The sequence below is a fragment of the Podarcis tiliguerta genome (assembly GCF_965153285.1).
Source record: "Podarcis tiliguerta genome assembly, chromosome: 8".
Classification (NCBI taxonomy): Eukaryota; Metazoa; Chordata; class Lepidosauria; order Squamata; family Lacertidae; genus Podarcis; species Podarcis tiliguerta.
Window position 1 is genome coordinate 68,714,354 of NC_139541.1, and position 143,339 is coordinate 68,857,692.

Here is a 143,339-nt window from a genome sequence, read left to right on the forward strand (position 1 = left end):
TTCAGCTTCATTGAAAGATCTTGGCTTCTAGTATTATGAGAGAGGGTAGAAAACATCTCTCTATCCTTTTTCTTTACATAATATTCTCCCTTACTCACTTTCTCCCACCCCGCCCGAAACTAAAAGCTCCTAACACTCTAACCTTTTCTCAAAGGAGTGTTGCTCCAGCCCCTTCATCATTTTCAATTGCCTTTTCCTCAATGTTTTACAGCTCTACAATATCGTATTGTATTCAGGCACGGTAACTAGAACGGCACACAGTATTCTAAATGTGGTCGCACCATAGATTTTTTATGATGACATTATTATATTGGCAGTTTTGCTTTCCGATTCCTTTCCTAATTTATATTCTTAATGGTCACCAAAATGGAATTCACATTTTTCACAGCTACTGCAGACTGGATAGACATTTTCATTGAGCTATCCACCATAATAATCCCAATACCTCCTTCTTGGCCAGTCCCCACTAGCAAATTCAGACCCCATAAACATAGATGTGAAGATGTAGCTTTTTGCCCCCAAAGTACAAAGCTTTGCACTTGCTTGCGTTGAATTGCACGAGCTGCTTTAATGCCCATTTGCCCTGTTTGGAGAGATCTTTTCGGATCTCCTTAAAATGGGAGATAAATGGAATTTCAACAATTATGGTCATTATCAACATCGAAGCAAAACTGACCATACTGATAATGCGTCAGATGATGGAAAGAGAGCACTGAACCATAGAGTCAAATTGCAAAAAGAGTCAAATAATGAGCAAGAACCCATCCACAAATCTCTCACTTGGCTGTATCACTCAACCCATTCATATGGGGCATGAGTTCCGGGTCTAAAAGTTGAGTTTTATAAAGGTTAAGAATAGCCCATAGGAAACTGCTTTCATCCATGTCAGAATATTTATTCATCTATCTCAGCCTTGTCTGAGCGGCTCTCCAATGTCTCCAGCAAAGGTCTGTCCCACCATCGGCTCTTAGATCCTTTCTAACCAGACATGCCAGGCAACTACTGAGCTATGGCCTTTCCCCATCAAATTTAAGATATTTTCTTTCTTCGTTTCTTTCACAGTCTGCATCTCTGTGGACTTTGATCATCTCACCATCCATCCTTCTGCCCAAGCATGCAATCTCGGCACTCCTCATTATCCTTTGATCCTCAGATACAATCAGTCACCAAGCCAGCCATTTTTACATCTGGAATGTGTCTGCTATCTGTTCTTTTCTGTCTCCAGACTGCTGCTGTTTGCTTTGGTGGCTTCTCTCATTATTTCTCTTCTCTGTGGCTGGATTCTTTTCGCTGGGTTCATCTCTATCGCTCTTATTTTTAAACCTGTATGCCTCTCCAGACAACCTGCTTTTCGTGCACTCATGATGATGATTGGGTTATTGCACTTTATAGTTGAGATGGTTTTTTTTAAAAAAAGGAAAGAAAATCAAAGCAACTTAAAATATAATACAAAAATAAGTGAGAATTTGGCTAAATTGAAAACAGAGCCAGTTCTAGAAAAGGCTTTGTTGAGCAACCATTGCGATTTCTTTCTGGAGAAATTAGATGCTGTCTACTGAATATTTGTTCTGATTGGATCGCAGGGAGGTTAGATGACATTGCATAAAGCAATTAGCAACCCACAATTCCAGGTGCATTTCACTGTCACTTCCCTTACTGCAAGAAGTCTGGCTTTTGGGGGGGAAAGCAAGATTAAGGCTTCCTAATCAACTATTATCATACAACCTGAATTTGTTTGCAAGTGACTGAATCACACCTGCAAATAGTGACAGCCTAGAAGCACCTTAGTTTCCCCAGCGGATATGTCTTCCCCAAATATCTATGTACCAAAAAGCAAGTCCTACCGATTTGACTCACAAGAGGAAACAAACAAGTCGAATTAGAAGTGACAAAATTAGAAGTGAGAATTTCTAAGGAAAGCTATGTTTTGAAAAATCGAAATTGGGCAGGTTCACATTAAAACTCAAACAGAACCAAGTTTCTCCTCCATCCCTGCCCATTGTTCAGGTAGTTCCTGATGATTCATGCTGGATTCTTCAATCCTACATGCCTGTATCATTTCCCCCCAAAATGTTATGAATGCGTATCTCTATGGTGTGAACTGTTTTGCAATTCTCTGAATAGTAAGTAGCCTAGACATATTCTAAAATAAAAACAAGATCTCCTGTGAACCGGCTCCTTTTGTACTGGGCCACTATGATGCTCCAGGGACAGTCATGACTTGAGGGGTGTGCTGGTCACCTTTGCTAAGCAAAGCATCATCTCTTTCAAAGGCATCCTGAACTCACCTTCTCCATCACGGGGGTACGAATGGCTCTCAGAAACCAAGTCCTCGCTACTGTCCATGGGCAGGAATTCCTCAGTGGTGCGTGTCTCTGAGATGGAGGTGGTGAGCAGGTCGTTGGTGGTCACCCGTTCTGAGCGCAGCAGCTCCTCTAGGAGAGCATTACAGAGAGAGGGGTCAGAGAGTTGCCTTGAACATCAGCTGACTCCACTCCTACCCTCCCTTAATTATGTGAGCTGCAACTGTTTCCCCCAAACTTTATTATTATTATTATTATTATTATTATTATTTAAAGCCATCCTTATGGGATCCTCTCTGTGTTTGCTTGGCAAATCTAACTCATCACTCAAAGAGGACATTCAGCATTTTGCAGAATTTCCCTTCTTTTTTAAAAAAAAAGGCTTTTAGACTACCCTTCATCTACAGAGAAACCAGGATGGTATACAAAAGCAAATATAAATAAAAATGAATGCCGTATAATTAAGGAGCACACCAGCATATGTAACAACCAGGTTAAGACTAGCTTTTCCCACTAAAAAATGATGTCCAAAATTTGGGGGCGTCTTACACATGGATAGATCTTCCCCCGTTTTCTTAAATCGGAGTCCCCCAAAATAGGGGGTGTCTTATACATGGGGGTGTCTGATGGATGGAAAAATACGGTATATTAAAAAAGCATGCCTGCCTACTAATAAAATTCCAAAAACTTGGGACTTTTTGAAATAGCCCAGGCAAATGAAGTAGTTTTGATCTGACATAGAAATGATTATAACACTGCTGGCAGTTTTTACCCCTCAAGGAAGGGCATTAAGACTATAAAGACAGCAGCCTTAAACTGAATTGGACCATTAGGCCACCTAATTCAATATTGTCTCCACTAACTGGAAGCAGCTCCCAAGGGTTTCGGACTGAGGACATTGCCTGCTCTACCCGGAGACATAAGGCCCGGCCCTGGGACCTTCCACACGCAATGCAGATCTTCTTCTACTGGGCTTTGGCCCTTCTCCAAAATAGGCACATGGGAAATTGCCTTTTACTGAGTCCACTGAGTTCAGTGTCGCCGTGCTGAGGAGCGCTGCACTGAGGAATAATGGTGGGAGCCTCCCCCTCCCTCTGCTCTTAGTCAGGACCCTGAATCTTCCCAGGAGCAGTGGGACAGTATAGATTTGGAACAGTGGTTTGCAGAGGGACATAGTTCAGAAGGCAGAAGTTGGGAAGAACTGGGTGGGGAACAGCTAGGAGAAGAAGAACTGGGAGAGAGTTAGTTAACAGACTCTCTCTCGCTGGAAAGCGTCCATCTGCTCAGCCCAAGGTCAAGGAGAGCAGAGAAGGTGGCAGCACAGAAAGCACACTGGTTGCAAGACGAGGAACTGACGTGGGTGACTAGGGGGGAAGCGGGTGGAACCCTTAATTGGGAGCACCTTCATTCCTAGGAATGGATTCTTTGTTCTCTTGCTGTGGTCCTTAAAATCTCTAACTGGTAAGTGACTCCTTTTGCTTGTTCTGCTTATCTACTGCCAAGGGGGGGGGGGGGGGGGAGACTAGTCCATGAAGCCTGACACTGACGGGCATTTCAGAGATGGGGCATTCACCTGCAGATGTCAGGGGGCTGAACCTGGGATCTTCTGGGTGCAAAGCAGATGCCCTACCGCTGAGCCATAGCCCTCCACAGATATGGTGCCATCAGAAAGAAGGGTCTGAACTTCACAGGACAGCTGGCTGTGCATAAGGGCCTCCTCTAAAGATCTTATGATATGGGCAGCTGGGATAAGGAGAGGAGGAGCTCCATAACATCCCCCTGAAGGCAATCTCTAGGAAACCTTCTCCTACCAGGTCAGGCCTTTGGGTCCATCTCATCTAGACCTACCAATGTCTCCTCGAAGCTCTTGGGCAAGCTGAGGGTTCTTGTAGAGCAGTGCCAGACTCTGGTTCATCCGTTCTTCAATGACATGCAGGTGGGTGTAGACCTGGGGATGAGAGCAGCCCAGGTTTATTATTGCTCCCCTCCGCCAAGAAGGTGTGACCCCAGACAGGGGCACCTGGGGGGGCGGGTGGGCAGGAGGAGAAAGAAGAAGAAGAAGAGGAAGGATGGAAACCAGACCTGGAACTTCATTTGCTCAGCCTTCTCGGGATCAGCAGCTGCCACATGCTGGTAATGTCGGAGGGTGTGGCGCTGGTCCTTCTGTTCTGCTCGCACGTATCTCTTCAGGGCTAACAGGACGCGGTCCGGCTGGGTCAAAGGGAGAGGACAAAAGAAAACACAAAACAAGTTAGGCAGGTGCAGGTGTAGCTCAGCAGTAGAACATTTGCCTTGCATGCAGAAGGCCCAATTTCTTTTCCTTTTTTTTGAAAAGTTGTTATTGTTAAAATAATTCAGCATTAATACACACATATTGCGAATATACAAGCATACAAACATACATTTCATACAATCCTTAAAAAAGTTCAAACATACCTAAACTCAATCCCACAAATAATTCCTTTTCCCATCACCATCCACCACCCCTCACCCCACCTTTGTGTTAGACTTCCAATCTACTCAATTGCAATTTCTTTCCACTTCTATTATTTTCTTTCACACACCTTTAACCTAATTTCATGCTTCTTTTTCTATTACACATTGTTATCCATCTTATACAGTATTTCAGTATTTAAAAAAGAACTTGTTTATTCTAATAGGAGTTCTGATTTTTCAGTATGGTTTTACAATATCCTTTAAACCCCTTCCAATCCCTGTCTATCTTCTCTTTTGAGATCCTTCCAATTTCTCCCATTGTTTTGGATATATTGTAGTACTCCAATAATTTGGCAAGCAATTAAACACCTTGTCGGTATAATAGCACTTTTCCAATTTTTCACAATCAATAGCCTTGCGGCTACTGTTGCGTACAAATATAATGTCCTGTCTTCTTCCTTTATACTTCCTAGTACTATTCCCAATAGAAAACTGCAGGAGGGCCCAAATTCAATCCCCTGCATCTCCATGTAGGGCTGGGGAAAAAACTCTGCCTGAAACCTTATAGAGCCACTGCCAGCCAGTGTGGGCATACCAAGGCCCGGGAGCCGGAGCCGGCCCAATTGCCTTCTGGATCCAGTCTGTGGACGGTCCAGGAATCGGCGCGTGGATTGGCGTGGGGTTTCTGATCAATTAGGCTGTGCCATTCCCCCCCCCCTCCCTCACACACACTGTGGCGGCACCTCCTCCCTCCCTCCCTCCTCCTGGCTTTCCCCTGCCCTGCCTAGAGGAGGAAGGGGGGCTGGGCTTTCTTGAGCCGCGGTTGGCTGAGCGCCATTTTAAGCAGCCCCTCTCCGGAGCCAGCCCTTTCACGCCGCTCATTGTCTCACCGCCACCACCAGCCCCTGCCACTCGCAAGGCACAGGTAAGCAGCCACTGGGGCTCGTCCGGTGCTGTGGAGAAGGGAGGGGAGAGTCGGGGGGGGGGATTTTCCACCCAAATATAATCCGGCCCCCCACAAGGTCTGAGGGACAGTGGACCGGCCCCCTGCGGAAAAAGTTTACTGACCCCTGAGATAGACCAACCAATGGCCTGAGCTCACAGAAACACATAAGTGAGTGTAGGGGACATATGCGAGTGGTAGAGCATCTGCTTTGCATGCAGAAGGTTCCGAGTTCAATTCCCAGTATCCTCAAGCTGGTTTGACTCAGTATAAGGCCACTTCCTACATTTCTATGACCACTGGCTAACACTCTCCTTTTTTTTTTGTATAATTTTTATTAAATTTTCTGTTTTACATTTTAGAATATTCATTTAAACAACCTTAAAATATCAGTGACTTCCCTTCTTCTCTTTCCATGGTTGATTTTGCAGAACATAAATCCTGCCTATTTTATATAAATTAACCCGTTCAGTATTCCATTATTACATCCATCAAAACTTCTTTACACTGTTGAATTTATCTTAATGCTGCCCATGTTTTCAAATATACACAATTTCCCCCCATATATTCAATAAACATTTTCCAATCTTCACTAAATGTATGTTCATCTTGTTCTCTTATTCTACAGAAGCTCAACATCAAAAAAACTAAGATCATGGCCACTGGTCTCTTCACCTCCTTGCAAATAGAAGGGGAAGAAATGGAGGCAGTGAGAGATTTTACTTTCTTGGGCTCCATAATCACTGCAGATGGTGACAGCAGTCACGAAATTAAAAGACACCTGCTCCTTAGGAGAAAAGCGATGACAAACCTAGACAACATCTTAAAAAGCAGATACATCACCTTGCCGACAAAGGTCCGTATAGTAAAGGCTATGGTTTTCCCAGTAGTGATGAATGGAAGTCAGAGCTGGACCATAAAGAAGGCTGATCGCCGAAGAATTGATGCTTTTGAATTATGGTGCTGGAGGAGACTCTTGAGAGTCCCATGGACTGCAAGAAGATCAAACCTATCTATTCTGAAGGAAATCAGCCCTGAGTGCTCACTGGAAGGACAGATCGTGAAGCTGAGGCTCCAATACTTTGGCCCCCTCATGAGAAGACTCCTTGGAAAAGACCCTGGGAAAGATTGAGGGCAGAAGGAGGAGGGGATGACAGAGGATGAGATGGTTGGACAGTGTTCTTGAAGCTACTAACATGAGTTTGACCAAACTGTGGGAGGCAGCGGAAGACAGGAGTGCCTGGTGTGCTCTGGTCCATGGGGTCACGAAGAGTCGGACACGACTAAACGACTAAACAACAACAAGTCCGCAAGCTGCGCATATTCCATCAGCCACAATTGCTATGTTTGGTCTCCACTGTCAGAGGCAGAATGCTCTGCTCATGTGCAGGCTTCCCATAGATACATGGGAACAGGATGCAAGACTAGATGAGCTATCGGCCTGATTCAGCTGGCTCGGTTTGTGATGTTAGATGTGTCCACTTCCAAGCATGCTATCAACAACATCTCTAACGTAACCAGCCAGAATAGCTGAGTTGGTAGAGCAGGAGACTCTTAAACCCGTGGTCGTGGGTTCAAGCCCCGCGTTGGGCAAAAGATATTCTGCATTGCAGGGGGATCTGAAGGCAGTCCTGTTTAGGGAAGCTTTTAATGTTTAATAGGTTATTGTATTTTAGTGTTCTGTTGGAAGCTGCCCAGAGTGGCTGGGGAAACCCAGCCAGATGGGTGGGGTAAAGGTAAAGGGACCCCTAACCATTAGGTCCAGTCGTGAACGATTCTGGGGTTGCGGCGCTCATCTCACTTTACTGGCCGAGGGAGCTGGCGTTTGTCTGTAGACAGCTTCCGGGTCATGTGGCCAGCATGAGTAAGCAGCTTCTGGCGAACCAGAGCAGCACACAGAAATGCTGTTTACCTTCCCGCCAGAGCAGTACCTATTTATCTACTTGCACTTTGTGCTTTCGAACTGCTAGGTTGGCAGGAGCAGGGACCAAGCAACGGGAGCTCACCCTGTCGTGGGGATTCAAACCGCCAACCTTCTGATTGGCAAGCCCTAGCCTCAGTGGTTTAACCCACAGCGCCACCTGCGTCCCATGGGTTTAATAATAATAATAATAATTATAATAATAATAATTGACCAAATGACCCTAGTGGTCCCTTCCAACCCGACAGTTCTATGACAGCTTCTGTGCAACTTTTCTGCGTCCTGCTTCCCCTTCCTGCTCGTATCCGGTCCATTTCCAAGCACCCAAAGGAGGCACACAATACCCAGCCCTTCACTTTGCATGGTTTTGATCTGTATTGCTTGGAACACATTTGCCTCGCACTGTTCATATTACAAGACACAGGATGACAGGGACGAGCATCTTTCTCTTCTCGGCACCTGCACGCTCCGGAGGTTATTCCAGGCTAACCGTTCTAACCCCCCTCACCCGCCCTCTCAAAATGTTCAGGCAGGGTTTGCTTGTCTGTTATCCTCCTAGATCAACCTTCATTTCCATCTCTTTCCCCGCGCAGCAAATGCAATAAACAAACAGTTGCTTTATTGTGCATTCATGACACTCGACAACGTGCTTGCTACTGTTCTCCATTCACAACCAGAGGCCTGTTGCGGAGGCCACGGGAGCGACACAGTCCTCTGACCAGAGGGCTTGGTGCTCTGAACAATTATTGCCATTATCATTATTATTAATTGGATTTATACCCTGCCCTTCCTTCCCTAGGAGTCCAGGACAGTGCATCTAGGGCAGCATATTCTGGCTCAGTACATCCTGCCAGCCTCTGCCCTTTCTCAGCCTGCCCTCCATGCTGTCCCAAAATTTGTCATGAGTTCTAATTCTGCCCCAGCCCTCTTGCTCTGCTGCTCAGCACATCAGGTGACCAAAATCTGAACAGAAAATTGTTTCCTTACTCTAATCTTTAATGTCTTTGCAAATGTGCCCTGGAATAGGCAGGAAAAGGCCCCTGATCCTCTTTTCTGGAATGAAGGGATATCAGCCGTGCCAAGGAGTGGCTAAGCTGCCTCTGCGCTGCCTCCCTAAAACTGCAGGTTAGCAGAGTTTTTTTTCTCTTGCGGGCTGCTGAGAAAGACACCCCTGGACTACCAGCACCCCAGGCTGCCACTACGTTTGCCTTCAGTTAAGCTGGCCCTGAAACAGCTTGATGAATAGCAGGGAAGAGGCTGTACCAGGCATAAGAAGCAGCAGAAAGCACAGAGGAGACAAAGGAGATAAACAGGAAAGGAGCTTGCAAGGAAAGACAACCGAAAGATAAAGGGAGTAGAGAGGGGCGATCTCGTGTACCTTCCTCCACTTTGCTTATTTTTTTGATTACAGGAAGTCCAAAAGTCATGTAGCAAGCAGCCATAACTTTTAGCTCACTGGAATTCTGGTTTCAGAAATTTAACTTTGCATTGCCCATATGGGTTTCAAAAACTCATATTCTCAGCCTTTGCCGTGTAGGGGGAAAAAATGCTTTCTTGCTTAAAATGTTTATCAGAGATTCTCAGGAGTTCTACCAGAAACTGACCCGAACTCACATCTTCCATTTCATTTTTTGCTCAGCCCTTGTTCCAAGGAGCTCAGGGCAGCAAACATGGTTCCCCTTCCCCATGTTATTCTCACAACGACCCTGTGAGGTAGAGCTTAGGCTGAGACACAATGAATAAAGGCTCAAAGCCACCCAGTGAGATTTATGGCTGTGTGGAGAGTTGAACTGGATGTCCTGGGCTAAACAGAGAAATTCTAGGCATGTTTGCTTGATGTTAAGTCCCAAAGCGTTCAATAGATCTTACTCTCTTTTAAAATATGTCTAAGATTGCTACCTAATACTTTAGCCGCTTTGCTGCTCTGTGTATGTGCAGGATTCTTCCCCAGTACCAGATTCCACACTTGAGTTCACAGAGCCCAAGCACACAGAAAACTTGAAATATAAAGCCTGATTTTTACAGGTGATGGGAGTAAAGCATTTACCCATGTAAGCATGTCATGTGCAGTCAGTTAACATTTAAATTCACACATACATAGAGTGGCACATCCATGTGCAATGTGAAGCTTTCATGTGCATCTACATGACATTGGGCACATGCTGGACAAATGTGTCCTGTATATTAACATGCCCAGATTTGTAGTCAGTGCAGAGCGCAAGGGAGTCTGGGTAATAAGGTCTCCAAGGAAAAACAAAAAGATCTTTAACAGAGGGGGTGATAACAATGGGGGAGAAGAAAGAATTTGAACTAGAAAAGGACAAGTTAATGCATTTTTTTTTAAAAAAAACCCCTCATACTTTCCTCTACAAAAGGGAGCTGCTTAAAGTGGCTTACAAACGAAAGCAACAATTATCTTATTGTTAAAAACTAATTTAACGGTGAAAGGTTCACAGGCTATGAAGGACTCGCTCACAAATTCATTGACAGCTGCACGAATTATTATAGCCAGGAAATGGAAGGGGCAAGCAGAATATAAAATGGAAGAATGGTATAAAGAGGTGTGGGGTATAGCTATTAATTATAAATTAAAATGTGCCATTAAGGTAAGATGGAGAATACGCAGAAGAAATGATTGTGAGGAGATACGGAGGGTGTTTGTAGAATTTATACTGTTAAAACGGAAAGCGGTCAAACCATCGAAAAAGGTGTTGACATTCTGGGAGGTTGGATAGTTACAGTGGAAGGGTCTCGGTGGTGGGGTGCACATTTTTTTTTCTTATTTATTTATGATTATGACTTTGTCAAAAAAAATTTATAAAAAAGAATGTATAAAATGTAAATAAACGTATAAAATATAAATAAAAGAATGAAAATGAAAAACAAAAACAAAAACTAATTTAATAAAACCAAAAAGATGCAAAAAGCCCAAAGAGTGGTGCCATTCGAGGGAGGCAATGGCATCCAACCAGGTAAAGGTAAAGGTAAAGGTAAAGGTAAAGGTAAAGGTAAAGAACAGCATCCCTGAGCAGCTTCCCACCCAACTCATCCCCTCCCTCCTCTATATGCTTTTCCTTACCTGGGGATTATCAGTCTGCACAGCAGTCAGGTAGCTCTCTAGTGCTGCCCGGCGATTATCGTTGAGCAGGGCCACCACACGGGCCAAATGAGTCTCGACCAGCCGCTGTCGCTCTCGAGACACCTGCTCCTCCAGCGTCTGAAGGATGGACTGGAAGTGCTGGGTCAGCCAAGAGAAAAGGCGAGATGGTCATGAAGTTAAATGTATCTGCTGGGGCCACAGGGTGATGGTCTGGGAGCATCTAGTGCTGCGCAGCACCGCTGAAGTTAAGCAGATGTGCAAGCCCCCTGCGCTGCCCCCTTCAACACCTGATGTTGAGCTTTGGGAGGGTGGGAGGAGCAAGCCGCCTGCCAATCATGTGAAATAACAATTGCGTGACGCGATTGACGTATGGGTAGCTATGCCCACCTGTCAAAATTGGCCCATGGGGTGGGGGCAGAAGCAAAAAAGATTCCCCAAGGGTTAGTGTGGGGTTTTTGGAGAGGTTACAGGAGGGGTTGGACTGATGGAGGCCCCAGTAAATACATCTACACAGACAAAACATGAAGTTAATTCATAGGCTTTCTTCCATAAAATAGCAGTTTGGGAATGGGGGAGATAAATGACGCCATTTAAATATATAAAAAAAATATCGACATTCCAAAGCCAGCATTCAAAAATGGAAAAATTACAAAAGTAGCAACGAAAGAAACTTAAAAATGTGTTATTTTCAACGCGTTTTAATTTATTTTGGGAATTTGTATCCTACCCTTTCAACAAATTCCCAGCGCAGCTGGCATTTTTAATACTGGCATGAAAAATACCTCCCCAAAAGCATTTAAAAGCCTAGAAACAATCTGTCCAAGATGTAAAACAATTCCCAAACCAGAACCATCATTAAAGAAAAACACCTAGGAAAAAGCAAGCTGGAATAGGTGGTTTTTTTTTTTTTTAAAAAAAAGTCCATTAAAAAGTCTCAATCAAAAGCTCCATTCACACTTTGGTAGGTAAAGTGTTCCATAGGTGTGGGGCCATCACTGAAAAGGTCCTTTCTTACGCTTACTAACGTGGTTTGATTTTACTGGCAAAGCGTCTCCAGAGCTGATCTCAATACAGTCCTTCTCCAGTCCTCACCTCATTGAGTGCCTGACGATCCGTCTTGGGCAGGTTTTTTGCTTGGTTGTCCGCCGCAGCCCACTCCTTCATCACCTGTTGAATTGAAAAGAAGCAATGAGGTGCAGATGATGCTCCCACGAAAAGGCCCACATCTCTTCCTGGCACAAACCCTGACCCCGTGATGGAGTTCCTATTGTGTCCTCTTACTCTACATCTCCAGTATCGCTTGTCAGGCTTGAAGGCATGCATTTTATATATTGGATATTGCTGTTTCGTATAGGCCAGGCACGTCCAACTTCCAAGAAGTTTTTTTGGGGGGGGGGGCACTCAGGGTCCTGCAATTGACCGGGATCAACCAGGGACACCCTGCGATCAACAGGTTGGACATCCCTGGTATAGAGTAAATTCAACGTTTAGAGATGGAATTATGGGCAGGTGTCCCAGGGGACTGTTTGGAGCCCCTGCCACAGACTCTCTCCTATCCACTCAGCAGCCAAAACAAAACAATCAGCTCATCTTCACTCGTAAAGCTGGCCTACATGACAGGCATTGTGTTAACACTTGGTTTGTCTTATTCATGGGGGAAATTTACAACATCAAAGCCTATTCAGCAAGATGTGCCTCTGAGCGATTGTGATCAAATCCGCACATGCAAATTTATCATCTTATGCGACGAGGACAAATTGTGCCTTCTAAGTTGTGAACCGATGAATTGAAGATGTTCACAATTTAAACAAAGGGAAGTGTGTTTCACCAAGGACACCCCTCGCTTGGGGTGACAGTTGCTCTAGAGCTGCACCCCCCCCAATCACCTCATTGATCTGTCTCATGCGCCGCTCCTCCAAGTCCATCTTGGCACGCAGGAAGTTGGCGTGCTCGTTCCCATCTCCGGGCATTTCGAAATAAACGTCCACTCCGTCGGTGGGGCGAGGGGTGGGGGCCACTGCAAACACAGGAAGTGAGTTACACAAGGCAACATGCCTCGGCCCTCCCACCCACACAAAACATGCCCCGCAGGACAGGGGGCTCCCCACTCAGGCGAGGCATCAATACACACCCTTCTCCAACCTTCTAGAACTCCAGCTCCCATCAGCCCCAGCGTGATGGGAGTCATAGTCCAATAACCTCTGGAGGACGCCATGTTGACAAAGGCTGTAATATTGCCTCACATGGCATAAAGCCCCCCCTATTTTTCAGTTGCTGTTTCATTAATAATGTTTCACAGATTTTATATATTCACTGTGATATTCACTGTTTTATATATTACTGTAATGTCGCCAGACCACAAGACGCACCTAGTTTTTGGAGGAGGAAAACAAGAAAAAAAATATTCTGAATCCCAGAAGCCAGAACAGCGATCCCTCTTGCTGTTCTGGCTTCTGGGATAGCTGTGCAGCCTGCATTCGCTCCATAAGATGCACACACATTTCCCCTTACTTTTTAGGAGGGAAAAAGTGAGTCTTATAGAGCAAAAAATACGGTATTTGTTGATTATTTTATATGGTTTATGCTGTACAGACAACTCCCAATTTATGAAGGGGTTACGTTCCAAGGCACTGTGCATTTAAGGGAAATCGCATATATTTCAAACAACGTTGAAAAAGCCTGCAAACACCTCATTCCGCCCCATCCCCATTCTGCCCTTTTTTGTGACTTTTTCATGTCACTTTCAGGTTCAGCGTGCACGGTTGCCTAGAATGGTCGCTGCCTGTATTTGTGATGTTCTACCATGTTGTTGTTTCTTACTGTTTGTAAGCTGCTTTGAGATCCATTTGAATGAAAAGCTAAACAATGCATTAAATTGAATCAAACCCCACCTCTTACAAAAAATGTACAAGGCAAAAAAAGGCTGAATTCTCAGCTCCCCTTGGCGCCTCACAGACTGAGGCGGGCATGCCCCCTTGTGCCCCGCCCCCAAGCTGTGTCGGCTGAGGGACGCACTGGCTCACTGCGTCTGCCCCTTTGTGTCAGGGAGAGCCAGGTTCCGAGCTGCCTCTAGAACAGGCGCCCCATTGTGAGGAGGACGAGGAGGAGACGTGACCAGGACAAGCAGCTGAGCATTTCCGTCTTGTCCTACCACCCCTTGTAGCTGCTTGCTGGCTCCATGCGCCCCTCCTTTCATGTGGTAACATCTGCAGCAGGGATTCCATGAACTTCACCCTTCAGAAGTGCCCCGAATGGGAGCGCTGACTTCACCCGCTCTCAGAAAAACAAAGTACGGCTAGCTTCAGGTTCCATTTCTTGAGATAAGCATCTTCAGTAGGCCTCTCTCATCCTTGCTTTTTATAAGACAGATCAACAGGGCCTCCCAGAAAGGTGAGGGAAAGGATGGAGGAGGATGCAGCTCCTTCTCCTCCCTCCTGCTACTTCTAGAGAGGTGAACAGGTAAGTGAGGAAGAGCAGGTGGGGAACCTGTAGCCCTTTGGATGCTGTTGGACTACAACTCCCATCAACCCCGTCTACTGGCCACACTCACAGGGGCTGATGGGAGTTGGAGCCCAACAACATCTGGTGGTCCACAGCTTCACCATCCCGGCTCCAGTCGCTAGCCCTGCCCTGTCCTCCAGAGCTTACCTTTGATATCCTCTTCGGTGGTCTGCGTGGTGGTCGTGATGGTAGTCTGGGTGATGCTGTCGTCATAGTAACCCGGCTCCACAAAATAGTCATCCCAGGCAGCAGGGAAAGGGTCGGGGTCAGGAGCACTATCTCCAGGGCTTTCCTCCTCGTCGTCCTCGTCCTCCTCCACCTCTTCATCTTCATCCAGGTCCCCTTCTTCCTCCATTTCCAGGCTCTCTTCCTCTGTTGGGATGCGTCCTGTCGGAACCTTGTTGCTGAAGAAACAACCATCCGGTCACAATAGATACTTAAAGGGAAGAGTGTGCATTTTGGGGGGGTCTTTCTGGCAAGGGGGAAACTGTGTGGGGAACACCTTGCAGAACATCTTAAGCAGTGTGAATGCCACCAGGGTGGAAGCAAATAGGGCCTTGAATTTTGCACAATTAAAAACCTGAATTAAAATAAATTCTGATTATTTTGTGGGGGGAGGGGAATATATTGCAATTTCCCAACATGAATCCTCTTAAGCTCCAAAGTGTCCCATACAGCACCCCATCCACATTAAAGGGTGAGTGGCAAGTGCGGCTTGGGGTCGTTTGCTCACCTGTGCAAGGCCTCCTCTCTCAGATGGGCCAGGATCTGGGGTGCCTCAGTGGCTTGTTCCAGCCTGAGAGCTGTGGGGCGTGCAGGGCAACACACATATTCGACCCCACGGAAGCGGTCTGCCCCACAGGGCAACAGCATGCCATAGCTGTGAAGCTCCAGCTCCTCACCGCTGCAGGCCTGGGAATGGGAGATGAACAATGTCAGAATGCTGCTAAGTCACTCATTGGCTCAGTTCAGACACCACGCCAAAGCATGATTTGCGCTAGCCATTGTGCTTTGAACCTGCGCTATGGTTTGAGCTTCAAGATGTATACAGCAAGCAAGCCATGGTTCGCAGCCACTTGTCTCCTTTCATTTTCCATCTGCTCAACACACACCTTCACCCCTCTCACCATGGGGCAACAGCCTCTTTTAAGGCAGAACAATGACCCTAACTGTGGTTTGTGACTTCAGATGCCGCAGCAAACCGTGGTTAGTACAAACCATGGTTTGCAAACCACCCCCAGTTTGTGGTTTGGATATTCTTATTTGGCAGGCTTTCACAGAACATGGTTTGTAAACTAGCATAAAAAGACAGACATAGTACCAATTCATGGTTTCCAATTATGTTTGAATGCAACCAATTCTCACTGTGAGGTGGGCGAACTTTACATTTAAAAGAAAATTAAAATTCTGCATCAAAGTATCTCAAAACTGTTACGAGGAATACCAAACAAATCATGCAACTTGTAGACCTTTTGCAAATTAAACACATCTACATGATTTCTCCCGCTGTGCATGATATATTCTACACTTTAAAACTGGTTTTCCTAATTTACCGTATTTTTCGCTCTATAAGACGCACCAGACCATAAGACGCACCTAGTTTTTGGAGGAGGAAAACAAGAAGAAAAAAAATTTTGAATCCCAGAAGCCAGAACAACAAGAGGGATCGCTGCACAGCAAAAGCAGCGATCCCTCTTGCTGTTCTGGCTTCTGGGATAGCTGCGCAGTCTGCATTCGCTCCATAAGACGCACACACATTTCCCCTTACTTTTTAGGAGGGAAAAAGTGAGTCTTATAGAGCAAAAAATACGGTATCCCACTTTCTGCTACTCCAGAGTGGGGCAGGGCAAAGAAGAAATAACACAGGGACCTGAAACCTTATCCAGCAGCCATTCTTGTTTCTGAGATTTTGGCAGACACTGATTGCACCGTGCCAACATTATTTTCATACTCATGAGGTCTAAAAACTTTTTTTTTATAAAGGAAACCTATGTTTTTTGGAAGCCCTCCTATCTTATTTTACTCCTCAGATTAAGAACATAACCCTTAAAGACCTCGTCCTCCATTTATTAACTGCAGTGAGATTAGTGACTGCAAAAAAAAGGGAAAACTTTAAAAGCCTGGATTTCACAAGTATTGGACATATGGACAAATTAACTAATTCACAAAAGGAATATCCGCCTTGGGGTGGGGAGAAAGACTCACACCTTCTAAACGACATGGTATCCTTTTATTGACTTGGTTAAGGGAACCAGACAGGGTTTCCACCCTCCATTGATTTACGGAACCTTATGGCTACTTTCATTTGGCTGCCTTTCTTGGAACATATAAAGCTATAACCATCAGCTCCTATTTTTTCTTTCTTTTCTGTATGCCTACTAAGCTCTGTATTCCTTGTATGGATATGTTTTGTAACTTGAAATTAAAAAGCAGCAAAAACCCCCACACTATTTTAAAAAAGGAAGCTAAATTCCAGAGTTTTTTTCTGTGCTATTGTGAAATTGCCACACACACACACACACACACTTATACCATACCAGGAGTGGGCAGCCTTTTTGCGCCCAAGGACCACATGGTAATGGGTAGGATCAAGACCTGGCCAGGACTACTATCTCCCTCACCCCCCATTCACAAATGCACCCAGTTCACACAAACTCTCCCCTTTAACACTTATCTGACACGCAGACTTGCAATCCCAGACACCCACATTCCCTCCGTGTTCCCCTCCACTCACACACAACACAACAGCTGCCTAGCTCTGCAGGAACTTCCATGTTTCCTCTGCTCCCCAGCCCCAAAAGAAAGTCAGCGGTAAAAATGACTTGCTTGACATGATGTACAGTATTATTATTAATATTTATTTATTTTACTTCTATACAGCCCTATACCCGAAGGTCTCAGGGAGGTTCACATGAAAAATCACTTACATAAAATCAAAACAAAAACCAGATTAACCCCCCTCCTGAAAAGAGCCAGCATTTTAAAAAGGGTATAGGATGTCAGGTCAGGCAAAGGCCTGGTAGAAAAGGAATGTTTTTGCCTGGCGCCTAAAGATGTATAGTGAAGGCGCCAGGCGGACTTCCCCGGGGAGAGCATTCCACAGACGGGGAGCCACTGCAGAGAAGGCCCGTTCTCATGTTGCCACCCTCCTGACCTCTTGAGGAGGAGGCACACAAAGAAGGGCCTCAGAAGATGATCTCAGGGTCTGGTAGCTTCATATGGGAAGAGGCGGTCCTTAAGGTATTGTGGTCCTGAGCCGTTTAAGGCTTTATAGGTCAAAACCAGCACTTTGAATTGGGCCCAGAAATTAATCCTAGGTTGCATTATATCACTGTCATCCTCCAGGGACATTTAATAGGAAACTTGGGAGGTTAAAAGTTATCATTGCCAGCATCCTACTTTGGGAGGAAGCGGCGAGGGTTATCAAAAACCAGCCTGTAACTGCGGCACAAACACTCTCTCAACTCTCTCTTAAAGCAGTGTTTCCCAAACTGGGGCCTCCAGCTGTTTTTGGACAACAACTCCCATCATCCCTAGCTAGCAGGATCAGCGGTCAGGGATGATGGGAATTGTAGTCCGAAAACAACAACAACTGGAGACCCAAGTTTGGGAAAACACTGTTTTAAAGAGTCTTGGCAGCCTCTTCACCTTCAGCAGAGCTTGCCTTAAAGCAGGGATAGGAAACCTGCAGTCCCTGGCTTGTTTTCAAGTCCCTGGAGAAAGGGAAAGAGGATATGCTAAAATGGGCAGAGCTTTGGAAGGGGAAGTTTTCTACAAACCATTGACTGAGACCTTGGGCAAGAGTGACCTTCCTTTCCCAAGGCAGCCCACTCAGTGGTGGGGAAAAGAGAGAGAGGAAAGGGGAGGCTGGCAGATCGCTCCTGAGGGAATGTGATCCTCAATTGGAAAAACGAAGGTTTCCCACCCTTCCTCTGCTACTTTCCCCTCCCTAAGGTGCTCCCAGCTGCTCACCTCTTTGGCCACGCTGTGCCAAAATAAGTAGGTCTCGCACGAATCCATTTTTTCTTGGTGCAGGAATTTGCACTTGTCGGGCACGAGGAGAGCTTCGCTCACAAATTCACCCACTAGAGAAGGGACAGAAGGAGGCAGCGTTACAATTTAAGACTTTTTTTTTTAATCCCACCCATCCTTGAAAGAGTTCAAGGCAGCTTGCCTGGCCCATTTTATCCTCACCGCAACCCTGTGAGGTAGGTAGGCTGGGGAGAGAGAGTGAAAGATCCAAGGTCGTGAAGCTCACTGTGTTGGCAAAGTGGGGATTTAAACCCAAGTCCTCCCGAGAATGATAGAGTTGTACAGTCGGAAGGGACCCTGAGGGTCATCTAGTCCAAGTCCCCACAATGCAGGAATATGCAGCTGTCGCTTACGGGGATCGAACCTGCAGCCTTTCTAACCCAAGCTTCCCCAACCTGGTGCCCCAAGATGTTTTGGACTACTACTCTCATCCATCCCAGCCAGCAATGGTAAGAGATGATGGTAAGTCCAACAACATCTGGGGATCCAAGGCTGGGAAAGGCTGGTATGGGTAGAGCATGGGACTCTTAATCTCAGGTCCGTGGGTTCAAGCCCCACGTTGGGTAAAAGATCCCTGCATTGCAGGGGGTTGGACTGGATGACCCTTGTGGTCCCTTGCAACTCTATGATGGACAAATAGTCTGAATCCACTCTAAGCCAGCTTCCTAGACAGCAAGCTTCTCATAGTCATGCAGCTTACAGCTGGTCCATACAAAGTTCTCATCAGCCCCAGCTAGCATGGCTAATGCTAAATGGAGGGCACCAAGTTGGGGAAGGCTGCCCTTAGCATTGCAACACTCTGATGCTGCTCCTTCTATTTCCCAGTACAGTGGTACCTCGGGTTAAGTACTTAATTCATCCCAGAGGTCTGTACTTAACCTGAAACTGTTCTTAACCTGAAGCACCACTTTAGCTAATGGGGCCTCCTGCTGCTGCCGCGCTGCCGGAGCACGATTACTGTTCTCATCCTGAAGCAAAGTTCTTAACCCGAGGTACTGTTTCTGGGTTAGCGGAGTCTGTAACCTGAAGTGTCTGTAACCTGAAGCGTATGTAACCCGAGGTATCACTGTACATTTCTGAGCACAACTCAAGGTCAGCACTAGCACTTTGAGTTGTGATCAGAAATGTACTGGGAAATAGGCCCTGTTTACCTGAAGGAGCATCTTTAACCCTATTGCTTAGCCTGGACATTGAGGTTCAGCTCCGAGGGCCTTCTGGCAGTTTCCTCACAGCAAGAAGTGAGGTTACAGGGAACCAGGCACAGGGCCTTCTCGGTGGTGGTGCCCACCCAGTGGAATGGCCTCCCATCAAAAGTCAAGGAGATAAATAACTAGACAACCTTTAGAAGACACCTGAAGGCAGCCTTGTATAGGGATGTTTTTAATGTTTGATGTTTTGTTATGTTTTTGAATATGCTGGAAGCTGCCCAGAGTGTCTGGGGCAACCCAGTTACATGGGTGGGGTACAAAATATAAACAACAACAACAACAACAACAACAGCAGCTTAGTAGGAAAGCACTTGCTTTACAAGCAGAGAGACAATGATCTGCAGGGTCTAGACCAGGAATGGGGAACCTCTGGTGTTCTCCATGCTGATCAGCTTCCATCAGCCCCTGTCAGTTTAGCCAGGGATGATGGGAAGCGAGGTCCAACCACACCTGGAAAGCCACAGCTTCTCCAGCCTTGGTCTACACGAAATACAGCAAAGCACAGCTCTCGTGCCAACTCCCTGCGGCTGTTCCTCATCTGGCACTTACCCAGACACTGATAGGGCACCACGATGTGCTGGTGGCCTTTGCATTTGGGCCTCCCCTTCTTGCACCAGTTGTCGATCGTGACGGGCTGGGTGCCCTCCACGGCATTGGTGATCTGCAGCTCGGGATACACCTGCGGGTGGTGCATAGAAGAGGCACACAGATCACAGCAGGGAAGGGGAGACAGGGAGACGGGACACAAGAGCTTTGATCCTTACATGCATACACTTCCTCCTCCTCCCTCTGAAGGAGCACCTTAGAGTGGCATACCTGGAGTTCCTAAGTACAGTGGTGGCCCTACCCTGAGGCAGAGGGAGGCAGCCGCCTCAAGCGGTAAGTGCTGAGGGGCAGGGAGCAATAGTGAGGTGTTGGGAGGGCCAACTTCAACTGCAAGTCTTCTCTGGCACGTTTTTGTACAATGAAGGGGAGAGGGTGTCAACCTGTCCTTTGCCCCAGGCAGCCTTGTCTGAGAAGAGCTCCTTCAGATCATACTCTGGGCTCAGATTCCATGTTCAAGGCACAGGAGCGGGTGGGTGGGTTGCAAGCACAAACAAGAAAAATCCCATTTCCCAAACAAGAGCAGGGAGAACCTGAAGGGGCAAGGGACGGCCAGCTCATGATAAAACTTTGGTGCCTGAGGTGGAAAATGGCATCCTTCTGCTGATGTGTCTCGTATATACCTGCCGGGACCCCAAAAACCTTTTCAGAAGACATTTTCTGGATATTGCTGCCTAATGCGGCAAGTCCAGTGGTCACAAGAGACAGTGACTTTTCAGTGGTGGCTCCTGGTTAGGGAATGCCTTCCTCACTTGTTCACTGCATTGTGCTCTTTTCAGCACCAAGCGAAGACCTTTATATTTCCCCAGTTTCTCCCTCTCCAGATTTAGAACTTTTAAAAACAATTATTTATGCTATTGCTGTTTCTCTTGCTGGTTTTAACTATTTCTGTGGTATATATTCCATTTTTTAATTTTTTTAAATTACTTGCATTAAACGCATGGCTCCTGGTGGATTTGTGAGTTTAACTTTTATTTGCGATCTGCACAGAGGACTTTTTGTTAACTGCAGGTAGGAAATCTGCCGCAGCGGCATTACACAACTCTGGTTTGTTTGAACAACAGTTGTGCTGGAGACTAGATAGAGCCCTATGGACCACCTCTCTCTCCCCTCTGCAAACACTTTGAACTCCGAAATCTGCCTCCTCTTCTTTGCTGTAGGACCACCCTTGGGAAAGCCATAGAGCTGCAGTGTTTCTTCCAGGGCAAGGATGGCTACGGAGGACCTTTTCTGCTTGCTTCCCCCTTACATCATTTGGCTGGGCTAATTTGTCTGCACCTTTTGACTTAAATCACCGCTTAATGGTCCGTTTATTACAACACAACGGCATACGTAAGGCGCTTTGAATACTTGAGCATAAATGCAGATGTGGCGTTATTATCCCCATACTGCAGACAGGAATGCTGAGAGGGGGTGGCTGGGCTAGGGCCAGCTGATGATTTCATGGCAGCTGAGAGAGCTTAAACTTTGAGGAAGGGTCATAGCTCAGTGGTAGAGCATCTGCCTTGCATGCAGAATGTCCCAGGTTCAATCCCCAGGTAGGGCTGGGAATGTCCAAGTCCGTACTGAGAGCATGCAGGCATCCTGCGCCTTCTCTGCAAACAGAGTGCTTATTATGATCTGGATTAACTGGGGGTAGTGGGAGGGAGGGATGACACTCCCTTATTACGGCAGGTAGTTGGACTTTCCTGATGCGCCAGTGGTGCAATACTTGTCTTGGGTGGGGGGAGTGGCACTGTCAATAACATTCACAAATGGGGGGGGGGCACTCGTATTTGATAGTGGCCTTGCCTAACGCATCTGTTTCAGCATGGGAGAGAGAAGTCCTAACCAAAGCAGCAGGGCACACAGCTTGGTGCGTGAGAGACAGACAAACAGAAAGTCTGGTGCCTATGCTTCTGGATGCTTGTGTACTTGAGGGGCTGTCTACCAATGCATTTTGAGATGGAGTGGGGACCTCTGACAGTCCTTATATATTCCACTGATTCCAACAACCAGCACCAGTGTGGTTTCGTTGGTGTAGGAGCTGGACAACTGGGCTTTAAATTCCCCACTCATCTCACTGGGAGAGCTTGAGCCAGAGACCAACTCTCAGCCTGACCTACCTCACAGGCTTGCTGTGAGGAAAACATGAGGGAAGGGGGAAATCATGCATGCCACCTTGAGCCTCTTGGAGGAAGAGTGGGACGTCAAGATAACAGCACATAAGATACCAACAAACATCACTTTCAGCGCTCATGCCCCCAGGCACCTCAGCATATAGGGAATGGCAGTGGGCAAAGGGACATCATTCTAGAAGTGAGCTCATTTATTATTTTCTTGCTCAATAGGTTTATAGGCCATCCAATAAGCTTAGCATTGTACACATGGAATGCCCAGGTAGCTAGACAGCCGGGTAACTGACCTGTTTGGTTTCACTGATGAATCTATGCCTGGTGCATGTGTGTGGTTCTTTGTGTACATTTATGACTTAGCAGGCGATGGGAAATATGTCTGCCTGAAACCCTGGATAGCTGCTACAAAGCTAGCTGGACGAAAAATCTTAGCAGATATAAGGCAAGTTCCTTAAATGCCTTGGGTCATTTCTCTGGACCCAGTTATAGAACAGAAATGGGCTTCAATGGATTGAGCTGGTAGACCAGTGATTCCCAAACTTGGGTCGCCAGCTGTTTTTGAACTACAGTTCCTATCATCCCTGACCATTTGTCCTGCTAGCTAGGGATGGTGGGAGTTGTAGTCCAAAAACAGCTGGATACCCAAGTTTGGGAAACGCTGTGGATGAGAAAGACAGGGACAGCCAAGGTTAGATTCACAATGATGTGTGTATAGACTCCTGTGCAGGGCTAAGCATATGGTTCAGGGTGAATTGAAGCAGAATTGGAAGGTGGAGATGGGACAAGGCAAAAAGGAGAAGGAGGGCTCGAGGAAGCACTGGGCGTGGAAGAGGAGCAGGCGAGCGCTTGATACCTCCTGGCAGTAGCTCCGGATCTCCTCACTGGTGTGGAAGCAGGTGTTGGTGCCGAAGGCGTCAGGCTCCCAGCGCCCTGTCTGTACATTGAGATGCAGGACCAGCTTCCCACAGAACATGGCCACTTGGGGAGTCCCGAGTGCCGGGCCAAGGGCTGCCCCCATGCCCTGCAACACACAAAGGGAAGAGAGGGGTGATAAGACGGGCAAGTTCTGCAAAACACCAGACACACGTTTGGATCATGTTGAACAGTCTCCTCCTGGCAGGGCACCTCCCAGAGCTAGCAGGGAAGGGTGTTCCCCGGCCACATCACTCCCATGACCCCCCACGAAGCCTCGCATCTTCGCATCTACCTGCCCTTTTGCTGTTTCCCTCCCCCCCATCTTTGTTTGCACCATCTCTCTGTCTCTCTCCGTCTTCTCCTCCTCAGCAACCGTGGGGATGTTGTTGCTGTGGCAACCGCTCCCCATGGAGTTGCCAGATCTTCTCTGTTGCCATGGAGACCAGCTCCCAGATGGAAATTAATACTGCATCACCAGCCCCTCCCTCAGCAGTTTCTCATCTTGGGCCCACTCCCACCAGGCAGCACCACCACCTCCTCCTTGTCTTCCTCGCCGCCCCCCACCGCTCCCAGCTCACCTTCCTTCCACTCCTTTTTTCTATTCCTTCATCTAGAATCTCGCTATGCTGCCATCCATCTCTGTCCAAACGCCATCTCCCCCCTCAGTTTCCTCCCTCCCTCCCATCTCAGTCAGTGTTTCTCACAGTGCCGCTTCATTGGGCCTCCACAGCTGGCACCCACTTGAGACACAAGGTGTGGGGCGAGCAGGGGCTCCCCCACCTTCTAATTCTCCTCTGTCCCATGCTTGCCCCTCTCCACTTCCACTAAGGGGCCAGGCCTCTGAGGGCCACTGCAGCACCAGTGTGCCTGGTTCAGTGACAACAACGCTGTTTTCATAACTTCACCCGGCTGGACCAAAGGCACAAACAAGGCCTTATTCATCACAGTGTCCAAGGTAGCAAGTCAGAAGGCGGCACAAGAAAGAGGGAGACAAGGCCCCAGCTAAACAAGCAACTGTAGGCTAAGGATAGATGGGTCTGTTAATTTCAGTTCCTCCCCCTTTTTTCTAATATTACACTCAGTTCTCCACATTTTCACATCAGTTCGCGAATTTGAAAGGTCCTCATGAAAATTGTCAACATTTTTCTGCTGATTCCTCCTAATACAGTGGTACCTCGGGTTACATATGCTTCAGGTTACAGACTCCGCTAACCCAGAAATAGTACCTCGGGTTAAGAACTTTGCTTCAGGGTGAGAACAGAAATTGTGCAGCGATGGCGCAGTGGCAGCAGGAGGCCCCATTAGCTAAAGTGGTGCTTCAGGTTAAGAACAGTTTCAGGTTAAGAACAAACCTCCGGAATGAATTAAGTACTTAACCTGAGGTAACACTGTATATATGTGTTTTATGCAATTCTGCCTAATTCATGTTTGCAAGCAAAGCACATTGTTTATGTTACTTCTGCTAGCATAGTATATTTTTACTCTCATATATGCATTTTTGTACATATTGCATGGCTGGAGAGGTGCATTGCAAAATTCAGAGAGACGCGTGAATTTCAAGGGATAAAATCCTAGAATTGTAGAATTGGAAGGGACTGTGAGGGTCATCTAGTCCAATCCCTTGCAATGCAGGAATCTTTTGCCCAATGTGGGGCTCAAACCCACGACCCTGAGATTAAGAGTCTCATGCTCTGCTGACTGAGCTATCTCAGCATGGTTGCATTTCAGTTTCTGTGCTGCCTCGGAAAGCGAGAATTACAACACAAACCAAACTGAACTTTCTCCCCTGATTCCTAGCCACAGGTTCCTCACCCTTGACCTAAAACAGCCCAACATTTCCCCAACATTTTCCTGACAGAGCCAATTCAAAACAGCCAGGCAGAAATGTGGCACAATCTTCCACAAAACACCAACATTCACAACAGGGAATTCATTTATTTCTGAAACCACCTCTGTGTCAAAAAAAAATTGTCTCCATGCAGAAAGCCAATACATTAGTGTGTTTGCTAGGCATCCTAGACTCACCCTTCAAACATAGCTATTTTACACCCACCACAGAATTTATAACTCGTGCAAGTCCATTTTTAATTTAAAAGCAAAACAACCAAACTAAAAGGGGGCATTTAATTAATAAAACATTTGCTAATTGCAAACTGAACTGAATCTCTTCCCACTTTCCTAGCTAAGGCCAAAGTAATAACAGGTCTGGAAGGAATCAGAGGGATGTAGCCAGCTAAGTCATACCCAGAGTAGTCCCACTGAAATGAATGGGTGCACGATATTATGATGTATTAACTTACATATTGGTTCCAAAATGGCTTCTAAGCAGTTTCCAAGCACAAAATTCCTTACAAAATTCGTACGTAATTGAAATGCACAATGAAGTTAGCCATGCCCATTCGTTTCAGTAGGTCTACTCCGGGTAGGACTAGCATAAGATACAACCCATTGGAAGTCCGAATCCGGAGAGACAAATTGCAAGCAGTGCTGGCTGCAGGCCAAGGATGGGGGCCAGCCTGTGAAAGGGCTACAGACACACAGAGTTTGTTTTAAGCGTGGGTGTAGCAAGAGCAAACACAGCACTTGAGGGACAAGTGTAAAGAGGAGCTGCAGGAGGACGATGAGTGTGGGGGACCTGTGGTGCTAGTGGCGGGGGTGGGCAGGAGAGGAGATGGGGGGGAAGGCAAAGATGGCTTTGGTTCTGGCTAGGAGAACCAGCGGTGGAGCTGCAAAAAGACTTCCCTGCCACTCCCACTTCCCCTGCAGTCTCCGCTCTGCCTGGATTGAACTAAGGATCTCGGTTTTCCTGCTCTTGGGGAGGAGGGAGAAGGTGACAGCTTGAGGCGAGGGAGGGAGATTAGGAAGACCTGCTCTGCAATCCCCCCAAGAGATGGGGGGATGGACAGTGCAACCAGGAACACACGTCAGGTACATACGGGGCCTGCACTTTCCCTCCAAGCTGGTGGCGGGTGGCGGGGGGGGGGGGGGGGGGAATAGAACAGGCAACTGTGTGTGTGTGCGTGTGTGCAAGGGGGAGGACAATGGAGAAGTGAGGCTTGGATTAAGTTGGATCCCGCGGCTAAGCTGCTGCTCTGAGCGATTAAGCAGCTGCTGCAATTTGGTTGCAGGCTGACCTCCCTGCAGGCCGGGGTGGAGTGGGGTTAGGCATCAAAAACAAAAAGGGGGGGTGCAGAAAAAAAGGAGAGGCCTGAGTCATCACCCCCCCCCACCCAATCAGCACCCTGACCAAGAATCTGGGGGGGGGGGGTGCGCATACACACACAGCGGCATCAATGGCAGGTGAACGACGACAAAGAGGTAGCAGGGAAATGGAAGCCAGAGCGGCACAGAAGTGGTTAATTGGCACCGGGATTAATAAGTGCAGCGCTAATCCCCCCTCCTGCTCCCCCCCCACAAGCACTTAGCGAGATGAGATAGAGAGGAGAGGAAGCATCCACCTGCTTCCCCCCTCCCCCCCTCCAACACAGGATCTGCGGGGGGGGGGTGTGTTAGGGACCCTGCAGAAAAAAAGCCACGGTCTGCTGGCAACTTTACATTGCAGGAGGAAACTATGCAGGGTTAAAAGAGGGATGCAGCCTAAGAGAGGCAGAAGTGCAGAGGTGGGGGGGGGGAGTAAAAAGGAAGGGAGATGGAAAAGGCTTATGTTTTCTCTCTGCCTCCTTCAAAGCTGCAACTCGCCCTGCATCCCATCCCTCCTGAGCTGATTCAGGCTGCTCAGAGCATCACAGCACCAGCTAGCTGTGTGAGATGGAGGAAGAGCGGGCCGGGAGCCAAGCAAGAAGCAGAGGTGGAAGAATTGAGGCTCCTTTTTGCCCCTTCTGGCCTGTGGAGCAGAAGGCACCTCAGGAAGCACCCCAAATTTATGGGGAACCTCGCGCTGCAAAGATGATGGATTTTGCAAGTCTCTGCAGAAATGCAGGCTTGTGCAAGGACCCCATTCCAGTGGAGGAGGGTGGCAAGTCCACCCACCCACCAACCCTTGCTTGGCACCACACACTTGAAGCAGATCAGTCAAAACACACCACTGCAAAAAAGGTGAATGGTCTCTAGCGGGAGGGTGATCTGGGGCTTCTACACGGCACATTTTGGATTTAAGGCCTAACAGAACCTTCATGAAGGGTATGGAGCCTTTTCTGTGATTACACGGCCACAACCCCCAATGTGACCAGGAGGAGATGAATACAGCAACCGGATGAGTCCTTCTAGCCCTCTTGGTAGATTGTGGTGCATGCTGAAGGGACAAGGAGAAGACTAGAAATAGCTTTCATTTCTAATACTGCACGCTATGTTCGGATTTAGGAACAATGGCAACTCAACTGCATTTACAACAGAATTCCTCTGTGGGCTTTTACCACTGCCGTCCCACTTCAAGCAAGCCACAAATTGCCTGAGCTGCAGACAGTTCTCTTCTCTCAAGGAAAACAAAGAACAGCTCGTCACAAGTCGCCCAGCTGCCGTGAAGTAGAAACAGGGGACACCTGAGGGAGATGTGGGCTGGGCCTTGCGAAGCAGAACGCTTTGGGTTCCACCCCTGCTGACCCCATCCTCATTATGATGGGGAGGGCACAGGGTGTCAGACACATCCAGCCTTCTTCCTAACTGAAGAGATCGTAGAATTGTCTTGCTGGAACACAAAGATCATGGCTCTGTCTAGACCAGTGTTCTGTCTCCAACCATGACTAGTTGGACAGTTATAAGTTGGGCATGAGACCACAAGACAGAGCTTTTGGCTTGTCCAGGAGCTTCTCTACTGGAAGATGCCCTACCAAGAGATGTGAAGGTCTGGAAAATAACTGGGGGTTGATCTGGGTTTTCTCCCTGCTTTTTTGGTGGGGAAGAACAGTGTGTGTGTGTTTTATAGGGGTGGGAATCTGGGGAACAGGTTTTCCCTTAATTTCCCTTGTTTCTTTCCTGGGCCTTCACATCTCTGGCATGACTTCCAGAGGTGTACCACCCCCGACACCTTGCTGGGAAAGGACAAGTGGGGAGAGTGCGGTTGCACTCATGACCTGCATGTGGACTTCCTAGGCATGTGTTTGGCCACTGAGAGAAAAGGAGGCTGGGCAAGACGAGGTGTTAAATCTGGTCCAGCAGAAGACCTTCTCACAGAGGTGCTCTATTTAGCCAACAGGTAGGGCCTGCAGAAAAGTGTTGCAGTAGGAAGTGCTCCTGTTCAGGGCTCAAGCCAGCTAGCCATGCCTACTTCAAGGTACTCCATTCCATTCTCTCTTCCTGCTACTCCACCATACTCTTATGTTGACAGAGCAAGCTAAAGTCTCATTAGATTGCTTAGGTTCCCCCATTTGTTGTCCTTCTCTAGCCTGCTAGGACCACAAAGCTTGCCAGTCCGTATATTAGATATGGAGATGATAGAAGGTAGGTCTGTCTGAAACTAGCAGCTGCCACCATCACAAGAACACACGAAGAACCACAGTTCCCATGGGCTTTCTTGCTTTCTGTTCAGAAAGGAGCCAAGTTCTGTATTGAGAACACAGGATCTTAGTGCTGACCGAGACCCATTTGGGAAGGAATAATTATTATCACATGCCTCCCACCAAGAAACAGCACATGATGACTCTATTGCCATTATTCACCTGTTCTCAGAGGGGGGGGGAAGTATCCTGAGATCTGGTAGGGTACAAGCAAGTATGGCCAATTGGATTTCTTTTGCCAGCTAGGCTCTTCAGCACTGACAACCTCACCACCATGGCAAACACAGATGGTGCTTCTCCGGCGCAATGTGCCAACCCATGGCCAAAAGCCATTTCCCCCCACAGAGCAAAGCAAGAAAGGAGTAGCGAGCAAAGTCTTCCCCATCCCCTCCACCGCCCCAACACATGCGCCACGAGGAATCTGCATCCAAATCAAGGCTTTGGACGGGGGTCTTGTGCTACAGAGGACCAAGAATGGTGCAGCACCAGGAAGTTGCTTCTGCATCTTATCTCAGTGAGCTAAGGGTGGGAGGCAGGACTTGGCGGGGGGAGTCAGAAACACCTGCAGCCTTTCATCAAAGGGTTACAACAAGGTCCTAAAGAGAGCCTGCAAGGATGAAGAGCAGGCCTGGGAGGGGAAAGGCAGCATAGTGGGCAACAATCGAGACCAAAACCACATCTGACATGGAATAACTGCAATTTGAGCTCCTGGGTTTTTTTTTTAAAGGGGGGCTCCAGATTTAATCTGAGTAGCCAGTGGCTTAGCGTGGGGGGTGCAGGGGGGGCCGGCCGCACCGGGTGCAACATCTGGGGGTTAGGGGGCGCAAATCCATGGGTTAGGGGGTGCAAATTACTTGCCTTGCCCCAGGTGCTGACAACCCACGCTACGCCACTGTGAGTAGCAATGGTGGGGGCAATGCTGGCTCTATGTTTTGAAAGGCCCTAGGCCTAAGCAGCCTCCCTCCCCCCCCCCCGGTCAGTGAGCTAACCCCCCACTGCAGCAGGTCCGGGGGGTCTCTTGCCAGGGGAGGGGGCCCTCAGCAGATGCTTGAGCAATGCCAATTCTTGATAGGGAAGATATGGCACAGTCTAAGCTTGATGTTGCGAGTGGAGGAGGAGGAGGAGGGAGACCATCCTGCGCTCCACAGAAGATGGCAGGTTGACAGCCCAGATGGAGGACTGCAATCATCACCAGGCATGGCTTGGCCCACTCTCTGCTGTGCAAACGTGAGACAGACAGACTCTCTCTCTGCAGGCCCCATCGCAACATTTCAAAACAAGTCTCTTTTGGTACTTCCCCTGAGCTCAGGAAGGCCACCATCTGCTTAACCCTCATTGCTGTGCTAGATGGGACAGATAATAGGACGGTTCCCTGGCTTCCAAGCCCATGTGGGGCTGAGGGGCTGTGAAGTTCACCTGGAGGAATGTGCCCCCCCCTGCAGTGGGTCAGTGGGATTTGGGCTGCATGCACACCATACATTCAAAGAACATTTCCCCCACTCCCCACACCAGAAGAATCCTGGGAAACGTAGTTGGTAAGGGAGGCTCAGAACTGTAGATCTGGACAGGGGAAACTACAATTCCCATGATTATGCTTAAATGCAAGGTCCGTATGCAGCCTTGCTCACAGGCAAGCAAAAACAAATCAGAGTGCCAATCCGGAGAGAAGAGCCACACTCCCCAAAGGAGCCCAAGGGCCCCTTAAAAAAATGCCCCACTGGCTTTGAAACAAGGGGGCCCTGCAGCCCAGCCCCCAATGTCTCTTTCCCATTCCGGAGGCAAAAGGTGAGACGTCTGGGTTCCAGAGGAGGTCTCAGGGAGGAGGGGGAGAGCGCCACGCCACACCGGCTCTCTTCTCGCTTTGGGGATACCCCGTCTCCCAAGCAGATGAAGTGGGTGGGTGTCGATCCCCGCCCCCCAGGCCTCCTATCTCCAGATGGAATCTGGGCAGGGCGAGCAAACAGCAAAACAGATGCCCGCTTCTCCTTGGAACAGGCACTAGGCGCGCAGGCAGAGAGGGGGGCGGCTGCTGGGCTACCCCCCTCCCTGCCCAGTCCCTTGCCTGGCCATCACCTACGACGTCGCCTCCTCCAGCCGCTACCTTCCCTGCTAGCCAGCCAGCCAGCCTGCCCGCCCGTCCGCTTTCCCTCCAGGCGCAGGTTTCCCGATAAGCGCCTCCTTCCTTAGCCTCTTAACCGGGAGGAGATCCGAGGGGATCAAGGGGTCTCTCCCCTGTGCCAGTGACCTTGGGCCGCTCGCCCCGGACACCTTGAGCGCGCCATCCTCGCCCGGCAGTCCCCTCCTCCTGCGCTCCAAAGAGACACCTCGTCGAGGCTGGGCAATAAAAGCCCCCGCAAGCTCTCCGGGCGCAGCAGCCGCCCAGGAGGCTCTCCCTTCCTTCCTCCCTCCCGCCTGCCCCACCCACCCACCCACCCTCTCGGCGGGCTCACCTGGGTGTTGGCTGCGCCTCCGGGCCCCAGGCAAGAAGCCAACAAGAGCAACGGCGCCAGCAAGCAGCGCGCAGCGACGGCGCATCCCGCCGCCCCAGCCATGGCTCGCTCGCTCGCTCTCCCTTTCAGCCGACGCTGCGGCCGCTTTTCCTGCGGCGCCCGGTAGCTTCCCGCCTCCTTCTGGCGGAGCGGCCAAGGGGGAACCCGGGATGGGTGGCGGCGCTGGGGGAGATCCTAGGGCTTGGGGGTCGCCTCCCTGCGCGCGCTTGCACCAGCTCAAACGCTGCTGCTGCTGTTGCTGCGGCGCCGTCGGTTCCCAGCTGGGCTGTGACAGGAGGAGCTGGCCCCGCTGCTGCTGCTGCTGCTGCTGCCACCGCCTGCTCCTCCTCTTTCCCCGCCGCCGCTGCGGCTGCAGCGCTTCTCCCTGGCCCCTCCTCCTTAGCCCCTCCCGCCTCTCTGCCTGCAGCCACAATAGCTGCGACGTAGCGCCCAGCAGGGCGGAGCCAGAGTCGCAGCAGCCTGGGGGCGGGGCTCGCGGGCCGCTTGCAGACGGAGGAGGTGGGCGGGGAGCCTTCGCGGCTGCCCCTTTTCCAAGCAAGAGAGTGTGGGGGGAGGCTGGGGTGTCCCGTCCCCGCCGTCGGTCCTGGTCGCCGTGCGCTCTTCTTCCCAGCCGGAAAACGCCCTTCGCCCCTTGGATCCGAGGTGCCTGGAGGAAAGGCGGCGGGATTGCGGAGAGAGGCGAGGGAGGGGCCTGCGGCAACCATGGAGAGGGTTTCTGGTAGAAGGGAATGGCACTCTGTCCATGCTTAGGGGAGCTGCTCGCCCTTCCTGGGCGGTCTCACTTTAGGCTGCAGTTCAGAGACACCGCTTACCCTGGAGCAAGGCCCATTCAGTTCAATGGGATTTATTTCCCAGTAGGATGGGGTTGTTAATTAGACAGTGGGTGCGGCGCGAGGAGAGCTCTTCTTGATGAGCCTTTGAGTGATGTCCGAAAGTCCCTTAGTGATGCGCTTAGGTAGTTTTAGACTCTGGACTTTATGGTCCCATGCACCAGCTTTTGATGACAGTGTGGAACTTTGCTTCCTTCCTGCTTGGAGACTCTGGTGGGGCCATGCCCCGACACAGTTTGTTCATAGCGGTCAGAGGGGCAGGAGGCAACTGCCCCCTCTGTGAGTTCACATGAATGCCTAACTAGTGCTCCCCCCACAAGCCCTCTTCAGACATCCAAAAAACCTTGTTTTTGCATTTATATCACACCTTTCCTCCAAATAACTCCAGGAGAAGCACACAGTTCTCTCCCTTCTGCATTTTATCCTCCCAAGCCTGTGAGGTAAGTTAGGCAGAGAGAGCACAACTGGCCCAAGGGGTACCAGTGAGCTACATGGCTAGGGGGGGTGGTTCGAACCCTGATCTCCCACGCCCAGCGCACTAACCTGTTGCAGGGACAGTGGGGTGCATGATCTTGCTTTGCCAATCCCAACACTGATTATTCACAGCTTCTGAACATCCCAAAGAGCCTTTTCCCTTCTGTTCTCCTTTGAATTGAGAGACTCCTGTTGCTCAGATGAGTTCAGAGCAGGCTGAAGTTCCCCATCATCTGGACTTCCCTAGTAAATTTCTGTTTGCTGTGTACGTTGTTAAACCTTTCATATCCTTGGTGCATCTAGTAGCCCAACACTGACTGCTCTGACTAGAAACAGCTCTCCAGGGTTTTGGGCAAAGTTATATCTCATCGCTTGGTACCAGAGATCTTTTTATTCATGGAGATGCCATAGAATTAGTGATGGGTCCCAAGACTTACAGTGCCTGGCGTGCTCTGGTCCATGGGGTCACGAAGAGTCGGACACGACTGAACGACTAAACAACAACAACCCAAGACTTATATGCAAAGCAAGTTCTGTGCTTCTGAGTGACATGAAACTCACCCATTTAAGACCCGCCATGAGGAAAGGTGGCCTCCATAAGCAAATCCTTTGACCGTTGACACAAAGAGATTGTGAAGAGCTCTAGAAACGATCCAGAATTCTCTCTCCAAACTGAGAGAATGGTTAACATGGCAAATGCAATTCAAGTGTAAACAGGAGCAAAGTGATGCGTGTTGGGGGTGGGGACCCATAGTTTCACATATATGCTCATTGGGGTTTGAACTTGTGGCGAGTGACCAGAAATAAGATCTGGCGGTTGCAGTAAATAACTTGATGATGATGTTGGTCATGCCAGTGTGTGGCACATCTCTGAAAAAGACAAAATTCACATGGAAGGCAGCACATGGCAGCCTCAGGGGTAAATTTGACAGCAAATTCAGCCTGAGAAACGTGGAAAGGGCACATGTTGCTCTCTTGTCCTTTAAGAGATGGGACTTGGTCAGCAGCTGGTTAAGAGATGGCTAGAAGCCCCCTGTGAGCTGCTCTGAATTTTCCAAGGAGTGATTTTGCCTCCCTGGAATGTGCCCTTGAACACTGATAATGCTAGAGAGATGGTATACGAGTGGGTGCGCAAACTTTCACCCACTTCTGCTCCTGACCTCAAGTAGCCTGCTGCATGAAGGTGAACATCACATTCCGTTCACTCACTTTCCCTTCTGGCCTTGCCCACTGCTTGGCATCTAGCTCCCAAAAGGTTGCCCTGCAGGGAATATGGCCCCTGAGTTTGAAAACGGTGCCCCTCTGCTCCAGAGACCCCTCATGTGGGAGCTTTTGCTGCTGCTAAGATCGTGAAGCTGAGGCTCCAATACTTTGGCCACCTCATGAGAAGAGAAGACTCCCTGGAAAAGACCCTGATGTTGGGAAAGATGGAGGGCACAAGGAGAAGGGGACGACAGAGGACGAGATGGTTAGACAGTATTCTCGAAGCTACAAACATGAATCTGACCAAACTGGGAGGCAGTGGAAGACAGGAGTGCCTGGCGTGCTCTGGTCCATGGGGTCACGAAGAGCCGGACACGACTAAACGACTAAACAAGTCATCCACACCTTGTCTCTGTGGCCTGTTCATGCAGGGATGTTGGCCCCTTGCTCAGGGCAGCCTCGTGTGACAACCTGTGTAAGTGAGCGTGACGTACCTTCTAAAAAGAGGCCATTTGCACATCAAGCTGCTCTTTATTTTTGAGTAATGAGAGAGATCAAATGGACGAAGAATGGCTGGTTTCATTGGACTGACCGCTGCCTCTTAACAGCTGCTTGATCTGCAGGTGCTGGATCTCTTTTCTCTCCATGCTTTGAAAATCTGCCCAGCCCTACATTGATGTTGCCATCTTGGTCCAGTAAACATGGCATTACTGGGCTGAGGATGAGTCTGGTGGAGCTCCCTTCCTTCCTTCCTTCCTTCCTTCCTTCCTTCCTTCCTTCCTTCCTCTCCTCTGGTGCTTCATACTGGAAAACTTCCTGTCGGAGCCACTCTTGCCTGTGTTTGTTCCATACCCATTCTGTCCTGTTTCTGTGCTAATCAGCACATTTTTTTAAAAAAAGGAAAAAAACTGCACAAAAGTTCATATTTAAACACCTACTTTTGAATGCCTTTTGTCATTTGCATTTCTGTAGCATCTCCTAAAGTCATGCTTTTATACTGTTTCCTCCTAAGATGCACTTGGAGTGAAATGCAAAGCATAGCTACTCTTGTAAAAACATCAGGATCTGACCCATTGGCCTGTGAAGGCCAGCACCCCGTTTTCACAAGCGGCCAGCCAGATGCTTATGAGAATCCTGCAAACAGGATCGTAAGCACAATAGTGATCTTTTGCCCATTCTGATTTGTCAGGATTTGTGCAGATCAAAGTTCTCAAGCATCCCTAGTTAAAAACTTTGGCTTTTCACTGACGTCTGAAAAACTGGGAATCCTCTTGCTCCCTTGATGGCGAACTGGGATGTGAAGCCGGCACAGGAAGGATGAGGAAGCAGAAGTCCTCCATGCCCCAAATCAAGACGTAATTCTTTCAGGGAGGAAAAGTGCCCTCTGGCATTCAGTTACAACCACATCGCATCACCTCATCTCTGCCTTGTGACACTGACACACTCTGTGAACAAACACTCGCAGAGCAGGGACCCAGCTGCTCTCCGCTCTTGTTATGATGCCCGGCAGTGTTAAGCAGAACGCATTATGGAGAGCTGCAGCCAGGGCCAGGAGACTGCTGCAACCAATGGCAACCAGCTAGCATGCTAGTGCAGCAAATGCAATTAAGGCAGCTGAGAGAAGGAAGAGGACCCCCCCCCTCTCTCTCTCTTGCCTTCCATGACTGGCAGGGTGAGGCTGGATGGTTTGCTAAATCACAGCTTGTTGCTCTCACCCGGCAAGCATGTCCCTGTGTTCAGCACAGGAGCCACAGATTGCCCTTCTGGGTTTTTCATCAGCACCAAGGAAAAATCCTTGCATCCCGTGTGTGTGTGTTTGCATGTCCACACACCCCAGTACAGGCACATTATCAAGCAGGTGTTGCAGTGTCAGTACAAGCAGCACAGATCACCTGGTTGGGGGGGGGGGCTGGTGGAGGTTGTAGAGTTGGAAGAGGCTGCAAAAGTCCAGCCCCCTGCAATGCAGGAATCGCAGCTGGAGGGTGGACATCCAAAACCTTGAATGAAGGAAATTTCACTACTGAATATGAAAAACATTCCTTCCTCTTCTGAAAGAAGCTGTCCTTTTGGAGTGTTTCTACATGCAGGAAGCAGGGTTTAGCTAGGAAGGGCCAAAACCTATGAAATTTGCTGGTCACGTGCATGATTTCGCGTTGCAACCTTGTATCTTTAAATTCCCTGAAACGGCAGTGGGCAGAGAAGCTGACCTTTCTCCCCTATCTCCTGTCATCCATCTCCACCCCATTCCAGAGATTCTTGCTTTTTACAGCAGGAGGTGGAGATGACACATTCAGGGATAGAAGGATTAGAAGTTGCTGCCCCATTGGCACAACTGAGCTTTCTACCTTGTGAGCTGGCAACACTGCTTTGGCCCTCTCTACTCAACTATCTCGGGGACGTGCGTGGCACTGTGGGTTAAACCACAGAGCCTAGGACTTGCCGATCAGAAGATGGGCAGTTCGAATCCCCGCGACGGGGTGAGCTCCCAGCTCTTGGTCCCTGCTCCTGCCAACCTAGCAGTTCGAAAGCACGTCAAAGTGCAAGTAGAGAAATAGGTACCACTCTGGCAGGAAGGTAAACTGTGTTTCTATGCACTGCTCTGGTTCGCCAGAAGTGGCTTAGCCATGCTGGCCACATGACCTGGAAGCTGTATGCCAGCTCCCTCAGCCAATAAAGCGAGATGAGTGCTGCAACCCCAGAGTCGGCCACAACTGGACCTAATGGTCAGGGGTCCCTTTACCTTTTACTCAACTATCTATCCAGCAGGTGAAACAAATATAGCATCCTTTGCCAACCTGGTGCCCTCCAGAGATTGGCCCAAACATGGTTCATCTTTGCTTGTAAAGCTGGTGAGATCAACTTGTGCAGTCAACATCACCTTGGCATTCCTTTCTAAATTTGCTTAAAAATTGACAATATCAGTGTCCTTTTGGACAAGTCTTCCACACCTGAATGATCGCAGATTCACACATGCAAATTTACCACCTTATATATGGAGTGCAAGGGAATAAATGGTGCCATGAAGTTGTGAAATGGGCTATAAATGCCATTCTTAAAAACAAGAGGCGGTAGTCAACCGTGTTTTGCTCACGAGCTGGCCCACGGAAAAGAACGGAACCAATTTAGCCCTGCTTATTAATTTCAGTGGGTCTACTTGGCGTATAACTTATGTGAATGCCACCCCATGTATTTGTCAGTTTGCATTTCTTAGTACAGAAAGTACTGATCTGATGTGTAGAGATCTTTCCTATTCTGTTTAATACAAGAAGGTTCAAGAAGGTTTCTGATGTTTGGGTTATTTCTTCTGGAAAGCTGAGTACAGCTGGTTTAAATGGGTTCTGTTATCTTTCTGTCAAGGTCGTGCTGACTATAATAGTAAGGGCGGGAGAAGCCTGGGTCTCACACACTTTTCTCTTTCTGCTATAGTGTTAAGTAAGTTTACGTCTTATTATAAGTATTGTAAGTTTTATTGTAAGTGCTGCAACTGGATTTTTGATGGACTGTGTGAATCCTGAATGTATTGGATTTGTGACCATTATGCTCATTTGCCGTCAGTAGAAGTAAAACTCTGCTGGATGAGATACAATTGCCTCTGGTCTATTTTTTGGGAACTCTGCATCTTGTTTAAGTTTTTTCCTCCTCTGGAGATGGCGTGACAGTATTCATGTGGGGTGGGCCAAAAAGGCTTCTCACCTGGGGCACCATTTGACCCTGGGTGGGCGAAACATCTGCAGATCATGTTGCGGTTTAAAGGAACAGGGAGGAGAAGTCAGTGGCTGGAGAAACACCATTCACAACACTATGGCAGAGGTAGGGAACCTCTGGCCTGGGGGCTGAAAACAACTTGAGATGGGTTTTTTTTTTGGGGGGGGGGGACAGAGTTCTAGGAACCTCTGACTCTTGTGTAGTTAGAAAGTAGCTTGGTGGCACATCTACCGCCCATGTTTTGCCACTGGCCATATCTACCACTGGGATGCAGACCCTCCAGGTGTCCCTATTTTCCAGGGACAGTCCCAGATTTTAATAATAATAATAATTTATACCCCACCCATCTGGCCGGGACTCCTCTAGCCACTCTGGGCAACTCCCAACAGAATATTAAAAACACAATAAAACATCAAACATTAAAAATTTCCCTAAACAGGGCTGCCTTCAGATGTTTTCTAAAAGTCAGGTAGTTGTTTATTTCCTTGACATCTGATAGGGCGTTCCACAGGGCAGGTGCTATCACCGAGAAGGCCCTCTGCCTGGTTCTCTGTAACCTCACTTCTCGCAGTGAGGGAACTGTCAGAAGGCCCTTGGCGCTGGACCTCAGTGTCTGGGCTGAATGATGGCCAGGGAGAAGCTCTCTGTTTCTGATTTGATCTCAGAATGTCCTGCCTTGCATTAGGATGTCCCTATTTTCATTGGATAAATGTTGGAGGGTATGGAGTTACCTAACCCCTGAGGCAGCCCTGTATAGGGAAGCTTTTTCAATGTTTCATGTTTTCTTATATTTTTATATACGGTATGTTGGAGGCCGTTCAGAGTGGCTGGAACAACCCAGTCAAATGAGTGAGGTATAATAATAAATAATACTAATACTAATACTAATAATACTAATAATAATAATACTGATAATAATAATGGAATAGGATGTCCCTATTTTCATTGGAGAAAATGTTGGAGGGTATGCGGCCCCTGGAAGCTTGCCTATGAGGAAATGTGGCCCTCAGGCTGAGGAAGGTTCACCCCAGTGCCTGCACTAAGAGCTTCATGGTTATGAAACACAGGCTTGGGTGAGTGTGAGGTCATCAAGTAAGAAGAGCACTTGAGGAACAATTGGGCTTTTCATTAGATCCTTCAAGAAGCAGGCTGGGCACAATCCATTGCCTTCCTGGAACATGCATGAGATAACCATCTATATGACACACTTCCATGGCGATTCATTGCTTACAGCAGAATTTGGCTGGGCCATCTGCATACCAGCCCTCGGAGGACACATGCTGGGACTGCTGAAGGTCACATTAACCTGCTCACCTCCTTCCCAGGCTGCCTGTTGGCTCTTCCTGCCACTCTAGAGCAGGGGTCAGCAACCTTTTTCAGCTGTGGGCCGGTCCACCATCCCTCAGACCAGGCATCCCCAAACTCGGCCCTCCAGATGTTTTGGGACTACAACTCCCATCATCCCTAGCTAACAGGATCAGTGGTCAGGGATGATGGGAATTGTAGTCCCCAAACATCTGGAGGGCCGAGTTTGGCCATGTCTGCCTCAGACCATGTGGTGGGCCAGACTATATTTTGGAAAAAAAATATGAACAAATTCTTATGCTCCATAAATAAACCAGAGATGCATTTTAAATAAAAGCACACATTCTACTCATGTAAAAACACGCTGATTCCCGGACCGTCCGCGGGCCGGATTGAGAAGGTGATTGGGCCGCATCCGGCCCCTGGGCCTTAGGTTGCCTACCCCTCCTCTAGAGACACCACTGGCAACCTTCTACTGATGATGGCTTGATATTGCATGATGTGCTCCCAGTAGGATGAGTGAAGTCTGCCAGCTGTTGTGGAAGAAGCCCTCCAGGGGCGAACCAGGATCTTTCCAGACGATAAATGCTGCACTTTTCTCTCTGCGCGACATTTGTGCCCGTGGGAGTAGAGCGAGCAATATCCTGTCCGCTGTTTATAATGGAGGGGAGGAGAATCAAAGAAGATCGGAGTGCAAGTTTGCCAACTTCTATTCTGGCAGGACTCCAGTGCCTTAACAACAGCAGCAACACCCTCCCCCCGCCACGTAAGAAATAAAAAGAAGGTGAAGTTTTCCTTCTTGTGGGGCGTGATGGTGGAAGATCCGTCAGTTACAACTCTGCAGAGGCACCCTTGTGCGGAGAACACTGGCAACCTGCTGCTGCTGCGGAGAACATACCACTTTTTCTTTTAAAGCGTTATCATAGGAATGAAAATAGAGGGCCCTCAAAATGGGAGAGTGGTTATGTGCATCTCAGGCAGGGAGGTAGTTTTGCTGGTGTTTGCTACTTTCTAAAAAGAGCTACACGAGTGCTCCTGCACTTAAGTAACACACAGCAACGGCACTTGCCAAAAGCACACAGCAAGTGTTGGAAACTTTATTTGCCACAGCTATATGCTGCGTCTGCTGGTCACGTGAAAAAGTTCTGCCTGTGCATTTGCCCATGCGGTACCTAACAGCAAGTGGTCGAATAAATCAATGGCATTTGATTAATGCAATGCTATAATAACAAATGAGTATTTTTTTTGTAACTTGCATAGGTTGTGTTATAGCTAATTCTGCATCCTATAAGCTTTCAGAATGGGTCTGTCTTGGTTGCGGGACTTGTGTTTTTTTCTAGGCAGTCAAAGCCAGCTGGTGGAGGGAAGCTGACTTGCCTAAGATTTAGGATTATTTCACGCCTCGTAGCATCTCGAACACATGGCTGCAGAGTGGCAACTTGCGCAACTGGTCTGTGTAGCTGGGCCTTCAAGCTGCAGCTTTTGTGGTCTGCATTTTTTAAACAGTGGAGTAAGGTTCACAAATTTCGATTGGCTTTTGGTGCTGCTTCGCTTTTGTGCGTTTTTATTATTGTGTGCTTTTGGTTTTTATTCGTTTAATTTGTTTGCCCTCCTGAGAACTCTTGGGAGTTGAAAGGGTAGGATGTGAACTTCAACAACGAAATAGTCAGCTTTTCTATATTCCTGACTCAGACTATTGGTCCATCTAGCTCAGTATTGTCAACACTGACTGGCAGCTGCTCTCCAGGATTTGAGATCAGGAGTCCTTCCTCCCCAGCCCTACACAAAGCTGCTTTGGCTTGAGCCTTCTGCATGCAAAGCAGATGCTCTGCTACTGAGCTATAGGACTTCCTCGCATAACAAAAGGAAAAGTAGTAGGAACAATAGACAAGCCTCCTAGTTTCCATACCTTACTGTAACTCAATTTGTCTAAGCTGATGTAATGGAAATAATCGCCTATTGCTTTTCTGTTTACTCTGCTTCTCGTACTTCCTTCCCCCCTGTTTGCCCTTTGTGCAATGTTAGATGGTAGGCTCCTTGGGGCAGGGAGCTGCCCTCTTCTAACCTTGAAGGCACAATGCACCCTGCTGGCACAAGGTTAAGAAGACTGGCAACAAAAATAAATAATGATTATGTACCACGAATTAGCAAGTGATATCGCTTGTTATCTCCGGGTTGTGGAATGTTCTTGCTTATTTCTGTACTTCAAGCTGCTGTTAAACGACAAAGGAAAAGGCCAGGCTGCTGTTTTTCTGGACAGTTGGGAACCTCATGTGCTCACCAGTGTGTACATACATCATAGAATCATAGAATTGTAGAGTTGGAAGGGACTCAAGGTTCATTTAACCTGAAGTGAAAGTAAATAATATCATCATCATCATCATCATCATCAAGAACAACAATAACAGGAGCCTGCAAGCAGGACCTCAGCAGAACAGCACTCTCCCCATCAACTGTACAGTGGTACCTCGGGTTAAGTACTTAATTTGTTCCAGAGGTCTGTTCTTAACCTGAAACTGTTCTTAACCTGAAGCACCACTTTAGCTAATGGGGCCTCCTGCTGCTGCCGCGCCGCCGGAGCACGATTTCTGTTCTCATCCTGAAGCAAAGTTCTTAACCCGAGGTACTATTTCTGGGTTAGTGGAGTCTGTAACCTGAAGTGTATGTAACCTGAAGCGTATGTGTCAGAGCTGGCTCCGGGTCCCAGCTCACCAAGGACCAACGCTAGCCGATCGTACAGTAACAAAGTCTTTATTGAAGAATAGTCTCCATTTACAAGTCTTAGCGTCCCAGCCCTACGTCTGGACTTTAGACCGGCGAAGCTCTGTCTGGATCTCCGCCCCCTGTGCACCAGTTTAATACTCTAATCTTACTCCACCTCTTCCTTCTCTCTCTCTTCCTCTGGGTCTTACTACCCCCCGGGGTCTCATTCCTCCTGGACTCTTCCGACGCAGAGCTTGACCCCTCTGACTCCTCCCCCTCTCTTCGGCGGGCTTTAGGACCTGGCTCCCTACCCGGGCTGCCCACCTTGCCGCCCTCCTGTACATTTGAACTTGGCGCGCGCGCGCGTTTTACTTTCCGGATGACCGTTTCCTCGCTCCCTGACGAGGGTGTGGTCAGTCCTGCCTCACGTTCTCCCTCTGCCTGCGCGCTCCCTGATCCCGATGCCTTGGACTCCTCCCCCCTACTGCACTCTGGGGGAGACGCTGGCCCGGATTTCCAGCTGCTACTCCCTGAGTCCCCTCCTTCCCGAGGTGTCCCCCTGGGCTCTCCCCTTGCCCTGACCATGGGGGCCCCTTTCTGTGAATCCTCCGAGTCACTGGAGAGACTCAGAGACCTCGGACTACTGTCGCCGCTGACATTTCCTTCCGACTCCTCCCCCTCGCTCTCCGTTTCTTCCCTCTCCTGTGACTCTGCTCCTGAACCCCTGACAGTATGTAACCCAAGATACCACTGTATTCATAAGGGTACTGCCTCTGGCAGTGAGGAACACAACTATCAATGCTAGTATCTTCCACGACACCCATTTGGGATGCTGTTTTACCAAAACTATCTCACACTCCCTGCCACAGCACCACACATTTTTGTGTGTGTGGGGAGGTGGTGGTGGGAAAGGCTGCCATTCCCTGCAAGTTATATACCGGCAGCAAAGAGGAGCACTACTTTTAGCAGACAATTTAAGAGATAGTAAGGATAAAAATGACGATGTTCTTTAAACAACGCAAGCATGTGGCTAATGTAACACTCACGAGAAGTAGAGATCTTCACTGATTTCACACACACAGTCGTTTCCCGCCCACCCACCTGGTTTCAAAAGCAGCAATGCCAAAGCGGATAGCCTGTGAAATATCGCTGAAGTGGAAAAAGAAATGCTGAAATAGGAAGGGGTTGGTGTAGCAAGCAAATCTTTTTCGCTCACTGTGTTGTGTGTGTAACATAGGAACTTGTCTTATACACCAAGTCAAACTATCTGTTCGTCTGGTATTATCTACTCTGACTGGGGTCTCCAGCATGTGTCCTTCACCTGCAACCAGCTATTGCACCTGAGGTCTTCTGCATGCCGTGCTTGTGTGCTGCCACTGAAAGTGTGCACCCCTTCCCCCCAAATAAAGCACTTCTCATCCAGTGTAACTTAGGGATAGACGAGGCTCAATTTCTCATTTTCCTAGTCTTAAATTCAAGTTTGTCACAATTCCATAGTGATTTGTGAAAACTCTCCCCCTCCCAAATCCTCAGGAAAATTTGTCAGTGGATTTCTCCTAATAAACACATTTTTGTATGCAGTTTTGATTAATATACACAAGCAACTTCTGCTAACGTAATGCATTTTTCGTATGTAGTTTCCCCTAATCTGTGCATTCTGTCTGCAAACTTTTCCCTGATATATGATTTCTGTTCGCATGATTTGGTGGGAAAACTGCATTGCAAAATTTGGAGAAGTGCGGATTTTGAAGGATGCATTTCAGGTTGTGTAATGGTTTGAGAAGTGCAAATTACTTCTCACTAAAACTCCTTTTACCTGGTTTTTGCATACCCGCCTGGTTTTTGCAGCAGGAGATGCCAGGGCTGGAACCTGAGATGCTGTCTCTCCCCAAAGGGTGTTGTGCTATGCCAGATATCCTAGGGGGAAGCCCCCACTGTGGAGGAGAAAAGGGGTTCAGCACCTTCAGTGTTTATTGCACAACAGGGGATTTTACCAATGCTGATGAAATCTGTTTTTCTGTAAAAGGGTCAAATGTGCAGGAGTCCTGTTCACTGTTGCATTGGGTCAGAGCTGTGGCTCTGCTTCAGTTCCATGGAAGTGCAGAAGAGAGTATTGGGTACCGCTTTTGGAGCATCTAAGGCAGAGGTGGGCAACCTGGGACCTTTCATTATAGTCCATCTGTTATGTTCTGAAGTTCTCACCCTGGGCCAGCAGGGGGATACTGTAGATAGTTATGCAAATAAGGAATGGAAAGTGACGTTCAGTGATTGGATAGTTTTAGAAAATTGTTACAGTTACGTTGTATTGGAGCTCTATATAAGCAGGCTGACTGAACCCTTCAGTCCAGTTCTGTTCTGGCCTGTGAATAAACAAGAGCTGTTTGAAGAATCGCTGTGTCATCTGATATGTTCACCCACAACTTAACACCATCAACATCTGGGGGCCAACGGTTCCCCACCTTTTCCTTCAGATTTTGAGTTTTAAAAGGAAAGGCTCCAGATCTCAAAGGTTGCAAATATATGCTGGAAAGTGTATTGGTAACATACACTTTCCCCTACCAGCCAGTCTGACCTGGTACAAGGCAGCTTGCTCTGTTCCCAGAATTCCCCTGGTGTGTATTTGTGCTCTGTTCCACTGCCTAGCATTCTAAGGCTAAAATAACAAAAGCATAACTCCGTCCTGCTTTTTAAATTAAATATAAATATTTGAATTCTGCAGTAGGCAATACATTTACAACTCCCCCTCGTCTTACGCAACGCACTCAAACAGGCGTGACCGTTGTGTGCTAGTGTGAAATCCCAGTCTAATAATAAAAAAAACGCAAAAACAAGCAAAACAGGGGGAAATACCCCCCCAACCCCCCTAAACCACTCCCAAGCGATTCTGGAAAGACCGAAACAAAAATGTCAGAACCATCAATAGCAGAGAAATACACTTAAGGCAAAAAGTAATAACAAGGAATAACTTATTAAAAAGAAAAGAAAAGAAAAAGAATCCCACAAATGAAATCAACAGATCCCATTGGCTTTTGGCTTCCTGTATCCTCCCACGCCCCATCCTTGGCTTTTTTAATAATTGGATTTTAATCCTCAGCATCATCCTGTCATTTTAACTGTGCCTAAAGAGAGTCCTGGCAAGTCTTAAAATGGCATAAACGTTGAGCACTATCGCCACCTCCCTGTCAGTCCAGTGCAGTGCAGGTGCCATCCTGTTCGAAGTGCAGTGCCTGGTTTATTTGCTTGTCTTTAATTAAAGGGGATGGGCAGGAGTCTAGGAGACACCCCAGCTAAAGAGGGGGGCAGGGGGAATGATTTAAACCACAGCATCAAGCCAGGAAAAAATTAAAAGGCAAGCACTAGGGAGGGGCCCATGCTTGGAGATTTCCCAGAATCATGCGGCTGGTGGAGAATCTTGCCTTGACGGCAGGGGATTTGCCCTCGAGGCAGCTCTGTTTCAGGGTGAGGAGAGAGAACAAGCATCACGTAGTCCCGTCACTGTCCCGGCACCTTACTGTGCACCGTTTTCAGCACCCACTAGCTTCTTACGCCATTGCTTTTGTCTGACAGACAGCCATGCCCGCCATTTTGAATGCGGATTCTTACAAGCCAAGACAGATTCCCCAGAAAGTCTGTCCTCTGTTTCAGCCAAGGCAGTGTGCTTTCCGCCGTTTTCAAACCCACTCTTCACGTCCTGGTGCGAAGGCAGGCAGGATGTTGGTTTCCTTGCTGCCCAAGGGAGATGGGCTTGGTCCCAGTCAGAAGATGGCGAGAGGGCTGTCGGCCATCTTGGCTGCCGAGCCAGCTACCTGCCGCCGTCCCACCCCACCCCACCGATATACACACAAGGAGAATTGGGCACCCTCAGGAGGAAAGCGAGGGTCGCAAGTCTATCACCCTGGCAGTTCTGAGTCCGTTAGCCACAAGTGAGCGGAGTCCGTTCCCTTTTCTCTTTCTCCGGAGGTGACCGGCATTTGGCAGGGGACGGGCACGAGTCATACGTGGGTCTGCATGCGCTGGTGAGCGGGGCGCCCATAGTCAGACTGTTGGGACAAGGACGTGTAGGAGAAGCGAGAGCAACCCGAGACTTTGCTGGCTTGGTCCGACTGCCCGTAGCCGCTCTCCGCTTTCTCGTAGCTGCTCGGTTTGACGTAGCTGGTGAAGGCCCGGCTATAGGGTGCAGTGAGGTAGGCCGTTCCGCTGTAGATGTTCTCCTGGGGAAAAAGACGCTCATGGGGGTCGTAGGCTGAGCGGGAGCCGGGCGTGCCCAGGGTATAGCGGTGAGCATATTCGTACAGCTTGGGCTGAACTGGCCCCGTGGAAGGGTACAGAGAGGTCGCCCCGAACAATGGGCGGGGGGCCGGCGTGTACTCCGAGAAGCTGCTAACCAAACTTGGTTCCTCGTGGGCACGCACCTTGTAGTAGCCATTGGTGGGATCCTATGGAAGAAAAAATATATATCTGTATTGGAATGCCAGGGAAGCAAATGTCAGGATGTGCCCCAAAGAATCTGAATACAGTGGTACCTCGGGTTAAGTACTTAACTCGTTCCGGAGGTCTGTACTTAACCTGAATCTGTTCTTAACCTGAAGCACCGCTTTAGCTAATGGGGCCTCCTGCTGCTGCCGCGCTGCCGGAGCACGATTTCTGTTCTCAACCTGAAGCAAAGTTCTTAACCTGAAGCACTATTTCTGGGTTAGTGGAGTATGTAACCTGAAGTGTATGTAACCTGAAGCGTATGTAACCTGAAGCGTATGTAACCTGAGGTACCACTGTATATGGGAAAGAATTTTGTACAGCTGAAAACGCTGGCAGCATTAAGATAAATTCAACAGTGTAAATAAGTTTTGATGGATGCAGTAATGGAATACTGAATGGTATTGCTTTTGTAAAATGTGCAGGGATTTATGATATGTAAAATGAACCATGGAAAGAGAAGAAGGGAAGTCATTAATATCTTAAGGATGTAAAATGAGTATTTTCAATGGTAAAACAGAAAATGTAATAAAAATTATATGCAAAGAATCTGAGAGAGAATTGACAGTGAGGCGTAGTGGTTGGAACTCAGGAGACCCAGGTTGAAACCACCTCTGGCCACTTCCAAGCAGAGTTAGAGCGCTTTTAACAGCCATGGTTTCCCCCAAAGAATCCTGGGAACTGTGGTTTGTTAAGGGTGTCAAGAGCTGTTTAGAGATTCCTCAGAGAGCTAAAAATTCCCAGAGCCGCGGAAGCCATGCTGGACGTTCAGCTTCCGAAAATCGTTTGAAAACTGGAAAACTCACTTCTGGATTTTGATCGTTCGGGAGCTGATTTGTTCGGGAGCCAAGACGTTCGAGATCCAAGGTACGACTGTATACTACCAATTTAGGATTACTGCCAATTGACAAATGACTGTTTTTAAAACTGGGTTTTGTCGCCAAATTTTAACCATGTTTTTTAAATCATTGGTGCAGTTCTGTCATTTATCCTTTGCTGTACATTGCCCAGGGGTTCTTTTGGGGGAAGGGCCATTTACAATTACAGCAAATAATCATAATAATCATTGATGAGATTTTGTTGCTTAACCATAGCACCCAAGAGAGTTACTGGTCTGTCCCTTTCTACAGCTGGGGAGCTAAATTTCAACTACTGGAACCTGGCTTTAACTGAGCTGCCTTACGTATTTACAAAAAAGAAGAGGGCCTTTTCTGCAGTGGCACCCACACTCTGGAATGCCCTCTCCAAATAGGCACATTTGGTGCCCATATTACAATCTTGTCAAGTCCTGTGCATTTTAGGTGACATTTTAGGTGGAATTTTGCCTTACTTCGTTTCTCACTTCTTTTAAAACCGGTTTTCACCTGCCTCTGCTTGGCTGAATATAACAATATTTTATTTGTTTATTTAAGAATCTATTGTTTATTTGTTGGTTTTTATGTTGTATTTATGTTTTGAAATCTTTGGTGGTGGTGAAGAAGTATTTTAAATGATTAAACATTTTTTGTAAAGGAGGAGGAGATGGCTATTACTCCCATGCCCTTATTGGAGGAGACAGATAGCTAGAAAATGGGACAAGCTTTTGGTATGGATTAGGAAGGCATTTTTAAATGTTCGTGTGACTCTTTGGTCTTCGAGAGGTTCAGAAAGGTATACTTAGGGTAGTGGTGGTGAACCTGTGGCCCCCCAGATGTTTGGACTCCAGATGTTATCAGCCCCTTCCAGCCTGGCCAACAGTCAGGGATGATGATGGGAGATGGAGCCAAGAACATCTGGAAGCCACTGGCTGGCCAACCCTGACGCAGGGCTCTTGTACGGTAGGCAGAGCGGTCAGCCTCCCAAAGTCCCAGCTGAGCTCACCTTCAGCTCTTGGCTCCCTTCGTCATCCTCCAGGATCTCACTGTGCTCAGTGTGGGATGTAGCTGGAGACTCACTGCTTGTGGCCTGGAGGGAGATGAAGGGGGAAAGATGAGCAGCCTATAGAAAATGCCCTCCTTGTCCTGGCTTGAGTTCCTTAGGTCCCCTAGGACCAGGCGAGGCAAGACAGTGGAGATCCATGACAGCATCTCCTCTTGTCTTCTCTTTATTATCATTTAGGCTGTGAGGGCCATTCCCTCACAGGCCTAATTTCAGGGGCATAATCTGCAGGCTCAGGTTGGCAGAAGTACATTTTTTGAGCTCAAGGGAAGACCCCCACCTCTGGCAAACAGCCCAAACCCTCCTGTCCTATCAGTGACCAGTCTAAGGGAGGTGGGGCTGGGGGAAGACAAATTATTACTGAGTTTTGAATGGTATGGAAAGGGTGGAGAGAACCTGGGCATGGGTGCCTGATGAAATTGATCAAGGACACAATGGATGGTTTAAACCAGTGTTTCTCAGTTGTTTTTGGACTACAGTTCCCCTCATCCCTGACCATCCTGCTAGCTAGGGATCATGGGAGCTGTAGTCCAGCAAGAGCTGGAGACCCAAGGTTGGCAATCACTGGTTTAGACTGCTGAAATTAATAGACATGGCACATTTATTTATTTAAGTCATTGTTTGCATTTCTAAGTGCCGTGTGCTTAAAAACAATCCATAGAAAATGGGACAACAAAACATTAAAGTTTGCCATAAAGCCAATCCCTACTCCAACATGCCTGCTGAAACAAGGAAGTCTTTTGTCATGTGTGCCCGTGGGAGCCCGTGGGAGTTGTAAGTATTATGAGCATTATTATATAATGGACTTGGGCCCTCAACACTGAATTCAGGGCTTCTAGTAGTTGAGTTATGGGGGACCCCAACAGAGACTCCCCGAAGGATCTCAGTGGTCAGGCCAGGATATAAAGGATCAGTCCTTAAGATAGCCTTGACCCAAGTTGTTAAGGGCCTTGCAAATTAATACAGGAACCCTGAACTTGTCCCGGTAACACATGGGCAGCCAGCATAAGCTTGAAGCATGTGCTGGTGGTAGGTAGCCTGTCCCAATCAATGGTCTAGTTGCCGCATTTTGCACCAGGTGGAGGTTCCAGACCAGACACAAGGGTAGCCCCACAAAGAGCGCATTGCAGTGCTCAGTGGCGTAGCGTGGGTTGTCAGCACCCAGGGCAAGGCAAGTAATTTGCACCGCCTAACCCGTGGATTTGCGCCCCCTAACCTGTGGATTTGCGCCCCCTAACCCTAACCCCCAGATGTTGTGGCTGGTGCGGCCGGCCCCCCCTGCACCCCCCACGCTACGCCACTGGCAGTGCTCAAGTCTTGGTTAATTATCAGTATGCAAGGATGGCTGCTAGCTTAGACGGCCTTTTAGAAGAGTTAGGCAAAAATTCATGGCGGGTAGAACAAATTGGTACCATGACAGGAGCAATGTAGCCTCCATGTTCAGAGGCCATGTCACAGCCTATGTATACCTGGGTGCCAGTTCTTGGTGGTCGGCGATACCCTCTAACAACCCAATGAAGACTGAGCATTAAAAAAGAGGGCCCAGACTTTGCTAACTAATGGAGTGGGGAGAAAAATGGAAAACCAGGTTGGTAGGGGGAATGGGATATATTGGGAAAGTGCATGGCTGGCAGGCCAGACACCCTGAAGAGCACAGAATCGTAGACTTGTAGAACTGGAGGGGACCACAAGGGTCATCTAGTCCAACCCCCTACAATGTAGGAATCTTTTGCCATCTTGGTGCTCAAACCCATGACCCAGAGATCAAGAGTCTCATGCTCTAATGACTAAGCTATCCCAGCACTCCACCCTGCAACATTTTATTGTATGCCCCACTTGCACTTTTGAATACTGGAGGCTTGTGGGTTTTCCGGAAACATCTGCTTGCCCACTAGTGGGAAAGGGATGCTGGACTCTGGAAGGTCTCTACTTGTATTCTTAGCAGGCTGTGTGCTTTGTGCTTTGAAGTAGTAGTAGTAGTAATAATAATTTATTATTTATACCCCACCCATCTGGCTGGGTTTCCCCAGCCACTCTGGACAGCTCCCAACCGAATGTTAAAAACACACAGCATTAAACATTTAGCACTTCCCTAAACAGAGCTGCCTTCAGATGTCTTTTAAAAGTCAGATAGTTGTTTATTTCCTTGACATCTGATGGGAGAGCGTTCCACAGGGTGGGCACCACTACTGAGAAGGCCCTCTGCCTGGTTCCCTGTAACCTCACTTCTCGCAGCGAGGCAACCACCAGAAGGCCCTTGGCGCTGGACCTCTGTGTCCGGGCTGAATGATGGGGGTGGAGACGCTCCTTCAGGTATACTGGGCCAAGGCCGTTTAGGGCTTTAAAGGTCGGCACCAACACTTTGAATTGTGCTCAGAAACATACTGGGAACCAATGTAGGTCTTTCAGGACCGGCATTATATGGTCTCAGCGGCCACTCCCAGTCACCAGTCTAGCTGCCGCATTCTGGATTAATTGTAGTTTCCAGGTCACCTTCAAAGGTAGCCCCATGTAGAGTGCATTGCAGTAGTCCAAGCGGGAGATAACCAGAGCATGCACCACTCTGGCGATACAGTCTGCAGGCAGGTAGGGTCTCAGCCTGCGTATGGAGGCTGAGATGGAGCTGGTAGACAGATGGAGCTGGTTGACAGCTGCCCTGGACACAGAGTTGACCTGCACCTCCATGGATAGCTGTGGGTCAGGGGCACAGTTACCTCATTCAGGACTAGGGAGTCCCCCACATCTGCCCCCCCAAACAGTACTTCTGTCTTGTCAGGATTCAACCTCAATGATAACTTCCATCATCTCTGGTCCCAACTGGCTGTGTTGGGTGGGGCTGAGGAGTTGCACAGTCCCATTTGGAGGGACCCATTGCAATAAATTAACATGACTAGCTTTGGCCCATGAATTTAAATGGGTCTACTCTGATTAGAACTTAGTTGGCAACAACCCTTGGAGTCCCAGAACATCTGGAGGGTGATGGGCTCCACACCCCTGCACCATAGGCTTGCAAGAGAGGACCTCCAGAGAGTGCTTTCATGTATATTAAGTACCTTTCGAGTCTTTGGGCAGCGCATCAGGACACCGGCTCTACTCACCATGGGCTCCTTGGCATCGTCTTCGGTCTCACTCGGCCGGCTGGGGCTGCTCTCACTGGTCGTGATCTGTACCAGGATGTCTGCCTTGGAGAGCTGTGTTCCCCGCTTGGCTGCAGAAAAGGCAGAGTGACAGATACAGGCATGAATTCGGCCTTCCTTGCCTGCAGCTCCACACAAAGATGACCTTCCTTGTGTCATAGAACTTGAGCTTTTGAATGGACGCACACATGAAGGTATCACAGGAGGAGATACCTTAGGCCCTATTGTGCTTCCTTAAATGTCTGCTCCTTTATACAGGGCAGCATGGCTGAGTGGTGTAACACTGCAGGAGATTCCAGGTTCAATCCCAAGCACCTCAAGGTAGGGCTGGGAGAGAATCCTGCCCCCAAACCTGTCCTGAACCTGTTTCTGAACTGCAGTTAGTCTGTTTCTTTTTTCTTTTTTTTTAAAAAGTGGATTTGTCACGCTAGGGCATCAGAGCCCTTTAATCTACTGTTTAGTGGCATAAATTTAACATTTTCCAGCATGTGCTCCTAGATGCCCATGCAGATAGGATTTGAGTAAGAACAGCAGTGTGTGTGGGGGCGACCTTTCTGTTTTAATTCTGTGATAAGGTGAAGGTATAGAGTAACTATAATATTGAAATTATTGAAATTATGGGAGAACTATGGAGGGAGAGAGGGGAAGTTGTAGGTGGAGTGATTGGTTGTTAAACTTGAAATGTTACTGAACTGCTTGTTATCTGTCTATCATCTATCATCTATCTATCTATCTATCTATCTATATCTATCATCTATCTATCTATCTATCTATCTATCATCTATCATCTATCTATCTATCTATCTATCTATCTATCTATCTATCTATCATCTATCTATCTATCATCTATATCTATCATCTATCTATCTATCATCTATCTATCTATCTATATCTATCATCTATCTATCATTTATCTATCTATCTATCATCTATCTATCTATCTATCTATCTATCTATCATCTATCTATCTATCATCTATCATCTATCTATCTATCTATCTATCTATCTATCTATCTATCTATCTATCTATCATCTATCTATCTATCATCTATATCTATCATCTATCTATCTATCTATATCTATCATCTATCTATCATTTATCTATCTATCTATCATCTATCTATCTATCTATCTATCATCATCTATCTATCTATCATCTGGTACGGTCTTGCTCACTCTGCTTGGCAGTGCCAGATCTCCAAACACAGGTCTTGGAGCCCCTTTTGAACTGGGAGACACTGGAGAAAGAAGTTTCTCCAGGTGAGGCATGTGCTCTGAGCAGGTGTGCTGAGCAATGGTCCCTCCTCTCCAGTAATGACAGAACGCCTCCTGCTGGGACTTGACCTCCCAGCCTCCCTTCTCTTCCCTGCTGTGCTATTCCGGCTCGTGTCCCCTCCTTCAAACACAATGCAGGCTCCCCAGGCTTTCTTTAGTCCTCCAGGTGCACTTCAAGTCTGGAACAACCTAGAAAGCAAGGGGGGGGAAAAGAGGGGGCTGCGGGGATCCTCACCTTTCCCACAGCGCTTGCGCCGGTAGCAGAGAGAGAAGAAGACCACCAGGAGGAGGAGAGCAGCAACGCCAGAGGCAGCCAAAGTACCCAAAATTAGGACGGACAGGACTTCTGATGGGAATAAGATGGGTTATTTACACACACACACACACTTTTTATTTGTCGTATTAGGGAGCCTTGCTCTCTCTTGAAGAAATTCAGAGCAATTTACAAGGGTTTATTATCCCATGTTGTCACTGCAACTACTCTGTGGCTGCTGAGAGACAGCGATTTGCCCACAGGAGGTTTGTGGCTATGATTTGAACTCCGATCTCCCTGCTCTGAATTTGACACTAGGTGGCCTAGTAGGGGGAGGGCCTGGGTCAGCCCTTCGCATCCTCAGGCAGCTTCTAAGGGCTCACCCATACTGCCTGCTCTGGGAATTCCCCACAATATTATTTTTCTAGTCTGATATACTCTGGGCAGTGCCATGCTAGGGCCATTGTGGGAAATAAAGATCATCATCACTTTTTCCAGAAAGGTGAGCTCAAAGCAACTTGGAGAAGCAAATGTTAAAAATAAGTGGAAGGACAAGAGGAAAAACAACCTAAGGTCCTCACCTATAGTATGTATAAAAAAAGCAAATGCAATGGAATCCCACCCCCCCATTAAAAGATAAGCAGAAATTAAGGTCCAAAGAACCTGTAGAAATATAAATGTGGCCCTCCAGATGCCATTGGACTACAACTCCCATTGTCCCTGCCATGCTGGCTGTGGCTGATGGGATTTTGAGTCTGCCAGCATCTGGAGGGCTGCAGGTCTTCCCTCCATGCCCCAGGCTTCCTGGCCAAAGATGGGAGCCTCACCTTGGCGGCGCAAGCTGACTGCCGCAGAGCGGGCACCAAAGCGGTTCCAGGCCGTGCAGTTGTAGGGCAGGGCAAAGTCGGAGTCGTGGGTTGGGTCGATCAGCAAGGCCGAGAGCACCCCTTGGTCCGTCACCACTGTGTCCACAGTGAAGCGATCCAGCGAGCCAGCATCCAGCACCCGTTCGCCCCATGCCCAGGCCTGTGACAAGGGGAAAGGGAGAGATCAAGGCTATGAACAGCACATAGCTGTCAACTTACAGATTTGAAAGTAAGGGATCAGCAGCCTCGAAAATAAGGGATCAGCAGCCAAAATAAGGGATCAACAAATACTTTGATGAAATACATATTTTGTTGCGTGCAAATGGCTTTAGATACCTATTAGGTCCATAAGTTACCATATAGCATATATTCAACACAAAAAAACAGCAACAATTTGTTGTTGACAAAGGACAGCTGGACATAGAAAGGGCCCCATTACCTCCAGTAGCTTATTTAAGGGACACCATCAATAAGGGACAGCAGCGGGACATGGCGCTGGGATAAGGGACTGTCCCGCCAAATAAGGGACGCTTGACAGCTATGGAACGGCATTGGGGCATTGGGCTGGAGGCGGGCAGGGGCGCAACACCTGGACCTAAGGGAGAATGGGGCCACCTGCAGGAGAGCTACCTGCAAACACTTTGCATGCCAAATAAGCAAGAGAGATATCCACCAAATAAGCCGAGCAGAAGGAGAGGGAGGTTACATCAGCTTGCAAGGCGACGGGTCAAACGGCTACCCTTTTATTTTGCAAAATTCCCCATTATGCTCAGCCAAAATGTCACAAACTAGTGAGCAAGCTTTTGAGTCTGCCAGAAGACTTTACCAGGCTGGATGCTAAGCAAAACAGGAGGGTGGGTGTGATAAAAGAGCTGGCTTGTGGCCATACTGTTTGCATTTGTCATATATTCATTATTTGCTGTACACCTTAGGAAGGTCATGGCAATGGTGGTTGTCATGGAGAGCTCCTGCGCTTTGGAATGTATCCTTATGCCATTGGTAGGCAGATGGGAAACTCAAGTGTGCTAAGAGGGTTTTGACCCAGAGCCAGTGCATGTGTGACAGTTGTCACATGCACACTCTTTAGAAACACAACTCCATGTGGCATTTCCTCCACCTTGTGGCTGGCTGATCACGTGCATCGTGCAAAAAACAACAACATAAAAAACCACTATGGAAAAAATGGGATCGTTTGCACCATACAAAAACAAAACAAAACAAAACATAAACTAACAACTCATGGTGCACCAAAATCACCATGCAAGAATCTTTCAGATTCTTGTGCGCAACATAGAAAAATTCTTGTGTGAAATGTAGAAAAATAGACCACACATACAAATCTGCTTATTTTGTCCAGGCTGCTGCAGATCTGTTTGATCTCTGCCTCTCGCGTAGAAGGGGGCTGGGAAATCACCAGAACTGCACAGTCAGTCACGACCCACAAATAGCTCTCCAGATGTTAATAGGCACCTTGCGTAGTGATTTAAAGCTGCAAGGGGAGCGCTAGGCCCTCTGAGGATTTCTCGGCGTGGTGGGAACAAAGTCAATAAACCTTTGCTCTGCTTGGTGTATCCAAGTTGTATCATTCACTGACTTTCAAGAATGCAGGGTTCCCCACTCCCCCTTTTCTAAAAACCCACCAGCCTCTCAAAAACCTTTGATCTGGGATTGGGTGGGGGTGGCAATCTGCCATCTGGAGGCAGGTGGAAACACATATGGGATCCTGATTCAGGCTGGGACTGGAGGAGGGGGTTTAACCCTTCCCCCTCCACGCTGTTCTCTCAGGTGAACACCGCACCCCTCCCCTTAAGCCATTTGGCCGAGAGCAACCACGGCATCTATGTTTTGACTCATTAACTAGTAGGTTGTTTTTAGCAGGTGGAGGGAGATTTCTGCCAGAAAAAACAACAACAGCACAGAGGGGCAAAGGTTAACCCCAATTGTGGGGAACCTTTGGTCCTCCAGACGTTCCTGAACTATAACTCCCATCAGCCCCAGTAGGCATGGTCAATAGCCAGGGATGATGGGAGTTGCAGTTCAGCAACAACTGGAAGCCCCAAAGTTCCCCACAAAGCCCTGCAACTCTAATCTGAACCGGACAAAAAGCAAAAATAAAAAATCCCATGGATCTCCTCTAGTTGGTCAAGGAGAAATTAAAAGGCCAGAACGCTGTGTGCTTTGGGATAGGAACATTGGGATTCTGGGCCAAGAAACGCTGAATTCAGTGACCCATATAAATCCTGCAGATTAAGCAACTTTTGCACACTGAGCTGCTTATTTTGCACAATTCATTCTGCCACTGCTGAAGGGGGCAAAGGGCAGTGCTGTGTCTGGCGGAGCCCCACACCCTCCGATGAGGAGCCTGCTCAGAATGTGTCTCAGCTCAGAGCAACCCTGAAGCTGCAGCATAAACTCATATGGGATATCGCAAGTAGTTTCGGTTGGGGAACGACCATAACTCCATTGTAGAGCACGAGCTGAAAAGCTCATTGAACGAATCCTTATTTTTAACAGCAGCTTTGTCTGCTGCAGCTCATCCCTGATTTGATGTGTTTTCATTTTTATAATGCGCTCGTGTCAAATTTGTTATAAGCAGTCCTGACCATCACTTCCCTCCCCCCTTTTCCAGCTGAAAGGCAGGGTAAAAATACTTGTATAATAAAGAAATAGTGAAATTCAACTTGAAACTATAGTGAAAGCTGCCAGAGCTTGCCCCAAGATGGGCAGGAAAAAAATGCACACATGTTTTAAGAACAGCTATCCAATAACTGCTGTGCCTATGTAATATTATGTACTTCCAGAGGGCTAGAAACCTGCGTACTCTTGATTTAAAAGTTGAGATTTCCAGAATGCTGAATTCCTGAGCTTGCAAAGTGCTACTATAATAATTTATAATAATAATTCATTATTTATAATGCGCCCATCTGGCCGGGTTTCCCCAGCCACTCTGGGGAACAGAATTAATGATAATAATAATATTTTAAAAAATGATAAAACATCAGACATTAAAAACTTCCCTAAACAGGGCTGCCTTCAGATGTCTTCTAAAAGCCAGATACAGCGGTACCTCAGGTTACATACGCTTCAGGTTACATACACTTCAGGTTACAGACTCCGCTAACCCAGAAATAGTGCTTCAGGTTAAGAACTTTGCTTCAGGATGAGAACAGAAATCGTGCTCCGGCAACGCAGCGGCAGCAGGAGGCCCCATTAGCTAAAGTGGTGCTTCAGGTTAAGAACGGACCTCCAGAACGAATTAAGTACTTAACCCGAGGTACCACTGTAGTTGTTTATTTCCTTGACATCTGATGGGAGGGCGTTCCACAGGGCAGGTGCCACTACCAAAAAGGCCCTCTGCCGGGTTCCTGTGGCTTCAATTGTCGCAGTGAGATAGCCACCAGAAGGCCCTTGGAGCTGGACCTCAGTGTCTGGGCTGAACGATTGGGGTGGAGATGCTCCTTCAGGAATACTGATGTACACACAGGTTAAGGGACAAGGAACAGCAGGTCTGGAAAGGCTAGCAGACTGAAGCACTTACTATCCTATCGGGAGGTGGAACGCTCCCCACTAAGCACTCCAGCCGTGCCTTGGTCCCCACCGCAGTCTGCTGGCTTGGTTCTGCGCTGATAATGGGCGGACCTGGAAAGGAGGACACAATCAGGGCAGTGTTCAAAACAGAAGAGGCCCTTTTCCCCCTTCCCATCCCTTAGTTGCTGTTTTAGAAGGCTACAGGAGCTGGCTATGATTTGGTTAAAAAGGGAGCGTCTCAGGTGTAGAGGCTTGCAGATTTCATCAAGGCTCCCTCCTATCTTTACCAGGAAAGCAGGGCATAACAGCTCAATGGTAAAGCATCTGCCATGCATGCAGAGCAGAAAGATCCATGGTTCCATCTCTGACTTTTCCAGGTAGGAACAAGAAGGACAATGGTCTAAGCTAAGCCAGCTTCTTATGGTCCCCAGGCAAGGCAAGCTGCAATCCTATCCCATCTTTGCTTTGCTCTGCTCCCTTTAACAGTCTTGCCACACCCGCCACCCGGTCCCGACGCAAGGCCAGGCCCCTCACCGTTCACAGCCAGGGTCACCTCCTTCTCCGCCACTCCAATGCGTGGCACAATGGCTTTGCACACATAAACGCCGGCGTCTTCCTGCGTCACCGCCTTGAGATGCAAAGTGTTGCCGTTGCTCAGTACCTGTTGGTACAAGGAGTTCTGGTTGTGGCTCTCTTAGGACCAAAGGAATCTTTCCAGCAGGGGTGGGGAGTCTCTCTCCTGACCCCAGTCCCTGCGGGTAATTTGTTGGGGGCTGCATGCCGGCGATGGGTGGGGCCAGAGGCAAAGTGGGTGGGGCATCCTTCACTCTCTTGCCTTCTGTGTTTATAGGCAAGTGAAGCAGTGGCAGGTGGGCCTCCGAGATCTATTTCTTTTCTTCTTCCAAAATTTGTGTAATTTGCAAATTACAATCCCAGAGCTATTTATTTTTTTAACTTCCAACTTTTGGGGGGAAAAAGGGGGCGGAAATTGGCATGATTTGAAAGTTGCAAGCAAGTTCAGAGCGCATGGGCTCCTGGTGTAAATCACTCGCCGTATTAGACTCTTTCTATTTCATATTTGTTTCTCGTTGTTGTTATAATAAAAATCTGAACGGGGGGCTGATGCTGCACTTACCACACTAGACCCTTTCTTGGTCCAGGCCAGGGTGAGAGGCGGATTCCCAGTCCAGGTACAGGTGAAAGAGGCGTCTGCACCAATGTCAACCGTCAGGGGCTTTGGCTGAGAGACGAGGCGGGGTCCGACTGCAGACAGAAAGAAAGGGGTTGCCGAGAGTTAGTTGAATGGAGCAGCTGACCTTCAGCCTCAGTCTCCCTATCTGCAATATGGGAATAACGATACTGGAAGTATCGATACTGGAAGAAGAAGAAGAGAAGAAGAAGAGTTTGGATTTGATATCCCGCTTTATCACTACCCGAAGGAGTCTCAAAGCGGCTAACATTCTCCTTTCCCTTCCTCCCCCACAACAAACACTCTGTGAGGTGAGTGGGGCTGAGAGACTTCACAGAAGTGTGACTAGCCCAAGGTCACCCAGCAGCTGTATGGAGGAGCAGGGAATCGAACCCGGTTCACCAGATTACAAGTCCACTGCTCTTAACCACTATACCACCTTCTGGAGGTTTTGTAAGAATCATGGCAAGAGGGTATAAGAAGCACATTGACCATGTAAATTAGGGTTGGGGTGAAAATTTAGAGCTAGTGTCTGACTAATCTATGAGCATCCCTGCTTGAATTTTTGTGAACAGGGCTGAAGCAGACACAACCCATTCTGAGCAGGGTTGTCACACTCTGAGCCAAGGTCAAGTCCATCAAAGGACCTATTTGCAAACTGAAGCAAATGATGTCTCCAATAGCTTGCATAGGGGCACTTCCAGCAGGGCTGATCACAAAATAATGGTTGCTGTCTGTGTGTATGTGTGCAAAAGCTTAACCCCTTGCAAAGTGGGCTATCCCCTCCCACTAGAGCATCTGTTTTTGCTGGAACAAGGCTTTTTGCTGGAGCAGAGAGAGGTGGGATTAATAGTTATTCCACACTGACCACCCGTAATATTTCCAAGTACTCAAAAAACATTCCAATGTTTGTGAGAGCACTCAAAAGTGATTGCTTGCAACGCACCTCTTCATCATTTCCAAGGCAAACAGAGGTTGTTCATCCATCCTGAATGTAATTCCAAGGATTCCTGTCATAACCTACACTAGCCAAACACCAGTTGGGCAAAACAGGATGGCAAGGGACTGTCTTGAGGCGAGAGCCTGCTAGTCCATTATCTGAACTTATCACAATTACATACCCTAATTACATTACCCATAAGCAGAGTAAACCTTGGGAGACCCTCTGTCAAACTCCATTTTAGGCACATTGAAAGCTGCCTTCCACAAGGCCAGGCCGGGGGTCACCAATTTTCTTGGGACAGTGGGCACGCTTTGGCCTTTGAGAAAGTGCCGTGGGAGCAAAATGGCTGCCGGTGTGCATGTGGCATTGTGACACAAAATGGCTGCTGTGAAGGCCATGTCAGAGCGGCCAAGCAAGTTCAAGCAGGAACGGAAGAGTAAATGTCTTTTACACATTGTGGATTTTTGAGGGTGTATTGACTGAGACTTAGGAGATACTGGTGGGCACTTGCAGTTGTCACACTGGTGACCCCAGAGTCTGGCAATTTATCCACCCTGCTCAGTGTTTTTCACTTGGACTTTCTCTGGCATTCTCAGGTCTCCTAGAGGGGTCTTTCCCATTGCTCTACTTCTTGATTCTTTTAAGGGAAGATGGTGGGGGCTGACCCTGGGATCTTCTGGGTGCCAAGTGTGTTCTTCCACCAAGCTATGCTCCCCCCTTATCTTGGGATCTGGAGCCGCATCCTTTACTTACAATGCACATCCACCAGCGTGCTGACATTGGTGCTGCCCACAGCGTTGGACACCTCACACGACACAGGCTCTGTGAAGAAGGACTGGTCAACAGTTGCCTCGTAGCTGTCGCCATTGGCCTCCGGAATAGGCACACCTCCTTTCGCCCACCTGTGAAGTGATGTGCGGTCATAGGAGAGATTGGCTCAAGGGCTCCTTTATGCGGAAAGGTTCCCCTATGTCAGGGCCAGGGACGTTCCGGCTCATGGGCCAGATGTGGGTCGCAAGGCCTCCCCATTTTGGGCCACAAGGCCATTTCCCCCTTAAAACTATGCCCACCATATGTGACACCAGGTGCAGGGCAGGTGGGGATGCAGCTTCAGAGAGCAGGATTGAACTCCCCACACACCTGCTGACACATGGAGAGTTCAATCCTGCTTACCTCAGGTGCACCAGCCAGTTCCCAGTACCTGAACCCTGCACAAAGCAGGATTGAGCCCCCTGATGTGTGGAGAGTTCACTTCTGCTTTGTGCAGGATCTCCGGTCATCTCGGTGGGTCAGCTTGGACAGCTGGGTGCGACAACCCACTTGTCAATCACCCAAAGTCAATACGATGTCAGGTGGTTGGTTCAGCCTACCCATCAAAGTTGGCCCATTGTAGGAAGGGAAGATCTCTGACCCAATGGACTAAAAAAATATCCCCCTCTCCTGCCCTGTGTGGAATGCCATACAATGCCGGGGAATCTTTTATTTAGAAAGCAGGTGAATAAGGAGGGTGTGGGGACTTGAGAGAGATATATAAAATCATGCGCTGTGTGGGGAAAGTGAACCGAAGTTTCTCTCCCTCCCCGGGGCCCATCCAATGAAGCGGAAAGGCGGGAGATTCAGAATGGACAAAAGGAAACGACTTCCTCACACAGGGCAGAGTCGAACTGTGGAACTCTCCGCCACAAGATTTGGAGATGGCAACCAACTTAGGAGGTTTAAAAGGGGGATTAGGCAGATGCTTGGAGGGTCAGGCTGTCAGTGGGTACTAGTCAGGATGGCTATGCAGTAATGCCAGTGCCTAAGAAGGCGACAGAGGGCCAAATTGCTCTCATGTCCTGCATTTGGGCTTCCAGAAGGCATCTGGCTGGCCACTGAAGGAAACTGGATGCTGGACTAGATGGACCTCTGGCCTGATTCCCCCGGGCTCTTCTCTTCCTTTGAAACACGAGGAAGGGGCAAGAACCACAGCAAAAGAAAGCAAATACACTTTGCTGTCTTGCTAACCGGCAAGCGTCAACGAGCATGCCATCTCTAGTGTTGCCATTAGAGGGCATCCCAGTCACACCATTGCCACTGCATGAGCTCTGATGGGCAGGCTGCCTGCTCTTTCTAGCCCTTACCTGTAGCCTGTCACTTCGGGGTTGGAGGTGGCCGTGCAGAGGAAGCTCACTTTGCCACCCTCGGCCACAGTTTGTGGCTGCACCGAGAGCATGACAACCGGTGGATCTGCAAGATGGAGGGAGAGGAACTGATGAAAATCCTGAACATTTATTTCCTTTAGTGCAAAGGCCCCACTGACCTGGCGAAGGGATCCCACAAAAGTAAGGTTTATGCCTTATTTCTCCCCGAGGCCTTTATCCCAATTGAGAAATGGGTACCAAAGTTTGTGCCTATAGGCAGCATCAGCTTGGGTCTTTTACTATCCATCGCTGCATCTGCTTAGCACCCTTATTATCAACCTATGTGGTGTCTATTAGCTGTTCCACCTGGGTACAGTCAGTTAGGCCGCTGCCAAGGCAGGTAGCTAGGATTCCACATAGCTTGCTCCTCCAGGTTTCCATGCTTTCAGAAGCCCCAAGCCACAGCAAGAGCACTGCTTCTGCAGGACATAAGGACTCTAGGGGCGGCTCCAAGCTCTTATTTCATTTGGGCCACCCCACAGTGACCTAGGCCCCATCTGGGCTATGCATTTAATGCGGTATCACAGCACTTTAAACCGTACTTTATCAACAATGCTGAAAGTTGTCAGCAGGCCCCTATTCCCCTCACAGAACTACACACAATTCAGAGTGTTCCCTGGGGAAGGGGATTGACTGTTCAACCCCTCTAGGAATTGTAGCTCTGTGAGGGGAATTAGAATCTCTTTTGACAACTCTCAGCACCTTAAAAAAACCACATTTCCCAGGATTCCTTGGGGAAAGACGTGGTTGTTTAAAATGGCACCGTAGCGTTTTAAATTTGCAGTGTGAATGTGGCCACGTTTATAGCACCACAAAGCCACCCTGCCTTGTGAAACAGTTCCGTTTCCTCCCTTCCCAGCTCTCCTTCAACATAGGAAGCTGCCTCCCTCATACTGAATCAGACCACCAGCTCAGTATTGCCCACACTGACTGGCAGCACCTCTCCAAGCAGGGAAAATGCCCAGCCACAACTGAAGGTGCCAGGAGATTGAACCCAGGAACTTCTGCGCGGAAGGCAGATGCGCTGTCAGAGAGTCCCACCCATTCCTGACAGGCCCATGCCCTGTGGGCTCACATTGCACATTGAGGGTGACCGTGGTCTGCTTGCCGGCTGGGGCTGCTGGGTTGCTGACTCGGCAGGTGAACGAGCTGCCCATGTCCCTGCTGCTGGGGGTCAAGAGGAGGGTGCTGACAGCCACTTCTCGCTTGCCGTCGTCCATGAGGGCCTGCAGGAGAGGAAGGAGAAGGGTTTCCATGTTGAATAATTCCTTGGATAGCCACTCTCTGGAGACAGGGCCTCTACACACACACACACGAACACACACACTCTCCTTTCTTTTTTCCGAGCCTGCATCTAGTATTCATTTATTGGATTTGTATATTGCCTGTCCGCCAGGGCACCCAAGGAGATTTACCATTTTAAAACCCTAAAATGAATCCATTATATATCAAATGTAGAGCAACAGAGTCCTCTCTGGCCTAGGAGCTAGTGGCATGTGTGCTTTGTGGCCTAGGCTCCCTTGCTTCTTCCTTCCCTCAGGGCAGGCAGGTCTAACATTACCATTTATGAATGTGTGAATACAACAACCAGTGGTTGAAAGCTTGTATATCATCAGGTACATTTCATAGAACGCCGGGATTGGTCGTGTCTTCTTGTTCAAATGTACACTGAGTGTTGGAGCCAAGCTCGCTACTGTACAATGTGTCTCGCCTATATTGAAATAACTTTGCTGGGCTTTGGTCTGTTCCTGAGCATGATTCAAAGTGGTGGTGGCTTAACTGAGGAAGCTGGACTGAGGAATCTGTGGCCCTCCAGTGGCCACTGGACCACAACTCCTACCAGCCTCAGCCAGCATGACCAATGCTAAGGAATGCTGGGAGCTGTAGTCCAACCCTGCTTGTAGAGCAGTAGACTCTTAATCTCAGGGTTGTGGCTTTGAGCTCCACATTGGGCAAAAGATTCCTGCATTGCAGGGGGTTGGAAGAGATGACCCTCGTGGTCCCTTCCAACTCTACAATTCACTGAACATCTGGAGGGCCACAGGCTCCCCATGCCTGGTATACTGAGATAGTCCTCTGGCTGATATGGTCACAAAGTCCTGAGCCAGCCCAGATAAGGAAGGCTTGGTGTGGCGCTTGAAGTCCCCAAACACAATCACTTGTGGGTTCACCAGCACCCCTCATGCAGGGGGCTACTGGGCAGTAACAGGGACGCAGGTGGAGCTGTGGTCTAAACCACTGAGCCTCTTGGGCTTGCTGATCGGAAGGCTGGCTGTTCGAATCCCCACGACAGAGTGAGCTCCCGTTGCTCTGTCCCAGCTCCTGCCAACCTAGCAGTTCGAAAGCAAGTGCAAGTAGATAAATAGGTACCACTGCAGCAGAAAGGTAAACAGTGTTTTCATGCACTCTGGCACTCATCACAGTGTTCTGTTGGGCCAGAAGCAGTTTAGTCATGCTGGCAACATGACCTGGAAAGCTGTCTGTGGACAAACGCCAGCTCCCTCGGCCTGAAAGCGAGATGAGCGCCGCACCCCATAGTCACCTTTGACTGGACTTAACCGTCCAGGGGTCTTTTACCTTTTTTATTGGGCAGTGGGGGCTATTGTTTCATCTCCAGGACCCTAACCCTCAGAACAACCCCTAAAACCTGACATTAGTTTCTCTGTGAAAAATAACAGAGAAATAACGGAGAAGGATGGAGATACAATGAGTGACAGTGACAACCTGTGTTTTTGCACCACCAAGAGCTTGGGAGAGATTTGGCCTTCCCAGTTTGTCCACTGAGGTCTCGGTAATACACACCAGGTCAGTCCTGTCACCCACAATTAAATTGTGGAGGAGCCTGCTTTTATTATGGACTGACCTGTCGTTTGGCAACAGCAGCACTAGGTGAAAGGATAAGTCAGCCTGACAACCCAGATTGTGTTGGACGAAGGGAGGGTGCTGGACCTTTTGCCAGCTTTACCCAGATAGATCCCAGACTCACTGTCCTACTTTTGATCCCCCTCCTCTGCTTGGCTAGTTCTTTCCAACGCTCAGCAAAGTCTCACCTTGGAGTACACGGCAGACTCCTGGCGTTGCCCATCTCGGTACCAGCTGATTTCAGCAGCTGGCTTGGCCCCGGCAGCACGGCACGACAAGTTGTAGGGGATGTTGGATATCACATGCACGATGGGACCGTTCTGGATCTCAGGGTCATTGGGAGGGACTTGGAAGAAGAGACATGGAGAAGATAGGTTAGCTGTGTTATGTGGTGGGGGGGGCACTCCCAGATGCAAAAGGGTTTGGGCCACACAAGCTTCTCCAGAAAAAAAACACAAAAAACACTCTGGGCAGGGCAGTGGCGTAGTGTGGGTTGTCAGCACCCGGGGCAAGGCAAGTAATTTGCGCCCCCTAACCCGGGGCAAGGCAAGTAATTTGCTCCCCCCCCGCTGCACTGTCCCTCCCCCAGATAGTCCCTCGCTCTCTCTCCGCACGCCTAGCACCCTCCCCTCCACAGTGGGCGGTGACCCGGCGGCTCGGATCGGATTCGCACAGCCAGCACTGCAGTGAGAGAGAGTGAGTGAGCCAGGTAGGGGCAGAGAGCTGCGAGTGCGAGCGCCCCCCCCAGATGTTGCGCCCGGTGCGGCCAGCCCCCCCTGCACCCCCCACGCTACGCCACTGGGGCAGGGCAGAAGCAGCAGGAGGGAGTTTCCATCAGAGCCAGATTTTGTAAAGAGGGAGAAGTGAAGCACTTAATCGTTTACTGCACAACAGCCAGCAGCTTCCTGCCAGCAGATTTTTCTGGCTGGCCCCCATTCTTCAGGGGATACGCAGCAAAACCAGCTTATCATGTATGTGGGTCCTTTCTCCAGAAAACCATTAGCTGAGGTCTACAGAGGGAGCAGCACTGCCAGGTGTGAGCAGAGCCAGATAGGATTGCAGCAAAGTCTTGGCTGCAGTAGCTGGTCCTTGGGTGCATCTTTAATATAGGGCTGGGGTGGGCTGCTGAACGCAGCTGGTGGGCTGGATCCTTACCTGCCCACACCTGCGACAAGCCAACTTCGACAGGTGGAAAGTCTTTCCCATCATCTGCTCATCAGATCCTTTAAATGTGAGATGGTGGGGATAGAACCAGGAGCTATGCATGTGAAGCATGAGCTCGTCCACAAAGCTGGCATTAAAATGGCACTCAGATCTAGGCCTCTGAAAGCAGCGAAGGGGTGTAGTTCAGTGGTAGGACACCTGCTTTGAATGCAGGAGGTCCCAGGTTCAATCCCCAGGTGGGCACATTGGTGGTAATGGGACAGATGCACACCAACTCTTCACCACACATAGGAGAGTGAGCCAGAGTAAAAGTATATTTCTGATCAGCCAAGACACAGGAAGGTGTGCTACAAAAGCAGTGAGTCAGGAATTCCTAACTAGTGGAGAGACGTCTTGAGTACCCCATAGGGATGGGGAAGAAATTCAATTCATCTCACATTTAAAGGCAAAGCTACCTAATTTGCCGTTTCCAAACGAGCCAATGAACTGAGCCACTGCTGCCCTTTAAAGTTCGTACAGCTCTGAATTTTGCAATGCAGTCAAGCCATGCGTACAAAAATGCCTAGATTAGGGTAAAGCATGTCTATGAATGGATATGAAAGTATTGTACAAAAATGCATTATATTAGGGGACCTTGCTTGCAGAAATGTGTATGTTTGTCAAAACGGCAGCTGTTAGGAGAAATCCACACTGAAATTGGTGAATTTTCATGAGGGTGGGATTTTTGTTTTGTCAAAAAAATAATAATCTCAAATTGCTGCAGAAATGTGGGGGGCTAAATTCCAGACTGGGAAAAATGAGAGAAACTGAAAATGACCCATTTGTTCAGCTCTACTTCCCAGCAACTAAAAGAGTACAGGATTCGGCCTGGGCAGCGGCGCAGCTGATGGGCTGTCACAACAACGTATCCTCCAGCTCCATTTATGCTGCCAAGACACATTGATAGATTAGCAGAAAAGCCAGGAAGGCTTTGCCAGAACGAGATCCAAGAAGCCAGAACTGGATGCAGGAATTTTCGACTCTCGTTATATATTAACCAGGATTGTCTTCTCCCTGGTTCTGAATGGGGTAACGGGGCCCCCGAAGGACCAGGTGCACAGTCTGGGAGTCATTTTGGACTCACATCTGTCCATGGAGGCACAGGTCAATTCTGTGTCCAGGGAAGCTGTTTACCAGTTCCATCTGGTACATAGGCTGAGACCCTACCTGCCCGCGGACTGTCTCGCCAGAGTTGTGCATGCTCTAGTTATCTCCCGCTTGGACTACTGCAATGTGCTCTATGTGGGCCTACCTTTGAAGGGGATCCGGAAACTACAACTAATCCAGAATGTGGCAGCTAGACTGGTGATTGGGAGTGGCTGCCGAGACCTCATAACACCGGTCCTGAAAGACCTACATTGGCTCCCAGTATGTTCCTGAGCACAATTCAAAGTATTGGTGCTGACCTTTAAATCCCTAAACGGGTTCGGCCCAGTATACCTGAAGGAGCATCTCCACCCCCATCGTTCAGCCCGGACACCGAGGTCCAGCTCTGAGTGCCTCCTGGCAGTTCCCTCACTGCAAGGTTACAGGGAACCAGGCAGAGGGCCTTTTCAGTAGTGGTGCCCACCCTGTGGAATGCCCTCCCACCAGATGTCAAGGTAATAAGCAACTATCTGACTTTTAAAAGACATCTGAAGTCAGCCCTGTTTAGGGAAGTTTTTAATGTTTAATGCTGTATTGTGTTTTTAACATTTGGTTGGGAGTCGCCCAGAGTGGCTGGGGAAACCCAGCCAGATGGGCGTGGTATAAGTAATGAATTATTATTATTATTATTATTATTATTATTATTATTATTATTACTACTACTACTACTTCAATGCACAAAGCACACAGCCTGCTAAGAATACAAGTAGAGCCCTTATTATCATTATCATTATTGGGTGGAGAAAGGACGGTTTTGAAAAACTGGATTTTAAGCACTCTCGAGCCTGAGCAACTCTGGTCAAGGATGGGGCCGCCTCAAAAAGAGGGTGAAGTGGGAGAATCGTGTCAGTGCTCTAAGAAATGAAGTAGGAGGGAAGAGAACTCACTGAGTACGGTCAGCTTGGCCCTCTGCGATCGCAGGGCGGCCTGAGTGGCTTGGCATTCATAGATGGCATCATCATCCAGTTCGGCGTAGTCAATCTTCAGGTTGTGCTGCCCAGCAGATGCGTCTCCAACAATGGAGTAGCGTGACCAGCCTGCAGCGAGGAGGAATGCAGGTGGTCACGTAAGGTAAGTTTGCAGAACCGAGGATGCAAAGAGGCACCCGCAGCGCCCCCTGGAGTCGTACAGGTTTACTACAGCATCTAATCGCTACTGTACCTGCTTCCCTCCCAGTACCATGGCGAGCGTACCTGGCAGGTCTCTTTCTCCCCCCAAGGCCAGCCCGTCCTTGGTCCACTGCACCATGCCTCGGTAGCCCATCACCACGCAAGCCAGCGTCACGGACTGTCCAGACACAATCACCTGGTCCATGGGCTGTTGGAAGAAATAGGCTGCCAACCCTGAGGAAGAAAGAACAACAGTACCAAGGTGGTTAAGGTCAAGCAATTAGGGAGAGATTCAGAGTTCAGTTTGTGTTCAAAGATGAACCTCCCACGCTTGTGCTTTCTGAAACAACACGTGAGCCAAAACACAGCCTTCCGTCGAGACCTGAGCTCCTCCGAATCTTGCGGCGCGGTTCTCCCAGCCCAGAAACGTCTGCGAAAACACATGTAGGAGGGTAACGTGTGCTTACAAGGGCACAGAGGAGTGAAAACAGAGTGGGGAAATGTGTCTGGGTTGGGGAGATTGCTTTGCAAACGTGTGTGCGTCAGGCAAAATTGTACATGAAATTGTGCATTTTAGGTGAAATTCACCCCCAACACACACACACACACACACACACACACACAGTGATGTGGAAAGGCAGAGAATGGAAGAAGGGGAAATGGAGAGAAGTTGAAATCGACAGAATTGCACATCCCTACTAGTGATGTGGGAGATCTGTGCCTGTTTACCCTCCTCCCTGGGGAAAAACCTGTACCCCAGCTGAGGTGAGTGCATGTCCCAATAACATTCCTCCTCCTGTTGGTAAATTCTTCCGTCTCTTTCCTTTTGTGGGAGAAGCAGCAAAAGCCACAAACGCACTGAGGAGACCTGGGAGGAGTGAGAGGGGGGTTTGCGAAGCAGGAGAGCAGGGAGGGAAAGCTGATAGAGGAGAGTTTCAATTTTTTGAGGCGCCGCAGGAGCCCCCGGGTCCCTGGCACTGCCTTATCTCCGCGCCACAGACTGCTGAGGTGCTGGTTTGGTGTGCTCTGCACATGCCCTTCAGCCAAGGAAGCCTCTGTTTCCACTTTGTGTTCCCACCGTCAAACAGCTTTCTTTTGCTCTCCCTTCCCCTGGCTCTAGGCAAATGCATTAAAAGAAACTTTAGAGGTGGCGTGTGTGTGTGCGGACACACACACGTGCGCAAGCAAGTAAATCACTGCACCCTCTGGGGTGCTATATTTGTTTTGGGTGGAGGAAGGATCTGGGGGTCAATAAGAATGCAGGAAACGCCCAGATTATGCGGGAATAAATCAGTATATCCCATTATACTGTCAATCCCAATAAAACAATGTAGGTTTTTCTTTATTGCCTGCTTTGCAGTTGTTTTTCATTTGTAATGAATGTATTAGGAGGATATTTTGTTTAGCTGTTGCTTGAAAATGTGGAATTTCCGTTGTATTGCTTGTAGTTCTTCATGTGCAATGGTTTATTCTGACATCCTGTTCAGCAGTTAACTATAATGTTCTGTAATGTAGGGTTTTTAAAGGGTGGGGTCTCCCCCCATTGAATCTTTATTTATTATGTTATGAGGCTGTGTAGACACTATACCTTTAAGGCACATTTGGAACACGTTGTTTCCCTCAGAGAATTCTGGGCACTGTAGTTTACCCTTCACAGAGCAACAATTTCCAGAAACCGTTAACAAACTACAGTGCCCAGAATTCTTTGAGGGAAAGAATGGTGCTTTAAAGGCATAGCGCATACACATTGTCAGATGTGTGCTTGTGGTTCTGTCCAACCTTAATCATACTTTAGAGTAAACCCACTGAATGTAATGGACATCACTAACTTAGATCCATTCATTTTAATGGGTTGACTCGAGTAAAACATGGATACAATCCCAATGGTGAAGCTACTTACTCCAGCACCGGAAGTGACGTACATCCGGGGGCGTGGCTGGCACGCATCCCAGGGGGGCGTGGCCACGATGTCACCCCCCGGATGGCATCTGGGGCGGACCCCCCCACCTTTGTCCGTCAGTGTACAATCCTTACTCTTCCAACCAGTACTTAAACTGTTTAAACAAAGAAACAAAACAGTCCCCTTTCATTTATTTTGCTATTTTGTTTATTTGAGAAAAGCTTCAATAAAATTCCCAGAGCAGCTTTGCATAGGACCAAGGACTGTTTTTCCACATGTGCATGTCCTTTAAAATCCTGAACATGTTCATGCAGTCAGAGTGTCATGTCTTATCAGGGGCTATTACGCAAATGGATTTCAAGGATCGTACATGTGCCTAGGCAGCCGTGGATGATCTCCACTCCCTGCCTTTGCGCAGACAGTGGAACAGATCCATGCTACTGCTCCGGAGACCATGGGCTCCTCCCAGGGACCTGAAGACTCAGCTTTCACCCTCATTTGCTTGTACAAAGCTTATGCAAAGGGTAGGCGGTGCATAGTCTTTTTATCATGCATTCGTTCCAATCCATTGGCAGGGAAGTTGTACGACAATGAGCTTTCATCCTGATTTGCTGGTACGGTGTTCATCATATGCACATTCCACCCTCCCCAGTGCATTTCCCCAACACTTTCCTAACTGCAAAAAGTTTTTTTTTAAAAAAATAATAATAAAAAAGTGGATTTGTTGCAGTAGGGCAACAGAGCACTTTAATCCGGGAAACCAATATTTCCAGAATGCGCTTCAATCTCCTCTGCAAAATTCTAGCAATCTGGAGGTGACCCATGTGTCTGTGATGTGAAAATTGGATCTCTTGCAGAGCTTTGTTCTGTGTTAATTAGCAACCAGCTATATGTTGTTGCTGTTTAGTCGTTCAGTCGTGTCCGACTCTTCGTGACCCCATGGACCAGAGCACGCCAGGCACTCCTGTCTTCCACTGCCACCTGCAGTTTGGTCAGATTCATGTTTGTAGCTTCGAGAACACTGTCTAACCATCTCGTCCTCTGTCGTCCCCTTCTCCTTGTGCCCTCCATCTTTCCCAACATCAGGGTCTTTTCCAGGGAGTCTTCTCTTCTCATGAGGTGGCCAAAGTATTGGAGCCTCAGCTTCACGATCTGTCCTTCCAGTGAGCACTCAGGGCTGATTTCCTTAAGAATGGATGCATTTGATCTTCTTGCAGTCCATGGGACTCTCAAGAGTTTCCTCCAGCACCATAATTCAAAAGCGTCAATTCTTTGGCGATCAGCCTTCTTTATGGTCCAGCTCTCACTTCCATACATCACTACTGGGAAAACCAGCTATATAGAGAAATGGAATTGTAGAGTTGGAAGGGCCCACGAGCATCATCTATTCCAACCCCCTCCAATGCAGGATACTTTTGCCCAGCCTGGGGCTTGAACTCACAATCCTGAGATTAAGAGTCTCATGCTTTACTGACTGAGCTATCCCATCAGTCTATCTAGCTTAGCATTGTCTACACTGACTGATGTAGCTCTCCAAGCTTTCAGGCAAGGCATATTCGCAGCCCAACCTGGAGATGCCAGGGACTGAGACCCGTTTCCTATCATGGTTTGAAATATGTGTGTGTGTGTGTGTGTGTGTGTGTATAGTGCACCCAATGTAAGGGTTTATTTATCTCTCTTCAGTTTGGACTACACTTTCAATTTTGATCTTGGTGGGTAGATGACTTCTTTCTTCTTTGGTTGGATCCAGACTACCGGTATGTTGGGTGAACTTGTTTCCCTTTGGAATCAATGAGGTGACTTAAGCCAGGTTTAGCCACCTTGGGGCGGCTGTTGGCAGGATTCCTTCATTACAGGGGATTGGACTGGGTGAACCTTGTGGTCCGCTCCAACTCCACAAGCCTATGATTCCTCCTCCTTAGAATGGCAGAAGTAGAACTCAGCACGGAGGAGGACAAACCTAGAATTAGTTGCTCTAGCTCCCCCTACTGATGACCTCCCTGCCTTGCGCACTCCCAGTCCCTCTTGGATACCAGCCGCCCCTGCTTCGCCAGAAGGTCCCAGGGCGGATCACAGCATATAAAAATGCAGTTAAAACAGTAAAAGCAACACCAACCTGTCCATAACCCCAAAATCAATAATCCACGCAACAAATTGCCAGGCAGATGCCAAAATCAATTCTCCGGTTTTCAACGGCCAGGATAAAGAGGTGAATGGTATCATGTCTTGCTGGAACCACCGCCGGGCAGATTGTGGATGACAGGAGAGCAGCGGGCAGGAAGATGCTTGTGGATAGTTCAAGGTGTGCCACACTGCCTCCCTTAAGTTACCTTCGGCTGCGGTGGAGGATAGGTAAGGGTAAAGGGACCCCTGACCATTAGGTCCAGTCGTGACCGACTCTGGGGTTGCGGCACTCATCTCGCTTTATTGGCCAAGGGAGCCGGCATACAGCTGCCGGGTCATGTGGCCAGCAGGACTAAGCCGCTTCTGGCAAACCGGAGCAGACCACAGAAACGCCGTTTACCTTCCCGCCGGAACGGTACCTATTTATCTACTTGCACTTTGACGTGCTTTCGAACTGCTAGGTTGGCAGGAGCAGGGACTGAGCAACGGGAGCTCACCCCGTCGCGGGATTCGAACCGCCGACCTTCTGATCGGCAAGTCCTAGGCTCTGTGGTTTAACCCACAGCTTTTAGATAGAGCCAATGTGGGATAGTAGTGAAAGTGCTGGGCTAGGACCTGGGCGAGAACAGGGTTCAAATCCCCACTCGGCCATAAAGCTCACTTGGTCCGCTCTAAGGCTGCGTACACCTGAGACCTTTACTGTCAAAGCACTTCCTTTCTCTTAAATAAATCTGGGCATTGTCGTATGCCCCTCACAGAGTTACAGTTCCCAGCAACAAACTGCAGTGCCCAGAATTCTTTGAGGGAAATAATGGGCTTCAAATGGGCTTCGAAAGTGCAGTGTGTACACAAGCGCAAGTTTCCCTGCTTATCCTACCTCACAAGGTAGTCCTGAAGGTAACAATGGAGAGTAGAAGAACCAGGCCTGCTGCCTTGAACTCCTTTAGAGGAAAGGCAGGATGGAAACGTTGCAACAAATAAATAATAAAATGGGATTATACAAATGCACAGAGGAAAAGATCTCAACGCTTTACCTCCAGAACTATTGCCCTCGTGTTCTGATTGCAGCTTTCCCATAGGCATATGAAGACAGTGAGAAAAAGAGGCAAGACTAGATGGTCTGATCCTTTGGATCAGCAGGGCCTCTGCTTATTGTTCCTATGCTATTCCACTAACGTATTGGGGGTGTGGGGGGGTATCCTTTTTCACAACTCTCTGTGTGTAAAGATCCCCAAAGGGGATTTGCTAGGTTTGCTTGCTGAGGATGTCATGCTCTGTTGAATAGCTCGTGGTTTCCTGCTCAATTGACCATTAAAGAAACAAGAGATGCTTAAATAGATATTTTAGAGAAGTTTCCCCAGAGACTGCTGATCCATATAAAGCTCGCTTGCTTACTGCAGAGTGAACTTGTGCAACCCTGAGATCAGGCCTATCCAGGAGTCGGGAGGACTGATCATTCATTAGTCGGGAGACTAATGAGAAAAACCTAACACTTGCTTGTCTGTAGAAAATGCTCTTCAAGCCGGTGTTCTTTCGAGGGACATTGCTGTCCTCAGATTAAGAGAGAGAGAGAGAGAAGAGCTTGCTCAGGGGACATATTGTGGGACCTTGGAGCAGCCTGCTTCAGGAGGTAGTGGACGAGAGGTTTTTAAGCAGAGGCTGAGGGATGACAGGGATGCTGTGGCAGCGGACTTCCTGCATCAAGTGTGGGCAGTGTGGTGTAGTGGTTAAGAGCGGTAGTCTTGCAATCTGGGGAACCGGGTTTGAGTCTCCGCTCCTCCACATGCAGCTGCTGGGTGACCTTGGGATAGTCACACTTCTCTGAAGTCTCTCAGCCCCACTCACCTCACAGAGTGTTTGTTGTGGGGGGGGGGAAGGGAAAGGAGAATGTGAGCCGCTTTGAGACTCCTTAGGGTAGTGATAAAGCGGGATATCAAATCCAAACTCTTCTTCTTCTTCAATTACTGAGCAAGGTGAGCCCATGGCCTGACTCCCCATAGGGCAGCTTCTTATCTTCCAATGGCTGCAACATCCTGGTGTGGTCCACACACACACTATAAAACAGATCCTTACTACAGTGGTACCTCTGGTTAAGAATTTAATTCGTTCTGGAGATCCGTTCTTAACCTGAAATTGTTCTTAACCTGAGGTACCACTTTAGTTAATGGGGCCTCCTGCTGCTGCGCGATTTCTGTTCTCATCCTGAAGCAAACTTCTTAACCCGAGATACTATTTCTGGGTTAATGGAGTCTGGAACCTGAAGTGTCTGTAACCCGAGATACCACTGTATTGCTAGAGATAACATTCAACACATTCACCCATTTGTAAGAATCACACGTATACTGCAGTTTCACTTAAAACCCACACAAAGCAGATATGCACGCACACACATATGGTGATAAACTTCAGAAAAACGTAAAATTATGTAGTTAGCAGGCCACCAGCTAACTATTGCAGATAATATTTTGTCTTTATTATCTGCATAAGCCTGGTAGCACAGAGACGTTTTCAGCAAACGTTTAAAGGTTAATCTGGCAGACGTCTCCTGAATCTCTATTGGAAGACGTTTCCACAGGACTGGTGTCTGTGACTTGAAAGGCTCGGTTTTGTGCCAATGTCAAATGAGCCTCACTAACTCAGGGGAAAACCAGCCTTGCTTCCATGGATGGTCTCAGTGATCAGGCTGGGATATGAGGGATCTGAAAGGCCCTAAAGCTGTTCAGGGTAATAAATGAGTGACACACAGGGATGTGTGAATCAGCCTTAAAAAGTTGGGTTTTGAGACTCTGCAGAAACAGCCTTTTCATTCTCCTTCCTTCTTACTGTGGCCAGAATATAGCATGGCAGAGTGGCAAGAGTGTCAGATGAGGACTGAGGGGAGACCCAGCTTCAAACCCACAGGCAGTTAGATAATCTTGGACGAATCATTCTTGTTCCACCTGGTCTACCTGACAGGGCTGCTATGGGAATAAAATGGGTGTGTTGTGGGGGAACCCATAAGATGGGGAGGGGTGGAAAGGTGAGATATAAAAGTAAATAAATAGATTTAATGAAAATGTATTGTTGTGAGTTGGTGCCTGCTAGACACCCTAAATTCCTGGGAATACTACTACTACTTCTACTAATTTATTTATACCTTGCCCATCTGGCTGGGTTTCCCCAGCCGCTCTGAGTGGCTCCCAACAGAATACTAACAATAATAAAAAAGCAACAACATCAAACATTAAAAACTTCCCTAATAGCCGCTAGAATTTAATCAATGCTTGGAGTGTTAAAACCAGGAAATAGCTAGACCCTGAGTATTAGACTCATGCGCACTAGACCAGACCCATATGGATAAAGCTGTGTGCTAGATGATGCTAGTCCTTTGGAATCAGCATGTGTCAAGGGCTAATTATGCCAGGCTGGCCTCCTATGTGAGGTGATAGCCTGGGGATGGGCCAATAGGACAACACAAACCTTCAAAGGGAACTATGCGAGACGGTAAAATGAGTGGGGGCTTTCATGCCACAGCTAAAGGGATGTGAGTTAGGAGCTTGGGGAGCAGTTATGCAATAGGGAAGCAGAATGGAGCCAGGGCATGACGGCTGATGTCCATCTGGATCCTAAGTTGTGCCTACAGAGGAAACAATCTTCTTGGGAGTATAATGCTGGGAACTCCTCCACCGTTGGCTCAGGTTGTATATATGTGTAAATAAACCATATATCATGAAGACACTGCAGTCTCTGCCGTACCTCATTTTCCAAAAGGAAACACAAACCTTGGGTCAGTCTGCCTGGAACCCCTGGAATCTTGCAATACTTGGAGATTGGGGTGACCTGCAATAGTATTTCCCCTTCTATACATGAAGCAGCATCTGCCTGCTGCTTCAAACATATGGTAAAGATGCACCTTTCTGCCTGGGCTCCCCCGAACCCATAAGATTGGACCCTGTTTAATGTATTTCTGAATGCTTTTAAATAAAGAAATAACATTAATGTTGATGGTTTGCATACACACACTCCCTGCTGAAGCATATCTAGTTGTTCCAGCACCCATCTTTTGCCCCCCGCCCCCCCCGCGCCTTCCGCCCTTTCGGCCACTGGGAGACTGTTAAGATCTCCAAGGCTGAAAGAGCCTTTATTGGCACACAGATCCCTCCATCTTGAGACTCTTATCTCCTCACTAAAGCCTGCTTAACTGCAATCCAATAACGCCAGGCCTTTGTCCTATTGTTTAAAAGTTTACCCACTAAACGAGGGTCTGAATAGCACGATAATCCTCTCAAGAGGGTCAAGAGGGCTGAGACATGGAGATGGAGCCGGAGACAAAGGGCTGGGAGAGAGTCAGAAAGGCAGGCTGGCCCAACCGCCCCAGGGGAATAGGGGATCTGATGCCGGCTGGAACAGGGCCACCAAGCCTGGTACCAACCTGAACTCCCCGCCTGAGTGCCGACTGCCCAACCATTTTCTAAAATTGTGTGTGTGTGTGTGTTGGTGTGGGTGTGTGTTTACAGCAAGGAAGAGAAGGACCCTCTGTACGGCTCTGTTTCTTCTCACTCACCACCCAAGGGAGAACACTTTTTGATCTCCAACACCTCACTTACAAAACAGTTCTTAAAGCGATGAAACAGTGAAAGGACCAGACCTATTTTTACGGGGGGTGTTTGTGCGTGTTTCCTCTTGAGCCCTCCCCAGGCACAAATGGGGAACATTCTCCTCTTCCATCGCAACTCACTTCTCACACCTGCTCCTCTGGATTGGATGGGGCCACCAGGGAAATAATAAAAAGTGGGGTAAATAATAAATAATAATAAAAAGGTGAGAACATGCTTCTGAGAGAGGTGGAGAACCTCAGGCTCAGGGGGCTGAATGTGGCCCTCCAGGACTCTCTGCCTGGCCCTCATAACTCTCCCCAGGCTGCACCCTTCATTGGCTGTGCTTTGCATGTTCCTTGAGTGTTTTTCCCTGGCTGAAAGGTGTCCCTGAATCCTGATAATGCCTCTTGCTTGTCTGGATAGCAGATGGAGAGAGGTACATGCATGTGGGGGAATTAGCCACATGTTGAAAGGTAAAATTGGCATCTGTTGCTGCTCTCCCTTTTGCCTCTGGCCCTGCCCACCACTGGCATGTGGCCCTTGGAAGGTTGCTAAGAGGAGAATATGGCCCTTGGTCTGGAAAAACTCCTGGAATGTCCCACTTTTCCCTAGGACATCTCTATTTTCAGTGGTATGGAATTATGCGACCCCCGAGCAAGGAGATAACTATTAGAAGACATCTGAAGGCAGCCCTGTAGAGGGAAGTTTTTAAATGTTTTATTATGTTTTTATATGTGTTGGAAAACCACCCAGAGTGGCTGGGGCAACCGAGTCAAATGGGTGGGGTATTAATAAAATAATAAGAATAATGGAATAGGATGTCCCTATTTTCATTGGAGAAATGTTGGAGGGTATGCGAGGGTTGTATCCAAAGCCAATCCTACTCTGAGCAGATCCCTTGAAATCAATGGACTTGACTAACAAAAGTCTGTTCATTTCAATGGGTGCACTCTGAGCGGAACTGGATACAAACCCCAAGGGAGCAAGCAGCTTGCCTTGCCTTCTCCCTCGGGTGCTGTTCAGATCCAGAGGGAGACATCTGAAGGCAGCCCTGTTTAGGGAAGCTTTTAATGTTTGATGCATTACTGTATTTTGATATTTTGTTGGAAGCCGCCCAGAGTGGCTGGGGAAGCCCAGCCAGATGGGCGAGGTATAAATTATTATTATTATTATTATTAGTGAGTGAGCGGGCAGTGGGGAGAGCAGAGAGGTGATGGGCACATTTAGGGAGCCCGATGAGGTCATCTCGCCCAATGGGACTGCCCAAATATCTGGAGCCGACGCTGTTTAATAGCCTGGCAAATTCATTCATTCACCTCCCTCCCTCCCTCCCTCCCTCCCTCCCCCCCCTCTCTCTCACACACACACACACTTCCTGAACACACACACACACAGCTGCAGGGGACACTCCTGCCACAATCCCACAAGGGGGACTCCATATGGGCTCCCATCTGGTGACATTCGAAAGCATTGCACCATTGCAAGGGAGCCTCATGTAGGGCAGTGTGACTCCATCTGAACGGCAGGGCGGATGAGCTCTCCTCCTGACCTTACCACCCTCCCGAAACCATCACTTCGCTTCGTGCCCTTTTGCTGGGGGGGGGGGGCACCACTGCTGGACTCCAGTTCTGGCAAACGCCTTTCCTTTTTGCCATGCTCCCCATGGCTGTTGGGGTGCCGGCAGATGCCGTTTGTAAATAGCAGGCAAAGGGGCTGGCGAGAGGGGAAGCGGCAAAAACTGGATTGCAGTGTCAGACAGAGAAGAACGTTCATGGCTGGTGAATAGGGTGATTCCCTTCCTTGAGCCAGAATGAGCCACTAACTCTCCAGTGCCCAAGACTGGAGACTTCCAAGCAACCTGATCACCTTTAAAGGACGAGACACCATTTATTTCTTTTGGGATAGTTGTGAGAGCATGGGGTTAGCCGGCAGGGCCATAGCTCAGGGATAGAGCACCTGCTTTGCTGTAGTATTACCAGCCTGGATAGCTCACTTGGTTAGAACATGCTGCTGATAATGCCAAGGTTGCAGGTTTGATCCCCATAAGGGACAGCTGCATATTTCTGCATTGCAGGGGGTTGGACTAGATGACTCTCAGGGTCTACAGTTCCATGACTTTATGATTCTAGGTATGCAGGAGGTTCCAGGTTCAATCCCCAGCATCTCCAGGTAGGGTTGGGAGACAGCCTGAAAGCCGTTGCCGGTCAGTGCAGACAACATTGAGCTAGATGAGTTATTGGTCTCATTTAGGCAGCTCCCCATGTTGCTAAGACAGAGTTCAAAATTTTGCGTAGGTTTGGGATGGAGGGGGATGGTGGTAAAGAGCTACAAAGCTATAGTTCTCTTTGGGCATCCCGTTAGTCACACAATACCCATCACGTTGAAGTGGAGGCGGGGATGAGTGTGCCAGCCCTGCCCCCTTTGCCCATGTCCCTGCCGCCCACAAGGAGTGGGCGCCTGGTCTACTCATAGTTTATCCCTGGCCCTCATCTACTCATAGGCCTTCACTGTCACCCACTGAGAGGGGGCGCCTGGTCTACTCATAGCCTGCTCATAGCCAATTTATTTATATATATATATCACAATTCCCACAAAAAACATCTGTGTGCAAAGATGTTCAGGACCAAAACAGTCTAACTACAGAAGCGTGATAACACCTAATAAAGAGTCTAATACCACCGCTACAACCTAACGCTAAAAATAAACAAATCCACAATTAACCAGCGTACATCAGAACCGAAGGGATTGCAAAGTTCACCAATATGTAAATTGAAAACATCCCATAACTTCACATCCAAAAACAGCCCATAGCAACCGCCCACTCCTAGGTTCCCTGCATGGAACAGGGTTACGGGGACATGTTTTACACTCATTACACATTTTAAACAGGGATTGTTTATTCCAGGAACCATGATATCTAGAAACTTTTAATGTGTAAACACTATGATTTGTCTGATCTGTGTGGTTTACAAAGAGATAAAACAGGAAATTTGAGAGAAATGCACAACCATACATTAAAACGTACGAAAGTTAAAATACTAAAACAGATTCAAATCACTTCAACTTTCTAAGCACCTGGGTAGGCTTGCCCAAACAAGAATGTTTTCAGCAGGGGATGGAAAGAGTACAATGACGGCGCTTGCTTGATTTCAAGTGGCAGGGAGTTCCAAAGTTCAGCTGCCGCCACGCTAAACGATCGAATTCTCATAAATGGGTATTGAGTCGCACCTGTAATAGGTGCCAATTCAACCGATCGAAGCAGTCGAGTGGGCACATGTGGGGTAAGGTGATTTCGTAGGTAAACTGGTCCCATGTTTTTAAGGTCTGTATATGCTAACATTAACACCTTGCAACATCAGCAACCAGTGCAGCTCTTTGAGCCCAGGTCTTATATGCTGACAAGGCCTCACTCCTGTCAACAATTGTGCTGCAGCATTCTGCACTAGCTGCAGTTTCCGGATTGTACTTCATAACTGCACTTTGTAAGTAGAATTGTTTTTTCTGCGTCCCTGAGGTAGGGGGTGAGGGAAAAGATCAAGCGTTAGGATGCCTGGGTTCTGTTATCAGCTCTGGAAGGGAGAGACCAAGGCAAAGAATGCTTTACCATTAGAAGTTGTCAACACCGCAGGAATAGACTGCGAGGAGAGACAGAAACGGCTGTCATCTGGCTAGGAGACGTCCCTTTGTTATGAGAGCCGTCTCCATACACAAAAAGATACCACTGCAGCCAAGATTAGAAATGGGTGAACTCTCCAAAAACCTGCCTTACATTCACCTGGAAACTATCCAAATTTTTTTTTCCCTGGGGGAGGTGACAATCAGAAACACTCAGATAATTTCCCCAAGCAAATCTGAGAGTTCAGAAAAAATACCAGCCCTCAAAAGCCAGCTGGCCAGACCCCCACCAACACCCAAAACACACCTCCCTTCTTTTACCCCCCTGCACACCTTCACTGCTGCTGCCACAGCTTCAAGGCATGGGAAGGGAATGTATTTTAGAGTGGGTGGACGCGGGTGGCTCTGTGGGTTAAACCACAGAACCTAGGACTTGCCGATCAGAAGGTTGGTGGTTCGAATCACCGCGACGGGGTGAGCTCCTGTTGCTCGGTCCCTGCTCCTGCCAACCTAGCAGTTCGAAAACACATCAAAGTGCAAGTAGATAAATAGACACCGCTCCAGCGGGAAGGTAAACAGCGTTTCCATACGCTGCTCTGGTTCGCCAGAAGCGGCTTAGTCCTGCTGGCCACATGACCTGGAAGCTGTATGCCGGCTCCCTCGGCCAATAAAGCGAGATGAGCACTGCAACCCCAGAGTCAGCCATGACTGGACCTAATGGTCAGGGGTCCCTTTACCCTTTACCTATAGGTAGCTTTGGGGAAAGGAAAGCTTAGCAGGGATGGGCCAGGGGAAGCCATGAATTCTTCTTTGGTTTAGATTTTAATCTGAGCCCAAGAAGAACAGAGAGGGGGATTTTACAAGCTCAGCTCTCATGTAAGGTAGGTTTTTATAAGTCCTTGGAGTTGCTTCTTGAACTTGAGAACTTTGTCAGCATCTCCAGCTAACATTTCTTCTTATCCCCCCCCCCCCCGTGCTTTTTGCTAGTCCTGAAACAGCTTACATCATGGATGGGGAACATCTGGCTCTCCTGATGTTGTTGGGCCAACTCCCATGAGCTGCAGCCAGGATAGCCAATGATCAGGGATGATGGGAATTGAGTTCAACAACATTTAAGAGTGGCAGGTTCTTCACCCGATATTATAATTCTGCTGCCCCTGGGTCAGAGAGAGCAGCATAGCGCCCACAAACAAGGACACTTCATCTGGCAAATACACCGAGGGACACTTTGCAGGATCCCCTAAACCAGATATGGGGTTGTAGCCAACCAAGTCTTACTCAGAGTAGACCCATTGAAAATCATGACTGCATCTTAAGTCTTGTTCATTAATTCAAATCAGTCTACTTTGAGCAGAACTAGCATTCAATACAACCCTTTGTCAGAACTGTTGTACTTGAAATGCAAGTGATGAGATAGAGAGGGAATGAGAATAGAGGGTTGCCAACTTTTTGTACTGGATGTGCCATAGAGTCATCAGCTCTAAAGGAGTTTTATAGACTGGAGATAAAGCTCAATCGCTGGCTTAATTGCTGCCAATCAAATGGCTGTTAAAAGACACAGAGGTGGGTCAAAAGCTGACAAGCCTACTCACGGGCAGGAGGAACTGTAGCTCTGGGAGGGGAATAGGGAGGTGGTCTCCTAACCACACTCAGCACCTGTTAACAAACTACACTTCCCAGAATTCTTTGGGGGGAAGCTGTGACTGTTTAAAGTGCTACGGTACTACTTTAAATGTAGGGTGTGAATGCAGGACTGTTGAGTGGCGACTACTCATGGTCCCATGAGGAGGTGGCATAATACAGTGGTACCTCTGGTTAAGAACCTAATTCGTTCCGGAGGTCCGTTCTTAACCTGAAACTGTTCTTAACCTGAAGCACCACTTTAGCTAACGGGGCCTCCTGCTGCTGCTGCGCTGCCGAAGCACAATTTTTGTTCTCATCCTGAAGCAAAGTTATTAACCCAAGGTACTATTTCTAGGTTAGCAGAGTCTGTAACCCGAAGCGTATGTAACCTGAAGCGCATGTAACCCGAGGTAACACTGTAGAAGGGAATATGAGTTTTAGGCTCTGAAAAAGTTGCCCTGCCTTTGGGCTACAGGGACTGCCAGAATTTCTCCATAGTTTTTTTGTTTTTTCAAACCCTGCCTAAAGATGCAGGGGATTGAATCTGGGACCTTCTGCAAGCAAGGCATGTGTCCTGCCCCGGATCCATGGCTCTTCGTATGGTTGCAATCGCCGGGTCCTGCCGGGAGGTGCGACTCCCGTGTTCCACTTAGAAAACACTGCCCTGCATATTCCACCCCCCCTCTCCCCACTTGTTGGCTCCGTTCGTCCTCCTCCCACCGCACCCTCCCCGCCTCGGGCCCAGGGCCGCCTCTGCGTTGTATTTCCACGCTTCACGGCAAATCCTTTTTGAAGCTACACAGAGGCAGAGGCGAACCGCTGCATTCCTGCCTGCTAATAGGCGTGAAATCGGCAGTCCATTGTGCCAGAGCTGCAGGGGGAAGGGAGATGAAAGCCGCCCGGATAGCACAAATAGCTCTTGCCAGGCTCCTTGTCCACCCCCACGGAAATAGGGCAGGATCACCAGGGAGGTGTGCGGCTCCTCCTCCCCAGCAAAAAAGTTTGCCCAGAAGAACAGAAGCCGGAAAACCACCGGGTCCAGGAACAAATTCACCTCCGGGAGCCAATTAGAGTAGGCAGGAGAGCGTGGCAGCGCCAAGCTGGATACAAACCTGGGTAGCATGAACCTCGTGTGGAAGGCCCAGCTGTGCCCCACAACAGACTTCCTGGCCCCTCAGCTCTAAAGCTAGCAGTGAATCCACCTTCTCCCCCCAACCGCAGAGTGCAGAACACAGAACAGAGGGCGTCCCGTTCCCCCCACAAACAGGCAAAAAAATTGGCTGGCATTGGGCTTTGGGGTGTTTTTGTGATGCTCGGCTAGCCGATAGCAACTGGCAGAGCAGACTATGCATTAAGAGGCATTGCTGTGGCAGAGATTTGGAAAAGGTGTTTGAGACTGAGCAGCAATGAAAAATAAAATGGAAAGTTGTTTCATCTGTTGGTTAAAAGAACCCCAGTGCTTTTAATTGGGCGGCATAACAACTCAAGGATGAGAGAAGCGGTGGGGAGCAGACAATAGGTGTCAATGACTAGACCCTACGAGTTTCGCTATTTTCCAGGGACAGTCCTGGATTTACAGAAGCCTTCCCAGTTTCTGATTTATCCCAGAATGTCCCGCTTTTCCTTAGGGTGTCCCCATTTTCAGTGGAGAAATGTTGGAGGGTACGGAGTTACGCAACCCTCAAGCCACGGAGATAAGTAACTACACAACCTTTAGAACACATCTGAAGGCAGCCCTGTATAGGGAAGTTTTTTAATGCTTCATGTTTTATTATGCTTTTATATATGTTGGAAGCCACTCAGCGTGGCTGGGGCAACCCAGTCAGATGGGTGGGCTATAAATAATAAAATTATTCTTACTATCATCGTGGAATAGGACGTCCCTATTTTCGTTGTAGAAAGGTTGGAGGGTATACAGTGGCACCTCGGGTTAAGAACTTAATTCGTTCCGGAGGTCTGTTCTTAACCTGAAACTGTTCTTAACCTGAGGTACCACTTTAGCTAATGGGGCCTTCTGCTGCCACCGCGCTGCCGAAGCATGATTTCTGTTCTCATCCTGAAGCAAAGTTCTTAACCCGAGGTACTATTTCTGGGTTAGCGGAGTCTGTAAACTGAAGTGTCTGTAACCTGAAGCACCTGTAACCCGAGGTACCACTTTTCTAGAGCCATTCCACAAGGATCCAATAGGAATTGGGATTGTTGTCGGAGGAATTTGCTAGCAAATGGGGTAACAGGCTGAGTCATCCTCCCAGGATCACTTCCGAAAGTCATCCAGCCAAATGGTCTTCCAAATGTGCTAACTGGGGTTGATAGAAATACAGGAAGTGACGTAATTCTGACCAGTGGTCCACCTGACTGGCTGGTAGCGGCTCTCCAGGGTCCCCCCCAGCCCTACCTGGCAATGGAGAGATTGGGGCCTTTTTGGGTGCAAAACAGGTGCTCAACCCCCTACAGCTCCAGAGAGCCTTGGCTCTCCTGTATGATGGGAAGCAGAAAGGAGGTTGTGGTGGCAGCTTGGTCTTCCCGAGGTGGGATATTGGCTCAACGGTGATCGAAAGCCGCGATCGGTTCTTGCTCAATAAGAATGCTTTTCAGAAGTGAGCCTGGAGGGAGAACACAGGGCAAAAAGAGGGGAAAGCCGTGTGTGTGTGTGTGTGTGTGTGTGTCTGTCTGTGTGTGTGTGTGGCACAAATCCCATCTTGCCGTCCTGCGAGTGGGGGGTGGGCTTGGGGGAATTCAGCCAGAGCTGGCAGCTTGTGAGTGCGCAAGTCGGCAGGCGGACAATAGGCGCTTTGTATCACAGCCTCATTCAATTCCCATCAGTTCCGCCATCCAGCCACCTCCAGGCTGTCTGGTCTGGGTGCCCCTCATGCTCAGCAGTGCTGCCAGGACTTCTGACCCATGTGTGCCCCTTGCAAGGGCACCCTCTCAAAAGACCTCGGCTTCTGCCTGCCAGGAACTTGGTAACTTTCCACACACCTGTGCTTAGGGGAGGGCTGCAGCCTGGAGGGAAGGGAGCATCTGCTCTGCATGCAGAAGGCCTCAGCTTCAGTCCCCAGCATCTCCCATCCCTGAAATCCCAGACAGCTTCTGCCAGTCAGTGTAGACAGAACTGAGCTAGATAAGCCAGGGGTCTGAACCAGTAGAAAGCAGCTGCCTGTGTTACTTTGGGAGAAGGGAATCTGGCCACTGCAGGATGCAGGGCCTGATTGACGCGATGCCCGTCACAGCCTTTCCCTCTATGTAGATTAAAACATGTTAATAGCATGAATAAGAAGCTGCCTTAAATGGAGTCAGATCACTGGTCCATCTAGCTCAGTACTGTCTACACTGACCGGCAGCAGCTCTCCAGGGTTTCTGGCAGAGGATGTTTTCAGCTTTACCTGTGGATGGATTTTTTTCCATGCAAAGGAGATGCTCTACCTCTGAGTTACAGCCTTGCAGGCCACATTTTAAGCAGAGGTTGGATGGTCATCTGCCATGGATGCTTTAGCTGAGATTCCTGCATTGCAGGGGGTTGGACTAGATGACCCTTAGGTTCCTTCCCAGTTCTATGTTTTTATGATCGGCCCATTCCGTATGACATTTTCTGCATTTTAGGTTTTTCTTGCATTTAAAGTGGTACCTCGGAAGTCGAACGGAATCCATTCCGGAAGTCCGTTCGACTTCCAAAACATTCAGAAACCAAAGCGCGGCTTCTGATTGGCTGCAGGAAGCTCCTGCAGCCAATCGGAAGCCGCGTCGGACTTCCGGGTTCCAAAGAACATTCACAAACCAGAACACTCAATTCCAGGGTTGTAGCATTCAGGAGCCGAAATGTTTGACTTGCAAGGGTTTGGGGTTCCAAGGTATGACTGTACAACGTTGTGTTTTGTTTTCTGGTGGTTTTAAAGCATGCCATTTATTGGTTGCTGTAAGTCTCTTTGGGTTGCACTGCGGGAGGGGGGGGGGGATGGCTAACAAATTTAACAAGTTAAAATAAATTAAATAAGGTACATGAACCACTCCTCAGGGAGGGGGAAGAGGCTGATGTGTCGTGAAGTTGTGATAGGTCTTTCCTATCTCCCCCTCGTTATTGGCGGAGAGTATGGAGCAGGCATAGGCAAACTCAACCCTCCATATGTTTTGGGACTACAACTCCCATCATCCCTAGCTAACAGGACCAGTGGTCTGATGGGAATTGTAGTCTCAAAAACATCTGGAGGGCCGAGTTTGCCTATGCCTGGTATGGAGGATGCTTTTACAGCAAAGGAAACCCATTGGCTCTTGTCCAAGCTCCTCAGAACCAACTTTGATGAAGGGAGTGAGCGTAGGCACCTTCGTCTGTGCTACCAACGTGCACAGATCGTGGTGACAAGGACACACCTCTCTCATTTTACCAGCCCTTCACGCTGACAGGCCTGGCATTGAGCTTTGCACACCCCTGCAGTATGTTGCCATAGCTGCCTGGCACCAGCTCAACCGCCAGAAATTAGGTCATTCCCAGAAGCCAACAGATGTTAATTTTGTGCATTTGTCTCTGTAAAGCTGGCCACTCCTTTGGTCTCCTCCCCCTCTGCCCTGAATTACAGGGCCTGTGGAAATCCACCAGGCACATCTGCTTACCCCCTCTGTTGCCACAAATGCACACAAAGTTTGGTGAGGGCGCCACATTAATACAAGCCACCACTATCTGCTCTGTGCGTCTTCCCAGGCCCTGGTGCCCTCACACTGTCCCCAGTAGCTTCAGGCTAAACCAAAATCAAATCCAGGAACCCCTTGGGCATATTGTAGGGGAATCATAGAGTTGGAAGGGACCATGAGGATCATCTAGTCCAGTGATGGCCAAACTTGTCCCTTCAGCTGTTTTGGGACTACAATTCCCATCATCCCTTGATTACTGGTCCTGTTAGCTAGGGATGATGGGAGTTGTAGTCCAAAAATAGCTGGAGGGCCAACTTTGGCCAATATTGATCTAGTCCAACCCCCTGAAATGGGGCAAAACATGGGGCAAAACATGCAAGGACCATAGCTCGGTGGTAGACCATCTGCTTTCTATGCAGAAGGTCCTAGCTTCAATCCCTGGGATCTCCAGGTAGGGATGGAAATATCCCCAGTCTGAAATCCTGGAATGCCACTGCCAGTCAGTGTAGACCAGGCATGTCCAAAGTCTGGCCTAGGGGCCATTTGTGGCCCGGGCCCAGTTTAAACTGGCCCCACAGGCAATTTGGAAAAATCAATCTGTTGCGGTCCCCAAGCACCTGCCTGCTGCTCTGCTTGCTCTCCCCTGGAGCCAATGCTCCGCCAAGGAAGGTTAGAGGTGGGCAGGGTGGGCTGCGATTGGTGCGTCTCCAGCGGTGGCGCTGTGTGTTTGGTTGCTTGAGCGGTGCTGCTCGAGATGTCAGTGCGCAGGTGTGATGCGGACGAAGCAGGCAAGGTGAAGCGAGAGGGGAATTCTGCAGCAGCAGCTTGGCAGCTGCCCGCCGCTCTGTATCCCTTCTGCTGGTCAGCTTGCACAGGTGCCCGGTGTTCATCTCTCACTCCCGTCCGTCGTTTGGCTCTCTGTTCTGCCTGTGAACCTAGTTTCTGCTATTCCATTTTGTAAGGATTGTGAGACCCGCAACAACTTTGGGGGAACAATCCTAAAAAAAGGTCAAGAACTTCAATCCTAAAAAAAAGGTCAAGAACTTTGGGGGAACAATCAAATAATCTCAGGCAAAGTGGTCGGCCCTCATGCATGTTCACTTCATCAAATCTGGCCCTCTTTGAAAAAAGTTTGGGCACCCCTGGTGTAGACAGTACTGAGCTAGATGGACCAATGGCCTGACTCAGGATAAGGCAGCTTCCTATGTTCCTAGAGGTGGGGAACATGTGGCTCTCTAGATGTTGTTTCATGACAACTCATATCATCCCTGATCATTGATCATGCTAGCTGGGGCTGATGGAGGAGAAATCCAGCAACCTCTGGAGGTACATAGGCTGCCTATTCTTGCCTTAGGACATACGCTCCAACTTGTTTACAGCCTTCCCTGGCCTGTTGCCTTCCAGATGTCATTGGACTACAGCTGCCTTCATCCCTGACCATAGGCTGATGGAGGCCCTCAGGTTAGAGAAAGTGACGTACTGTAAGAAGTAAGAAGGCAGGCAGGTGGGGTCTGGCTGAGGGCAGATGATCTTTAGTGGAGCAGCGCCTCATCTGTCCTAATGGACCAGCCTCCACTGCTATTGCAGATGGATAGCGCAGTTGGTTAGAGTCAGGTGCTGATAACACCAAGGTTACAGGTTCAATCCCAGTATGGGATAGCTGAATATTCCCACATTGCAAGGGGTTGCACTAGATCAGTGTTTCCCAAACTTGGGTCTCCAGTTGTTCTGGGACAACAACTCCCATCATCCCTAGCAAGGCCAGTGGTCAGGGATGATGGGAATTGTAGTCCAAAAACAGCTGGAGACCCAAGTTTGGGAAACACTGGACTAGACGATGCTCAGGATTCCTTCAAACGCTACAATTCTACGGTTCTCTTCTCCACCTGCTACATCCCTTGACCGTGCAATCAACTGCCCTGTACTTCTGAAGCAAGTGTGTTAGTAAGCCAAGAGGGCATCTCCTCTCAAAATACATCTGTATGGATAGCCCTTGGATTGTAGAGCTGGAAGAAAGCACACTCTGGCCTCTGCCATCATCCCAGGGACTAAGGGCTCCTGGGTTAGTTGCACAACCCCTGCCCAAGCAAGACAAAACCAGCTTGGCCACAGCTGGATGTGCATGTCTGTTTATAACTCACGACTTTGTCCTGGCATTGTCAAAAAGGATGTCCCTGTTCCCTCCGCTCTCCTGCCCTGGCTGTCTTTTTTTAGTCCATAAGCCTGAAGGCAGGGAGATGGCTCTCGTCTGGAACTTTGTTTTATTGATACGAACTCCTTTGGGAAATAATATTCATCTGAAAACAGGGATAGGAGTTCTGGGTTGCAGTAGAACTAAGTTCTACTCAGAATAGACCTGCTGAGATGAACAAACCTACCTAAATTGGTCAAGTTTGTTAACTTGAAGGGGCCTACTCTGAGTAGGGCTCACAGCAAACACCACCCATTATGTGTTTGTGTCAGGGATGGGGAACCTGTGGCCCTCCAGAGGATGGTGGAATAAAACTCCTATCCTCTTCAATGTTCGTGGCCCATGCAGAATGCAGCGGATGGGAGTTGGAGCCCAGAAATATGTGGAGAGAAACAGGTTCTCCATCCCGGACGTCCTATAACCATGTGTTTAAGATTGAATAAGGTCTTGTCTCATGCCAAGGAAGCTTGGGTCTGAGTGGTTTCTCAGCTTGACTCACAACCCTCCAACATTTCTCTGGTGGAAATAGGGCTGTCCTAAGGAAAAGAGGGACATTCCAGGATCAATCAGAAACCGAGATGGCTTCTGTAAATCTGGGACTGTCCCTGGAAAATAAGGACACCCTGGGGGTCTGTTAAGTTTTGCCTTTGCCGCTCCACTTTCCCCAGGAAAACCTGCTCTTTAGAGCTAAATTAGAGCAAACGTCAAACAGGAGAAAACCCATTTGACATTTGCAGTAAAAATTGGGTTTTCCCAGAGGGAGGTGTCAGGGCAAGCGAGTGTAGATGAGCCTTGTGACTTATGACACATTTGTTGAGGCTGGCCCCAAGAATGGTGTAAAGAGCTCCAGAACACTGTTTGCATGTCCTCTGCAGCAGACCACTTTCTTCCCTATGAATTAGTGCTACATACTGAAGAAGAAGAAGAAGAAGAAGAAGAAGAAGAGGAGGAGTTTGGATTTGATATCCTGCCTTTCACTCCCTTTAAGGAGTCTCAAAGTGGCTAACATTCTCCTTTCCCTTCCTCCCCCACAACAAACACTCTGTGAGGTGAGTGGGGCTGAGAGACTTCAGAGAAATGTGACTGGCCCAAGGTGGTGACCTGGGTGCAGCAGCTGCATGTGGAGGAGCGGAGACGCAAACCCGGTTCCCCAGATTACAAGACTACCGCTCTCAACCACTTCACCACACTGGCTCTCACACTGGATACTTCTGTTCCTTTGCATGAGCTGTGTCAAAACCGTTCTTCCAACTACTTGGAAGTTTTTTGCTCCTGTGAAAGAGGCTTCTGCTGCTACTTCCTCATTCACAGCCAAGAAAGTTTTGAACGCCATTTATCTCTTTGGTTGGTGTGGTGTACTTTTCTTTCCATTAAACATTTGCCTTGTGCTCCGCAACTTCCTAAGCTGCAGCTGCTTCCCAATATGGAAAAACCTCATAGGAGGAGGATGGATAGGAGAATCTGCCATTTCCAACTTCTCTCAGTTTCTCATTTTCCCAGTCTTAGGTTCAGTTCTTGTCATTTCCACATCCGTTTCTGATTTTTATTTAAAAGCCCTCCAGAAAATTCACCGGCATTTTAATGCCAAATTTATCCATATCCCCCCCACCACGTTTTTAGGCATTTCCCACTAATATATGCATTTTTATGCATATTTGGTCTCACGTATATGCATTTTTGTACTCATTAGTTGGCTGAAGAACTGCGTTGCAAATTTTGGAAAGGCGTGGACTTCAAAGCGTAGCTGCGTTTCAGCTCATCTATTGTTTCAGAAAGTACAAATCGGGGAGGTTCGCACTGAATCAAATTTCACCCCATTGTGTTCTGATATCTTCTTCTGGGCTTGAATTCAAGAATGGAGGCTGGCAGCCATTGTGCCTGAAACAGGTGCATCTGCTGATCTTGTCTTTAAGGGAAGTCTTCCCTTTTATCTTTTTTTTTGTTTTGTTTTTTAAAAGACCTTTCCAGAATGATTTCTTTTACATTCAATTTTAAAAAAAACCCCACGACCAGCAGCAGTCAGGTGTACAATAGGTAGCTTTCCCAGCTTCCTGCCCTTACAGAGAAGCCCCGCAGAGGATGCTGTAGTTTTTCCTCTAGGAGACACACACACCCTGAAAAGGAGCAGGATGCAGCCTCCCAGAGATATCATTTGTAGAATAAAAGGACGGACAGCCACCCAACGCCTTGGTGGACTCAAAAGTGATGAAAGCACAACCAGAACAATGCACTCTGCCACGAGTTTTCCACCAAAGCTTCTACTTTCTGTGCATAACTTTAAAATGCAATTTCATTTCTCACTAATTGATGGTGGCTGGTTGGGTTTGGGGAACCGTGAAACTGCTGCCCAGGCATCCCCCACTAGTTCTGCCCAGCAGACATCCCCATCCCCCCTCCAAAAAAAACCCAAAAGGAAAGAGCGAGAGGCAGACAATTCATTTGGTGCAATTCCTGCCAATTCTTTCACCTTCTCCCCTTTCTGCTACAACAAGCGTTCAAGATGTGACAAAGTGCAAGTCGGCTGCGCAGTCTCCTTTTTGGAAATGCCTAAGTGGCTGTGAGGCCCGATAAGGGACTCCTGAGTAGATTAGAACAGAGCCACATGCCAAATTTAAGGGCTTTTCTGTCTGGTTAATGTTCTGGAGAAAGGTGAGCCTAAGCTGGCGGGGTGGAGAGACGGAAAAAGAGGGGCAGCAGCCTCACCCTAACACTTCTTCAACATTGCTAGGGCTTTCCCCAAAGCTGTTTGAAGTCGGTTGGCCATCAGCCCTGCTTTGCAGAGGGACAACCCTCTATTTCAGGAGTGGGGGACCTTTGGCCCTCCAGAGGTTGCCAACTACAACTCCCATCAGTCCTTGCAAACGTAGCCAACGGCCTGGGATAATGGGAGTTGTAGTTCGGCAATGTTTGGCAGCCTAAAGGTTTCCCATGCCTACCTGAAGGGCTGTTTGGCTAAAGTCCGGTTGAAAGATGAATAATGGCAAGAATAATAATAGAATTGTAGAGTTGGAAGGGACCCTGAGGATCATCTAGTCCAACCCCCTGCAATGCAGGAATATGCAGCTGTCCAATACAGGGATTGAACCTGCAACCATGGCATTATCAACACCATGCTCTAACCAACCGAGCTGTGAGAAAGCAGAGACCTTAAAACACCAGGACAGCAGACTACACAGGTTACTTCTTCCACCCCACTTGGATGAGATGTGCCATATTTCTATTTAAATCAGGGGTTGTAAACCTTAGGCCTGGGGGCCAAACATGGCCCCAAGAGTCTTCCTGGACCACCACCCCACTCTCCTCAGGCCACACCCTTTTGCTAGCCCTGCTTTGCACCTCCCCTGAATTTTTTTGCCTGCCTGGAATGTTTCCTCGAATTCTGCTAATGCCTCTTGCTTGCCTGGGTAGACGAAGAGAGAGGGGAACATGAGTATGTGCAGAAACTAGCCTACCATACAAGAAGAACATTTGCATCCATTGCCCCGCCCACTTTTGCTGCCCACAGCTACCAAGTGGCTGGTCCCCAGAAGGCTGCCTATGACTCAGACTGAAAAACGTTCCCCACCCCTGATTTAAATTATAGTAGTTATTTCTAAATTTGCCTCCATCCATATGAATTAGCAGATCGATGCAGTTAACATTAACAAACAAATGCACATGGCATGCAAAAACAGTATTTCTGGCGATGCATTTAGTCTTTATCAGCAATGTACGGGCAGCCACCCTCATTTGACACACGAGTTGGAAAATGGGAAGGGAGCTGCATTCAAGGCAAAAGCTAGTGTGGATCAGGAACACTGCCAAGACTCCTGTCATGTCTTTTCACAATCCCTCCACTGCTCCTTTGCTGTCCCAGAGACTTCTGAACACGTGCAGTTAAGGTTGCTCAGTATCCAGTTTGGGAAGCCCATTCTCGGGGCCTGAGGCCAGTGAGCATCAATATTGTTATGTTCTGAAGTTCTCACCCTGGGCCAGCAGGGGGATACTGTAGATAGTTATGCAAATGAAGGATCGAAAGTGACGTTCAGTGATTGGATAGTTTTAGAAAGTTGCTACAGTAATGTTGTACTGGAGCTCTATATAAGCAGGCTGACTGAGCCCTTCAGCTCAGTTCTGTTCTGGCCTCTGAATAAACAAGAGCTGTTTGAAGAATCCTTATGTCGTCTGATATGTTCACCCACAACTTAACAAATATCAAGACCACGAACCAGTCTCATATTGCAAACTATTTGAATCTTGGGCCTGGGTGTTTTGCAGCAATATTATTTCAAAATACAAGCTGTTGCTTTTGATCAGTGATATGAAAGAGAGAATATACTCCTCTTTCCCAGGGCTTCCCCCAAATCCTCATTTTTCCAAAGCGGAAAATTTGCCCAAAACGTGGGAGAGAAAACCCGGAAAGCCTCGTTGTTTGTCATATTCCTGCATCTTTACATTGTCACTTTTGCCCTTTTGCTGCTGGACCACATCCCCGGGCCCTGCCTAGATTTTGGCTGCGAGTCTTCTGTAACTTGAGCAAGCAGACACCAGGCTTGTGTGATCTACTTCATTTGTCACCGGAGTCCAGAGATTCACCAGCTGGAACCAGGTGGAAAACAGCAGCTGGCAGTGGGTGGTGGTGAGACATGTACCTTCAGGTTTATGGAACAGAATTCCCCTGGAGAACATTCTCAGGAATTTGTTTCGGGTACCAGAATAGAGGTCAGGCATGTTTTCTCCTGGTTTCCCCCACAATCCAAGCTTTCTTCATCTCAGCTGCTTTGTTTAGAAGGGGGGGGGGACCCCTATTTTTTGTTATTACAGTAGGAAGTCAATTATCTTGCTCATCTGCTGCAAATTACTCAAGAGATCTATGAGTTAGATCTCTTATGTTGCCAGCCCCATGGTGCCCTACATAGCCTCACCCTATGATAGCACTATGGTCTGCCCCACAAGTCTCAGGCATTGGGATGATACAGACATTTCATTTTACCTTGTATATGAAGGATTTTTTTTCCTTTTTTTTTTTTTTTTGCCAAGAGGCAGTGGCATGTAACAGATTGCAGGATGTACATCCATCTATATTTGCATATAGATGTCACTAACCACCTGGGGAATTATCTGGCACATTCTGATGCGCTCCCTCCGCAGATCATGCGCAACCAGCACTGCACTTTAAATGCAGCTCTCGTGATTCATATACCCGGTCTTTAAAGGATATACACTTCAAAAATGTGGCAGACAACAGTGTCTTAATGAGTTACGTAGCTTCACGAATCATGACAGCACCACCAATGCCATTTGATAATGTGGGCCTGCTGGGTGTGTTGGGGAGGCAGACTGAATGCCTACAAGTAGGACCTGCAACAAAGTGTTGCAGTGCGGAGTGATCCTGTTCCAGCCAGCCAGCCACATTTCCCCTCTAGAATATTCCATCCCATTCCCCCTCTGACCCTGCCAGAATTCTGTGGCCGCTGCACACATGCAGTCTACAACTGGTCTGTTTTGGGGTTAGCCTCCCCTTTGTGTTTTCCCCCAGCCATCAATTTTCTAATGATTTGGGGGGCATTCCTACAAATTTTGGGGTCCCCACAAGCCTGCCCATACCTCCCTCTTGAATGACACTGTTTTGGCAATGCAAGCACCGCTACTCCCACCTGAACATTAGAAGCAGAACAAATGACAAATCCAGAAACAGAATAGAGAATCATAGAATTCACCTAGTCCAACCCCCTGCAATGCAGGAATCTCAGCTAAAGCATCCATGACAGATGGCCATCCAACCTCTGTTTAGAAACCTCTAAAGGAGGAGAGTCCACCACCTTCTCATGGAGTCTGTTTCACTGTCAAAGAGCTCTGGTATTTAGTCTGAATCTACTTTCTTGTAACTTAAATCCATTGGTCTGAGTCCTCCCCTCCAGAGCAGAGAAAACAAGCTTGTTTCCTCTTCCATGTGACAGCCCTTGAGATATTTGAAAATGGGTATCCTCTCAGTCTCTTCTTTTCCAGGCCAAACTAACCCACCTCCTTCAACCATTCCTCATAAGGCTTGGTTTCCAGACCCTTGATCATCTTGGTTGTGCTCCTCTGCACAAGTTCCAGCTTGGCAACCTCCTCCCTAAATTGTGGCATCCAACGCTCCACTTGTCTGTTTGTTTTTATTCTGTGGAGAAGGGTTTTAACTGAGGTCCAGCTCTGAGGGCCTTCTGGCAATTCCCTCACTGTAAGAAGTGAGGTTACAGGGAACCAGGCAGAGGGCCTTCTCAGTGGTGGCACCCATTCTGTGGAACGCCCTCCCATCAGATGTCAAGGAAATAAACAACTACGTGACTTGTAGAATACATCTGAAGGCAGCCCTGTTTAGGGAAGTTTTTAATGTCTGATGTTTATTGAGGACTGGGGGAGATTTACAGAATATCTGGAAAACATATGTGATGTACAGACAATGCTGGTTGGTTTTGAAGAGACTCTGTGAGATAGTAAGAAATAGTGCAAAAAAGAGTAAGAGGAAAAGGAGTTCTAAAAGGCAATATTATGTTTAGAAATGCGTTAACAAATAGAAATTCTACGAAAGATTGACAGTGAAACGGAGGGAAGTCAAAAACTGAAAAATGAGTGTTAAATTATCTGTTGACTGTATAAAATTGTTGGGAAAATGAATAAAAATTATTTTTAAAAAAATAAATGCTGAAGGATAATGGGAGTTGTAAGCCACTAGCATCCGGAGGCCACTGCATAGGCTATCTCTGCAGTAGGGGGTGAGGACTAAGGGAAGGGGCTGGGCTAAATGTGTTCCAGAGAAGCTGGCCTTTGAGGAAAGATTTGAAGGGTAGGCGGAAGAGAGAAACAGCACCACAAAGGTGTTTGGGGAAGCAATTCCAGGCAGAAGGGGAAGCAAGGAAGACGCTTGTAAACCAGGGGCGGGAATCCTGTGACCCACCAGATGTTGCCAGGCTCCACTTCCCATCACCCTCAGGCAGCATGGCCAATGGGTGTCCAACCACAACTGGAAGATCACAGATGGGCACTTCTGAAAGTTTATATTGTTTCTCCAGGGTTACCAGAACAGAAAAGCAGCCTTCCCAAACCTGCTGCCTTCCAGATGTTGTCAAAGCCTAGCTCCCATCAGTCCCGGCCATCATTTTTTTGTACGCGTTTTTGCACTTGAGATAGTGTTCGTCAAGCGATACAGTTACAGCTGGAGACTTTGTGCGGTATGGACAATATCTCAGGTTTGTCAGCTGAAATATTACCCAGTCTATTCCCCAACAGAGCCCCTGTGCTCTCTTACCTTTGCACCAACTGTGATTAAATCAAGAAAACTCTAACTGAAAAGGGTTTGCGAAGTTTGTTCAAAAAAAGACAGGATGTAAAAGAACTAGTTCCATGGATTCATATCCTGCTTTGTTCTGAATTTGGTAACCACAGGATTCCAGTTCAGGACAAACCGGAAAAGGTCCTGGTTAGGTTCCTTGTGCTGCAATGTGGGGGGGGGGGGGAAGAAGGAGCTGAATGCACAGGCAAAACATTAATAGATTATTGGCTTTTTAAGCCATGATAACATCCTGAAAGATTGTCCTAATTTATGGATGCATTGAAGCTACACTTACCTTTAAAGAAAAACAAAAAACCCCACCTATTTTGGGAGTGCGAAGCTGCATGGGCGTAGCCAGGGGGGCAACTGCCCCCCCAAATCAAGCAAATTAATAAAAATTCTTAATTGACCACTTGTATCACAGATAGCTCGGTTCTGCCCGCCTCTAAAAATACCTGCCCCCCAAAATAAATCTTGGCTATGCACATAGGGAAGGAAATCAGCCCTGAGTGCTCACTGGAAGGACAGATCCTGAAGCTGAGGCTCCAATACTTTGGTCACCTCATGAAAAGAGAAGACTCCCTGGAAAAGACCCTGATGTTGGGAAAGATTGAGGGCACAAGGAGAAGGGGATGACAAAGGACGAGAAGGCTGGACAGTGTTCTCAAAGCTACCAGCATGAGTTTGACCAAACTACGGGAGGCAGTGGAAGACAGAAGTGCCTGGCGTGCTCTGGTCCATGGGGTCACGAAGAGTCGGACACGACTAAACAACTAAACAACAACAATGCCCATAGGGAGATGGGTTTCTGGGGTTCCCCACCCAGTTCAGTCTTCTGGTTTTCAAGGCCTTCAGCAAACACCAGCTGCACATTTCCCAACTTCATACCACAACCATGAGGTCTAGAAACCTTACATAGTACCAAAGCTGCATGTGGGCCAAGTGCTACAGAACATAGGGAATCAAAACACTGATTTTTGCAGTGGCAGCCAAGTCCCAGGTTGTTCTGGACTCATGCCCATTATGACACACCAAAAAAGGGAGAGGATTGTACCACTACAAGCGGAGGGTGTAAACCCAAAAGGACAAAAGCTGATTCTGCTCTTGTCCAAGCTGTCTGAAGGTCCTTGAGGTGCGTAACATGTAACAAACCACAGCTGAACAATGTACAGTGGTACCTCGGGTTAAGTACTTAATTCGTTCCGGAGGTCCGTTCTTAACCTGAAACTGTTCTTAACCTGAAGCACCACTTTAGCTAATGGGGCCTCCCGCTGCTGCTGCGCCGCTGGAACACGATTTCTGTTCTCATCCTGAAGCAAAGTTCTTAACCTGAAGCACTATTTCTGGGTTAGCGGAGTCTGTAACCTGAAGTGTATGTAACCTGAAGTGTATGTAACCTGAAGCGTATGTACCCCAGGTACCACTGTATTGGACATTGGGGCGGCCAGACATGGTGGCCTCCAGTTGTGGACTACAACTCCCATGAGGCATAGCCAGTCTGGCCAATAACCCAGGAGAACGAGTGTTGTAGTCCACATCTGGATGACACCAGGCTGTCTACCACCATGGAAGCCAGCTTATGGGCCATATCATTGTATTCCACTTCTCAGCAGGCCCTTGCAGATATGATGTGGTCCTCCAGACTACAGCCTCCTTCAACCTTGACCCATTGCTCATGCTTGATGGCACTGATGGGAGCCTGAATTCAACAACAGATGAACTGGCTTGTTACAGAATTGGTTCATCAAGCTCAGCGTCGTCTACCCTGTTGGTGGCTCTCCAGGATTTCAGACCAGAGTCTCTCCCAGTTCTACCTGGAGATGCTGGGGATTGAATCTGGACCATCTGCATAGCTGGTGCATGCTCTACCAGTGAACCACAGCCCTGCCCCACCATGGCAAGAGGAGAAAACAATGTCTTGAGAACAGCGTCCTCATTTTACAGCAGATACATCCATTATTCTACAGCTCCACGTGTTCTGGGGCTGGGCTCTGGCAGTAAAAAAGCACAAAAACCCCCAGGTTCTAGGGCGAAACCAATACATCAAGTTAAGTCCTGGCTCTGGAAGGAGCAATAACTGCAGGAGAAGAGTCATACGGCTCTTTGAATCCTCTCTTCCCCATGAAATATGTTCAGCAGTGACAAAATCTTTGGGAGCCTGCCAATCTATCTAGTGGCCATCAAGCATGTAATAACTGCAGTTTTTGAAGGCTTCTGTGTCTTTTCTCCCCGAGAAAATTCAATTTTCCCTATTTCCTCCAACAATTTTCACTGGTAATAATCAATGGCTATCTTAAAGCATCTCTCCAGACGTGTTAAAAAAAGAGAGGAAAAATCAATCCAAAATGTTTACTGCCGCAGGAAATTAAGGGAGCAGACAATTACTTCATGACAGAAGATGAGACGCGAGAAAATAAGAGCTTTATTTTGTTTAATAGCAACTGCCGCTTCATACAGTGTAAGCAGCCTCACATCCACAAAGCATGCCAGTATTTACAGGAGATGGAGAGATAGGCACTTTTATGCCCCATTCATTATGGGTCTGAGCTGTTCATTTGTTTTCATGCGTCCTTTTTTCAAATCTATAGACTCTTCTCCCCCGCCCCGGTTTGTGCCAATGCAACAGGCTGATGGACACAAACCAAAATCTGTAAACAGAATAATCCATAGAAAACACCAATGTTTGGGGAAAGGCGCAGCGGGGATCCTCAGCCAAGCACTGGCTGTGTTTGGACACACTGTCCAGCTAACTAGCTTGGCTCACACCAGGGTTTCCCAAACTTGGGTCTCCAGCTGTTTGGGGACTACAGTTCCCAACATCCCTGACCACTGGTCCTGCTAGCTAGAGATGGGAGTTGTAGTCAAAAAACAGCTGGAGAGTCATGTTTGGGAAACCCTGATTTACACAATGCTCATGATCTATGGCAGCCTTACTCAACCTGTGGGCCCCCAGATGTTGTTGAACTACAACTCCCATCACCCCTAGCTAGCAAGGCCAGAGCTCAGGGATGATGGGAGTTGTAGTCCAACAACATCTGGGGACCCACAGGTTGAGAACTGCTGATCTATGGGCTGGTGCATGAGGCTCAAGGCTCCACTTTACTTCATAAAGTCACCGCAAAAGGGGAAACCTTTGCATTTTGCCCAGATGAACCATGAGCAGCAAAGCCAGCAAGTAAAGGCTAGCAAAACAAACCACAGTCCCAGGTTTTGGGTGCAATGTGATGCTAGCTCAGGGTTGGAAAACCTATTGTTGGACTCTGACTCCCATCATCCCTGAACATTGGCCTAGGGCTGATGGGATATGGAGTCTAGGAGCATTTGGAGGGCCAGGTGTCACAAACACCCAACCCTGTGCTAACCCTCACATATGTAGCTTTTTTTACCTGCTTGAACCAACAGAGAAGCAAAATGGGAGAACTGAAGCTGTGCCAGCCAGCACAAAGCTCCTGCAAAGCATGGTTTTCAATACTCAAGTTTCTTTGTGTGCTGGGGGGCAAGACGAGAACTGCTAGTGATTCCCCCTAAGCGGCTGGGTCACCAACAGCCAGGGACAAATTGCCTGGTGCCGTGCCAAACTTAACTTATTAACACTTTTCTATATGTGGTGGTCCACACATGCATGAAATACTTAATTTTGCAACATGAACCCAGGACAGATGCAAAGTGATCGAAGCAAATAGCATTCCACAGCACAGAACACATCAGCATAGAAGTCTCTCTCTCTCTTTTCTTGTTAAGCACATGGGCTCTAGATGCAACCCATCGTTCAGTGCATTTGTTCAGTTTGGCCCAAACAACTACGGACAGGATGGTGTCCATTTTCCAATTCCCGTAACCCGTCTTGTGCAAGTGTGGAAACAGGTAACAAGTGATGGATTCAGCCTCGTGGGAAAAATCACTTCTTTTTAAAGTATAAAAGCATGCTTAACCTCATCGGGTTAAGAAGACCGACTTCCATGTTTGCAGACAGCGCCTGGTGAAATGGCGAAGGCTTGAAGGACAGTGCCGTTGGTGTTTTCCAGTGGATCATAGGACTGGATTTAACTATGCATTTTTGCTCCTTTGACCTGCAGAAGGTTGATGTATGCAAATATATATATATACAGTGGTACCTCGGGTTAAGTACTTAATTTGTTCCGGAGGTCCATTCTTAACCTGAAACTGTTATTTACCTGAAGCACCACTTTAGCTAATGGGGCCTCCCGCTGCCACAGCACAATTTCTGTCCTCATCCTGAAGCAAAGTTCTTAACCCGTGGTACTATTTCTGGGTTAGCGGAGCCTGTACCAGTGGTTCTCAACCTGTGGGTCCCCAGATGTTGTTGGACTACAACTCCCATCATCCCTGAGCTCTGGGCTTTCTAGTTTGGGGTGATGGGAGTTGTAGTTCAACAACATCTGGGGACCCACAGGTTGAGAAAGGCTGCGTGTAACCCGAGGTACCACTGTATATGCATGCATTGTGCACACTGGATATGGCCAACCTGAAGCCCTTCCACTCCTGTTGGCTCAAGCCAGCATGCCCAATGGTTCGGAAGTTGGCGTCTGACGGCATGTGGACGACCACGCGGCCCCCACTCCACCCTTCCTGCCTGCTCTCTGCAGCTTTCTGGCTAAGCAGGTTTCCCAGCACTTCAACGATTTGTCATTTCACCCAGAGAGGGGGAAAGAAGCCACACCATGTTAAGTTTCCTCCGAGATACTCTAAAGATCACCTTGAATTACGGCAAGGCTTATTTTTAGTTGATCAATGCATCAGTTATAATTGTTTTGTCAGCCTTACCAAGGCAGCCTTCTCTTCTTCTTCCTCCTCCTCCTCCTCTCCCGCCCCACCCCCACCACTGCTGGGGGCTGCCGACCAGCCATTCCTCCCACCCACCCCACCTCCCAGCTCTGTGTCAGTGATAGGCGGAGGGGGTAGTCATTTGCATAACTTAATACAGGCAAGGCTCAGCATTAGTATTCAGATAAATGCACTCGTTGCAACTTTGCCAACTTGAGATCACTGCAAATTTGAGTGGATTTCCACAGAGACAACAGAAGGCACATCCCCCAGGCCAGCTTTTGCTCCTGCCAAATTTCAGTCACACAGCTTCTCAATGAGATGGCTGCATTTTATTTTTTAAAAAAAATAAAAATAAATTTTTTTGAAGGTTTAAGAGGGAAAATTATCCCCTTTTCTAGAATTCTGGGAGCCAGCTGGAAATGCATTTATTTATTTATTTGTGCTGCTGGAACACCAAACAGAACCCTGAAGCACAGAGGAAGGAGGGGGGGGGGCGGGAAGAGAGAAAAGCAGCCTTAGATGGGCAGAAGCTGTGAATGTTTGACAATAGCAGGTTCATTACGACTATTTCAGATCAGATGCTTTTTTTTTTTTTAAAGCAAGGACAGAACAGGGACGCACAATACCATTATTTTTTTTTGCCAGCTCAGAACACCTTTGCCTTGGTGGAGAATCGTGTGCTCTTTGAAAGCTTTGTTTAAACTAAAGAAAAAGAGGGAAAGTGTGTGTGTGTGTCAGGGGGGAAGAGGCTGCCTTATTCTATGTTACTAAAATAGAACGGTGCTTTTCAAAATATATTCCAAAGAACTCTGGGGTTCCACAGCAGCTTGCCAGGGGTTCCTTGATGGAGAGAAAAGCAGCTCCTGCAAAAGGCATAGTTTCCGCAACTACAGACCTTCCCCTACAATGAAGGGGAGCGTGGAGGTCACAACTGCAAAGCCATAGCCAGGTTCTTATGGGAACCAAGAGCAGAGGCGTACCTAGGCTCCCTTGCGCCCTTGGCAAGGAGCTGTATGGGCGTCCCCTGCTTGTCCCTTGAACCCTTGGCAAGGAGTGTGCGCGAACAGGTGGGTGGGCTGATAGCCACTCCCAAGCAGAGTGGAGAGTTGCAATTTTTGTGCCCCCCTTGAACCTGATCTCACCAACCCATTGTTACCCTTGACAAAAAAGTACACCATAAAATAGAGGAGAAACTCAAACATCATCCTCAAGGCCTCTGTCCACATATAGGACTATTCCTCAGGCCACGCCCCTTTGCCCTTCACAGCCACACCCACCAACTCAAGGCCACACCCCTGACCAGCCTTGCTCTGTGTCTTCCTTTGAGTGCCCACCTCGGCCAAGTGGCCCCTGAAAGGTTGCCTCTGAGGAAAGCGGTCCCTGGGCTGAAAACAAGATTTCCTCCTAACATTTCTTCGGTTCCTTTGCCAAATGTAGTACTTAGTGTTGGTCCAGATATGTGGTAGGTCCTTGATGAAGGCAGGAAGTATTGGACAAACCAACAAACATTGACAAAGACCAATAGCCTTCAAATGGTGTGATGCGGGTTAGTACTCCGACGCCCATCAACCCCAGCCAGCATGGCTGACGGTCAGGGATGATGGGAGTTGTAGTCCAACGTGGCCATCCCTGGTATACTGGGTTGTGTCAGTGATGGAGCCTTTGTTTTATCTGGGGCTTGGGGGGAAGTGACTGAGGGACTTTTGCCTTTAGAGAAGGTGAAAGAGATTAAGGGGGGAGAAAAAAATGCGGCAAAGGAGGACATCAGACCTAGAAAGGGGTTCCGTGTTGGAGATCCATGTTAAAGAGAGGTCCCAGCTCTGGAAAAAAAGTCGGAGATTATAAGGACGTTGCAATGTCAGAGAATGAGTGGGGGGAAATGAAAAACAGATCCTTGGAAATTAAGTGCACACACCGTCACAGACAACAACCTACTTTGCAGGTTGCTTCCTCGGTCTCCTGCAAACACTGAACCTGTTGTGGGAAATGAAGATAGGAACAGTAGGGGTGTGGGTTTTTTGTTTTTAAAGTTAACTGAACCAAATTCTGTTGGTAAAGAGATGAGGAGGAAGCTGTGGCCTTCCAGCTGTTGTTGAACTCCAACTCCCATCAGCTCCAGTCAGCATAACCAATGATCATCTGCCAACATCTGGATGCCTACAGGGTCTCCAAGACAGTCCCATGGCAGCCACGGAGTCCTCCTGAGGCAGCCCAGATAAGAGAGCCTTGGCTTGGATTTTGAAGGCCCCAGTTACAAATAGGCTGGTGTTCTCTAGCATCACCGGTGAGACCATCTTGTGCATGGAGTCAGTATCCCCCAGGTGCTTATATGCATTGGCCCATGGCCAGTATGGCCAATGGTCAAGGGGTGTTGGGAGTTGTAGTACGGCATCAGGGGATGCTCACAGGTTCCCCGTCATAAATCACAGTGCAAGGACTGCGGCGGCTGTTAACTTTCCACCCCATGCATTAGTGCCACAGGGAAATTCATTTTCTAGGGAGAAGTGTTCAGCTGCCCTAACGCGACCGTTTGAAATCCTGTTTCTGTCCTTAAACTCCCCCGCCCTGCATCTTAGTCTCCCATGTTCCGGCTGCTGCCTCTGGCTGCTGGCTCAAGACACATCATCATTAGACACTGCCCCCCCCCGTCCCCGGCTCCCTCCCCACCCTTGTGCAGAGGTTGATTCAACGCCAGCGAAGAGCAGGCGCCATGGGGGGAAAAGAGCGCCACAACCACTCAGGAATCATTAGCGTTACTGCAAAGGGAACTTGTAGCCAGGGGGCAGAGGCTAAGCCAGGCGTGCAAGTGTGAACTCACTTATCCCCTCGACACCTCCGCAACCCACGCATCCCCGACACCCCCAAACCCTGCCCTGGGGGCGCCGCTCTGCACTCCCATCGCTGCCACTGAAGGCATCTGACAGCAGATGAGCCAAGAGAACCCGGCCAACTCCGGAGGGTTGCCAGGCCCAAAGGAAGACACATTCAACTCCTTGCATCGGTGGTAGAGTCCCGTTTTTGCTTTGTACTCATGAGGCCCTGGGTTCAGTCCTCAGCATCTCTAGCTAGGACTGGGAGAGGCCGCTGTCCGAAACCCTGGAGAGGCGCTGCCAGGGTTGGTATGAACCATACTGAGCTTATAGGCAGACCATTGGTGCAATTCTGCATAAGGCAGCTTCTGGTCCTCTCCAAATGAAACGGCTCCTGTGCCTTTAAGAGCTGTCAGGGAGAAGTTCAGCAGGTGCACCTTCCCCCATCACTGCACTGCGACTGGAGGAGAGCTCCTCCTGGCCGAACAGCAGAGCCATTTAACAGGATTTCATTTCTACATCGGAGGAGGCACAACCACAGCTGCCCACTGGCCCAGGTGGCTCCTCCCAGTGACCCACTGCCAGGATGACCCTGGAGTGCCCTGCTTGGAGGCAGGCTTCCCATGTTGCAGCAGGCCAATGGGAGAGGGGTGTGTGTGTGTGTGTGTGTGTATGATGCCCTTAAGGGAGGCACAGCAGAACGCAGGCAGATGCCTGACCCACAATCCACCAGGCCTGTCCGCTGCACCGCACAAACCCCACTGAGATGGAATCCATGCTATATCTTAATATGCAGATCCTGCTTCTTTCCATGGGGGGGGGGTGTGCACAGGCAAACTTTCCCAGTGCATGGCGCTACATGCCAATGGGGACAGGGTGTGGAGAGAAGAGTGCTCTTTGGATTCCGCCCCCCCCCCCCGCCTCAGGCCCCAACATGCCATAGGCTGCCTAAAGACCATACATTTAAAGCACATTTCCACCACCCAAAGAACACACTGGCAGCTCATCCAGAGCTACAATTCACAGCATTCTTAAACTACAATTCCCAAAATTCTTTTTTGGGGGTGGGATTGCTTTAAATGTATATGATGCATATGGAGTCTCCAGCTAGGCCTGCTCCTGTGCATGTAGGGGGTGCAGCCTATTGAGGGGCTGACCCCAAATCTAGGCAAAGAAATCTCATAACCAGAGGCTGAAGCTGATTGGCAGGTTAACTAGCCAACCACCTTCCAACATTCCCTACATGACTCAATCACAGAACTCTTTCCCTAGACACCAATGCTAGTTGAGGGAGGTGAGAGGCACAACTCTGGGCATCTGCAGAGGGCCCCCCCCCCCAAGTTTCCACTTACGCATCCACAACAACCAGAGTTTGGTATTTCTGGAATTTATCCTAAATTCCGCTTACCTGGGCGCAAGCGTCCAATGAACTCAACAGGACTTACTTCTGTACAGAGAAGGGTTAGCATTGAACTTGCCAGGCCTCCTGAACCCCCCCCCCCCAAAAAAAATCCTGAACCTCTGGTAGAAATTACAAGACAGGAAGGGGAGGGGGAGAAATTAAATCATAATAAAAGTAAAGGTGCTGCGGGATGGGGGTGGGATGTTTAGAAGCACACCAGTGCCAGGCGAGGCTTACCCAGATTCAGAAGGGGAGGGGGGAGTTCAGAGGTTCCGCGCTCCTCTTCCTCCTCCCCCCCCCCGCCCCCTTCAAGACTGATCGCGTACGCTTGCTAAATAATAAAGCCGCACCTGAATGACAACGAGGTGTGGGTGCTGGGGTTGCAGCACTGTGGGGGAGGGAAGGGGGAGTGAGTGGGTGGGAGGGGGGCGCTGGTCGGCGTGCGAACCGAGCTCGCTTGAGATTTAGCCGTTCAAGGTTAACCACGAGAGGGAGTCTGCGGGTGGAAGGGAACTCAAAGATCAACCCTAACCCCAAGCACGCCCCCGCGGAGAAGAGCACTTCAGGGAATCAAGCAGGGCGATGGTAGCCCTCCCATTCCCACAAGGAAAAATTAGAATAATTATTCACACCCCACGCGCAAAAAATAAAAATAAAAAATCCCTCCCTGAGATGAAACTGCAACGCGTGGTTTTAACGAGGGTGTGTGTGTGGGGGGGTAATACCCCTCCCCATAGAAGGGGGGAAGGACCCACTCACTTCGTTGCTGGCTGCACCAGAGGTTATTTGCTTAAGTTCACCCCCGCAGATAACAGGGAGCGGCAAAGGCAGTGGTACAAAGGCGACTTCTCCTCAAGGTCATACATACATGCGTACTCAAGAATCATTGGCACAGTCCGGATGAGCCCCCCACCCACCCCAGGAAAGAAAAAAAACACCCGCCCCAGCAGTTCCGAGTCCCAACCCATTCCTCAAGGAAGGTCCCAGCCGGCCGCCTCCGTTCCTCTGCTCAAACCATTAAGCCCCATGATCTCCCCCAGAGTCAGGAATAGAACCCAGGTGTCCTGAGGCACTGCTCCTTGTCCCCCCCTCCCCCTTGTAGCCAGAAACAGAGCAACCTCCCCGCACTCTCAGCCCGGTCCCAATCCTAATAATATATAGCCTGGTATCTTTCGTGAAAGAGTTGGACCCGTTCAAATATTTTTTTTTAAGTCTTAAGTTTAGCGTCAATGGGAGGGGTGGCTTTTTTTTGGGGGGGGGGTCCCCTTAAGGCTGGCAAACTGGGAGATTCCTCCCCCCTCACACACACCCCTCCCGTCTCCATCAGAAGGAAGTTTGACAGTTGCAGTTCATACCTGGGTCTGCAAAGTAACTCAGGGATACGGTCCAGGTCAGCAGGAGCGCCGTCCTCATGGTGGGTGGCATCGAGGGTGGGTGCTGGTGGGAATGGGCGCTTCAGCGGGGATGGGTCTCACTGCAGGAGCCTCCCTTTCACACGACCGCCCTTCTCCCGTGTCCGCCTTCGAATTCCTCAGCGAGGCTGACCCGGGTCTCGAGGATTCCAACAGTTGCGGGTTCTTTCCTGCTTCTAAGAGAGGGGGCGTCTACCGTGACCTTGGTGTCTGGGACTGGGATGGTTTAAAGCAAAAGTGGAGGATGTTGGGGGAGGAGGAGGGATTTTTGAAGTTGCAAGGAAAATCCCGAAGCTCATCTCCTTAAAATAAAAAAGGAAAGGAAAGCGGGGAAGGACCGGACCACTTTCTCCCTTCTTCCTTCCTGCCTTCCTCGCGCTCTCCTGCCCCTCCTGCAGGACTCGCCAGCTCCCCAGCTACTTCCACACTGTAGCCGTCCACCTCCAGGGAGCTCCTGCTCATTCAGCAAGGGTAGAGCATGGCCACGCCCACCGCGGCTCCGGATTGGCTGCCTGGGAAGCTGCACTCATTAAGAAAAAAAAATATATATCACACGCTCGCATTCAGAAACCGCTCGCTGGCTAGCGGTGGCTGGCTTGCTGGTTCGCTCGCTCGCTCGCTTGCTCGCGGGCGGGCGGGCACGGGTGAACCAGCTCGCGCATCGCCCCCACCCACCCCCGTGGGTGAAAAGGTCCGAGCTTAGTGGGTGCGGTGGGGAGTGTGAGGGGGAGGCGGCAGCTGCTGCCTGCGGAAGGGTGTGCAGCACGCTAGCAAACGCACCTCGTCCAACGCATCGTGTATCACAATGGGGCACATCATATACTGAGTGTTAAATTAAAGGCTGTGTGTGTGTGTTGCTAATTGTCCTTTTTTAATATTTAAAAGGATCTTGAGAATGCCAGCAACCGATAGTCCCAGAAAGGATGCAGTGGTGTCTTCTCATATTCCAAACTCCTTCCATATAGAACCTCGTTAAATTGCATTTTTCTCTGGGGTGGTGGTGGGGAAAGTATTTGTTTTCCTGGTTTCTCTCCCCTACCCTGGAAAAAGGTATTTTTTTTTTATTTTGTTGAAATCCAATCTCCCCTCTGATATTTTGCCTGTTCTGGGCTTCTATGTTGAAAAGTGTGGAAGTTGCATTATTTATTTGTGGTGGGGGTGCTGGTGGGATGATCTGCTGACCCGCTTTGCAGGGAAAGAGAAAGGCGAGAAATAGCGGGGGCTGAACAGCAAGGCCCTGGGGTGGGAAAGCACGCTGCACAACAATCTGATGCAACAACTACATGCATCAAGGCAGCTTTCTGACCGGGCCTTGCTTGCCCCCAAGAGACTCTGCCTGTCCCCTTTTGCAGATAACCTAGCTCCCTCCTTAAACTGCCCCAGGCAGGCCTAAGCAAAACCATAGTTTAAATCGTAGGCTGGAGGGGCTTGTCTAATTCAAATTTCTGCTTGTCTGATTCATAGGCAGGGATTAATAGGAGCCAAATTTTAGCTCTATTTTTTGTTTTAACCTGCAGACCCTTGGAACATGAGTGCATTGAGCACGTGCAGAGTGCATTCCTCCCAGCATAAGTTCCTGATCCCCTAGTATGGGGGGGGGAGAGAATGCATATAAATGCAGTATTGCCTAAGAGATGGCAGGAGAGATATGGGTTGTGGTAACTCTGCTTCCCAAACTGGCAGTGGTAGTGCACTGTATGCAGAGCAAAGGAGGGAATGTGTACACAATTCCTCAGGGCAAAAGGTCACATGACACCCAGTCTACTCTCCCTCCCACCCTGCTTTTGGAAATGAATAATGTTAGGTTGGCATTCATTCAGTACTTTTAGGCTGCACTCCTAAATGCATTTACCTGGGAGTAAATCCCATTGATAGGGACACGGGTGGCGCTGTGGTCTAAACCACTGAGCCTAGGGCTTGCAGACCAGAAGGTTGGCAGTTCGAATCCCCATGACGGGGTGAGCTCCCATTGCTCGGTCACAGCTCCTGCCAACCTAGCAGCTCGAAAGCACACCAGTGCAAGTAGATAAATAGGTACCGCTCTTGCGGGAAGGTAAACGGCATTCTGGTTCACCAGAAGCGGCTTAGTCATGCTGGCCACATGACCTGGAAGCTGTATGCCAGCTCCCTTGGCCTATAGAGTGAGATGAGCGCACAACCCCAGAGTCGTCCGCAACTGGACATAACGGTCAGGGGTACCTTTACCTTTACCTTAAATCCCATTGAAGTAGACAAGTATATGATTGCACTACCAGGCTGCAATCCTGAATGCAGTGGATAGGAATGTGCTTTGAGACGGCTCAGAGAACTTTGTATGCCTGATCTCAACCATCCTTACAACAATGCTGCAGAATAGGTCGGTATTATCCCCATACTGAAGATGGGAGAGGGGTGAGGCTGAGGCAGAGTGGCTTGGGCTTTTTCATTGATCCCAGATGTTCGGAGTTGTGCTTACTCTTTGGTGAGGAAAATGCACACCGCCATGACTTCATGCAACCTGGACCGGGCCTGGACCTATGGTAATCCTGCAAAATACTTTCTATAATGAAAGAGATTACAGAAAGGCTACAGCGGGAAATCTCTGCACCTCCAGATAAAGTTGGGAAGGAGCTCTGCCTGAAACCCTGCCAGTCAGTGTGAACAGTTCTGAGCTTGGATGCACCAGTGGTAGGCTTTCTTGGTTTTTGGTTGATGGGCAGTGTATGATTATGAGTGGGTGGGGGATGACCTGGGAGAGAAGGGGGGTGGGGGGAGTCAGAGGCATTTTTGCATCATGTTTACCATGATTACTATCTCTTCGTTTCCTGTGCCCGTAGTTTGACTACAAACCCTACACTGATTAGAAAATATATTCAGTCTCAAAAATAGCTTTCTTCTGCTTTTGATCCTGCAATGCTACCATTAATATATGTGCACATGCGGGGCAGTTTCAAAGGTAGCTCCCCGTGCGCTTGGAATATGAGAAAAGACAGGCTGATTTATGCTAATGGTTTGAGGTAGAAAAAAAGGTGTCAACTGGCATGGCTTTGTGACTGTTCTGTCACCTGCTGTGAGTGAAAAGCATGTAGAGTTAGGATGGGCTGCATTTCTGCATTTGCAAGACAGGTTATGCCACACTGCCAAAATAAGCAACTCTGTTCTTTTTGATGCGGTGATCGCATGGGATGATGTGAATTGGCACTGCAGCGTCCCTGCATTCCTTGCGAGCCCAGCCATGTTTCTTGGTGTGAGCAGCAGGGGTTGTTGACCTACGAGATGTAGGAGGTTTGATCAGGACATCTGATAGGTCTGCTCTCTGTTCTGACCTATAAGTGAGATTGAATCATTTGGACGGACCTGCTAAACGCATCTTCCACATCCTGTAAGGGGCTGGCTCTGTGGTTCAGCGGGAAAGTGGAAAAAAAAGGTTCACAGGTAAGGCCTGTGACTGACCAGGAAGAAGTGAGAGGCAGGTAGGCTGCATAATACAGTCCTACGTGGGGCTACCTTTGAAGGTGACCCGGAAACTACAACTAATCCAGATTGCGGCAGCTCGATTGGTGACTAGGAGTGGCCGCTGAGACCATATAACACCTGTCCTGAAAGACCTACATTGGCTCCCAGTATGTTCCCGAGCTCTATTCAAAGTGTTGGTGCTGACCTTTAAAGCCCTAAACGGCCTCGGCCCAGTATACCTGAAGGAGCGCCTCCACCCCCATTCTTGTGCCCAGACGCTGAGGTCCAGCGCTGAGGGCCTTCTGGCGGTTCCCTCATTGCAAGAAGCAAAGCTACAGGGAACCAGGCAGAGGGCCTTCTTGGTAGTGGCGCCCGCCCTGTGGAACGCCCTCCCATCAGATGTCAAAGAGATAAACAACTACCTAACATTCAGAAAACATCTGAAGGCAGCTCTATTTAGGGAAGTTTTTAATGTGTGGCATTTTAATGTAGTTGTAAGCTTTGTTGGAAGCCGCCCAGAGTGGCTGGGGAAACCCAGCTGGATGGGCAGGGTACAAATAATAAATTATTATTATTATTATTATTATTATTATTATTATTTAAAAATCACTACAATTCTATCCCAAGTTTCCTTCAAGGATCTCACCTGAGCCTCCCCTTCCTCGTCCCCCCCCCCCCCCCCGGCGACAGGCTGAGAGAAAATGCCTGGCCCAAGGTGAACTTCATGGCTTCCCTGTTTCCTACGAGGGCAGCACTGGCACTAAGGAAGAGGAAGCTGGCAGCGCCACTTCCTAGTCTGGATATATGTGAGTAAGTAGGAAGGTGAGATCTGGCTGAGCGGAGGCACAGGTTGGTTGGGCAGTGCCCAGTTTGCTTTAATAGTTCCAGCCTCTGTTGCCCTATCATCTGCAGCAGCTGGATAGCTCAGTTGGAAGAGCACGAGACTCTTAATCTCAGGGTCCTGAGTTTGAGCCCCACATTGGGCAAAAAAGATTTGTGCTTTGCAGAGGGTTGGATTAGATGATCGATCCTTGTGATTCTTTCCAACTCTACAACTCTTTGGTGATTCTAACTACTCTGGCTGCATCACCATAGGGTTTTGAATCCATCAGTCCAGGCCTAGGCCTCCTTTCCCTCTATGTCTGTTTCCAATACTCCCTGTTTAGGAGGACAAAATTATTGAGGCTGCCCCTCCGCTGACCTTTTTTTTTTTTGCTGGTTCCCGGGTGGGATGCCCTTCTGCAGCAGAGAACTAAGATGCCGTTAGACTGCGGACACCCCCTCCCTTCTTTAGCACACGCCTTTCCCGCTAGCATCTGTTCCCAATTATCTCTTGGAAGTGTGTGCAACAGGCAGCTGGGGGCTGGGGTAGGGCGAAGGGACTCGCAGAGCTTGCTTCTCTCCCCCCCCACCCCATGTCACAATAATGGCATTCACTGCTGCACTGGTCAGGGCTTTTCGTTTCATCTGTCCTATCCTGAAGCAGGTCTCATTTTATTTACTCTTTGGGGGGGGGGGGAGATATGACAGTTTACAACATGGAATTATGGGAGCCTTTCAGATCCGAAGATGTAACTCCATGCAATTGGCTCCAGCCCCACACATTAGAACCCAGGATTTCTGGTTCTGCTATCCACGCCTCGATCCACTGAGCCCACTAGCCTCTCAAAAGGAGAGAGCCAATCTGCTGCCTGAGGCCCTGCTCCTCTTTGTCCAAAGCCCGAGAGCTTTAAAGTGCTGCGAACAACCCACATATCCCTCTCCGCTTTCAGGTTCCTCTTTCCAAGCCACTAGTGGGAATAATTCCATGTCACAGGTTAGTCCCCTGAGTGAAGCTCAGCGAATGGGAAGCAGATTGCTGATCAAAGAGCGCGAGGGGGAGATTTAAAGCGATTTCTGCTGCTTTATACATATATATATTTCTGAGGTGGAGATTTAAGCGGGCCAGGAAGATTGGCTGAAGGCTCAGCCCTGGAAAATATGCTCCAGCGTCTTTACCTCTAAATCTCCACATGTGTCGGTCTGCCACGCTGAGGCCAAACCCTGCTGACACACAGACCATCACCAGCAGAAACCGGCCGAGGTGTGGTGGCAGAAATTCTCCTGCAATGCTGTGTTTGCAATTGGTGTGTGTGTGTGTGCATGTGCACCAGTAGTACATGTGTGTGTTTTTGTACACGTGTAAGCAGGATTCTGGGCGAGCGTTGCAGCTGGCCTGGGGGAGGGGAGCTTCAAGACACGAAGCAAAGCACCCGCTGAAAATCCCCTCCAAGAGGATTTGAAAAGAATATTCTGAAGATTTGGGGATTAAAGAGGGGGGTGGAAATTGGCATCTGTATGGGAGGGGGAATGATTGTGCTCTCGGCAGAGGCAGGGCCTGGGAGAAGCATCAGACTCCATGAATGGAAGCTTTGGATTCTTGCCCGTGTTTACATCAGCAAAAGCAGACTGTGGCACATACAACTCCAGGGGTTTGTTCAGAGTAACTGCACTACTTCTGGCTCGGTCAGTAGAGCAGGAGGCTCTTCATCTCAAGGACATGGGTTTGAGCCCCACATTGGCCAAAAGATTCCTGCATTGCAGGGGGTTGGACTAGATGGCCCTCATGGTCCCTTCCAACTCCATGATTCTATTTCAATTTTTCCGCAAGGGCCTCAACGTGGTATGCATGGTTCTCCTCCTCTGCATGTTTATCTTCACAACAACCCTACGAGGTAAGGTCACCCAGTGAGCTTTATAACTGAGTTGGGATTTGAACCCTGGTTTCACTCTAACCACTACCCCACACTTCTGCGTGGTTCAAACAGCCAATCAGAGCGCATGTGCCTTCCCTCCCTCATGTTGTTTTGCTGTAGCAAGCCTTGGGGCTGTACGCTTTTGTGGTAGTACAATGCATTTTAATCTCCCTTCAAGGATACAAGTGAAAAGGCGGTGGCATGCTATATATCAGAATATTCGGGATAATGATGCATATACAGAAAGCACATGGAGAGGTCCCCATAGTGACCTCAGGCTTCTAGCTCAAGTGCCCAACTTTATGGTGGTGATATAAATCCAGTTTTTAATGCATTTGCTGATTTCACCCCAATAACCCTCTTCCAGAGATGGGAATATTAGAAACAAAGTCCTTGCTCATGACACTACTTTCACAAGCTCCTCAATATTTCACAGGTGAAAAATAAAGATGCTTGTGTCTTTGTAACGCATATTCTAACATCAAGCATCAAATCAGACAGTCCTTTACTCTACAAAAGCCTGTCCTGCTCTGCCTTCATGGTTACAGTGTTTTCGAGACACATTAGCTCTGCTCGTCTGTTGCAACAGGGTTTGCAGAGAGTCATGCAGCACCTTAAAGGAATGGATTCAGACCAGGATTAAGGACGGTTCAGACCTGGTTACTTGGTTAATTTGCGCTATGTGCTGCTGAACTTAGTGGGGATTGTTTTTGAGCAGGGGTCAACAAACTTTTTCAGCAGGGGGCTGGTCCACTGTCCCTCAGACCTTGTGGGGGCCTGGACTATATTTTGAAAAATAAAATAAAAAATGAACGAATTCCTATGCCCTACAAATAACCCAGAGATGCATTTTAAATAAAAGGACACATTCTACTCATGTAAAAACATGCTGATTCCCGGACCGTCCATGGGCCGGATTTAGAAGGCGATTGCACATCTGGCCCCTGGGCCATAGGTTGCCTACCCATATTTTTGAATATACCGTATTTTTTGCTCTATAAGACTCACTTTTTCCCTCCTAAAAAGTAAGGGGAAATCTGTGTGCGTCTTATGGTGCGAATGCAGGCTGTACAGCTATCCCAGAAGCCAGAACAGCAAGCGGGATTGCTGCTTTCACTGCGCAGCAATCCCTCTTGCTGTTCTGGCTTCTGAGATTCAGAATATTTTTTTTCTTGTTTTCCTCCTCCAAAAACTAGGTGTGTCTTGTGGTCTGGTGCATCTTATAGAGCAAAAAATACGGTACATATATAGGATGGCAATATCCAAGGGTCCACAATGGGGTGTCTGGAGGAGCATTTGCACCCACCAAGTCTCTCCCTGGTCCCCACTGCCCTCTGAAATTAGGCTTGAAAGAATAGTTTTACTGTAGCCTGTAGAATCAGCTGTAGTCTGTGCTTGGTTGTGAGGTTGTGTGTGTGTGTGTGTGATGCTCACAACAGTTTCCCCAATTTGCAAACCTGCCCACAGACCCCAAAAGGTTGGCAAACCCTGCACTATAAGTTGGTTGCTTCGTTCCTACAGAAACCAATGGGACTTAAGTCAACTTGTCCCATTGTCTTCAACTAACAATGCAGGATCCAACCCTGAGCATTACTATAGCATAAGCTTTCATGGTCGACATCAGATGCCTGAAATATTATCCATACTTGAAGATATGCAGAGAGAAATGGGTGTAGGGAGAGAGAGAAAAAATTAGCTTTAGTACAATTAGCACTTTATTTCTTGAATTTAATTTCCCACTGACCTCACAGCTAATATTTTCTTTGTTTCTTTCTTTTCCAGGAATGGAGGACTTGTGCCACACGCCTCCTCCATCGTTCAATTACATCTCACAAAATCCTTGACCGCTGGCCATGCAGATTGGGGGTGATGGGTGCTGGAGTCTGAAAACATTTGGAGCCCACAGGTTTCCCATCAACATTCTGCACCCCGTTAATTTGACCCAAGTGGAGTCCGAACCAGCAAAAACATGTACAGTGGTACATCGGGTTACAGACGCTTCAGGTTACAGACTCCGCTAACCCAGAAATATTACCTCGGGTTAAGAACTTTGCTTCAGGATGAGAACAGAAATTGTGAGGGAAGGGATTTGCTGAATAAATAATTGAACTGGAATACAGAGAGGGGAGGTGTGGGGAGGTCCGGGAAATGAGCAAATGCAAGATATATGATGAAAACTGAATTGTCTTTATTTGTTTTTATTTTTGTATTTTTCTATTTTCTTATGTGAAAATCTTAATAAAATATTATTATTTTAAAAAAGAGAGAGAACAGAAATTGTGCTCCAGCAATGCAGTGGCAGCGGGAGGCCCCATTAGCTAAAGTGGTGCTTCAGGTTAAGAACAGTTTCAGGTTAAGAACAGACCTCCAGAATGAATTAAGTTCTTAATCCGAGGTACCATTGTACCAGAAGAAATCTGTTTGTCTTTAAGACACTACAAGACTCTTTGTCGATCATAGTGGTTTCATTTTCAGCAACAGCAATAAAACCCCTTAGGAACCCTTAAGCAAAACATCTGGATTTCACAATGGAGCCAATAGCACTTCTAGCAGCAACACAAACACATGGGGGTTGGACTAGATGACCCTCAGGGTCTGAAAAAGGTCCCCCCCCTTGCCATCATGCCCTATGCAAGGGTGTGGGCCTCAGCAGGTGCTCTGTGGTGTTTCCTCTGCTCCAGGACCTTGTGTTTGTATCCCTCTTCCTCCCCAGTCAGGTATTTAACATCTAGAAACCCAGAAAATAGGACTGAACCCCATAGAATTATCAATATTGATGCCTACGTCCCTTTAAAATATATATATAGAAAAAGGCACCTCCCAACATTTTCCCCAAAGGCAAAATATGATCTATTGAGGGCATGACTAGTAAAGACGGGTGCTTGAAAGTGGCATGGCACCCAGGCCTTGTGGTTCTCAAGCCCCTTACTCTCCACCCCAGCAGCACCTTCTGTCTATTGGAGCCTGTCGTCCCCCCCCCATCACCACTCTCTTGGCCCCCCAATTCCAGCACTCCACTGAGTGGCGGCTGTTTGACGGCAGCTGGACTGCGGAGCGAGTGGCCGAGGATGCGGTGGGAGCGCAGCCACATGTTGCCATAGCCGGCCGGCAGTGTGTGGCTGCGCTCCCAGCCGCCTCCGCCTCCTCTTCTGCCGCCACTGCCATGGCTTCAGACGGGGGGACGGGGGGGGGGGGTGTTCGAAGAGATGCCTTCAAACAAAGTTGGCAAGGAGGGGAGGAGCTCTGGCCTTTTCACACATCCCTCTCAAGTTTTGTCTTTTCTCTCTCTCTTCCCCCCTCAGGAAGAAAACACACGCACACACACAACAACAGCCCCGCCACACACCACCGCCCCTTCTGCTGCTCCCTCAATAGGGACACAGCAGGCCGCGTAACCAAGGGAGACGAGGCCTGAGCTCGGCTCTCGCCTCTCGCTGGGCCTGGGAATTCCGACAGCTTTTTCTGATGCCTCTGCCAATTGATGGAGTCTCCCTTTCCATTTTGGCAGGGCGAGAAGGAGCTGAGCAGGGCGGGTGGGCGAACTCGAGGCAGGTGGGAGCGGAGAGGAAGCCGGTGAGAAACAGAGCTCAAGTGCCACCGGTGGGGACCGGGGGCCCTTCCTGGGCCTGCGAGATACCCAAAGCTGCTTGAGTCTCGCCACTTGTTCATGCGCGGGGCTCTCCTTATTGACTGGCCTGCCAAGCGCCGGTTGGCAGTTGGCACTCACAGGCCCTTTCACAGATAATCGCAGCAGGGAGTCCCGGGGGATGAATGAGCTGGGAAGGTTGAATGTCCCGTCCCCCACTTTTAAAAAAACCCCACAACAATTCAATGCTCTCTCCCCATCCCTGAGAAGAGGGGTGTGTGATGTTCAGAGACGCTGTTGTCGCTCAGAGAACATGCATTCCCACCCATTCTCTCTCTTTCTCTCTGCTGCTCAATGGAGTTTCCCTAGAAGGATGCAAAACAGCCTACATTCAGAGTGCCATCACATAGCAGCTGTTTGCCTTCTCAGGTGGGACAGTTGGGATGCTGGAAGGGTTAGGGGGAAAGAGCGTCAGAGCATCCCCTCCGTCACAGCCAGCTCAGGTTTACAAGAGAGATGCAGCACTTTCTCAGAGTTGCATTCTGTTCTTTGACCCAGAAGCAGTACCACCAAATCCTGGATGAATGGGAGCCTGCTCTGGCTGCTCTATGTGGGGAGGTAATGATGCTCTCCCTATGTTCATGAGGTTTTTTGTCTTGTAAGGTAAAGGTAAAGGGCCCCTGGATGGTTAAGTCCAGTCAAAGGCGACTATGGGGTTGTGGCGCTCATCTCGCTTTCAGGCCAAGGGAGCTGGTGTTTGTCCACAGACAGCTTTCCGGGTCATGTGGCCAGGAGGACTAAACCGCTTCTGGCACAACGGGACACCGTGACAGAAACCAGAGTGCACAGAAACACCATTTACCTTCCTGCCACAGCAACGGCAGCGCACCCCGTTGCGGGGATTCGAACTGCCAACCTTCTGATCGGCAAACCCAAGAGGCTCAGTGGTTTAGACCACAGCGCCACCCACGTCCCTGTTTTTGTCTTGTGTACATCTTCTGCCTCTCCCAGAATCCTGGGAACTGTAGTTTACCCCTCAAAGAGGTTCCAAGCACCCTTAGCATACTACAGTTCCCGGGATTCTTTTCTCTTTAATTGTATGGTGTGCATGATTTTTGTTATTATGCTTCACATTCCGCCATGTCTCCAAGGCCCTCATGGCAACGCACATTGTCTGCCTTTTATATCCCCTACGTAACAATCCTACATGTGGTTGGTTGGGCAGAGATTCAGTGACTGACCCAAGGACACCCTTCATAGCCAAATGGGGATTTGAACCCAGGTCTTGCCCTGTCCTAGTCTGACGTTTTAACTATTACCCCACACAGGCTCTTGTGTTGCAGGGCTGAGTCCTGATTTAGGTAATATCTGAGTCTAAACCAGGTCGAGTCTTGGGCTAATGGTTTATTAATTTAATTTTGTTTCCTATGGGCCACCCTTCATTGAAAACCACAGGGCATTTTACAATATGCTAAAAAGAGAATGGCGTACTTACAACCAATAAAACAACAACGCATCAAAGTTTTAAGACCAAAGCAGTTATCCAAGCCTTGATAACTGCCCCATAGGAGCAAGCTTCTTCCTTCTGCTTCAGGGCAGGAGACCCTGCCCTACAATCATTGCCCTTAGCCACTCTCACCTCCCCTTCCAATAGATTTGACGTTTGATGCTTGCTAACCCCATGATGATCAAAACATGTGCTAAAACATGTGCAGAAGCATTTACAATGTGGGGAACCACCAATCCCCACCCTTCTGCTCTCCTGCCTGATGTGATTTGCTTCAGTGATCTGTAGCCAGCTGCAAAATGCATTTTCTCACCTTTTTTTCTCTGTGTGGCTGCAACACGGAACATACTTAATAAGCCCCACTGAAAAAAATACAACACACTTTGGGCAAACTTACAGCGGATTGCACACTGCGAATTCCTTAAAAGCCTGTCTCCTCCAGCTCTGCTCCCAGTAATTTCCTCTGTTCCTGTAGACTTGTTGAAAAGTAAGTAGGTGTCAACCATCAAGTGTCAGCGATGCAATAAAGTCAGCCTAGGAATTTGGGTAAGAGGGTCAGTAAATGCTGTGTATATATTTAGCAGGGAATGTGCACAAACAGATAGCCTGAACGGGGGGAGTCACATGTTGCCAAATCAACATGCATAGCTTTTGTGTGATGTTGGAGGTCTTGTGCACAAGATAGTGACAATGTCAGATTAGTGAAGTGTGCTAGATGACCGATATGAATGGTGCAGAAATCAAATTGACATTAATTCCATACCTTGGGGTAGAACTGTGTGCTAAAATCAGCAGGTTTCTACCACATATAGACTGAATAAACTGAATGAGAGTGGGATGTACCTAGTGGTGACTGGTGCCTATTATTATTATTATTATTATTGTTATTATCATCATCATCATCATCATCATCATCATCATCATCATACCACCCTATACTAGAGGTCTCAGGGCGGTTCACAGAACAAAATCAAAATATAAAACCACAAAATATATAATCAGAATGAAAACAACAACCCAATAGCGCCCCCCTTGGGACTAGTAGGGCAGAAGGCAGGGTGGGGCAGCAGTAAAAAAGGTAAAGGGACCCCTGACCATTAGGTCCAGTCGTGGCCGACTCTGGGGTTGCGGCGCTCATCTCGCTTTATTGGCCGAGGGAGCCGGCGTACAGCTTCTGGGTCATGTGGCCAGCATGACTAAGCCGCTTCTGGCGAACCAGAGCAGCGCATGGAAATGTCGTTTACCTTCCTGCCGGAGCGGTACCTATTTATCTACTTGCACTTTGATGTGCTTTCGATCTGCTAGGTTGGCAGGAGCAGGGACTGAGCAATGGGAGCTCACCCCATTGTGGGGTTTCGAACCGCCGACCTTCTAATCGGCAAGCCCTAGGCTCTGTGGTTTAGACCACAGCACCACTCGAGTCCCTGGGGGAGCAGTAGGGGGAGCCAATAGTAGGTGGAATGAGCCAATGACAGGCAGAGCCAAGTAATTCTAGGTTTGCTCTCATCCTCCTTGATCCTGAGTTCTAGAAGGGCAACACTGAGAGCAAAGAGATGGAAGCACACAGGCAATGCCACACCTCGGACTGGTTGCAGGTAAGAAGGCAGGCAGGTGGGGGCTGGCTGGGAGCAGACTGAGTTTGATGGGGCAGTGCCCTAGTGATCCAGCCTCTACTGGCTTGTAACCCCCCACTCCACCCAAGCTGGCTCTAAGATAAAAAGTAAGCTTGTGGGGAGGATGGTGAGGAGAGAACACATTGTGGTGGTGGGGGGGGAGGGAGGGAAATCACACGTAGGGAAAGGGTGAAGCCGCTCCCAGCTGCTGTTTCTCCCCTGAAAATGCCCCCCCCCCCGCCACTTGTATTTCCATCACCCAGCAAATGCACTGAAGGGAACTGGATTCTGCTCAGTGGCTCTCATACAGTTAGGGTAGTCCAGTGTCCTACTTTACAGAGAGCAGCCCTTTAATTTGGAGAGCAGTCCAAGGACTGCCTAGCAGTCCCGAGTCTGGTTTAAAGATAAGGAAGCAGAGAAAGAGCAGGAGCTTTGAAGTTGCCCACCCCCAGTTTGCAGCACTTGGTCAGCAGATTAAGCCTGCATGCAAGTCACCTGCTGTCTTACCCACTACGGTTAGAGGTATTGCATTTCTATTTAAATTATAGTCATTGTTTCTAAATTGGCAGCTATACATATCAATTACTGCTTTATATGCAAATTGCTGTCTTCCTTTTTTGGTGATGCAAACCACCTTTTTTAGCAAATTGCTGCCTTCTACTCTTTTTTTTGCTGCACCCCCCCTTTTTTGGAGGGAGGGGATGCTGCTGCTAATGATAATACAACCTCTCTTTCCTTTTCTTTTTTGGTAACTGGCCATCATAAATCCAGAGGAAGTGCGTTGAACTTTACATCTCACGTGTGGGAATGGAATGACCTGGGCACCAGGCTGCCCAAAAGGCCCTAAAGAACCCTGTAAGATGTAAAAGTGTGTTAACTAAATTGCTACAGCCCCCATACACGTGTCTGTGTTTATGTGCCAGCACCACGAGGGGCCTAATGGGATTGCTGGGTGAGCTCATGGAAGGAAGCAGGTAGAGCCAAGGCAATAATTATCTCCAGTGGGAGGTATCCTCAGTGCCATGAATGGGGTTGGGGTTCTGTCCTGGACAGCAGCTGTAGAAGGGAGACAGGAGTACGAACACAAGAAAAATAAACAGCATGCTAACGAGTGGCTAATTAAAGCTCAATTTTTCCAGACAATAATAACCTGAGAGTCTCACGGGAGTGGAGATTTTTTCCATTGCAAGAGCTGATATCTGTGCTTCATGCAGGTTTGGTTCTGGAAGAGGCTGAGAGCTCACGGAGATAGACAAAGTACCCCAGGAAGTGGTTTTGCTTGGACATCTGTACTGCCCTCTCAAGTTGGCAGGATAATAATTGTGTAAAAACCACAAGAGGCACAGGACTTTTTTATTTAATTAACCTGGATAAGTTTCTTGGGGGGGGGGACTTGAAATGATAAGTGTTGCTGTTGAATGAGGGGGAAGGAGAGGCTGGGCAATTAAACAAGGCTGGGGGGAAAGTACCAATTGATGGTTAGTTGTTTTACACATTGAGTTGCATGCATATGTGTGCATGTGTGTGTGTGTGTGTGTGTGTGCACAACAGAAACAATGCAGGTGATTTACATTTAAAAAGCAATCACATAAATGGTATCCATATACACAGTATCAGAATAAACAAAGTGAGATAGCATTGCAAGCATTAAAATTATAATAAAATTTAAACATTCAGAAGAGTGATAAGGAGGATTTTCCCATGCATCAGACGTACATATGCAGCCAAATGGTCACCTGTAGCTACCCAGCTGCTTTGCCATTCTTGTATCCTTGATGCACAGCATCATTTCTGAAGTCCACACCTTGTGAATTTACATCTTTCAAAGGGGTTAGATGTGATGTGCTTACACCAGTTTGAAATGCAATGAGCAGTAGGCTGTTCTTTCCCTTTTTCTTCTTAAAGTGAAACATGTGGACTTAGAATCTTGGTGCGGCCTGTTGAAAAAAAGCCAACTGGTTTGCCCAGGGCCAGTCCAAGACATTTTTCTGCTTGACATAGAGTAGCAAACGCCCGCCCCCCAAGTGTACGTTGGTACTGTGCTGTTACTTGCTCAAAAAAGATCTAATTCTTGCTTACAAGTAAGAGCCTCTGCCTGCATGTTTTGGGTGGGAGCAGGACGCAAAGTCAAGGTGCCCAGTACCCAAGGCCAGCCAAGTCCTTTGGCACCTGAGGCTCAAAATCTCATTAGTGCCTCTCGCCCTCCCTGTCAGGAAAAATGCCCTAATAATAACCAACAAACAATTTGTTACCTTTCCCTAACATCTAAAATCGGCTGCCTGAGGCCGTCACCTCACTCTGCCTATTGGTGAGGCTGGTTAGGGTGGCCACATGTCCTACCTTCCAGAGGGCAGTCCTCTGTTTGAAGGAGCCCTTTATCTTGATGGGCTGATGGGACCAAGTAGGGCCGGCCCATTTGTGAGGCAAGGTGAGGCGATTGCCTCAGGCGGCAGGATCCACAGGGGCAGCAGATCCCGAGGTAGCTCTTTATTCCCCCCCTTTGTTTCTGATGCACATCTTCATTAACCCCTTCTTCCCCAGTCGGGAGCGGGGTGCCATTTTATGGTTCGCCTCAGGTGCCAAATGTCTTGGGCCGGCCCTGGGTCCATGTCAGTTTTGAAGATAGCAAACCACAAGAAAGGAGAGCAGGAGGGGTCTTGAAGTTGCCTATCCACATTTAGCACCTGGACAACAGGCTGAGCAGGTGTACAACTCACCTGACTGTAGCCTTTTCAATGCTAGTGAGATGCTTGGGGTTTCTATAATAATAATAATAATTTATTATTTATACCCCACCCATCTGGCTGGGTTTCCCCAGCCACTCTGGGCGGCTTCCAAAAGAATATTAAAATACTGTGATACATCAAACATTAAAAGCTTCCCTAAACAGGGCTGCCTTCAGATGTCTTCTAAAAGTCTGGTAGTTGTTGTTCTCTTTGACATCTGATGGGAGGGCGTTCCACAGGGAGGGCGCCAGTACCGAGAAGGCCCTCTGCCTGGTTCCCTGTAACTTGGCTTCTCGCAGTGAGGGAACCGCCAGAAGACTCTCGGTGCTGGACCTCAGTGTCCAGGTAGAGCGATGGGGGTGGAGACGCTCCTTCAGGTATACTGGACCGAGGCCGTTTAGGGCTTTAAAGGTCAGCACCAACACTTTGAATTGTGCTCGGAAACGTACTCTCTAAAGTCTATCTTGATGTCTAGATTTTTAGTTCTCTTTATAACTTGGCATATGCAAATGTTATGAAAATCGGCATCTTCTTTTTTGGTGACATGAAAATCAGGATGGGTGAATCTAACAATGCCAGTTCCTCATGTTTTTAATTTTCAGTTCCTTTCTCTACACTTCCACATTAGTTTGCTTTTTCTTTTTTTAAAAAGAGAAAAAGTCCTGACCAGTATTTTGGTGTGAATATCTCCTAACACACACATTTTGTATGCAATTTTGCCTAAGCTGCAAAGCAGGTTGCTCCCCACTCATATAATGAATTTTTGCATGCTTTTATTGTTAATATAAGCATTCCTTTACCCCAGTATATGTGTTTTTTCAGCACATTACTCGGCTAGAGAACTGCATTGCAAAATTCAGAGATGTGTGAATTTTGAAGGCGGGCCACTTCTCGGTCCACACTGTGCAAATTAGGTGAGTTTACCTTAAAATGCAAACCGAATCAAATTCTTTCCCCGTCCTTGTGTGCAAGTGGCCGCCCTAAGACTACTTCCAACGTGTTTGGATTCCTACTGGCCAGGAAAGCTGTAAGGAGGGGAAGAGGGTAGGAACGGACACGAGTTGCATAGCTCAGCTTGTTTACAGCGTCCCCTTTTCTCTGCTGTCTCCTTTGCCCTGTTCCAGTGTGCACTCTGCTCCCCTCCTTGTTACCTTTGCCTGTGGCCTGCTCCCTGTCGAGTGCTTCCATAGAGCCGTGACAGGCCGGATGATGGACGGTGTACGTGGCCGGTCACCCATCTGCTTCCCATACGGGAACAGCCTGGCAAGAGTTGTCCTCTCTGTTGGCGATGGCATGTTGCAGGCCGCTCCAGATGGGGTTTCTCCTCCTCCCTGGTCTAAGCAGCCATCTTTGCTGGGGATCCATGGGGCAGGGAGGGGGGTTTGAGATAAAGGAGGGGCCGGTGCTCGTCGGCTTGGCCTTATTATTTCTATTCATGAGAATTGTGCAATATGCCATTCCTGAGCTGTGGGGGGAAATTATTGTACCAATGTGGGAGCCAGAGGCTGATGGATGGTTTTGAATTTGGAAACAGAGGAAGGGGAGTGAAGGTCCTGGAATCGTCTCGGTCCCAGCAGCTTCTTCTCTGAGTGCTTCCAGACTGTAGTTAATTTCAGTCACATACTGGCAAATTCAGGTTGAGAACTTTAAGGAAAGTGCTGGATGTGGGGAAGGTAGTGGGGGAATGTGGGCTAACACTTGCTTTGAAGTGAGAGGGAGGCAAATCCGTTGATTTTGGTTTCCCTCCATTTCTCATTTCCTTCACATTTCCATGTCAGTTTAAAAAGAAGTCCTAACCAGCCTTTTCATACAAATTTCTCCCAAAACATTCAATTTTGTATGCAGTTTCGCCTAATGGACACATATTGGCAATGCAATGGGACCAAAAACAACACACTTTTTGTATGTTGTTTAAACTAATTTGTGTGTTTCGATGCACAGTTTACCCCAGCTTAGGCATTTTTGTACATGTTGCTTGGCTGAACTGCAAAATTCAAAGGGGTGCAAATTTCAAAGGGTTATTTCAGTTCACATCTTGTTTCGGAAAGGGTGGATCTGGCAGATTTGCCTTTAATTGCAACCTGAACCTGCATTTTACACAATGTCGCCTAAACTCTTCACAAACAAATCTGAACGAATGTTTAACAAATACCTGTTGCCGTCTAATCTCCCTGCAAACTTTTCGCAAGCAAATCAGGATGAGTGCTGAACAAGGAGGCGGTTTGGAAGTGGCCTGAGACAGGCGACTGGTGTAACTTGCTCAGGAACCTATGTTGCAGAAATACTGCTGTGCAGTTTGATGAATGATTCCCAAGCTGTGCTAGCAATGCTCTGTTCTGAGTGTTCAGCATGGCCCAGATAGCTTCTCCCTCTTCCTTTCTTCTTAATTTACAACCAGACATTTTCGGCTCAAACAAGCCCTAACGGCGGCTTACGGGCAGCTTTACTGCAGTTGTCATTGCTGCACATAAATGTGCTAGGCGCTGTAGCATGTCCCCCCCACCCCTGCAAAAAATGTCAAGTCCTTGCTTTCTATGTGCCATCTACAAGACAGGCATGTGCAAATCAGGATTGGGGGAAGGAAGGAATTGTATGTTGTGAAAAAGTTTAAGACAGCTTTAATGCACAGCCTGCCGATTATAAAACAAAAGGAAAGTTCTCTCTCTCTATTTGTGTGTGTGTGTATGTAAAAGAAATGTCTAACATAGGAACGGAGGGGTTGGTTCATTGCAACCCTCTGGAAGCCTCACAGTTGTTCTTCCTGGGCTAGTGGGCTCCCACTGTGAGGAACTTAACTCACTCCTCGGTCTAGTGGCGTTTCCAGGGATCCAGGCCAATGTGCTTATTCCTGCTGCTTGGTAAATTCCCCGGGCTCTGTCTGATCAAGGGGAAGAAGGGGGAGGAGAGTGGGTGGGGAAGAGAGAGGCTGCCTCTCTGGACTACTAAAGGCACTTCCAGACATCAGGCATTCGGAGTGTCGGAGGCAGTTCATCTATACAGCACAATTAAGCGGGCTGTCTCTGCATCGCATCAGGCTGCAGTTGAGGAAGTGTCTGTGTTTGAAAAGTCCCCCCCCCCCCATACAAGCAAGCAAGCAAGCAAGCAAGCAAGCAAACATCCTTGAGCATAGAAAAATAGCATGTCAGGAAGAAGGTTAGATGCCTTTGAATTCTGTACTTGGGCTTCTATTTTCTCTCTCTGTTTAAAAATGAAGAGGGCTTTTCATCAGGTTCGGGAATGTGGTGCTGCGGAGGTGGCATAACTCTCTTTCCCTGTACCTTTTTCTTGCTGAAACGACCCCCCCACCCCTCCCCAAGTTGCTGTTTGCCCTTGAAGTGGCAAGCCTGCCCCCCTGACATGCTAGCTTTTTATGTGCAGGGAGTATTTAAACATGCCATCCCAGCCTATAAGGGTTAAAGATGGGGACATTTGGTTTTGTTTGCATTTTGGTGAGCAAGTCACTAATTTGCACTTCTGGAACCAGTATGCAAATTGAAGCACAGCTTTCCTTCAGAATTCACACTTCTCCAAATGTTGCAAAGCAGTTCTCCGCCCGAACAATGCGTACAAAACAACCCACAGAGGTTTTGTTACAATCAAGGAGGAAATAAATGTTTAAAAATAAAAGACATGCCATAACACACAAGTTAGGGGAAAGCATGCATAGCAATTCATACGTTCATGAAAATAATGTTCATGAAAAAGGCATTATTTTGTGTACAAAAATGTGGGCTTTTTAAGGAGAAATTTTCACTGAAATGTTGATGGGTTTAGATGAGATTTTTTTTTTTTTAAAGTAAACAGCAAATCATTGTGTCAATGTGGATAACTGCATTTAAGAGTGGAAAAAAGTTGAAACTGAAAGAACTGAAATTGACAGATTTATCTGTGCTTAATAGGGGTTTGTTGTTGTTGTTGTTTAGTCGTTTAGCCATGTCCGACTCTTTGTGACCCCATGGACCAGAGCACGCCAGGCACTTCTGTCTTCCACTTCCTCCCGCAGTTTGGTCAAACTCATTTTAATAGGGGTACAGTCCACTAAAAATTTAACCAATTAATCTTGCTGAATATGTTAACTAGTCCTCCAGTTCCCTCCCCATGCTGATCACTGTAATCTAAATAGAAAGCATGCAGAGGAGTAGCAGGATCAGTGCAGGAGCTCAGCCCCAAAGGTGCAAGCATAGTGGAACCTTCCCTTTGCCATCTCCTACGGTTGTAGCTTTCCTTCGCTGAGATAATCTTCCCACACCCCACTTCCAATTCTGCACTACTGCACTTTATCAGCTGCGGGGGAAGCTGCCGCTGGGACCATCTCACAGAAGATGAGTGATGAGGAGGACGGTCAAAAGTCTAGAAGATACATGCCAAAGAGGGCAGACCGAAAGAAGTGGGCATGTTCAGCCCACAGACAAGAAAATTAAAGGGAGGGTGTGTTGCCAGTTTTGAAATATTTAGAGGGATGCCGGAAAGAAAAGGAAACACGCAGCTCTATTCTGTTGCTGAGGGAAGTTCAAGAAGCCGTAAGTTTAAGCTAGCGGTTCTCAAACTACACTTTCAGAATAAAAATTCGCTCATGGCACCCTCAACTTTTTACTCATAATAAATCCATTGGAAAACCAAAAAGACAGAACGCAGAACGCAACTACTTTACAATATGGTCACGGGGCATCCAGATAATATAAAACAAAGCAGCTACATAAGAACTTGAGTCAATCCCAAAATATAATATGGATTGTCCTTGAATCTTCCTGGCATCCTCTCCTGCCACACCCTGTGAGAACCACTGGCTTAAGATGTAAGGAGCCATAGTAGGCACTGGGAAACCTTTTTGGGCTGAGGGCCACTTTCACTTCTGCGTAACCTTCTGGGGGCCACATTCCAGCAGTGGGTGGGGCCCAAAGGAAAAAGTGGCTGGAGCAACAAATGTAAATTCTACTTTACATTTACATTTACTTTACATTTTCTATTGTAGGCTGCTTTCTGCAAACACTCACACGACCCTCTCTATCCCCAACCCAGGTAAGCAATTCCAGTCCACATTCCAGTCAGGGAGGATGCAACATGGCGCTGGTGAGGGGTTTGGCTTAGGTAGAGGCAGGGCTGGCCCACCCACCCACCCACCCATGAGGCAAGGTGAGGCCACCACCCCAGGTGGCAGGATCTGTGGGGGCCATTCCCCTCTGAGAATGGAGCTGACACTACCTCGGCAGCCCCCCTATACAGCGGCATCTTGGCAAATAGGTGAGGCTGCTCTCATCCTACCCCTATGGAGGAAATTGTGGAGGCTGCCCTCCGGGATCTCCTGGGCTCAGTATGATTCAGAGCAGGCCCTCCTCCTCACCCTACAACAGCCTCTGATTCACACTTCAACTGTTCATCGAACCATAGAGTTGGAAGGGGACGCGGGTGGTGCTGTGGTCTAAACCACCGAGCCTCTTGGGCTTGCTGATCAGAAGGTCAGCGGTTCGAATCTCCACAATGGGGTGAGCTCCCATTGCTCTGTCCCAGCTCCTGCCAACCTAGCAGTTCGAAACCACACCAGTGCAAGTAGATAAATAGGTACCACTGTGGCAGGAAGGTAAACAGCGTTTCCGTGCGCTCTGGTACTCGTCATGGTCCTTCATGAGCCAGTGGTGGTTTAGTCATGCTGGCCACATGACCCGGAAGGCTGTCTGTGGACAAATGCTGGCTCCCTCGGCCTGAAAGCAAGATGAGTGCTGCAACCCCATAGTTGCCTTTGACTGGACTTAACCGTCCAGGGGTCCTTTACCTTTTTCCTTAGAGTTGGAAGGGACGGCGAGGCTCATCTTGCCCAGTCCCCCTGCAATGCAGGAATCTTTTACCCAACGTGGGGCTTGAACACACAACCCCAAGACTGAGATGCTCTACCAACTGAGCTATCCCAGGATTTGAATCCCCTCCTTGTTCTCAATGTAGATCTTCACTCACCCCTTCTTCCAGTGGCATAGCGTGGGGGGTGCAGGGGGGGCCGGCCGCACCGGGCGCAACATCTGGGGGTTAGGGTTAGGGGGCGCAAATCCACTGGTTAGGGGGCACAAATCCACGGGTTAGGGGGTGCAAATTACTTGCCTTGCCCCGGGTGCTGACAACCCACGCTACGCCACTGCCTTCTTCCCTGTTGTGTGGGTGGGTGGGTGGGTGCATTTTGTGGTTCACCTCAGGTGCCAAAATGTCTTGGGCCAACCCTGGGGAAAAGGGCCATGTCTGTGGAGAGTCCTGAGGGCTAGATAGCGAAGCCTGCAGGACCACCTTTGCCTGAGCTTCCTTATATCAGATGTATAGGGTCACTACTATTTATAGTGTCTAAATACAAAATGTATTCCTCCCTCCCTCTCCTCTTCTCCAGGCTAAGCATACCCAAGTCCTTCAACCTTTCCTGTACCTTTAAGATTTAAAGGTTGGGATTCCAGCCACTGACCCTGTTGCTGGGATCTATTAATGAAGAGAACATCACTTACTCCAGTAAAAAGTTTGCACAAAATATGCTGTTAGAAGCACGGATGCTCATAACTCAGTGATGGAAATCGAACACGACTACAAAAAAAGAGACAGCTTGCGGGTATAAATTATGGGATGTATTGATTATGGACACAATAAATTTGGGGAAACAAAAAAATAAGAGAGAGAGGGGCCACGATTCAGCTCACATTACAGGCCCCTCTCTGTCTGCCTAGAGATGGATGCATATATATTCAGCATTGCTGAATATTGGAGGGCTGGATCGAGGCTGGGAAAGATTAAGTAAAGAAAGATGTGTCCTGGGAAAGGAAATAAGCTGGTTTGCTATTATTAATTACATATAGAGCCATGTTTTCCTCTACGGAGTTCAAGGAAGGAGGCAAAACATTCAGGAAATTTGTAGGCTGCCTGCAGCTGTCAGGGACCTTCCGGGTGGACCACGTGGGTGACCGAGCCACCTTGTCGCCAAATTTGCTCCACTCATGAATTTTACTGCCTCTCTCCCAAGTTTGAATTACCCCAAACCTCCAAATACCTGTTATCCACTGCTTCAGAAGACAGGACTAGATCAAATAGGGAGGTCCGCTCTCAGCATGTGTACAAATGTATGCACCTTTGTGCGCATTTGTGAGTCTATATGTGTGCTCTGTATATCAATCTATGGCGTTTTTTTGTGTGTGGTATTTTAATTTATTTACAGTCAGTGAATAGAAAGAGTAGAGAGGAAGATCAGCAATGGATCATAGCAATTTGTAGTGCAGTGCAGTGGCGTAGCGTGGGTTGTCAGCACCCGGGGCAAGGCAAGTAATTTGCGCCCCCTAACCCGGGGCAAGGCAAGTAATTTACGCCCCCCCCGCTGCACTGTCCCTCCCCCAGATAGTCCCTTGCTCTCTCTCCGCACCGCACGCCTGGCACCCTCCCCTCCACAGTGGGCGGCGACCCGGCGGCTCGGATCAGATTCGCACAGCCAGCACTGCAGTGAGAGAGAGTGAGTGAGCCAGGTAGGGGCAGAGAGCTGCGAGTGCGAGCGCACCCCCCCCAGATGTTGCGCCCGGTGCGGCCGGCCCCCCCTGCACCCCCCACGCTACGCCACTGGTGCAGTGTCATACAAATTATGTTTTGAAAAACCCTAAATAAACTGAAAAGGGAGAAGGGGTTTGATGGGGCAGCGGGGAAAGTGGGGGTCCCACCTATTCAGTAGCCCAGGCCACTCCCACTGCCTGTTCTGGCACTGCTCACCAACAGCTCCCAAACACTACCAAACCCTTTGTCACGTAAATACAAAACTGATAACAACACAAACAATGTAACAGGCTGTATGTAACTATGTAAATTATTTTTAAATGCGATTCAACACATCATATCAAAATAGACCAACTTATTAATATGTTTCGTTTATATGATAAGTTGGTCTATAGAACCATATATTTTGATATGTTGAATTGCATTTAAAAAGAATTTATATAGTTACATACAGTGGTACCTCGGGTTATAGACGCTTCAGGTTACAGACTCCGCTAACCCAGAAATAGTACCTCGGGTTAAGAACTTTGCTTCAGGATGAGAACAGAAATCGCATGGTGGCAGCATGGTGGCAGTGGGAAGCCCCATTAGCTAAAGTGGTACCTCAGGTTAAGAACAGTTTCAGGTTAAAAACAGACCTCCAGAATGAATTAAATACTTAACCCGAGGTACCACTGTACAGCCTGTTAAGTTGTTTGTGTTGTTGTCACTAACAGCTCCAGCCATACCCAATAGCGTGCATCTCTTGACCGCCCACCTATGGCTGGATACACAGGAGCCAAATCCTAGGAGCTGAGGTTTCTTCAGCCCCCCCCCAAATTGAGGGGGCTAGGGACCTCTCAAAGTCGATGGGCATTGCCATTCAAATGGTGTGCATGTGCCACAGTGGCTTGTGATCGATTCTGTGAGGCAGGGCTTACTTAAAGGTACCCCTGACCGTTAGGTCCAGTCGTGGCCAACTCTGGGGTTGTGGCACTCATCTCACTTTCATGGCCAAGGGAGCCGGTGTACAGCTTCCAGGTCATGTGGCCAGCATGACTAAACCTGTTCTGACGAACCAGAGCAGTGCACGGAAACGCCGTTTACCTTCCCGCCAGAGTGGTACCTATTTATCTACTTGCACTTGATGTGCTTTCAAACTGCTTACTTGGGACCCACCAATATTTTATTTAGTTTGGCACCCCTGGCTGCGTATGAACCTTGGGGGTGGGGCAACAAAAGTCTGCCGGCTCCTAGTGTGCAAGATTGCCCCCTCTCTGTTTTATTCTCACAACAACTTTGTGAGGGAGCAGGTTAGGTTAGGTTGGGAGAGAGCAGGAGAGGGACCGGCCAAATGTCACCTTCTGAGCTTTGCTTGCTGAGTGGCCTTTTGAACCTGAGACTAGTAGGACAACTCGGCAAACCACTGCAATACGGTTCTTTTTTGCTTTGTATCTCTGCTTATCTCAGCTAACTCAAATGTAATAGTTTTTATTTTAAGCATTATGTAAAAGAAGGGTTCTAGTAGATGCTCCATTTTTGTAACCCGGCACCCCTCAAAAAACTCACATCTGGTGAAATGCCATGTTTTCTACAAGTCTTTAAAGGCACCAAAGCCCTCTTCCTCCCTCTCTTCTCCTGAACATGATCCTAGTGTCTGGCTTGGATTTTTCTTTTTGTGGCTTCTTATGCTCTATTTGTTTTGAATGGCCTATACCTTAGGGATGGCCTTTTACCTGCCTGGCAGGGCTGCGAAGCTTATCGTGAGGCATTGGGAAACAGTTGCTTCATGCGACAGCCGATTCCAGAGGGTGCACTGTTTTTCATGCCTCCAACCTGCGTCTCTATTTGCCTTTTCTTAAAAAACAACAACACACAAACAAATCTCTCTTTGTGTGCGTGTTTATTGTTTATGTGCGAGATATTGATTTTTCCACTCAGGTGCAAAAAGGGCCCTGCTTCCTCGGAATGTGGATTTAGGTCAGGGCGACGCAACTTGTGTGACCCCAGGAGTCGAAGGCAGCCTAGCAGCTATGAAGGGCAGGTTGCTGGGGACCTGGTAAAAGACAAGCCCTCTGGCTTTGCTGCTTGTCTGGCCCCAAGCTAAGTGGTAGAGCTGGGGCTTTTCATGCTGAAGGTCCCAGGTTCAGTCCTCGGCCTCTCCTGTTGGAAAGACCAGGTAGAACATGAGGTGAAAGACAGTTCCCTGCCTAAGATTATGGAGAAGCACAGAGTTGTACCCAATGAAGTTATCATAGAATCACCGAATCTTAGGCCAATCTCCTGCATTGCAGGAATCTCAGCTAAAACATCCATGACTGATGGCTAGGGCTGACATTACTGGGATTTCCAAGGTGGAATTGACGTCCCTGTGTGTGTGTGTGTGTGTGTGTGTGTGTGTGCTTTGACCTGGATCTTAGGCAAGTCAATCGAAAAATTCCGGTTTTTTGGCATTGTAAAAAAATAAATCCAACATCTTTGGGGTGTGTCTACCTCCAAGGAAGGAGAGTCCACCACCTCTCGTGGGAGTCTGTTCCACTGCTGAACAGCTCTTACTGTAATATTCAGACACAGAGTTATATTCAGACATGAAAATTAAAAGACCCAAGGCCTTGCATTTAAAGCACTATGATACCACTTTAAAGAGTCATGATTTTCCCCAAAGGATTCGGGAAGCTGTCGTTTGTTAAGACCGTTGAGAGTAATTAGGAGACCCCACTATTCCCCTCACATAGCTAAGAGTGAGCTCAGAGTGGTTTAACAGCCAATCACTTTTCACGGGGAACTCTGGGAATTGTGGCTCTGTGAGGGGGATAGTGGGGCCTCCTGACTACTCTCAGCACTCTTCACAAACTCCCCGATTTCTTTGGGGAAAGTCAAGACCATTTAAATTGGCTTTAAGGTGTGAATGCAGCGTAGGTTAAGCATGCCCATTAATTTCAATGAGTCTGCTCAGAGTAGGACTGACATTGGGTACAACCCACCATTACTTAGAGTAGGCAATATTGGGCAAAAAAGATGCACAAGTCATCTAACTTGGACAGATATAAGGCAACATCCTCTGGTCCTTAACAGGGCTGTCTTAAGCATATGCGGCGCCAGGGTGCAAAGATCTGCCCGGCACCCCCAGAGGTTGCCCAGTCCCAGGCATGCAGGAGGGCAGAGCAGGCTGGCCACCTCAGAGTCCTGCTGGCTTGGTCACCCCTGAACTTGTGGCGGGCTCTTCCCTGGACTCAACTCTTGGGCCCCGGACTCTCGGCCTGACGCCCCTGAGAGCCTGGTGCCTGGGTGCCCTGCACCCCTAGAGCCTATGGCTAAGACTGCCCTGGTCCTTAGGTCTGGTACAACCATTAGACAGAGTGAAGCAACAGCAGATGCCGGCGGGTAGAGATCAGTCACCTAACCCAGCTTGCTGCCTTCACATACAGTGGAGGCTGCTGTCTTGTTGCCAGTGTTGAACTGAGGTCCATCTTCCAGGCAGCTGACTTCCGTACCTGGAAGTTGGGGGGAGCCATCTTGCCCTTCACCTCAGGCAGCCAAGTGTCTCAGGCCAGACCTGGGGGCTGCATTTACTTGTCAAGCAATGCACTTCCCTGATTGAGGGTCCCCTCCAGACTGGTGCTGGGTTTTCCCCCAGGTGTATGCTGCAACATGCCATTGAGGTAATAATAGCACATCGGTGGTGGATGATTTTTACTGGGGCGTCCAAACACTTTCCTGCTTTAACAATTATCCTGTTATATAACCCAAGGTTATTGCATTGCAGTCATACCTCATGTTACAGCTGCTTCAGGTTGCGGACCGCCGAAATCTGGAAGTACTGGAACGGGTTACTTCTGGGTTTCGGCGGTCACGCATACGTAGAAGTGCTAAATTGCGCTTTGCGCGGGTTGCAAATGCTGTGGGTTGTGAACGTGCATCTCATACAGATCACGTTCGCAACCCGAGCGTCCACTGTATTGCCATCTGGAGGGGCACTTTTCTGCTACAGCTCAACAGTTGCTCAGAGCATGGTGCTGACAACACCAAGGTTGCAGGTTCGATCCCCGTATGGGACAGCTGCATATTCCTGCATTGCAGGGGGTTGGACTAGATGATCCTCAGGATCTCTTCTAACTCTATGATTCTAACCTGGAACATTTGTGGTATGAAAAGTTATAGGATTTCAGCAGGAAGCTACTGGACTTCTACCAACTGGGAAAGAATCAGAACGTCTGCTCTGAAATTTTTGAAACTGAGGTTGTTTTGAAAGTGTGTATAACCACTTCTGGCACTATCATGAGCACAAATAAGGATGAATTCATGACAAACATAACACTTAGACTAAATACTAGGGAGATCTTAAGTAGCAAACCCCCCCCCCCCAAGAGAAGAAACTGCTTAGAGAAGTTGTGGGCTCTCTTTATACGGAGGTTTTTCAAGGCAAGGCATTTAGATTCTCCTCATCGTGCCAATTGCCTGTCCCACGGCTGACTAAGTCCTCTGTGACATCAGAATAGGTGGGCCAATGTCAGCCAGAAATTGTGAACCTCCCCTTAGCACAGGCCCACACGGTGACATCACAGCAGCTCAGCCACCCACTCACGGATAATACTCAGAGGTGTGATCATGCTCGTCATTTTATGCTGAGTCTCCACAGCTTGTGACTCATTAGGCTGAGCACAGCCACCCCACAATGCTATAAACATTCAGAACAACCTCCTCAGCAAAAACCTAGAGACTGAAGCCAACAGGAAGGACCACATGTAACGGAGATATAGATTTATTTCCTTAAACAACAATACACCTTTACATGTTTCTGCACACGGTGAAATTTAACGAAGTAAAAGGGAGTGGGGGGAAATATTAAGGGAGGTGCATTTTAAAATAAACATACATTGCTCTGTTTGGATAAGGGCATCCTCCTGTCTCCTCCAGCCTCACAATAGGCCGGTCAGCTAGACCAATATTGTTCCCATTTTACAAATGGGGAACTGAGGCTGAGAGGCAGCAACGTAGCCATGCAGTGAGTCACCTTGGTTACTCTTTATCAGCAACATGATTCACTACCCCACACCCGCCACAATTACCTCCTCTTTCTAACTTCGCTGCTATGAACTTGACACCAGAGAGGGCCGAGGGAGGGTCCAGAGAGAGCGATCTATTAATAGGAGAGTCAAGTTGCAGCAGGCCAGAAGCTGAATCTGCGCCATGGTTTGGCACAAAAACGGCAGAAATTTTTTTGAAATGGAAAACCTTCCCTTTTCAACATGGGCATATCTCTGGAGTTATGTGGTCCATAACCAAATATTCAAGGTCAGGCTTTTTGATACTCACCCAGTGCAATCCTATGCATATTTGTTTATGTGAAACTCGAGCAATGTTCAACAGAGATTTTCCCTGAGAGTGCGTAGGGTTGCATACCCTCCAACATTTCTCCAATGAAAATAGGGACGTCCTATTCCATAATGCTGATTTTACTATTTATACCCCACACATCTTACGGGGTTGCCCCAGCCACTCTGGGCAGCTTCCAACATATAAAAAACATAATAAAACATTAAACATTTTAAAAAAACCTTTCCCTATACAGGATTGCCTTCAGACAGCTTGGTGTTTGGATAACTCCATACCCTCCAATATTTATCTGATAAAAATAGGGACATCCTACCACACCCTCCAACATTTCTCCAGTGAAAATAGAGATGACCTAAGGAAAAGTGGGACATTCTGGGATCAAATCAGGAACTGGGATGGCTTCTCCAAATCACAGAGGTCCCTGGAAAACAGGGACACTTGGAGGGTCTGCGGTTGTAGCCTGACTAATGCAGAATACAGTGGTACCTCGGGTTACATACGCTTCAGGATACATACGCTTCAGGTTATAGACTCAGCTAACCCAGAAATATTACCTCGGGTCAAGAACTTTGCTTCAGGATGAGAACAGAAATTGAGCAGCAGCAGCACGGTGGCAGCGGGAGGCCCCATTAGCTAAAGTGGTGCTTCAGGTTAAGAAAAGTTTCAGGTTAAGAACAGACCTCCGGAACAAATTAAGTTCTTAACCTGAGGTACCACTGTAGCTGCCATTCCCTGGTTCCCATAGCTGCAGCAACTAATGTAAATTAGATGTCAGGTATATCTTGTCCCTCGGGGTGGGGAACCTGTGGCCCTCCAGATCGTGTGGGCTACACACCGCCCTTCATTCCCTGACCATTGGCTGGTGAGAGCTGGAGTCCAACAACATCTGGAGTGCCACAGATTAGCCCCCCTCCCCCGCCTTACAATGTCCCTATTGTAGCCTTGTCAAAATGCCGTCAGTGAGAGTTGCTCAATGTGTCATTCGGTTCATCTCCTTCCTCTGGGCTGGGCAGACTTGCAAGGATCTGCATTTGATTTCTCTGCAAAAGAGGATGGTCATTCAAATTCTTAGTCTTGTGATATATATGAGATGTTTCATTTTGCTTTCTTCTAACTTTAAAAAGCACAAACATACTGTATCTCCCAGAAGGTAGCTCTCAGCTGCTTGTAGGATATGATCAGAATGATCTATTTCTCATGGGAGACCCATTGTTTGTGTAGCCCACAAAGTAGCTCACACATCAAAGCAGGGATGGGCAACCTGTGACTAGCCATCCAGATGTCCTCAGACTACAACTCCCATCATCCCTGACCAATGGTCATGCAAGCAGTTGGAGCCCAGCAGCATGTGGAAGGCCACAGGTTCTCCATCCCTGCTATAGACCCTCTTAACTGAGAATACCTTCCTACCGAATCCAAAGGGACCTACTTCTCAAAGTTGGCACAGGTAGGATTCCAGAGTCCCCGCTTTACCTGTGAGCCTACTTTGAAGAAGGCAGAACAAAAACCTCCCACCTTTTTACTCCTTGGCTGAGTATTCATTTACTGCTCTAAGAATTGGGAAATTAATTCACATCAAAGTGGTTTGTTTGAATATGTGTCCCTGATGGCTCCAAGTCATTTTCCCTCGAAAAAGTGGCGAAATGAGCAGATTGCTACCCAGTTGGCAAAATGCCTTCGTTTTTAGTACCTCATTAACGCCAGCCGATTGATGATTCCCAATGTTTTTTTCCGTTAGTGGAGCTGCTGATGTTCTGTAATTCAGTGTTTACTTACTTTATATGATGCATTTTGTATCCTATCTTTCGGGGTACCCTCCCCCCAAGCCTCCCATTTTAAAGGGGGTCACTGAAGTAGTTTGCAAGCAGATCATCCCAGTGCCAAGTGTGCGGCACTCTGGCCAAGCTGTCACCCGAGAATTTACTTTCCCATCGGAGAAGCCACACAAATATGAAGGCAATTGTTGGACCTGAAACACAGATTGAGGCTTGTTGTTGCTGTTGTTGTTTAGTCGTTTAGTCATGTCTGACTCTTCGTGACCCCATGGACCAGACCACACCAGGCACTTCTGTCCTCCACTGCCTCCCGCAGTTTGGTCAAACTCATGCTGGTAGCTTCGAGAACACCATCCAACCATCTCGTCCTCTGTCGTCCCCTTCTCCTTGTGCCTGCCATCTTTCACAACATCAGGGTCTTTTCCAGGGAGTCTTCTCTTCTCATGAGGTGGCCAAAGTACTGGAGCTTCAGCTTCAGGATCTGTCCTTCCAGTGAGCACTCAGGGCTGATTTCTTTAAGAATGGATAGGTTTGATCTTCTTGCAGTCCATGGGACTCTCAAGAGTCTCCTCCAGCACCATAATTCAAAAGCATCAATTCTTTGGCGATCAGCCTTCTTTATGGTCCAAGATTGAGGCTACAATCCCTCAAATTGTATTGGACTACAACTCTTACAATCCTCTGACAATAAGGCATGCTGGCCAGGGTGGATATGAGTCTGGATCCCAACACCTGCAGGGCCACAAAGCCCCTATCCCTCTCTTGAAATCCTACTCCATGGGTAGGCAAACTCCGGGGGCTGGATCGGGCCCAATCACCTTCTAAATCTGGCCCGCTGACGGTGTGGGAATCAGTGTGTTTTTATATGAGTAGAATGTGTGTTTTTATTTAAAATGCATCTCTGGGTTATTTGTGGGGCATAGGAATTCATTCATCCCCCCCCCAATATAGTTCCCAACAAGGTTTGAGGGACAGTGGACCGGCCCCCTGCTGAAAAAGTTTGCTGACCCCTGCCCTACTGTATATGCCCATTGAAGCCAGCTAGACTTACTTCATTCAGAATAAGCTAGTTATATAAACTGATACCTGCTTATCACCCTAATGTCGTCTGAAATTAGAATGTGCCAGCTTGCAAGCTACACTAGAGCCTTCATCAACTAGAATGCAAGACAGACTCAGTTGATAGCAGTTTGTTCTGGGCCCTGCTTCCTTAAACTAGAAAAAAGAGAAAGAGGAAACCTAATAGCTATAATCCCTCTTACTGTCTGGACGTCCATTGGTGGTCCTTGTTTATTTTCCTTGGAGAGAAAGGTGAGGTGGAGAATTTTAAGTTCAAGCTGTTTTGAGTAAATTCTGCCTTAATCTCAACGGAATTGTCTGGCACTCCCTGCCCCTTCCCTACATGTGTTTAAAGCAATGAGGAATTTGAAATAAAGCCCATACTGATCCAGAGCGAAGACGGTACAATCCAGCTATCCATCCATCCACAGGCAACCGCAGGAATTTTTCCAGGGGTGGGATTTTTTTCGGGGGTGGGTGCAAAGCAAATAACTGAAACTGGGGAGGGGGAGAAAGCAGGCTAAATTAGCACTGAAAAAATGAGAGGAATTGTTTCTGCACATTTTGTCTCATATCTGTGCTTTGAGCTGTATTGGTTTTAAGTTCATGCTATGGGTCCTGTATTGGGATAAAGACGGGATAGGAAAGAAATAAGTAAAGGATAGCTCAGGTTTTTACAAATGCTAGGAATGTACTTTAAAAAAATAATAATCAGGAAATTTGGGGATTGTGGATCGTGAGGGCAGGGGGAACCGCCACCCTGTGTGAAATCTATATCTATCTATCATCTATCTATCTATCATCTATCTATCTATCTATCTATCTATCTATCTATCTATCTATCATCTATCTATCTCATAGCTGTCAACCTTCCCTTTTTTTGCAGGAAATTCCCTTATTCCAACGCCGTTTCCGGCTGCTTCCCGCTGCTATCCCAGATTGTTAGATATCCCGTAGACTGTCCCTGGGACAGGTGAGGCTGATGATACCTTATTTTCAAATCTGAAAGTTGACAGCTATGATCTATCTATCTATCTATCTATCTATCTATCTATCTATCATCTATCTATCATCTATCTATCTATATCTATCTATCTATCTATCATCTATCTATCTATCTATCTATCTATCTATCTATCTATCCTCTATCTATCTATCTATCGATCGATCTATCATCTATCATCTATCTATCTCTATCATCTATCTGTCTATCTATCTATCATCTATCTATCTATCTATCTATCTATCATCTATCTATCTATCATCTATCTATCATCATCTATCTATCATCTATCTATCTATCTATATCTATCTATCTATCTATCTATCTATCTATCTTCTGTCTGTCTATCTAACGTGCTTTTTTCCTGGGGGGACGCAGGGGTACACATACCCCTAAATATTTTTTGAATCTAAGTTTGGCCTCATTGAGGGGCAGTATTTCAATATGAGTAGGAAAATGAGAGTACCCCTAAACATTTTTTTATAGAAAAAAGCCCTCTCTATCTATCTATCTATCTATCTATCTATCTATCTATCTATCTATCTATCATCTATATCTATCTATCTATCTATCTATCTATCTATCTATCTATCTATCTATCTATCATCTATCTATCTATCTATCATCTTATCATCTATCCATCCATCTAATCCCTGGCTGTCCTCTTCCACCCACCTTCCCCCTCTCCTCCTTCCCAGTCTAAAGCCTGGCAGTTGGTTTAATCTATAACCAAGTGTGAGGCCTCCCCCAGGCTTTGTGTATCTCTGCTGAGGCGGGAGGGTGCTCTTTTCACCATGGAGACCCCTGCACCCCCACTGGGGTCGGAGACCCTTATTGTCTCTCTGTGTTTTGCTTCATTAAATCTTTATCGGAGTTCATTAAAAGTGTGGTTTGGACATTCCTGCATAGTCTATTAATCCTGCCTGACACAGTCCCCTCCCCCGCGCTCCCAGCAGCCCCACCATTATCCCCCACCAAGGTCACAAAAGCACCATCTGTTTCTGCCGTGTTTACTCCCTCCTGACATGTTGGCGGTGCGGGTGGGGGGGGAGGAGGGGAAGGGATATTACAACGGTTGCCTCTCTCCCCCCCCCGAACTTCTGCTGCACCCCGCTTCTCAACGGAACGCTCCTTTCATTTATTGGAATTTTCCCGTCCGTTGGAAAGCTGAGATGGTACACGGGAATTTTGTCTACCTGCTCCCTACATTTTTAGTGCATTTCTGTCATCTGTTCTGATAGAGGCAGACGCTGCTGCGTGAGCTCCAGAGAATAATATCATTTTTCGCCATCGTACCGTCGTTACAGACGGACACGCACGCTTCGGAGTAACACAAAGCTCTTCGTCAGGAAGGGGGCTGGCCTGATGAAGAGATCTGTGTGACTTGGAAGTCTGTGCACTCCTGTAAGGATCAAAGATGCTCCAACTAAGCCCTAGAAACCCTCTTAGGACATTTTCGCAAATGATTTCCTCTTTCCCAATATGCATGCAGCAGTGTAAAAGAAGTTCAGAAACCTTTAAAATTATTTACGGTACGGTCTTCTTAGTTTTATAATGTGTAGTTTAATTTTTAACAGGTTTAATGGTTTTGTATAATACGGTGATTGTTATGTTTGTATCTTGAGCCACCCAGAGAACTTACGTTATGGGGTGGCCATGTGAATACAGTTTAAAGCATGGGTAGGCAAACTAAGGCCTGGGGGCTGGATCCGGCCCAATTGCCTTCTAAATCCGGCCTGCTGACGGTCCGGGAATCAGGGTGTTTTTACATGAGTAGAATGTGTCCTTTTATTTAAAATGCATCTCTGGGTTATTTGTGGGGCATAGGAATTCACTCATTTTATTTCTCCAAAAATATAGTCTCCAAAAATAAGGTCTGTGGGACAGTGGACTGGCCCCCTGCGGAAAAAGTTTGCTGACCCCTTTAAAGAATGTATGAATTGTCAGGGTTGAAAATGCTCTTAAAGTTTTGCTCATTATATTTAAGTTGTCTTATAAGGACTTGGGGGCAGGGGACAACTGGCTCACTTTTCTATCCTATCCTTGGGTCCATGAGAGATTGGCCCCAAAAGACGTGCATTTTGGGGGGCCGTGCTCTCTTGCGAGTCACCTGTCTCCCATGAGAGTTCAGCCCTGAAAGATGCACGTCCTGGTTTTCCTCTGCAGCATGTTGGAGGCTATGCTTAAAAGGCTTGCTGGATGTGGTTCCACAGGTGCTTAAAAGACAACAGAGATGGTCCCTTTCTGATATTTAAGGGGAGGGGATTCCAAAGGATAGGCACAATGACACTAAAGACCTGATTCCTACATTGTACAATCTGGACCTCCTGAGAAGTTGGCATCTCCAGAGTGCAGTGTTCATGGTGAAGTTACAGTCGTACCTTGGTTATCAAACTTAATTCGTTCCGGGAGTCCATTCAACTCCCAAAACCCTTCGATAAGCAGTTTCCGATTGGCCACGGGAGCTTCCTGCACTCAGGTGGAAAGCCGTGTCAGAAATACGGCTTCCAAAAAACATTCGCAAACTGGAACACTTACTTCCGGGTTTGGGAGCCGATTTGTTCGGCAACTAAGCCGTTCGATAACCAAGGTACGACCTTAATCCCCCTTTACTAGACTGTGGTGACAGGAGATAGGTGAGGGGGTCTAGAATCTCCTGAGACAGAAGCTTTCCCTTCTGATCCATGATGTGTGGAGATGAGTCAGTGACGAGGGAAATGAACTCAACACATGCCCAGAGGCCCTCTTGTCTTTGTTGCTTTGTAGCTTGATAGTAAAATACACACTTTCCGTGCAAAAGGTCCCAAGCTCCACTTTCTGATTCCTCTAGGCAAGGCTGGAATAGACTCCTGTCTGAAATCTGGGAGAATACCTTCCATTCAGTGCAGAGTTCTGAGTTAAATGGGAAAGTGGTCTAACGTGGTATAAGGTAGGGATGGGCAAAATTTCAGTTTCAGATTCTTTCAGTTTCTCCTTTTTCCAGTCTGAAATGCAGCTCACTACATTTCCACATCAATTCCTGATATATATATATATATATATATATATATATATATATGCAGGTTTTGGTGTCCTCGGGTGTCTTCCCGTGTAAAAGTTGGGGTGTCTAGGCGACGTTTCGACGAGGTCTCACTCGTCATCTTCAGGCTGGTGCTTTCGGCTTCTTGTTACTGGAACAGAGCAGGATCTCAGTGTTTGAGTTCCTATAAATACTGTTGAGGAGGTGTGGTGTATAGCCTCCAATGTTCTGGGCAGAGAGGAGGTTCCCAGGCTAGTGTGCCTTTTCTTCTTTTGTTCCTTAATTACTTGAGGGATATCTTGAGTGATTTCTTGAGTGATTTCCTGAATCCCACTTAGGTGGGTCATTAGGTGTGGATTAGTTGCTAAAGCCTTCGTGTCTTGAACTCTTGAACTTTGTGAAGAGTTTTTCTGAGAAGATGGCTGTACTGCACTTGGTTGTGCTCTGGCTTGGCTTCGTGTATAGGGGCGAGCTGTGGTTTTGTGGCCTGTGCCAGCCAAATCTGTGTAGGGCCAAATCTGTGTCCCAAACCCAGACCCTCTCCACAGATAAATTACAGACACCATCCAGTAGCCAAACCAGGGTGGCACCTCCGGATGCTGCACCCCCCTGCAATCCCTACACAGATTTGGCTGGCACAGGCCACAAAACCACAGCTCGCCCCTATACACGAAGCCAAGCCAGAGCACAACCAAGTGCAGTACAGCCATCTTCTCAGAAAAACTCTTCACAAAGTTCAAGAGTTCAAGACACGAAGGCTTTAGCAACTAATCCACACCTAATGACCCACCTAAGTGGGATTCAGGAAATCACTCAAGAAATCACTCAAGATATCCCTCAAGTAATTAAGGAACAAAAGAAGAAAAGGCACACTAGCCTGGGAACCTCCTCTCTGCCCAGAACATTGGAGGCTATACACCACACCTCCTCAACAGTATTTATAGGAACTCAAACACTGAGATCCTGCTCTGTTCCAGTAACAAGAAGCCGAAAGCACCAGCCTGAAGATGACGAGTGAGACCTCGTCGAAACGTCGCCTAGACACCCCAACTTTTACACGGGAAGACACCCGAGGACACCAAAACCTGCATTCCTGTACCCGTGAAAATCTACGAAAGCATATATATATATATATATATAAAAAATCCCTCATGGAAATTCACCAGCATTTTAGTGCTAATATGAACATTCTTTGCAAAACACTTTCCCCTGATATCATGCATTATTGTACATTATTTTGAAGATGACAATGGTAATAGTGATTTTCACTAATATATGCATTTCTATGCACGCTATACCCCAACATATGCATTTTTGCACTCATTACTTGGCTAGAGAACAGCACTGAAAATTTCAGGTAAGTGGACATTTTGCAAGAAGGCTGTGTTTCAATTTGTATAATGTTTCAGAACGTGCAAATTAAGTAGGTTCACCTCTAAATGCAAACTGAATCTAATTACTCCTCCAAGGCAGCTCCTTGTGTTCCCATTCCTTACACACCAGAGCTGAGAAGCTCCCAGAGCTGAATTTTCAAGCTGCAGAGAGCGGGCCTTTGTTGAACCCGGGTTCAAATTAAGCCCCGGCTTACTTTGAGAGCAGCTGCTGCCTACTCTGAGCCCAGGCTCTTCTGCTGTCGAGAGCAATCCCCTTGCCCAGCATTACATAATGTTATCTCCAAATGCACCTGAATAGTCTGAATTTCAATGTGTCTGTGGGTGGCTGCGACTGGGGAAACAGTCAGCGGATAAGGAAATTCAACCAAGTTCAAAACCCGCTCATGGATGCGTTCAAAAATCATATTCACCGCCTCTCCCCCATCCTTCAAAAAGAGAGAATACATTAGAAGAGCATTTCGCGAGATTATTTTCTTTTCTTCCTTGTATTTAGGAACCTAGGAAGCTGCCTTATACCAATAGATATTGCTCCATCTAACTCAATATTGTCTACACTGAGTGGCAATGGTTCTGCAGAGTTTTGGGCAGAGGACTCTCCCAGCCCACCTCATCATCATTATCAATTTTAATTTGTATACCGCCTTTCTATCTTACAATACTCAAGGCGGTTTACAAGCTGAAGAAACAAAAAATGTACATCTTATAACAATCTGATGCAATACAAAAATATGATAATAAAACATAACTTTAAAACAGGCAACCTCCAACAAAAAAGTAACATTCAACAATCATTAGAATAGCATAAAATAATAATATTGACATATAAAAGTTAAACAGAAATCCACTCAACAGTTACAATAATATCTAAACTATAATCAATAAAACAGTGGCAAGCCACAGTACATAAAACAATACAATACACACTGAGAAGCAGAGAGTGGGGCAAGGCAGGTGGAAGGAGGCCTTGCC

The 143,339-nt window shown here is 48.1% G+C and overlaps 2 protein-coding genes across 5 annotated transcripts in view; both read right to left on the reverse strand.

Moving 5' to 3' along the window:
- The window catches only part of APLP1 (amyloid beta precursor like protein 1), a 49,923-nt gene extending 18,528 nt beyond the window's left edge, over positions 1 to 31,395 (reverse strand). Inside the window, exons 1-12 of one of the 2 annotated variants that reach the window (XM_083455205.1) lie at positions 30,980 to 31,395; positions 23,015 to 23,182; positions 19,994 to 20,123; positions 18,177 to 18,289; positions 14,938 to 15,116; positions 14,352 to 14,608; positions 12,590 to 12,720; positions 11,796 to 11,870; positions 10,683 to 10,841; positions 4,386 to 4,514; positions 4,152 to 4,251; positions 2,289 to 2,435 (exon numbers count right to left, since the gene is read on the reverse strand). In XM_083455205.1, the coding sequence (XP_083311331.1) occupies positions 2,289 to 2,435; positions 4,152 to 4,251; positions 4,386 to 4,514; positions 10,683 to 10,841; positions 11,796 to 11,870; positions 12,590 to 12,720; positions 14,352 to 14,608; positions 14,938 to 15,116; positions 18,177 to 18,289; positions 19,994 to 20,123; positions 23,015 to 23,182; positions 30,980 to 31,081 (1,690 nt within the window). In that variant the 5' untranslated portion in view covers positions 31,082 to 31,395. The remainder of the gene's footprint in view (positions 1 to 2,288; positions 2,436 to 4,151; positions 4,252 to 4,385; positions 4,515 to 10,682; positions 10,842 to 11,795; positions 11,871 to 12,589; positions 12,721 to 14,351; positions 14,609 to 14,937; positions 15,117 to 18,176; positions 18,290 to 19,993; positions 20,124 to 23,014; positions 23,183 to 30,979) is intronic. The other variant, XM_083455206.1, reaches the window with a different exon arrangement.
- Positions 31,396 to 43,942: 12,547 nt separating this feature from the next.
- KIRREL2 (kirre like nephrin family adhesion molecule 2) lies at positions 43,943 to 106,240 on the reverse strand. 3 transcript variants are annotated; one of them, XM_083455114.1, is made up of 15 exons: positions 105,643 to 106,239; positions 67,425 to 67,574; positions 67,119 to 67,268; positions 64,071 to 64,228; positions 62,096 to 62,246; positions 60,961 to 61,066; positions 59,594 to 59,742; positions 57,844 to 57,971; positions 57,243 to 57,369; positions 56,719 to 56,819; positions 53,142 to 53,340; positions 52,297 to 52,404; positions 50,748 to 50,857; positions 47,593 to 47,676; positions 43,943 to 45,695 (listed from the first exon to the last, which is right to left on the reverse strand). In XM_083455114.1, the coding sequence occupies exons 1-15, from the start codon at positions 105,710 to 105,712 to the stop codon at positions 45,252 to 45,254; spliced, it is 2,235 nt and encodes a 744-aa protein (XP_083311240.1). In that variant the 5' UTR covers positions 105,713 to 106,239; the 3' UTR covers positions 43,943 to 45,251. The 3 variants fall into 3 exon arrangements, with proteins under 3 accessions (XP_083311240.1, XP_083311239.1, XP_083311241.1); XM_083455113.1 differs by having other exon boundaries at positions 52,297 to 52,407; positions 105,643 to 106,236; XM_083455115.1 differs by lacking the exon at positions 47,593 to 47,676 and having other exon boundaries at positions 52,297 to 52,407; positions 105,643 to 106,240.
- Between the last annotated feature and the right edge of the window lie 37,099 nt (positions 106,241 to 143,339).

Excerpts from the sequence above, each read along its gene's own strand:
- KIRREL2 (XM_083455113.1), bottom strand. The coding sequence starts at position 105,712 with ATGCCACCCACCATGAGGACGGCGCTCCTGCTGACCTGGACCGTATCC. Across the intron at positions 53,341-56,718 it reads TTCCACCTCCCGATAGGATA|GCCTGGGCATGGGGCGAACG; the intron begins GTAAGTGCTTCA and ends CCCTTGTCACAG. Across the intron at positions 50,858-52,296 it reads GCGCAAGCGCTGTGGGAAAG|CCAAGCGGGGAACACAGCTC; the intron begins GTGAGGATCCCC and ends CCTTTTCTGCAG.